This window comes from Dermacentor variabilis, chromosome 11 (genome assembly GCF_050947875.1).
Source record: "Dermacentor variabilis isolate Ectoservices chromosome 11, ASM5094787v1, whole genome shotgun sequence".
Lineage (NCBI taxonomy): Eukaryota > Metazoa > Arthropoda > Arachnida > Ixodida > Ixodidae > Dermacentor > Dermacentor variabilis.
Genome location: NC_134578.1, coordinates 1,490,496 through 1,634,674, shown reverse-complemented (window position 1 = coordinate 1,634,674; position 144,179 = coordinate 1,490,496). Strand labels below are relative to the sequence as shown.

The window sequence follows — 144,179 nt, the reverse complement described above, 5'->3', positions numbered from 1 at the left end:
TTGTCGTTTTGCCGGAGCGCTGCAGAGACCTGAACTTGGGTATGGATTTTCTGCGTGAATGCGACGTCGTTATAAACATTTCTGACAGGTGGGTCACGTTTAGCATGGGTCCAGGTTCAATCGTGCTCTGTACAGAGCAACGACGTAGACTCTTACACGTCGCCGATGATGACGTGACTATCCCACCGCGCTCATTCCCTTCTGTCGGTGACATGCGACATACCGAGCAACTCCGACACTGTCGCCGAACAAATTCCGGCGCTGCTATTGAGCCATGGCATATCCATTGCAAGAGGCATCGTCAAGATTAACTGTCGACACACGGAAATTCTTGTAACAAACTTTAGCCATGAGCGCCGGCACTTTCCAAGAGATATGATAGTCACCTACGTCGCAGAGTTCCTTCAGGTCACAGACTGTTTCTCTGTAGAGCAGGCCTGTCTCCCGTGCCTCCAGATCTACCCATCGATGTTGGTCAAGCTTGCTCTCTGCGCATAAACAAAGCCTCCTGGAGCTTGTACATCAGTTTCAGGACTGCTTCTCGTCGACGTCGAGGATTGGTCAAACGCCGTTGATCAAACATCGAATTATCACTGTTAATGCAGCCAGACCCATACGGCAGAACCCGTATCCGGTTGCCCAACGGGAACGCGAAGCCATAGAAAGGCAGGTCAAAAGAATGCTGTAAGACGACGTTATTCAGGCGTCGAAGAGTCCTTGGGCATCGCGGTGTTAGTAAAAAAAAGAAAAGGATGGTAGCTTACGTTTCTGCGTTGATTACCGCAAGCTCAATCAGATCACAAAGAAAGACGTTTACCCGCTACCTCGTATAGACAATTCCTTCGATAGACTGCGACATGGCCGTTATTTCTCGTCGATGGATTTAAGGAGCAGGTACTGGGAAATTGAAGTTAACGTGAGAGACCGAGAAACAACTGCATTCGCGACACCTGACGGCCTCTGTGAACTTAAGGTACTTCCATTCGGCTTGTGCTCCACGCCGGCAACATTTCAGCGACTAATGGACACAGTACTCTTAGGCCTAAAGTGGCAAACGTGTTTAGTATACTTGGACGATGTGATTGTATTTGCTGCAACTTTTGACGGGCACCTGATGCGACTACATGCGGTTTTTCAAGCTACCCGATCTGCCGGTCTCACGCTAAAGCCGGAAAAATGCCACTTCGGCTTTGAAGAGCTTCTCTTCCTCGGTCATGTGGTCAGCAATGAAAGTGTGCGGCCTGATCCCGACAAAATCGCTACCGTTGCAAATTTTCCAGCGCCGTCTGACAAAAAAAACAGACCATTTTTAAGACTGTGCGCCTATTACCGACGCTTCACTCGGAACTTTCACGAATTGCGTCACCGATCAATCTCCTACGAGCCTGGAGAGAAAGTTTGTGTTTGGATTCCCATTCGCCGTCGCGGTCTTTCGGAGAAACTGTTAAAGCGCTACTTCGGGCTGTATAATGTTCTTCGGCGGCTCACTGATGTCAACTATGAGGCTGCTCCCGATAGTCCGCTTTGCTCAAGGTGTCGACGGCACCTACCGGAGGTTGTGCACGTGTGCGAATGAAGCCCTATTTGTCCGAGTGAAATCATCGCACCGCAAGCGTGTCCCGGTCCAGTTGTCTTGACGATAAAGCATGGGGATGGTGCTTTCTAGGAAGAGAGGCTATTGTCACGACTAAAGGATAGCAAAGAAACAGAAGAAAACGAATTGAGGGACACGAGCAGCAACCACGCTCCTTTTTGGAAAGAAGACGAAGTTGGCGCGTTAGCTCTCGTAGTCTCTGAATACAAAGCTGTTTTTTTTGCATCCTCGTCCTCCTGCGCCCTGTGTTTTTGACGTCGTGACAATACATATATGTGTACGAAGGGAAGGGGCGTCAAATAGATAAAGCGAAGCAGGATTTATAAACGGAGACCAATTACAGGGACGGCCAAGATGGCTGAACGCGCGCAGCGTTCCTGCCACCGTCGCCGTCTTCGTTAGTCCAAGGAGGTGGCTCGTAAGATCTACCTTTCCTGGCGGGCTGGCGCCATCTCGGCGCAGGTTAATTACGCAAGGAGGATGTGGCGGAAAAGTATTGTTCAACAAGGTACGTGCGTGATGTCGTCACGAGATGACAGTGTAGATCGTGAACTGTCCAGTGGCACGATCTCATAGTTCACGTCACCAAGTTGCCGTAAAACCTTGTGAGGTCCGGTTTAGCGCGACAAAAGCTTTTTACAAAGACTTACACGACGAGATGGAGTCCGGAGAAGTACGAGACCCCGAAGAAAAGCAGAGGTGTTGGTGGTGGCGGTCATAGCGGTCCTTCTAAAGTAATTAATTGTAAGTCGGATAGTCGCCCATGAGCGACCTGATGTGCCTGACGTGCTCGCGCGGCAGCATCGCGGGCATACTCGCTGCTATTTTGTACGACAGCAGGTAGTAACGTGTGGAAAGGCGATGCTGGGTGGCGGCCGAACAGTAGTTAGAATGGCGAAAAACCGGCGATGTCGTGACGGGATGAGTTGTACGCGAGCGTGACGTATGGCGAAGTGCTGCTCTAGTCCCGATGATCGGCAGACAGGTACATCGCCAGCATATCGGTTAAGATGCGGTTCAGCCTCTCGGTGAGTCCATTGGTGTGAGGGTGGTACGCAGTAGTGAGCTTGTGCTCCACAGAACAGGAACGAAGGAGGTAATCGACAACGTTAGACAAAAAGTAGCGGCCTCGGTCTGCGAACAGTTCCCTAGGGGCACCATGCTGAAGGACAACGTCATCAAGCAGAAAATCGGTGACGTCATAGGCGCAACTGGTCGGCAAAGCTCGCGCGATGGCAAAGCACGTAGCCTAGTCGGTCGCAACTGCGACCCACTTGATCCCTAAAGTACACGTAGGGAATGGGCCGAAGAGGTCGAGACCGATGTGGTAGAACAGCGCCTTGGGTATGTCAATGGGCTGTAGAAGGCCTGCAGATATCGCCGATGGCCGTTTGCGTCGCTGACAAAGGTCACGCGCAGCAGCGTAGCATCGTACAGATCGGTACAGACCAGGCCAGAAAAACCGGCGCCGCACACGGTTGCATGCGCGGGACACCCCAAGATGGCCAGCGGTTGGAGCATCGTGGAGTTCTTTGCGAACAGTAGCATCAAGTCGCTTGGGGAGGAGAACCATTAGCTCCGGGCCATCGGGAGTGGTACTACGACGGCAAAGAATATCGTCGTGAAGCTCAAACAGACAGAATGATGGGTCGGGCAGGCGAGAGCAGAGGCGGCCTGTTATAGATCTCAACGTGTCGTCGCTTTTCTGTTCAGCGCGGATATTGGCCAGATCTGAAATACACATGACGAAGCCACGAGTATCATGCTCGCCGGCGTCGGGAGGGTCGACAGAGTGGCGTGACAAACAGTCAGCATCTTGGTGTATCTGGCCAGACTCGTACAGGACGTCACAGGTGTACTCGCGTAACCGTAAAGCCTAGTGACCAAGCCTTCCTGTGGGATCATTCAGTGACGGGAGCCAGCAAAGGGCATGGTGGTCCGCGACGACCAAAAACGTGCGGCCCTATAAGTAAGGAATTTCGCCACTGCCCAGACTAAAGCGAGTAATTCGTGCTTAATTATCAAAAAAATTCCGCTCCACCGACGAGAGAAGGCGGCTGGCGTAGGCAATGACACGTTCCTTGTCGTGCTGGCGTTGGGCGAAGACTGTGCCTACGACGTGGCCACTAGCGTCGGTGCGAACTTCCGTAGGTTCCAAAAGGTCAAAACACGCCAAATGGGCCGTTATGTAAGTAAATGGACCAGGGTTGTGAACGCGGTAGCTTGCTCATGACCTGAAGAAAAACAGATGTCCTTCTTGAGTAGGTCAGTGAGAGGCCGAGCAATGCCGGCAAAATTTCTGGCAAAGCTGCGGAAGTAAGAGCACAAGCTGGCAAAGCTCCGGACATCCCTGAGTGAGCGAGGAACAGGAAAGTCTTAGACGGCACGCACCTTGTCGGGGTCAGGTTTGACACCACTAGCACTAACAAGGTGACCAAGAGCGGTGATGTGATGTCGAGCGAAACGACACTTGGAGGAATTAAGTTTCAGGGCAGCGGGGCGAAACACTTCGAGAATGAGCGACAGGCGAGTCAGGTGGTCTCAAAACGAGGCGAAAATACAATCAGATCATCTGGATAGCAAAGACAAGTAGACGGCTTATAGTCCTTAAGGAGAGAATCCATCATTTGCTTGAAGGTTGTGGAGACATTACACAATCCAAAAGGCACAACCTTGAACTGGTAAAGCCTATCACGTGTGACGAACGCAGTATTCTGGCGGTCCGTGGCATTAACGGTAATCTGCCAATATCCGGGGCACAGGTCGATGGAGGAAAAGTACGTGGCTCCGTGGAGGCAGTCAAAAGCGTCATTGATTCGGGGCAGTGGGCATACGTGCTTGCGCATGATGCTGTTCAAGTGCCGGTAGGCAACACAAAACACCAGCTGCCTTCTTTCGTTTTGACTAGCACCACAGGGGCCGCCCATGGACTGGAAGAAGGTTCGATAACGCCTTTTGTGAGCATTTTGTCAAATTTGCCTTGGATCACCCGACGTTCGGCGAGGGAGACACGACAGGGACGGCGGTGGATAGAGGTCGCATCGCCTATGTCGATTGGATGCTGGACAACAGACGTTTGGCTCAAAAAACGATTGCTGAAGTTGATAATGTCATTGTATGACTCCAGGAGATGGCGAAGGTCGGCAGCTTGAGCAGGAGAAAGATCAGCAGAGCTCATTCCGTCATAGATATCGCGCGGCGAACTGGTTATTGCACAAACGAAGGATGAACTGGAGGGACTGGGGGGATTCAGCGCGCAAATTTCGCAGTCTCCGACAACAGTGACGGCGGCAAGTGACATGCCTGCTGACATCAGTTGAGGAGAGGCGCTGAAGGTTAAAACGGGAATGCAGATGTGATTTCCGGTTACAGTCACGAGGGTGTTCGGTACGGCGACGTTTCTGGCGAGCAGGAGTCTGTTACCGGGGAGAGTACGTGATTACCATCAGCTACAGGAGGGTTCGAGGTCATGGAGATACACATCTCGGCTTTTGGAGGCGGGCGGGGGCATGTGCACATAGTCGAGGGAGCAGAGGCGGCCCCAAGGCGTGGTTGGATTATCGGCTAGCTAGGTGAAGTAGTTCGAGCTGTAGCAGGCCAGTCGCACAGTCACTTAGGGCAGAATAAGTTGTAAGAAAGTCCATACCAAGTAGCTATGTTCGAGTTAAAAAATACGTATCAGGTAGCCGCCGCTGGTGCGTCTAATGCGCTTGTCCTCTTACTGTCTGTATTTCCAAAAGTAAAGCGAAAGTATGAATTAAAAGCTAGGCACGTTCGCACCGACAGCGATGCAGTAACCTTTTAGCCACAATAAAATGTAACTGAAAAGGTAGAGGCAACTCAAGATAAACCTCGAATGGCGTGGGTAAAAGAACTCTAGTAATTACACTTTAGGTGTCAGGGTGCTCTGCATGCCCCCCTCCCCAGGAAAACTTCGGAGGGAGCTCGCGCCCCAGAGCCCACCCGTAGTCGGTGCCTATGTGTACAATAAACACGTTGCATGTCAGTGACAGCTGTGCAGTTTTCCCACTTTTTGCAGCGGACGATGCATTTGGCACGTAAAACTGCCATGTAGAAGGATGGGAAGCCGCTGCTGTGAGTAATGAAGGTACAAAAGCCCTTTACTGCAGTAATCTTATCTATATGCTCGAGGGGCGCAGGAGATGCGGCGCAAGAGCGAGCAAGGCTCGACGGAAGAAGGCACGCATTCGTGCACGCCGGTCCGGTCAATGCGCTAGCCGCACGAGTACTGTTCGGCACCGCAGAGCTTCGATTACGTGAACCCTAACTTAGTGTGAGAACAGTACAGTTCAGGCCGCAGCCGGTGTATTTAAACACGTAACGACGCCCTCCTCTGCCGGACTGTTCATCGGCGCGCTGTGGCTCGTCACACGTCCGCTGCGAGCCCGAAATGTGTTCAGTAAAGCAAAGCGATTCCGATGAAGCCACGACCAGCATACGTGTATGTTCCCGTAAACTGCAGATGGGCTCGTCATAGGTCGTACCGAGACGAAATGCACCGCGATTGGACCGTCGGTCAGAGACTTACGCGCAGCCCCCAGCGTGGTTGCGCTCCCAGTGCGAGAAATGTAAACAAGAAAGGAAGGCCCGACACGATGGTGGAGTGAGGCCGGCTTCTGGCGTCACAGCTTCACAAACAGTGTCGTCGGGCCCCTCAGATTTGCCTTCCTCGATGATATGTACTGTGGCAGATTTATAGACCGTTTAATAGAGGGCGCCGCCATTTTGCGATCACAGCGCCGTCTATCGTCCGGCGCCATGCTGGTGCGTGATTGCCCTGGAGGGTGCACGGCGAACGGGCTGTTGATGAGTGTCAAGTTTTCGCGCTTTGTCGAGAGATGTCAGCAAGTTCTTTGGATTGGGAAACTTCTTAGCGTGTCGTCACTAAGCTTTTAGCTTCGATACAGCCGCAGTATCGAATGTAGACGGGCCTAGAAGCGCTCCCGCAGCTCTGCCCACGATCGAAATAGGAGGCGAGTCAAGTCTGAGCATTGTCGATACGTAACATATAAATGTAGCGTGTTATTAGTGTATGTCTAGTCTTGAACTTTGTTAAGGTATCACTGAGGACGGCAACAATTAGAGGTGCCTCCGTGTGTCATGCGGCGTGCCACACCAGCGTACATCCCAATGCCAGTAAATGCCAAGCTCTGAGGAAACACGTTTTGCTAGCTTTCGTGCTCCTGAAATTTTCGCTTTACGATTTTCTAAGAATTGTTTATCTGTCAACCGGGCATCAAGTTTCACAAAATAAAGAAATGTAAAATAGCTCGGTCGAAAGGGCTGTTAACATGGATAGAATGAGCTTATGACAGTGGCCGCGAATATGGCACGATCAACCAGACGCATGCGACGCGTTGAAAAATTATGCGCTCTCTTAAATCTCGAATGGTGCCTGTAAGTACACGGGCACCTCGCCTACTGGAGATAGATGAAAAAACGGACAACTACTATTTGCAACAGCAGCTTTATTTTCTGCAGTAATACCGCGCGCGATAAGTGGCGTCGACAGCTTGCAGGCGAGATTCGGAAGCACGGGAGAGCCCATGTGAACTAGGGCCGCGGCCGGCACACGGTAGACATGGCTTTGGTTACAGAGTGGAAAATAACGCACCTTCATTTCTTAGTCGGCACATAGTTTTCATACATATCCTCGGTCAACTTCCGCCAGAACGTTCGCTGCCAAGCATGATAATCTTCAAACACATTTGAATAGAATCATTTTAATGTGCGTGCACGAAGAAGTAAACTTCGCTCGCGCAATAATTGACCGACGCGAACACGCACCTTTCTTTCATATCGCACTTTGGTCATGGGTACCGACTTCGCTGCCGTGCGCACACTGGCAACAAAACCTTTCGAACAGATAAGCGATGGCATCAAGTTCTTTCGGTTTGTGCTGGCAATACAAAGCGGACGCTTCTCTGCTATCGCAGCGGCGATGTTCACAGCGTCGCCGCGGCTGAAGATGCACTTCGCGCTTGCTTCCGAAAGTTATTTCGCAGCTGAATACATCAGAGTGGTAGCCCGGCGACCTTGAGTCATCTGAAATCGCAGAAGTCCCAGACAGAACACGTGAGAATGGCAGTAATTCGCAATTAAACGGCTACCTTTCCAAGCTGCCGCTGGGTGAAAACGGAGTCCGTACATACCAGTGTGAGGAGGAAAGCGACGCGGTGCGCTGTTTCGAGGCTACGTTCTTAGTCCTTAGTTCTTAATTCTTAGTCCTAGTTCATAGTCTAGTTCATAGTTCGATAAAACGGTCTAAAGACCGTCTTATGCCGGTGTTCGTTTATGGCGGTGACCGTTTATGGCAGCGATTACATAAAGCGGTACATAGACCGTTTAATCTAGTCGGCGAGGAGGAACGTAGCCTCGAACCAGCGCGCCGCGCCGCTCTCCTGCTGTCACTGGTATGTGCGGATCGCCGTTTCTCCCATCGGCAGCTCGAAACAGCATCGTTGTTGTTGCAAGTTAGTACGATTTCAACGTGTTCTGTCTGTGAATATTGCGATTTCAAATGACTCAAGGTCAACGGGCTACCACTGTGCTGTATTCGGGTGCAAGAATCACTTTCGGAAGCGAAAGTGAAGTGCTACTTCAGTCGCGGCGACTTCTTGGATTTGACCTTTACGGTTGCAAACAAGCGTCCTCTTTGGATTGCCAGCATAAACAGAAAGAACCTGACGCCATAAGCTTCGTCGCGTACGTGGGCAGAAGATTTTGTTACCAGTGAGCGCACGGCGACGAAATCTGCACCCATGATCAAACTGGGACATGAACGAAAGGTGCGTATTCGAACCTGTCAGCTACTGCGAATGGCAGAAGTGAGCTGTTCCTTCGTGCATGCACATTAAAGATATTCGTTTGAAATTTGTTCTAAAATGATCATGCTTAATTGGTAACCAGCGTTCTGCCGGAAATTGACTGTCGTATCATGAAAACAGTACGCATCGACAAAATAGGCAAGAAATGCTGAGCGACTCGATGCTATGCATATGTGATTTGATTACGTGTTTAGGATTGTATTTTTTGAACGTCGAAGTTGAATGAAGACACATTTCGTTAAGTTGCATCGATGTTAAGGTCACTGCACGCGAGGATCGGCGTACTATGTGTCTTTAAGGTTTTCATCGTTTCTGCCAGGAACGTTTCCGCGTCACAGTGAGACGTGTTCGGTCTGATGCACACGCTGATGATCACAAGACCAGTAGTCTTCGCGACTGCTTAAGCGTCTGCCACATGGCTGCTGCATGCCGTTGCCGATACACGGGATCGGCCTGCACAATCGCTCTCGCGCTACGTTCGCCTACGGCAGCCTCTTCTGCCGTGCGCTGCACCCGCGGCTTACCGATGGTGACGGCCGGGAATGCCTTACATGATGCACGTAATGCAATGCAGATGTATACAGTTCATCTGGGTAGCGTGGCGTTCAACCATCTTTCTTTAAGAAACGGGCTTTGATTTATTTTTCCAGATCCTAAGTCGAATCCGTGTTCACGCGCACTTGCTATCTCCGATAAGCAGGGCAGCTCAGATAAGCAGGGAAGCTCAACAGGGGTGGTGTCATGCCTACTAGACGCAACTTGCGCTTCCAGTGAACTTTGCGCACATGCGCTACTCTTCCTGAGATCGTCGCTTCGCACCCTTATCAGGTACTGACCGGCCTGCCAGTCGACGCTGGCGCGGTACTGCGAATGTAAATTGTAGTGTTCTACGCAGATGTGTAAGTTGGCTTCCCTGCAGTGCGTTTCCGGCTCTCACGAACGAATCAGTGAGACATAGAAAGCTTCGATTTAAAAAAAGATGGTGTGTTCTGTTTCGTTCTCGAACGTGTGCCGGCCGCAACTAGTTCACATGGGTTCTGCCGTGCATCCGAATCTCGCCGGCAGGCTGCGTGGGAAGCGTTGTGCATCGCGCGCTGTATTACTTCGGAAGATGGAGTTCGTGTTGCAAAGAGTTCGCTTTTCAGCTCTCGGCGAGGTGCCCTTGCACAGGCACCAATCGAGACCCAAGTGTGGGCATGTTTCTTCAACGCGTCGCGTGCGTCAGGTTGGTCTTGATATATTCGCGACCACTGTCGTCAGTGGTCGCGGAGCAAGCGGCTATTGCGCTCGCCTTGGTTGACAGGCGCAGGCCTTTTGTATATAGCGATTCAAAGTCGGCCGTTAGGGCCTTTGAGAAGGGCTCGGTGGCTAAGGTTGCTTTTAAAATTATAACAATAATATTTGGGGTTTTACGTGCCAAAACCACTTTCTGATTATGAGGCACGCCGTAGTGGAGGACTCCGGAAATTTTGACCACCTGGGGTTCTTTAACGTGCACCTAAATCTAAGCACACGGGTGTTTTCCAATTTCGCCCCCATTTAAAATTATGCAGACATGTGAGATCTCTCAACACTACTTATGCTGGTTCCCTGCTCACCTTGGGATGATCGAGGGAGCCCCTCCGAATCTCAATGAGTCCGCTCAGGAGGCAGCGCGAGATCTTACCCTCCGCTCTGCCCCGCGCAACGGCGTGGCGGTACTCCCCGAGAACAGAGACTCCCCTTCCACATACAATGAAATCACGAAGTATTACCTTCTTAATCGCAGGGTTTACAGTGTGCCGCATCCTAAACTAAACAGGGCTCAGGCACTTACATTACGCTTACTACGGACTGGTACTTATCCTTGCCCACGGAGACTGAACATGTTTTATCCAGAGACGTATACAGAGCCTTATTGCCAAGGTTGTGGTGCTTTAGCCACGCTCGAACACATGCTCTGGTCTTGCGAAATAATTGAAGACTCGGCGATCAAGGATGCGTCCAGGTGGGAGGCTGCACTCCGCAGCCCGGACCTGGATGAACAATTCTGGGCTGTCCAGCAGGCTCACGACGTGGCCGTGAGGCTTGGCCTTCCTGTCCCGACGTGGGAGCGGCCCGCTTAGTGATTAATTATCACTACTTGCAGGACCAAATAAAGTTTTCCTTCCTTCCTTCAATGAAACGGTCTGCAAGTGTAGCGCTGTTCGAGCAATCAGCTTTGATGACGGCGAATTGCGTGTGGCCATGTCCTCGTATCTGGTGTGTTGCTTTGTTTTCTGGGCAAAAATTAAATTTGTCCAGTAAAGAGTTGGATTTCACTGTAGCGACGCTGTGCGTCGCGATGCGAAAAATGAGATCCAACCGGGAAGGCTTAGATTTAATTAGCGACAATGGATATCACCACAAGTGCGGCAAGGCAGCCATAAAGAATGACAAAATAAGTGTCTGCTTGTGCCACTGTGGCACGTTTTTAAGCCAGTCGCGAAATAAAGTACCTTCGCAACACGGCGAGCTGGCGAAACTTTGAGGTGTTAAAGAGAAGTAGTTAGCGAAGACGACAAAATAATCAACTTTGCGGCTCGTTGGCGACGTCTTCCGCAAGGCTTAGATAAGACGGCGTTGCACGGGGGGTGTTTTGAGTTCTCACCTTTGCTTTCACTATTTGTTCAGAACACTAGGGAAGTTACCTGGTCGTGCAGCCGCGAGCGCTGAACTCTGACATGTCGGAGGTGCCTGGGAGAATGCGTTCGAAAATTCGCCACAGTTAAGTGTCGCGGGTATATTTTGTTCACAAGTTGTGACAGGTACAGGCGCTCCCAGAATAATTCGGAACGCAACACACCCGGCCGCTCGCCGGAGGAGCGCGTCCGTGAAAAAAGTAGTACCATGGTCTGCGCGTGCGCGGTCTCTCTAGCGAGCAAGGATGGCTCCCTAGTGCATCTAGCTTGTGTTGCGTTGCTCCAAAACGGTAGCCCTAGGTGCTCCTTAACGTTTTGTCAAGGGGGGCTGGGCCGGTGGTGTCTGTGACAAGCTGTGTCTGCGCATGCCCTCGCGTTGGAGCGTAAGCGCTCGTGTCTGCATGTTCGGGGTGCTTGGGCACCTTTTTTTTCATTTTTCGTGCGGGCAGTATTTATCATTTACTCAAAATATTTATGGTAGGTGACCGTGACTAGCGCTGGCAAAGGGCGGCGTTTTCGTCTGATGCAACTGTGATGATATCGGCGGCTCGATTGATAAAGAGGTACGAACATGTTTAAACAATGACAGTTACACGAATTCCGCCCTATTCCAATCGAGGCAACATGCCGAAAAGAGTGCCGATGAATGTACGGAGAAATATAATTAAGCTCAGTTCACAAAGTATACCTCAACGTGAGATATGCCGCCTCACAGGAAAGTCTATAAGCGTGGTCAACCGAATAATCCAAGCATACAGGGTAGAAGATGGCCGACTCAAAGATGCAGCTCGATCGGGACGACACCGATACACGTCGGAAGAGTCCGACCTTCTCATTGTTGCTGCAGCCATTGTTGATCCTTTTCAGAGCGCCCGCCAGATGAAGACAGCCCTCAGCCTGCAAGCCAGTGAGGAAACAATTAGAAGGCGCATACGAGAGGCTGGTCTTCATGGATTTGTCGCGGCACAAAAGCCACACCTTATGGAGCGCCAAAAACGCCGGCGCCTTGAATTTGGCATGGCATATGAGCGCTGGACGACTGAAGAATGGAAGGAAGTCATATTTTCAGATGAATCATCATCATCAATTTTCATCTAGATGGGATCTAGAGTGCCGCGTATGGAGACCATATAACTGCATGTATTTTCATTTTCTTTCTGATCTTTTAAGCACAAGTTCTTCGGACGCGCAAAAGGTATTTCATCTGAAAAGACCATTATCTATTCCCTTCTTTTCTTGTAGATACGAGCCTGGGTATGTTTCCGAGATCTACAGCAGTGGCCGCTGTGCTGTCAACGTTTGGGGAGCAATTAGCAAAGAGGGCCTCGGTCCGCTAATCCGACTGTCCCCATCGTTCACAGCTGAAGCTTACTGCGAAATTCTGGACTACCACCTATTGCCATTTAAAGATGGCTGCTACTTGTTCCAACAAGACCTGAGCCTGGTGCACACCGCCAGAGCTGTGGAAAAGCTTCTTCAAGAACGTGGTGTTCGCGTTCTTGACTGGCCTCCGAAAGGTGGAGACTTCAATGTTGTGGAGAACGTGTGGGGCACGATGAAGGAAAGTTTATCCAAGCTGAATGTGGGAGGGGCCAGTGCCGACGAGCTCTGGCTTGCCATAACGCGCGATTGCAAGCACCTTGGTGAGAGGAGGGTCTTCGTAGATGCGTTCTGCGAGTCAATTCCAAGTTGTCTACAAGCTGCGCTTCGCGTCTACGGCGCATTCACGAGATATTGATAGCGGAACATGCCAACCTCTTTAGACGAAACACAGTTACGTTTTGATGCTTATTGTTTTCTATGAAAAAAAGAAACCCAGTGTTCTTCCTGTTATTTGGATTTACTATGCTCTCCTTACTATATTTTTTTTGCATTCAGCTCACGCAGCCTACCCTTGATTATCATTGTATCTTTCATTTGAGCAAAAGAAAAGAAGTATGAAAATGAGTATCTTCGCCAACAAACGCCGACACGCGATCAATACGTAAGGATACTCGCTACGAATGGTCCAGATTTCATGATTGATTGGCGCACAATATATGCGAACCACGTAACGGGGTGCGCCAATAAATGACTAGAGTCGTGAAGAGTTCATTAGAGTGCCCTTTGCATGAAGTGATTTCCTGTGAGTGAAATTTGTCTTGATGAACGTGCCACGTTATTTCATTTTGTGAACTCTTTTATTGTCACTATCGCAGACACACCCGTTAAAAGGGGTCATGTAATAGTGGGAATTGTCCTCGTATTACGAAGATAGTAGTAACACTGATAGGGAGATATTTTACTAAGAGCTAATACTTCGCAGGACAGGCTAACACGGTGGAAAAATAAGACAGTGATGCCGTTGTAGCCAAGCAGCCTCACTAGCACGTAATCACACAAAGCATTGCTATCTCCCAGACGGGATGCAGACCATGGCGAGAATACGCTGCAAGGAATCCAGAAGCCTTTATTTATAGATTACGGTGCATGCATGCTGTGCTGCAGACATTCATTCGCCCAGCCCCCATTGCACAATGCTAAAGGGCACCTAGCGCTACCTTCTTGGAGCAAGGCAACGCCAATATAGATGCACTAGGGAGTGAAACTTGCTCGCTGGGGAGACCGCGCATGCGCAAATCTTGCCTGTATTTATCCGCCGGCGTGCTCCGCCGACGAGCAGCTGCGTATCCAGCGCTCCGAATTATTCTGGGAGCACCTGTACGTTTTTGAAATAGGCATTGCTGTTTATGAAGTATGGCTACCTCAGGCAGTGTTTGCTCCATCTGGGAACAACCGAATCAACCCAACAAATGATACAACCATGAAAAGAGTAGAGGAAATTAATTTGTTTGTCTACACTCTAAAAGAAAACGTCGGCCATTTTTCCCAACATCGTGATCAATACGCTGTGACCGATGCGTCACTGACAGCGTCTTCACTGAGAAGGGAATACCGTTTACTTCATCCGCAGCGCCGCTCGTCTATTCTTATCTACGTCATCCATCACCATCCATCATCATCGTCATCCATCCACCGTCACAGCTGCGCTCATTCTTGGCGCCGCGCCAACTTTTTATGCGAAGCATACTACTAGGGCTCAACCCAGCTCCTCGGGCGCGGCGGTGTCGCCTTCAATACCACGTGACACCGTGACGTCACGACAGAGGAGAAACGGGGCTCCAACTCGCGCCGTCGCTCGCGGCGTCGCGGCGGTATATAAGCAGCTGCGCTTGCCTCTGCTAGACACCCACGAGGTGAGATGCCTCCTGGAGAAAGAGCTGCTCGTTGGAATGAGAGGCGAAGGTTGCGGCGTGTTACAGAGACTGCTTCTAAGTGGCTTTGCTACGGCGCAGCGACTACGCGCCTTGCAACGGACGCGGTGAGCGTCGAGCAACGCAGCGTTCGGCGCGACAACGAAATGTGCGCCTGACCAAGCGCCCCACGCCTAAGCCGACGCCGACGACACCGGCTTTTCTGCGACACGAGCTCCTTAACGCTGTCGCGTTAAAATAAAGGCTAGTATGCTTCGCATCCTGGGCTTAACCTTAGCTAAGCCACAGCCATTTTTTTTCTTTAAGCTTCATGCGCCTGCATCGCCAGTCTTCAAAGTGAGGGTATCAATGATCACGCGTAATAAAGATTACGCAGATCCCACGCACTGAGGATTTTTCAGGTAGCTGGCTATCGAGAGTCGTTTGGGCTTCTACAATTAGTTACGAGACGGACCAACGTGCTTGTGTAGGCGCAAGCAGTTGTGTGTGAGTGACCCGAGCCTATGTGTGACGACAAAAACAAGGCGACAATGACCGCGAGTGCACAATGGACGATCTTGTTTTTACACCGACGAAATGAAGTTACCTCCTGTTGACCTGCGCCGATCCCGAATGTGTTGCAGTTCAACACAGCGTCTCATAATATCAGCTGCCACGAAGCAAGAATGGGAGAAACTGGCACGCTCGTGTCTGTGGCCGAATGGAAACTGGCGCACGGGCTGTCGCTGGTGACGTAGCCAACATGCCTCTGATAGAGCCCGTTAGCATAGGCACGCGAGAAACGTGCGTGCCCTCAGGGTTGGAGGCCATGCTTTTCCCGATGCTTTTCCTGGCACCATTGAGTGTTGGGTTCGTGGGAGTGTAAGCAACACACACAAAATATTGAAAAAAATCAGCCTCTGCTTTCGCTGGTCACCATCTTGGAAATCACATCTTTAGGGTACATGTTATCGTACGGTTATCAGCAGAGGAGGACGATTGTGTGCGCTAGGTCTCTGCTTCGTGAAGTTACCCGCAGAGTGCTTATCCGATAACGGGGCCATTCGCAGGCCGAGCCAAAAACAGGCCTTCCAAGCGTCGATGACCTGTGGAGGACTCGCTCGTTCTAAATGAGTGAGGGGCTGACGCGAACGCTGGCGTCAGTCCCTGCAGACTGAGGTGACTCGATCAGCTTATTTCTATTTGCAGCTTTTTTTCTATTGATTGGGCTAAGCAATAATTCGCAGTGCATATTCCACTATCTTCGTACCACAATGTAAGCGAAACTGGCATCTATTGGCTCGCTGATTACCACTTCGTGGACGCAGCTATAACCGACTCGCGCGTATGGCGCTAGATCAAAACTTCAATAGGGACTGGTTAGTCCATAAATCTAGGGACACGTAAACGGCGCGAAACAAAGACGAGTCCAGGAGTCACACTTAAAGCGCACGCACTGGGTGCCGAGCTGCGACGGCGTAGGTTTGGTTATACCGTGAGAAGAAACACAAACGTTACTTCTTAGGAGTTTCTTGGTGCCCGAAGTTTATTTCTTCCTAGTTTAAATGCTACAGTTATCTCAGCATTGGCTGCTCTATGAGTACTACACAAAAATGAAAACTTATGAGAAAATGAAAACTTTGACGGTTGCCATAGTTGGTGCCTGCGGATTAGTCCTATTAAACGAATTCTTTTTCACGTACGCCCAGTGCTCAGTACCTGAGAACGACAAGAAGTGTAGCAGCTCGAGTTGAACAGCAGGAGCTAACGAGATAAGGTGCGCTTTATAGCGATTAGCATTATTTGCCTTCTTCAGGGACTTGGAGTGTATCCATCTAGCCTCTTACGTGGGCCTCCAGCTACCCAAGTTGTCCACTAGCTTGGGTCACAGGGCATGTACACGTGGTCGTGAAGCTGTCGTGTCTGTTATATCGTCGTCATTCCAGCTTCGTCATGAGACTCTCGTCATGCCGTCACACCATCATCGTCATATTGTCGTCGTCATCCCATTTTTCTCATCTCGTCGTTACGATGTCGTAGTGCCATCTTCTTCAATTCTGAAACGTCCTCGTATGCTCGTCCCACTGTCGTCGTCATACCGCCTTCGTTATTCCAACGACGTGATTTCTTCGTCATTCAATTGAAATAATGTTGTTGTCATTAAATTGTGATTATGGCACCGTTGTCTTGCCGTCGTCATTGTTGCACTGTCACCAAAAAGTCGCTCGTGCATTCGTTGTCGTTCCCTCGTCAAGATGCCACTGTCCTCGTTCCAGCTTCGTCATCCGATTCTCGCCATACCGCCGTCGTCATGCCGTCGTTGTTACGTTGTCGTCGTTATACCATAGCCGTGATTTCGGTATTGGTATCCTGTTGTCGTCATGCCGTCTTCGCCGTGCCGCCTTCATCGTTTTATCGCCGTCGTTCCTTCTCCTCACTGCATCGTCATTCCGTTACGGTCATGATCAACCCTGGCGAGCGAGTGGTATAGCAAAGTGCGGTGATCACAGAGATAGTGTATACGTCCTATAGCAGAACCAATATAAATCGCAGATGAACCACTAAATATTCTAAATAAAGGTGTCTCGAGAAATACGGTGCATCACTAAATTGCTTGGGTGCCAGTCGCTTGAGCGTCGGCCGTGATCGTGAGATGGGTTCTGCTGGAATTTTTTTGTGGGCAGCGCCAAAAGAATAGCTCCAAACGTGTGCGCCATACGATGCCTAGAGGCACACGTTTTTAGTAAAATACGACTAATCACACTCAACTTATATATTGTAACATTCCGTTTAATCAGACATACTTGATCTGGCCCCTTCCACTTCTTGTCACTTCTCTTGGTCTCTCCTGTGCGCTCCTTCCTTCTCTTTCACGAGTGCTACACGGGCCTCCCCTCTATTGCCAACTCTCCTGGGTTGAATAGTACCACGCTGTTCACAGATTTCGTCTCAATAACATCTTGCGGTCCACTGTAGCAGAGAGTGTTTACAATGGCTTGCCGGTGGGTGGTTTTCACAACCTTGTAGGGTCTTGTAAAAGGAGCCTTTGATCATTGCAGACCACTCCGAGCAAGCACTTTATCTCCCACTTGTATGTCCGGTGATCTCATTGAATGTCGGCGGTGGTAATTTCTTTTCGTGGTGGTCTTGTACCTTGCATATTAGTCGTCAGATTTCCTTCGTTCTTGCAGCACTAACAGATTCGTTATTCCTAACGGATGGTCTGCGGGAAGCCATTCCGGTTTGCCATGGTACGCGAAGTACGGTGCGCATCCTGAGCCATCCGTGTATGAGTGATTGTGGTGGCCCGCAGCCGCTTTAAGGGCCATTTCCAACCGCCTGGAAGTCCGGGGTAAACGGCGATGAACTGTTTTACATCCCGTCTCGCTCTCTTAGTGAGTCCACTTGCTTCTGGATGGTACCGTGCAGCAAAATGAAGCCCTATGTTCCTTTCGTCAGTCCATCGTTCCAAGCGATTGCTCCTAAAAGCTGGACCAATCTCAGCGATGATTACTTTTGTGTGTTTGAACATGTCTCGGTTAAAAAGTGAGATAACGCTGTTGGAATCTTCGTTTCCCGGCTTGCATGTCACTATGCGTGTGCACTCACCAATGGCCAGTAGAAAAACATGTGTAGTTCGAACTGCCTGCCGCTTTTTTCTGAGCTCAGCGAAGTCAAGGTGTATAGTCTCAAATGGATTTTCTGAGTGTTTTGATATAACCATGGTGCTTCCACAGGGTCTGAACTTCGCTTTGCAGAGCTGGCATTGATAGCAAGTCTTCAAATATTCTAAAATATTATGTTTCGGCGTATTCCAATGAAATCCCTGTTTAACCTTCCAGTGCGTCTCCACAAACTGTCATGACCACCAGATTCCGGAGAACTTGATACAGTTTTGAAATTTTTTTCACACTCGTTGTAGGCGCGTGCAGCCTACCATGTTTGAGAATCATCTTTTCCGTGCCGTCCCAGACATATGTGTGACATACTTGTTGACATCTTGGTTCCTAATTAGCAATCTTGACAAGGCGTCTGCATCTGGCAGTTTTTCTCCTGGCTTGTGAGCGACATCAAAGGCAAACTGCTGTATTTCGCTCACCCACCTGGCCAGTCTTCCTTTACGTTGACAGAGATTAAGAATGTATGTCAGCGCTTGTTGTCAGTGAATATGCCCAAGTGCTTGTCTTCCAGGTACGTCCCGGAGTAAAAAAAAAGCAATTACGGCTGCCAATACTCCTTTTTCGGTCGTTGAGTAGTTAACTTCTGTCTAGGTGAATGTGTATGAGTAATAACCGATGACTTCGAGCTGTCGGTTCGGATGCTCACTCCCGTCCGGCTGGTGTAGCAGAGCGCCAGTACCAGAATCGGAAGCGTCCGCGGTTAACTCGAAGGGCTTCGAGAAATCCGGTATTGTCAGCACCGGGTCAGGTGATATAATATTGACGAGCTGGTGATAGTCATTCATTAGTCCACACAAAAGGAATATATTTTTGTGTCATCAGTGCTAAGCATTTGGTCTTTAGGGCGTAGTCTTTTATAAAAGCCCAAAGATGTCCAGCGATACTCAGAAATAGTCGAATAGAATGCACATCATACGGTTTGGTCAGCTGGGAGACGCGCTTGTCCGTCAAATACTCTCCCTAGGAATGCAACAGAGTTGTTAAAGAATTCACTCTTCTTTAAGTTAATCTTTAGCCCAGCTTCGCTGCGTGACTCTAGTACCCATGCCAGATGCGAGCAGTGCTCATCACGAGTCTTCGAATAAGTGATGGTGTCATCCACATACACGTTTCAGAAAACCCCGGTAAATTCGCTAAGCATGCTTTTCATGATCTCCTCAAACTATGCACCGGTATTTTGCCAACAGAAAGGCAGCGAGTTTTATTCGAAAAGGTTGAAATGAGTAACAAACGCCGTGAATTGCTAGAAGTATTCTTGCAACTGAATCTGCCAATACCCTTTACAAGGTCGATGCGGGAAAAGCATGTACATCCGCCTTTCGTGTCAATAATGTCGATTCTTGGCATTGGGTACGGGAATAAATCAGTTTAACGGTTTACAAGTCTATAATCAGTGTACACCCTGAAAGTTCTGTTACGTTTGGGCACAATTGTAATCGGACATGCCAAGGCAGGTGTTGATAGCCGAATAATTTCAGCATCTAGCAAGCCTTGTAACTCTTCTTTTAGCCGTTTATATTTTTTTTTTCACACGACATTTCATAGGGCTTTCTTTTAACAGTGTTAACAGTGTTTCCGTTGACGCTCATCTGTGCGTACAGTAGGCCTGCCGCTGACTGCCAAGTAGACGCTTTCTTTTGGTGTCTCCAAAGAGAATGAAAAGTCCGGGCTTGGCAGCTCGTTTGCTTGCCCCAGCCTTCGAGTCGTCTCTTTGATTCTGTGAATTCCTTTAACATAACTCACCTTAGTGCTGCGGCCATGTGACGCCTGGTCTTAAGGAAATCTACTGGTATAGCTTCGGCTGCTGGTGCTGCTCTCTTGGTCATTGGCTAGTAAAACGTCATCAGGAACGTCTTTCAGTGACTGTAGGAGTTCATCCAATGTCGCAGATTGTCTCATCATGATTAGATGCTGATAATCAGTTGTCATTCGAAGAATAACCGGTGCCACGATTGATGATTCCCGCAGGTAGGGCTTGGCGCGTTGCAAAAGCAAAGGTTTCTCGTAGAAGTAGTTGATGACAGATCCTTCTTGGGACTTGAATGCTATGGCCTTTTCCCAGCATTCAATGGTATTCAAAGCAAAGGCTCGCAGAAAGCTAGCTGGGCATTCAACCCCATGCTACATCTGTGTTGATCGGTATGCACAACTAGAACCACTTCTTCGCATTTCCTAAAAAGAAATGGCGCATATTATAGATGCGGTCACAGTCCGTGGTCCAAGTGTTCTGCGAGCTTGCGTATTCATAAAAATGAAGCCTCGTTGACGGGCTTGACGATGTACCATCGAAAGATTCTGGCTTGATAAGTTCTTGCACCGTCTGCTTTGTTGATCGGATTGTCGATGACAATATAGTCAGAAGCTCTTGTTGTCGCTCCACTTGCTGTTGCTGATTTTTCAGTAGGTTTTGCATTAGATGGCTCGCAGCTTTAGTTTCGCTTTAACTATGGTTTGGCGATTCAAACTGTCAATCCAGCGTGGGAAATCAGTCACACGCATATATTCACCCTGACTGAGCCAATAGATGCGAGATTGTCAAGTGATGAATTGCTTCTATCTGCTAAGAAGGCCAAGAAGTCCGGTGCGCTGACCTTTTGCGTTATCTCGACGGCATTGTCTCCATCTTCCTGGTAGTTTCTCACCAGCAGATGACCATCTTCATGTCGGGCGATCGCGATTTACACCCACATTGTTCAAAACTGTGACGACGCCAAAATGTACCATTCCGTTTAGTCACACATGATGATGATGACGATGGCGTCATATTATGGCTCTTACCCACACTGGGGGATTGGCCAAGAATTGTTTGCTGAAAACATTTGCTCAATGTTTTGAAGTATTACATGTTCCACTAAATCAAGAAAAAAAGCATACAAAAACAAACAGTTAAAGAAAACATTGAAAAAGTTATTCCTTTAGTTGATTGTATGTAGCCGCAAGCGGCCTAAAACACGTACCTGTGGCTGAAACCTATAAATGACGCACCAAAAGGTAGTATTATTTCTGATGAGAAGATTATCCCTAACTTAGCAAACGGAATTTCTAGAAGTCTTCTTCTTAACAATTCGTATCGGCGACGTAACAAAAAATAGTGATCTAGGGATTCTGTTCCGTGGCAGTATGATCACAGAGGCGATAACGTCGTAACAGTCGTGTGTAAAGATATATTTAAAGTAGGGACACGGCAGTGGCCCCCGCCTCCTCTTGGTCTCTCCTGTGAAAATCTTCCTTCTCTTTCACGAGCGGTATATATATATATATATATATATATATATATATATATATATATATATATATATATATATATAGTTGGCAAAGATGAATTCTTCAGGCTACCTTTCAAACGTAAAGAAGTTGAGTGGTGCCACAAGGTAAACAGAACAAGTATTTAATTTCAACAGTTTCGATTGGTGGACCGATCTTCATCAGGGTTTACAAAAAATGGCAGTTCGGGCCAGGTATTGAAGAAACCAGACCGGGTGCCCGGTCGTTCTCAGATACATCAAACCGAGAGGGACAGTTGTGACAATGATTGATTTTCGGCGCTTTTGCAAATTTACAGCTGCCTTTGGCAGCTATGCAGGGCAAGAGGAAGGCGGAGTCCCATGTATGTAGAGCAAGGAGGTCAGTGAAAAAAAAATAAAAAGAAAAAAAGCACACAGGAGGAGGGAGACGTAAGTCGGAGAGTGAGGGATGCGGGAAGTAGGGGCAGCTACTTCCCGCCTCCTTATATATATATATATATATATATATATATATATATATATATACATACCAGAAGAAGTCAACAGACACCAAGGACAACATAGGGAAAATTACTCGTACTTACTTATTGCATTAAAGAAAGGATACATTAATGAAAATAAAAACGGATGAACATACAACTTGCCGCAGATGGGGGAAGCGATTCCATGTGTTTGCATTACGCGTGCGAAGCTCTTACCAATTGAGCTACCGCGGCGCAGGTACGGTATTGAATGAAGAACTTTATTTAGGTCCGGAGGGATCAGACCGGGACTGATGAGGGCCGCTCCCACGTCGGGACAGAGAGGCCGAGCCCCTCTGCCGTCACACGGGCCCTCTGGACAGCCCTGAGTTGGTCCGCCAGCACTTCACTGTGCAATGTCCGCTGTCACCACTGTGCACCTTGGGAACCATCAACGGCCAACGCCAAGCAGCGCCAAAGCATGTGTTCTAAATCGAGCAAACCCCCACACTTACTACAATAGACTGAAACACCGCAGTCCGGATTAATTTTATTCGTGACGACTGGGTTAGGGTACGTTCGTGTCTGCATAAACCTTAATGTAGCCGCCTGCCGCCTATTTAATTTAGAATGTGGCGGGGGAAATCCTCTGCGCCCTAATAGTGGTTGGTGATCTCGTTGTAGGTTAACAGCTGGTCTCTAAACTAAGGAGCGGGAGTACACGGCGTACTAGTCGTCGTGCCTCCCTGTGCGCCACCTCGTTGAGGCTATGCGGGTCTCCCTCCACTGACCCTATGTGGGCCGGGTAGCAAGTAACTCTATGCGAAGTGATATCCCTACTCTGCAGCAGTCTGTTAGGCGGTTCCCCAACAAGTCTCCTCCAGAAGACCTTAATCGCAGATCGCGATTCACTAAACACCAAAGCTCCTTTGAATCATTTAGTGCTACAGCAATAGCCACCTGCTCTGCGACACCCCCCCCCCCCCCCCCGCCGCAGGGGCGTCTGCGTCAACAGGCGTTTGGTGTGTTGCGACACCACGTACCCGAGCACACGAGGGTTGGACCCTCCCGCGTGTAGCCGTGCGCGGCTTAGCCGTGTCCGGGAAATGGGGGATCCTGGCGGTTGAGCCGATGCCGGGTGTTCGGACCTTTAAGGCCCCCCGGCGGAGGCAACACACCTCTTTGGCCTCTGCTTCACGTAGACGGCACCCCCGAACTGACCCACCCGGGGGAAATCGGTAGTTGCCTTTTCCTGTCTCTCGCTCTCCCGCCAACCTTCGTCTTTTTCTTACTTTCCATCTTTCCTGTCGTCTCCTATCTTCCTCTCACTTCCAATTTTCCAGGCAGTAAAGGTTAACCTTGTGTGAATAACCAACCTAGGTTATCTCATATTTGGTTATAGTGATAACGTACAGCTGGCGTTTGCAGGACCTGTTCTTACAGTCCCTGTAGCGTCGCCTTGTAGGACTCCCCGGTGGGTGGCTGGCGTTATTGCCGAAAATTCAATCCCTTTATGGCAACCTCTTTCCCTCCGCTTCCTGATCCCCCTTAGAAAAGAGGGCGCACCGATGATGTATTACAGTTTTTTGGTCGGCAAAAAGAATCCTTCCCTCGTTTTCACGTGATCCACTCTGAAAAACCAGCTAAACCAGTGCGAACTATCTCACCATTGCTTGTTTCAAAGATATTGACTGAAGTCTTTGGTCCAGGTGTCGAGTATGGGCGTCGAGGATGGCAAGCGGTGATCTCCTCTTGGAGCTCCGCGATCAGAAACAATATGAGAAATTGACAAAACTAGTGTCGTTTGGGGAAACCCAAGTAATTGCAACCCCGCACCATACAATGAACACCAGCCGCGGTGTTGTCTCGGACGATGACTTGCTGGAGCTCACTGAGGATGAACTCTTGGAGGGCTTCAGTGACCAGAATGTTATCAATGTTAAACGAATTAAGATCAGGCGTGACAGCAAAGAAATCAAGACCAAACACCTTATAATCACATTCGGCTCAAGTATTCTGCCCGAGCCTGTAGAGGCCAGGTACATCAAGCTCCGTGTTAGGCCATATGTGCCAAATCCTCTTAGATGCTTTAAGTGCCAAAGGTTCGGCCACAGTTCGCAAAGCTGCCGAGGCCGTCAAACCTGTGCGAAGTGCAGTGCCCACGAACATACTTCTGAAGCATGCGAGAACACTCTCCATTGTGCAAACTGTGAAGGGGAGCACGCTGCATACTCGCGGTCGTGCCCGTCCTGGAAAAAAGAGAAAGAAATTGTGACAATCAAAGTCAAAGAAAACATATCTTTCAAGGAGGCACGCAGGCGGGTATCTTACATGCCCAAAAACGCATTTGCCGATGTGGCGCGTCAGGGGGCAGCGCCACAACGGTCTCCGGCGGCTGTCCGACCCACACCCAGTGAGGCGGCAGCGACGCCATCCGCCCCCCCCCCCCCCCCCGCCACCCGGCGGATGCAGCTAGTGCTGCTACGCCAACCCAGCAGACGGGGCCGTCTACCTCTGGGCAGGTGACCCCGAAGGCCTCGTCCAACGTGCCGAGGCCTTCACGCCAAACAAAGCTCTCGGAAGAGCGCCTGTCCAGCGCCTCGCAAGAGGCGATGGACACAACCACCAGCCACAAGGCGCCACCAGCGCCTAAGGAGCGGCGAGGCACTCTCGATCGCTCCAAAAGAGATAAAACTCCCGTCACGGCGCCTTCGAAGCGCCTGTGAACTAATCCGTTTCTTAAACACACAGCAAAAAACTTATTTATCAAAATGGAAACACAAATACTACAGTGGAATGTACGAGAACTTCTACATAACCTCGACGACATTAGAGAAATAATAGACAAACACAATCCGAAGCTGCTGTGTGTTCAAGAGACACACCTCAAACCTACCAACAGAAATTTTCTTCGAAACTACACCATCTTTCGCAAAGACCGTGAGGAGGCTAATGCCTCCGGTGGTGTGGCAATAATAGCCGACAGGGCGGTAGCTTGCCGACCCGTCGCCCTTAACACGCCCCTTGAGGCAGTGTCTGTTCAGGCCATTCTTTTTAATAAAGTAGTAACAGTGTGTTCCATTTATGTACCTCCGAACCAGCGTCTCGAAAAAACAGACTTTTATAAGCTCATTGACAAGCTCGCCGAGCCCCATATACTCGTGGGAGATTTTAACGCTCATAACACAATGTGGGGAGACTCGCGATGCGACGCGAGAGGTCGACTCATTGAAAATTTCCTTTTAACCACCAGTGCATGTCTCTTTAATAAGAAAGAAGCAACGTATTATAATATTCATCATAACTCGTACTCATCAATAGACCTGGCGATCGGATCCGCTTCCATCTTTCCTGATTTAGAATGGCATGTAATTAAAAACCCATTCGGAAGTGATCACTTCCCAGTCACGCTGAACTTCCTAAACAAACATGACTTGCATTCACACTTCCCTCGCTGGAAACTGGCCTCTGCTGACTGGGAACGTTTTAGAGAATCCACCTACATATCGCGGGATTTTATAGATAATTTTACTAAAGATCATGCTGTTTCATTCTTCACCGCTTTTATCATTGACGCCGCTGAAAAGTTCATTCCTCAAACAAGAGGCACTTCATCCAAAAGACGGGTCCCCTGGTGGAATGACGATTGTAGAGAGGCGAGGAAGCGACAAAATAAAGCTTGGAGCAAACTACGCGAAAGTCCTACAGCAGAAAATCTAATAGAATTTAAACAGGTTAAATCGCAGGGAAGAAGGACGCGACGACTGGCAAAGAGGGCAAGCTGGCAGAGGTTTCTATCAGGTATAAATTCCTATACTCAAGAATCTAAAGTATGGGATGGGCTGAAAAGGCTTAAGGGGCAAGAAATTCATCCGTTGCCCCTAGTAAACAGCGAAGCAAACCGCTTGGAAGACCAAGCTGACGCCCTTGGCGAACACTTCCAATATGTTTCCAGTTCTAAACATTACTCCAAGGCGTTCCTAAAACACAAACAAGTAGCAGAACACAAGGCTATTGACCGCAAATGCAGACATAACGAACCCTTCAACGCGCCTTTTAACATTGCCGAGTTAAGAGACTCCCTGACTGCATGTCAGAGCTCCGCACCTGGACCGGACAGGATCATGTACGACATGATTAAACACCTTCCCAGTGGTACTCAAATTACTCTGCTAGCACTTTTTAATGCAATATGGGCTGCGGGCTACCTCCCTACCGCATGGAAAAAAGCGTTGGTCGTTCCGATTCTTAAACAGGGCAAAGACCTCACATTAGTAACAAATTATCGCCCAATTGCCCTCACAAGTTGTATATGCAAACTTTTTTAAAAAATGATAAACCGTCGACTTTTACACTTCCTTGAATTAAATAAATTTCTTGATCCGTATCAGTGTGGTTATAGAGTAGGACGATCTACAACCGACCATCTAGTGCGCATGGAAGCAACCATTCGCGACGCCTTCGTGCATAAACAGTCCTTCTTATCCGTGTTCCTCGACATGGAAAAGGCGTACGATACAACTTGGCGCTATGGCATCCTGCGTGACCTATCGACGCTGGGGATCCGCAACACTATGTTAAACATTATAGAAAGCTACCTGCAAAACCGTATATTGCGAGTGAAAATAGGTAATGCGCTGTCGCGTGTATTCATACAGGAAACTGGGGTACCCCAGAGAGGCGTACTGAGCTGCACGCTCTTTGTAGTTAAAATGAACACGCTTCGTAAAACATTACCCCCATCTATTTTTTATTCCGTCTACGTAGACGACATACAAGTAGGTTTCAAATCTTGCAACCTAACAGTGTGTGAGAGGCAGGTACAACAGTGCTTAAACAAAGTCTCCAAGTGGGTAGACGAAAACGGGTTCAAAGTGAACCCCAACAACAAGTTCTTGCATTCTTTTCACCAGCAAAAAAAGGGCTTGCTGCAGATCCCACTGTTGAAATATATGGGCGACGAATACCCGTAAACAAGGAACACAAATTCCTAGGCGTTATACTTGACTCCAGGCTTACATTCATCCCACACATAAAATATATTAAAGCAAAATGTCTTAAAACAATGAACTTACTTAAAATCCTATCCCACACAACATGGGGTAGCGACAGAAAGTGTTTACTGAATCTTTATAGGAGCCTAGTTCGATCACGACTGGACTATGGTGCCGTGGTTTATCACTCCGCCGCACTTAGCGCGCTAAAGATGTTAGACCCTGTTCATCATCTGGGTATCCGCCTCGTCACTGGTGCATTTAGAACAAGCCCCGTCGAAAGTCTATATGCAGAGTCAGACGAGTGGTCACTACATTTTCAGAGAACATACATCAGCTTCACCTACTTTCTTAAAGTGCGCTCTAACAAGGAACATCCATGTTTCACGACAGTAAGCGACTTAACATGCGAAACACTTTTCCGTAACAGACCCTCGATGAGACTTCCTTTATCGCTGCGTGTAAGAGAACTTAGTGAAGAAATGGATGTCCCGATACTCGAACATCGCCTAATGGCTCCTGCTAATCTATTACCGCCCTGGGAGTGGCAGGTGATAGAATGTGGCACATCCTTTGTAGAGGTCTCGAAGCACGCTCCTGAGCTTGAAATTGCCATGCATTTCCGAGAGCTTCAATCGAAGTACTCCTGCTACAAATTTTACACAGATGCGTCCAAATCCCATGCTGGCGTATCCTACGCTGCTGTTGGTCACTCTCTTTCTGAATCTGACGTGTTGAATCCCCTAACAAGTATCTTCACTGCAGAAGCCTACGCAGTGTTGGTGTTGTCTGCAGTAAAACATATAAAGACACTGAAACTTCACAAAGCCATCATATTCACAGACTCGTTAAGTCTTGTAAAAGCACTCATTTCGTTACAAAAACATACAAATCCTGTCTTCAATGAACTCTACACACACTTATGTAACATCTACTCATCACACAGACATGTAGTAATATGCTGGGTTCCAGGCCATAGAGGAATCGAGGGAAATGCGCTTGCTGATGAGATGGCCAAATCAATGGCATCGCAGGGTACTCGTTCTGCTGCAGTCCCTGCTACAGACATGACGTCTTTCCTCAGAAACAAACTGCGAAGCCACTGGCAACGCTTGTGGGACGCAGAAACGAGTAATAAGCTTCACGTAATTAAGCCTAAGTTAGGTTTCTGGCACCCAACAACGAAAACACGAAGAACAGACGTCCTGTTCACTAGACTAAGAATAGGACACAGGTTCGGCACTCATAACTTTCTCCTCACCGGTAACGAGCCTCCAACCTGTGGTAGATGCGGCGACAGGCTTTCGGTCCTCCACGTCTTCCTGGAGTGCCGGGAAGCCGAAAGAGAGAGGAAGAAACATTTTCCTTTTGCATACAGCCATCACGTCCCCCTGCATCCGGCCAGGTTTCTTGGTGTAGAACCGCTTTTCAAGACCAAGGCAGTCCTCGCTTACTTGAAAGATGTTGTGCTACACGTGACAAGCCCAATTATTCCGTAGTGCATCCTCTTTCCAGAGGATACATCTACGATAGTGTTCTTCGCATAGCACATGCCTCTAGGTCCTTGGCTTTCAAGGGCTCTGGTGAGGCAGATGTGCTCCAGACATTTTAGCATCTCACGTATTTTATATATTGCATTTTTTCTCAATGCCTTCCAATGTACATAGTACACTTCAATAGTCACTCCCATAATTTTATTACTCGTACATTTTATGGAATTTGGATCATCTCTTTTAGGCCCCTTTACAGCCACGGCACATTAAGATCACAGAACCCATCGGTCCACTGCGAACTCATTAACATTGGCATGGTGCTCTTTGGCCACACCTGGCCCTTGCGCCATTAAACATCAAACATCATCATCATCTGCGACCCCCGGATCTTTTGTATAAATGGAAAGGGCATTTCGAACGCTCCTTCTGCCATCTACCACCACCACCGAATAAGCATCTTTCCCATTAATCCACGCCGCGTCAAGAAATGCAGACTGCTCCTCCTGATCCCTTGCCTCTCGCAACAAAGCCCTAGCTTACGCGACTCGCCTCCCTACAATTTGCACATGGTGCACATTCCGCGGAAACGGACGAACCATGATGTTGGCCCTAAGGTTCACGTGCGAGAGTACCGATCCCTTGCGGAGTACCACAGCAACCCAATTTAAAGACTTCCGACTCTATATCCTCAAACCTGAGACATGTCTTTCTGTCCATAAGGAGAGCCTTGAGAAAATGGAAACGCCGCTGCCCCAAATTCAAGTGCGATAGCACCCGTAGAATGATAAAAATGTCGGATTTTGTCGACAGCTTTTTCCAAATCAAGTACAATTAGTACCTTAGTGTCCCTTGTCCGCTGGTCAAGGAGCTGATCCTTAATCATGATTATAGCATCCTGAGTCGAGAGGCCGGGCCAGAATCATATTATTGAGTGCGGAAAGACCCCATTGCTCCCAACATATCGCGTTAGCGTATTTAAAATGGCATGCTCAGTGACTTTCCCCAAACACGATGTCAGGGAAATGGGTCCGAGATTTTCAAGCCCTATGGCCTTCCCCGGTTTGGGTATCAGGACAGTAGTTCCAAGTTTCCACTGTTCCGGGAAAGAGCCTTCCTTCCGGCTGTTGATCTCCCGCGTAAGGAACTCATTTGACCCGTCGTCTAAATTCCGTATAATTTTATTCGTAATGCCATCCGTCCCTGTTGCCGATCGACCATTAAAATTCTGCAGTGCCACCCTTATTTATATCACTATCAGTGAATTCCTCATCCATAACTGTATTCTCATCCCCACTCTATCCAATATCACGTCAGATGTATCGTGCCAGGTCTCCAACGGAAGGTATCTCTCAGCCAAATCCTTCAGCAACTCCTGCTCCGTGGAGTCCCGACACGCCTGATGGACCAGCTTACCTGTTACAGTCCTCCGATTATATTTAGTGTTTGTCTCATCGAGTAAATATCGGAGCAAACTTCAGGCGCCTCCCATCTAAATGCGACCATCAATGGAATTGCATACTTCATCCCGTCGCTGCTTGCACAGTACCCAACAATGGTCTTCAATTTCCCGATTAACCATTGCTCTACGCTTTCTAAGCCTTCTTTTCAAGCTCTGACCCTTCCATCTAGCTAACATCGACTGCTTCGCATCCAACAAATGCGCCAGGCGACTATCAATTTTTGTGTTAATATAGGTCTTAATGTCCTCAGTGGTCGCCTCAACGTCACTTTTAAGCTGACTAGTCCACTGTTCCAAGGTGAACTAACTTCCCTCATCTTCGATTCCCTGCGCTCTTCGTTTCCTAAATGCACCCCAGTCAACCATCCTGAATGCGTGCTCCTTTTAATTAGCCACTACCAAAGTAATCATAAGTATGTAATGATCGCTACCAAAAACTATATTAGAATTGGACCAGCACACATCTACCACCCCCCGAACAAAAGCCAGATCAGGTGTCGAATCCCTACATGTCGACGTGCCATATCTGGTGGGATACGAAGGGTCTGTAATCAGAGTTAAATTCAAGTGTAGTGCCTGCTGCCATAGTCTCTCCCCCTTAATAGCGCGATAATCATACTACCACGCATGATAGGGTGCATTAACGTCCCCATTTTCCCGCTCTTCTACCCACTCCAGTCTACTAATGACCTCATTTACACTTTCTTGCAATGTCGACATCATCGCTTTAAGCTCGGAACCGACGTTCCCCTGAATCCGCACCGTCGAGGATAGGGCCCTCTTTTTCAGAGCCAGCGTCTGCTCGTCGGCCATGTTCTCTTCTGCAACCTTCACAGACCTCGGTACGTCAACCGAGTCATCATGTTTGCTAGCCTCTCCTAAGCTACTGCAGTTACCGGATGCTAAGCCCCTCCCAAGTTCAGGTATCTCTTTGATAAGCCCGTCAAGGTCTGCTTTAAAGCTATGATTCTCTCTCTCCAATTGCACAATCGTATCCTTGTTCCTGTTACCACCCACCTGCTCCTGGCGCTGCTCATGCGCTCAGCCGGCGCTGATGCCGCCCTTGACCTTGTTAGCCCAAGTGCTCTGGCCTCCAGCTGCGTCGCCGTCTCAACCAACTGTAGGAAAGCGCACCCGCGCGCCCCTAGGAACGGAGCGGCTCCTGGTGGTTGCACGACGGCCGCTGCCTCGACCTGGAACGGCTCCTAGAGCGCGAGCGCCCCTTAGAGCGTTGGGGGGCGCTCGCCCGCTGCGCCATCTCTAGTTTTGGAGTGAGGGAAGCTCGCAGTAAAATTGAGTATGAAGAACGACTGAGGAATATGGAAGAAAGTAAATGGTCTGGGAGAGTGTTGAGGTATCTGTACAGGAAAAACATTGATTCACATTGGAGGAAAAGGACTAGAAAGCTCACCAGCAAGTATGCGACCTGTAGGGTGGGCAACACAACAACAAAGAACGTCAAGCGGAAAGTCAGAGAGGCCGAAATAATCTCCTGGGTGGCGGCAATGGAAAAAAAACCCTGCCATAATGATGATGATGAAAAACTTGATCCCTCTTTAAGGGAAGGAGGCAACAGAATAGAGGGTGGGGGAGGAGCTACTTGAAGAAACAATTTATGATAACTCAAAGGGAAGCTCATTACATTTTGAAGCGAGATCGGGATGCCTTAGAAAGCGCAACTATAAAGCTAGATATAAGAAGGAAGAAGAAGCATGTGCTTGCTGCGGTAAAGCTAGGGAAACTATGGAGCATGTTTTATTAGAATGTGAAGACGTCTACCCATGCTCGATTTAGGCACCACTGGCCTCCTTGAAGTCCTTGGTTTCAGCTAGAGCAGTGGAAAATTAAATATGTCCGCAACAGGAATTAGTAAGAGGCAATTGGAGAATTGGTGGCATAAATGTAGGGAAACGACAAAAACAGAGACGTACAAAGGCACAGTTCGCAATAGAGGATCAGAAAATTTGGTTGTGGGAGTTCATAGTTTTTTAATTGTTTAACTTAGGTAGGGCATTAGGCAGTATAATAGGAAGAGCTTGGTGGCGCAACCCACCGCCCCGTTCCAAAGGAGACGCTCATAACATCCATCCATCCAGCTCGGCTGCCTCCTTTACCGCCGCTAGCTCCGCCCTGGCTCCCTCCTGTCGCCGGACACGCACGACGTAGGCAAGCTGGTACCGTTCTCTTCATTGTTTATTCGCCGTCAGGTGTCGGCCGCCACAAAGCTTGGAACAAGGCACGCAGTTATGATCCTCTTCAGGGTTCCGAGCCCCGCATCCTCGGCATTCAAGACAATCGGACGCTAAGCTTGCCACACACAAAACATATATCCACCTGCTTTCGATACAGGAAACACTGTACCATTGTACCACTGTACCACTGTACGACGGGTTTCCTGTACCACTGTACAGGAAAGCCGTCGAAAATAGTGATAACCGATCCTGTGTTCTTGATTCTTCTGACCGCCGTAGCCAGCGGATTGCCATCATTATCGTTGTTCCGCCGGGTGTCGAACTGTCGCCTGGCCATCCATAACGTCCACATTGCGAATGATCCCCTTACTCGTAGTGGGTGCGGCCGTCTTGTACGCACTGATTTCAAAATCCTTGTCTGCCACTCTAATTGACATGAGTCTCACATATCGTTCAGCGTCGCTCCTTCTTGGCGTACTGGCCACCAAGATGTTTTGCATAAAGTTAGGGCAGATAACATCTTCCTTAATCTGCTCAATACTGAGCTAGGCCTGCCACCTCTACGGTAGCCTTGCCCACCGCTGTAGGGCTAACTTTCTTCAAATTCAGTCCACCCCGTGGGCGAAGAGACTATTTTGATGTGTTCCTCTGGCATCGGTGGCCTTCACAATGCGATTCTCGATTACCGAGCCTCCGCGCGGTTCACTTGCGCCCCTTCGTTCAGGCATCTTGCTTTGTGAACCACCATCACTCAATCCAGGCTTCGTCATGACTCTAGATCTTTAGCTGGACACTGTCCGCCATCCCGAGTCTTCGGCAAAGTCCTCCGCCAGGAGCTCTTCCCCTTCCATGTGCATTGCTGCCATGCCAGACGCGCACGCCCCGCCGCGCTAGGTCTACCAGACGTTAGCTCTCGGCCAGCAAGGAGCGAGTACAAGAGTTCCAATAAAGTGAAAAAAAAAGGGTGGCCCACCTCAAAAGCAGGTATCCGCTGAATCCTCTCGTCTTCGTGGATCCGATGATATGAAATTTCTACCACAATATGATTAAAAAAGGTGCGGAAGCATTCGAAAAAGATGGACCCATAAAAGCCCACAAGCCTCCTTCGAACTTCGTCGTCGTCCACCATGCTTCGAGGGAATTAACGAAATTCATTTTTCAGATATCTGCACAGCACTAAAGCTTGATGTTTTCAAGAAATGACGGAAGAGCACAGAAAAACGCATCTGCAATTTATATTGAGAACCATCGAATGCAAAAAAATTGCCGGATTAGAAATTTAGGGCCGCAGAAGTGCCGCCGTGATATCATGTGGTGGCGGCAGAAGGGCGCCGGAGATTGGAGGAACTGGATGCATTTATGGTCGCAGTATCTTTGCTCCAGGAAGCATATCCACGCTATTTGTATTTCTTGATTTGAACGAACTCTCGGTGAAGACTTCGTCTAGAAAAATGCTCGAAGGGAGTAGAAAGGTATGAACGACGTTACCATTTTAGCAGGTGATCTTTCGCGAATTAGATATGGCACAGGTATTTATACAGATGTGAGGCAACATTTTTACTAATTATGTTCTCGGTATTAGCATATGTGCATTTTTTCAACGTTTCGAGCGTCCTTTTCTTAGATTTAGCAGCGGCGTCCACAATTTTTCCGTTCACGCAGAAAGAAAAGCTTTTTAGGAGTACATACTTAGTGAACCACAGCACATGTTTTTTGAGCAACACTTCACTTGTAAGCCCGTCATCACAGGCGTCGAAATAAAATGAATTGTTGCTGGTTAAAAGCTGTAAGGGGAGATCCGTCACTACCTGACTCCGATTGGGCAGATTTAGAAAGTGCTCCTTCATTGAGTGTTCTTCTACAACAACGTAGATACAGCTACAGCATTGACGGCAAGTCCAGCCCAACTTGGGCAAGCGCTCTGATGAGATCGTAGTGCCTTTCAGCAACAGAGACACTGATTTCTTTGTTCACGGTCAGTGCCTCCCTGCATTTCGCGCATTTGAGATTCTTGAATGTAGCAATAAAGTGCGTGCTGATTTTAGCCGGTTGGTGCTTGTCTGACATACCGTTGTTTGCGCTGTTATTCTTTTTTTTTTTGCAGTAGCGTAGACGGCGTATCCTGCCGCGTAGACCAAGACTGGTATGATGTTTTTGATCTTCGAGAGCGCCTCCCGAGTCGCCACTACGTTGCAGCGAGTGGTTGCCTTGCTTGTTTGATGCTGTTGTGACGTAAGACCTCTCCTGAATGATGTCCTCGGGTGCGAAGTGATCCTCGCATACCTACAAAGAATGTTAGCTTACTTACATAACAGATTTCTGCTAGACGCATGGTAATACTTTCGCTTTATGTCATTCTTAGGTATCGGTTATGTGCTTTGCGAACAACCTAATAAAGAGGGCGGGGACTAGCCCTGATTAAAAAAGATTTCGACATTACTCACCGCGGAGGGCTGAGGAGTGAAATCAGCTCTTGATATTCACAAAGCGCATCTACTTTTCGCACAGATGATTATCCCTAGGAACGCTCAACACACGCACCTCAAGGTCGTTTTCCCCCCGACACTTGGAAACACAATGCTTGTTATGCATGGCGATGTTAATCTCGCTACATTATTAAAACGCGGTCACTTTTCAAATCACATAGGGCGGCGCGCAGTGAGGGCATCTTGGAGAGCACGAGAAATTGCAGACAACTTGATCCAATGAGCGACTCAGCTAGCGCGGAAAGCGACTGCATGCTCGCTCCAACGCGCACAGCATTCAACAAAAAATTGGAGGACGCTTAAGCTTCGCCTTTAAGAGTGGAACGCGACAGCGTTCCCGTCGACCCGCCAAGGGGTGTAAGACAATGGGCTACGGCGCAGCAACTACGCACCCCGCATCGGACGCGGTGAGCGTCGAGCAACGCAGCGTTCGGCGCGACAACGAAATGTGCGCCTGAGCAAGTGACGCACGCCTGAGCCTTAGAAACAGCTCGTTTCTAAGGCAACACCGCGTTCACTAGAGGCGCTTTTGTACCGCTTTGAAGCATCGGACGAATTTGTTTCGTCGAGTAAAGAAAGGTGGTCTGTCGGTGTGCCACTTGTTTCTTCAGCAAGTTGTATCACGTTTCATATTGATAAGGGACGAAAGAGACCCGTTTCTGTGTTGTTTTTTTCAAACCATGTTAACAGTTTCTATGCCTGATTTTTTTGTTTCTTCAGCCATTGGCCCTCACTACACAATTTCAAGGTTCTTGCGTGAAGTTGTAACGTCCTATCGTTTCCTTAGGGCGAGATTTTCCCTTGAGTACCTCTCCAATGTAAAAAGAAAGCGTCTTATGAAGGATCTCACTGAAAGTGTGTTCCCTGTTCCATTATATCGGTTAATTTTTCAACAAGGGCCTGGGCAAGACGTACTTAAAAGGGTTAAAGATATGTGTATACCGGCGAACGTTAAAACATTCTTTTTCAAGCTTCACACGGGAAGCTTGCCTGTTAAAACGTGGCTAGAGGAAAGAGTGATTTATGTGCCATGGGGAAGCAGATGCTTTCTGTGCAACAAAGCTGAAACGATTGAACATGTTTTCATCGATTGTAATAATGCCATATTATTTTGGGATATATTACAGAGAACGTTAAGGATAGACCTACCCCTCAATCCACATGGCATTCGTTTTTTACCGCCTGAACGCGATTTTGAACAGATGGATGTCATCTTTTTACTTGGACTGCACGCAGTATGGCGTAGTCTGTTGGCATATAGACATTGCGATGTTAAAGGCCGAACTGTGTATGAATATTTTGTGGAAATGGTTGTGAAGGTACGTGACGTGTACAAGATGAATGACTGTGATGAAGCTGTGGTGTCAATGCTTGATACTTTGACACATATAAAACGAGTGTGATCTATGATCACAAACACTTTTGAGGCTTGTAGCCAAGCTGGAAATAAAGAAAAAAGAAATAACTCGTGGCTCAGTGGTAACGTCTTCGTCTCAAACTCCGGAGACCCTGGTTTGATTCCCACCCAGCCCATCTTGCAAGTTGTTTTTTATTCATGAAGTGCCTGCTGGGATTTATCGCTCACGGCCAACGCCGCCGACGCCGACACCGACGCCGACGACACCGGCTTTTCTGCGACACGAGCTCCTTAACGCTGTCGCGTTAAAAAGCTACTGTGCGCAGCCGTGATAATAGAGCCGCGATGGCGCGCATTGCTCGCGTGCAGTGCACCCACGGATGGCGGCGGCCACGGAGAGGCGCGTTGCCTCGAACGCTTCTTTCTTGTCGATGGCGTAGAGTCGGACTTTAAGCAGTGCTGCGCCCTTACCTTGATCTACTTGGTATTGGTCAAAGTGAGGTGACGTCAGAATCGGAAGGAAAGTCCTTGCTCGTGACCTTGATCGGTCTTTGGCGTAGACTATGAAACAGATGCCTCGCTTTCAAATGTCGCACAATGGCGCGGTAGTCAACGAGCCTGACTCTCAAACGTACACTATTTTAGTAACATGGGTTCCAATGCCAGTGACGGTGGTTGTGTATAATCTTTCTTTTTCTTCACCCAGCGGCGATAATGAAGCTGGCGATGACGAGGTGGCGTGATGACAATAGAAATTGTCGTTTTATTATAGATGGCAACAATGGTCGTTGTCGGCGTAACGTATTGAACGGATGGACGGACAGACAGGGCAAGCCCAATTTGTAGCACATGATTATTGTCGCAGTAATAATTGGGGTGGGGTATATCACCTGGTTTGCTCTAACCATGCAGGATCGGGAAAATGTAAGCCGTGCTGCTTATATTTGTGCCGCAGGCATGAAGAGTAGACGTGAGCGCGTCCTTTGAAACATATTTTTTTCCTGTTAGTAGCACTGTGTTGACCTTGGGGATGAGATATGGATCTACCTTCACTGAAACAGTCTGAGTGGTACTTGGGACCCATCTGCGCAGAATCATCACACCGCACCACATCATTGAGCTGCTCCAAACCACCCGTGGGGCTTCAGGCCGACGACGGGCCAGAAAAGAGGTGGACAGCGCGGACCATCCCACACTTGGCGGCAACGGCGGCAGGAAGGAACCACGGTAAGCTGTGACTGTGCTTTTCGCAGGTTGGTGTTTCCTCTCTCGCTTGGTTTTGAACATGTGTTTGCTGCCGCTGCTGTCACCCTGATATTCCTGCTGTGTGTGCGCTCTTTAAGTAATTGCCGCATCTTGCAACCAAAGTGTACGACGACTACAGATGTCTGCTTTTGCTGTAAGGATACGCTCACGTCAGGTGAAAGTATTGTATTATGTGATGAGTGTAACAACCCATACCATTTTGGAATGTGTGCTGCGCTAACAGAAAAATAATACGAAAAGTTAGCAACACAGAAATGGGTTTGCGCAACGTGCAAAATTATGAAGCGCAAAGGAGAGAACCTGAATGAAAAGATGGCTAATGAGGAGGCAGCCGACATAAGGTCAATCCTAGTTCGCATAAATGAGAGACTTTATCAATTAATGCCACTAAAAGAGACTGCGCCAAACATAGAAAGATCAGTGCAGCTGATGTGAGAAATATATGATGAAGTTCTAGAGCGACTTGCCACTCAAGAAAAGGACGCAAAAGAAATGCGCAAGAGACTGGAGGCCCTTCAACTAAAAGCACAAAGAACAGAAGCAAAAAAAGAAAAAAACTACGAAGTGCAATTAACGACCTTGAGTGGCGAGGCAGAACGCTAAACCTTGAATTTCACGGAATTCAGGTGTCCACTGATGAAGATCTGTTAAGCAAAGTGAATTCTGTGGCCGACGTGATCGGTGTGTCCAGGCTTGAAGATACAGACAGTAATACTATTCACAGATTACCGTATAAATTGATAAGATTACCGGAACTACTGCCAGATACGCTGTACAAGAGTGAGGGATCTGTGGTTCGAAAAGAGGCATAAACTGACGGAAAGCGCCCCCCCCCCCAAATGTAGCGCTTCCATTCTAGAAAACTTGAGAAACCATAACCGTCACTTGCTACAACAAACAAAAGACTGGGTGAAGCAAAATGCGCACCAGTACGTCTGGCACAGAAATGGCAAAATTTTGATGCGGAAAGCCAATGGTGATTCGGTGATTGTAGTGCGCAGTGCACGTAATCTTCCCACATAATTCTCCCTATTACGTCTATGTCATGTGTCCGAAAAGTTATTTTTAATGTTGGCCATGGCTAATCGCAGTTACCTTCTTCCTGATGAGGTAAGCACAGTTTTAGCAAGTTATAACAAAACTTCCCTCAAATGTCTTCACTTAAACACCCGTTCACTGTGTAACAAGGAAACCGAAGTCAACACTCTTATCTCTAGCTTTTCCTTTTTGTTTGATGTCATCATGTTGACGGAAACTTGGTGTAAAGACGGCCAAAATAACTACACGTTCTCCTTTTATCAGTAGTTTTCGTTAACTCGATCCACGCGTCGTGGTGGTGTTACGTTGCTGATAAAGCCAGGCGTCAATTGAGAACTGCTTGATTCGTTTTGGTGTTGTTTGCAATGACTTTGAAATACTCTCAGCACGTGTGAACAAACACGTATTTTCTGCTTGCTATCGGCCTCCTAATGGAAATGCTCCGAATTTCTTTCACTTTTAATATGCAATTCCTGCATTTCATTTCTAACAATGGTAACAATTCTAACAATTTCGGGCGGTGATTTAGTATTGATATGCTGGCAAATACTAATCTGCTAAAAGCAATGGAAACACTCATTACCTGAAATGGGTGTGAGAATACAGTTAGATTACCCACAAGAGTAACAAAGGCTGTGAAACATTACTTGACCTTTTCATAACAAAGATTGACAAAACGAACATCACGATGGCAGTTGTATCATCCGATCTTAGTGATCACTTCCCGATAATTCTCATGATACAGAAACAAAATATGGAAGCCCGTACAAATGCGACAGCGCGTTGTGTGTCAACCCATTACGAAGGCTGGTGTAGACAGTTTTAGAGAGGAATTTCTGCAGTCTGACTTTAAATGGCTTCTGGAAATAGAAAATGCTGATGACGCATACAATAGGTTTATAAATAAAATAACGGAGATATATAAGAAATATTTCCCGCTAAGAACGTTTACCCTAGGTAGAAATATTCGTAAGCCCTGGATTACACCCGAACTGCACAACAAAATTAACTATAAGAACTCGCTTTACCGTTGTTTTGGTAAAACAAAAGATCCGAATCTGCTCAAGACTTATAAAACATATCGAAATAAGCTAAACAAAGAGATTAAAACGAGCAGGTCTCGTTACCTTTACCCTGAATTCGAGAGTTTTTTATACAGAGGTGATCAACTGTGGAGAAAACTAAATACCTTTATGAGGCCTAGAAAATCAACACCAGGTATCTGGAAATTGTCATTGGATGCCAGGGAAGTAAGCGGCAACGTACTTGCCAATTCCTTTAATGATCACTTCCTTCAGTATTCCGATTGTGGAGTACTTAATGAGTTCATCGACTTCATGGCTGCTCACAACCAATGTTGAGCTTTTCTCAGTCCAGTAACCGGATCTGAGGTGATGTCAGTTTTTTCCTTTCTTACAAATAGTTCCAGCTGTGACGCAGAACTTATGCAAATTCGTCCAATTAAATATGTTCTTGACATTCTGTGTCCGTATATAACTTACATTTTTAACATCTGCTTGTCGAGCGCCTCATTTCCGAAAAGAATGCAAATTGCAAAAGTGACTGTACTGTTCAAAAAGAGTGATGCGAATGACATGGGCAATTATCGACCAATTTCTGTACTACCCATATTTTCTAAAGGATTAGAAAAAGTGAACCATATTCGAACTTCCAGCTTCCTTGATAAACACAATTTAATCTCACCTGCACAGTTCGATTCATCAAAAACAAGTATACGGAAATGGCGTTACTAGAACAGAACGAATTCATTTTATCACACATTGAAAAATTAGTGGTAATACTGGGTATTTTGTGGATTTCTCTAACGCCTTTGACTGTATTCATCACTATACACTACTTAAAAATCTTGAAATATACGGAATCCGCGGACATTTCCTGCAACTAATTCAGTCATACCTTAGTCACCGGCAACTGTTGGTAAAAATTGAATCATATCAATCTGACTTAATATCTATTATTAGAGGTGTGCCCGAAGGGAGCCTTCTGGGTCCACTGCTCTTTAATACTTATGTCAACGACCTTACAAATACCTGTACGAAATCAAAATATATTTTATATGCGGATGACGCCAGTATATTTATAACAGCTCAAGATTGTAATCAACTCGTAAGTGCAGCAAACTCTCTCCTTATAAACTTGAAAAATGATCCATAGCAAACCAACTGAAAATAAATGTTAATAAAACCATAGCTGTTATATTTAGGGCAAAATCGAAGCAGTTCAATGCTCCAGTAAACTTAACATATGGGGGCGAACCACTGGAAATAACTGATCACAATAAAAACCTTGGCGTAACTTTTCCCAATAATATGCTTTGGGATAACCATACTGACACTGTTTCGACAAAGTTAACTCGTGTAGCTGGCGTCTTATCTCGCCTAAGAACATATCTGCCATTCAAGGTCAAACTTCGTCTTTATAATTGACTTTTTACCCTCATCTAAATTACTGTTTATTGGCTTGGGGCACAACTATTCAAACTAATTTACTGAAACATTTTCTGCTCCAGAAAAAATTTGTCAGTCTGCTTTATGACTTACCATACAACAGCCATACACATAGTTTGTTTTTTAAAAAAAAAACTATTACAGCAGTAAAAAGTCTTTATAACTATAAGCTAACACTAGCCTTGAAACGCGATGTACTTGAAAATGAATGTTTCTATGCGACTTATCATCACTAAAAGAGAACATTTCCGTACACATTACCCGTCACAAAGAAAAATGGAATGTTATAACCTATCGGTCTAACTACTCCATAGAAAAACTTTCCTTCACCCTGCCCACTCTCCTGAATAACTACAACAAAAGTACCACTGACATTTAAAAAAGAACTAATGCTGAAATACGGCATCACTATGCATAAGGTACCTAGTCGGTCTCATTGGATGTTTTTTGTTTGCATTCATTGTGTTCATTTCGGTTCCTATGTATGTTTTCGGCGTTCTTTTCTGTAAACTTTTTTACTGCCCCCTTGTAGAGGAGGCTGCGGGCTCCTGTCAAGCTGCCGTTTTTTCGTGCATCTTTACCTGCAGGCTCTTGCATCTTTCTTGATGGTAAATAAACATTGTTATTATAATTATTTTTTTTCTGGGAGAACGAAAGTGTGACTGAAGGATGCAAAGCTTATGGTCTTGCGACGTTAAACTTAAATTGCGGCTTGGCAAATTAAAATGCTCAGAGAGCGTAAGGGCTTCTCCAACCCATACGCACGGGCGTTGAGCATTTATTGCTGATAACATTTAGCGCTGGCTGTAGAAGTAACTAGGGTCTCTTAAAGATATGCAAGCTGAGAGTACATGGATGTTTTATTTTTTCAAATCACGTCGGGTTTCGGGCGTCACAGCCTTGCTCGCTCCCCGTTGTCGGGGCGGCCACTCAAGTCCCTCCACTTGCGCCTATCAGCTCCTCCTCGGTGCGGGCCGAGATGAGAGCAGTCCTCGTGCGCCGCTGCAGGCAAGCAGACGTTCGCTCCTACGCCGGCTCTTCTCGTCGAAAAAAAGGCACGCCATGGGACCAATCCGAAATCCCGTGATCAAGTTTTCTCAGGTGGGAGCTCTTCCATGAAGACTGCCCTTTGCATGCCTCGCGTCTCTTCTCAAGAGGCCCGGCTGTCATAAAAAATGTCCTCAAAAGTTCGCTGAGCTCCCGAAGCATATATTCGAGGCTTTCGTAGTGTTTCTTCGACTCTGCCCGTACACTCACTAAAGATGGTCAGTGGTCGACAGTATATTTTCATGGCGAGTGAAAGCAAAGGAAAGGAGACAAATAAGCCGTACTGTCCTAATATAGTTGAACACATTACTGCGTGAAATGAGTGCACATCAGCGCGGCTTGGCAATGGGAGCACTTCTTCGCAATTTGAAAACTTGCAGGATATAATTCCACATTACATCGTTCGTAAATTTCGAGAACACGTATATTTTTTTATACTCGAGCCAGCCAAGCCGACTTCCCTTCTGAGCTGAATTCTTTTTCAAGTTTGCGAAATATTTGTTATGCTAAAGAAGTTCACACTATTATTTCTAAGCATAGCGCACAATTTTTAACACGACAGCGTTAACGGCCCCGTGTCACAGAAAATCCGACGTCGACGTCCAGCGTCGACCATCTTTTCACGAGAAATCATATCGAAGCACGGTCATTCCATGCGAAACGTCCCATACCCAAAAGTGACCATCATTGATTTTTTTTTTTGAAAAAAATTGAGCGACATGGCTATTCTGTGACTAAGGCTTCACCAAAGTATTTTCGTCGAAAAAGAATTTTTGATCTCGTGAGCGATTTTGAAGTTTCAACAAAGGTGCAAAAGTTGGTTGGAGGTACGTTTTTTTTTATTCAAGTCTGAAACTAGGCGCAATAACAAATTTATTTTAGTGCATTGTATTGGCATCGTTCTTTCACATGACGTCATAATTGAATGCATTTTAGAGTTTTTCATGTTTATTTGGCTCAGTAAAAAGCAATAAAACTTTCGTTTTAATAAATTTTTTTCATAAACTGCGTCAGTTCTTCAGCTACCATAATTTTTCTCCCTTTTTTTCCTGTTACTACAATGTCTGCTAAAAATAAATTGAAATTATTAATAAATATATATTTTGAGGAATATACCTCCAAAATTGGCAAGAAGTCAATTTGTTGCGATATTGACACGTGAACTCGTTTATCTTTTACGGGTGAGCGCTTTTACCATCGACGAAATGTTATCGCTCAGCGCAGACGCGTCTACACGTATCGGAAGTTTCTATATAGAATGTTATCGGTGCTTCTATCCGCTGTCTGTCATCGCCGAACCATAGAGAGAGAAGTTCAACAAGAGGGGACACTCTTCAAAAACTGGCAGCAGGAAACACGTCACGTCTGGTTTCAACTCCATCCGTTAGTTGACGCGAGCATCAGAAAAAAAGAATGTGACATAAACTTCCAGACAAGGTTTTGTTTTTTTTTCTTTCCCACTAAAAGTGAAAAAGTTTTGCGTGTAAATGAACTTATACTTTCCAACTTATTTTTGTAGCGTTGCCTAGCAACAAGCTAGCGGCAAGCCATACGCGCGTGCGTACGTCATGCGCCAGACAAGCCGCAGGAGTGAGCGAGGCCGGCGGCGCATGCGAAGCTCGCGTGCTCGGCGACCCGTCTCTTTTGGATGTAGCCCGTTTTTTGGGCTCCCGGCGTTCTCTTGTGTTCCGTCTGCATTTCGACACGGCACCGCTGCACTACTGGACTGCAGCAAGGTGAGGAATTTTGTTTGACAGTCTGCGACGCACTTCAAGCACATTTAGGCTTACTGCACCAAATTGAGCCTATATAGTGACGCAGTTATCGAAAAACAGCTCCGCAATCCAAGCGTAGTTAATGACTTAATTACTCGTACTGGGAGATGTTTGCGACGTTTTCTATGACCCCAAGCATAATTATAACTTATTTCGGTAGATTTTGGGCACGCTCGCCGCACCTGGTTCTCTAACGAAAAGCACCTAGGCCGTGTGACGCAGTTTCGCGGATATTGAATCTTACCGGGACATATTTTGGCGCTTTCTCTGGCCCCAGACATTATTTTAACTAATTTCACTATTTTTTGGGGTACTTTTCAAGCACAGTGACCGCGCTCGGCGTAGTGGCGCAGTTAGCGAAAAGCAGCTCGGCTGTGTGCCGCAGTTAGTTTCGCGTAGCGCGGCGGTGGCGTAGAGGTAGAACACCCGCCTCGCGTGCAAGAGGTCCGTGGTTCGAATCCCGGTGCCGGCAATTTTCCACCGGATTAAAAAAAAAATCCGCGTGTTCCTAAATTGCATAAACAGGCCTGGAGTGTGGCATGATCCCGGTGACCAGAACCGGTAGCGCACTCCCTCACCAGAGCAGGATTGGCCACCTTGCTGCAGTACTTGGCCACAACCTCCTATATGAACACAACAATCAAACCCCGGCCCTCAGTCCCCAGCAGCTGCGAAGCAACTGACCACGGCGGCGGTCAGACCTGCGACGCAGCAGAGGGTGCTAAGAATCACTGGCTCCGGACAGGCCGCCATTGGAATATGAACCTGGCAACGTTTAACGCTAGAACGTTATCTAGTGAGGCGAGTCTAGCAGTGCTACTGGAGGAATTAGAGGGCAGTAAATGGGATATAATAGGGCTCAGTGAAGTTAGGAGGCCAAAAGAAGCATATACAGTGCTAAAAAGCGGGCACGTCCTGTGCTACCGGGGCTTAGCGGAGAGAACTAGGAGTCGGATTCCTGATTAATAAGAATATAGCTGGTAACATACAGGAATACCATAGCATTAACGAGAGGGTGTCAGGTCTTGTTGTGAAACTTAATAAGAGGTACAAAATGAAGGTTGTACAGGTCTACGCCCCTACATCTAGCCATGATGACCAGGAAGTCGAAAGCTTCTATGAAGACGTGGAATCGGCGATGGGTAGAGTGAACACTAAATACACTATACTAATGGGCGATTTTAATGCCAAGGTAGGCAAGAAGCAGGCTGGAGACAAGGCAGTGGGGGAATATGGCATAGGCACTAGGAATAGCAGGGGAGAGTTATTAGTAGAGTTTGCGGAACAGAATAATATGAGGATAATGAATACCTTCTTCCGCAAGCGGGATAGCCGAAAGTGGACTTGGAGGAGCCCGAACGGCGAGACTAGAAATGAAATAGACTTCATACTCTGCGCTAATCCTGGCATCATACAAGATGTGGACGTGCTCGGCAAGGTGCGCTGCATTGACCACAGGATGGTAAGAACTCGAATTAGCCTAGACCTGAGGAGGGAACAGAAGAAACTGGTACATAAGAAGCCGATCAATGAGTTAGCGGTAAGAGGGAAAATAGAGGAATTCCAGATCAAGCTACAGAACAGGTATTCGGCTTTAACTCAGGAAGAGGACCTTAGTGTTGAAGCAATGAACGACAATCTTGTGGGCATCATTAAGGAGTGTGCAATGGAAGTCGGTGGTAGCTCCGTTAGGCAGGATACCAGTAAACTATCGCAGGAGACGAAAGATCTGATCAAGAAACGCCAATGTATGAAAGCCTCTAACCCTACAGCTAGAATAGAACTGGCAGAACTTTCGAAGTTAATCAACAAGCGGAAGACAGCTGACATAAAGAAATACAATATGGATAGAATTCAACATACTCTCAGGAACGGAGGAAGCCTAAAAACAGTAAAGAAGAAACTAGGAATAGGCAAGAATCAGATGTATGCGTTAAGAGACACAGCCGGCAATATCATTACTAATATGGATGAGATAGTTCAAGTGGCTGAGGAGTTCTATAGAGATTTATACAGTACCAGTGACACCCATGACGATAATGGATGAGAAAATAGTCTAGAGGAATTCGAAATCCCACAGTTAACGCCGGAAGAAGTAAAGAAAGCCTTGGGAGATATGCAAAGGGGGAAGGCAGCTGGGGAGGATCAGGTAACAGCAGATTTGTTGAAGGATGGTGGGCAGATTGTTCTAGAGAAACTGGCCACCCTGTATACGCAATGCCTCATGACCTCGAGTGTACCGGAATCTTGGCAGAACGCTAACATGATCCTAATCCATAAGAAAGGGGACGCCAAAGACTTGAAAAATTATAGACCGATAAGCTTACTGTCCGTTGCATACAAAGTATTTACTAAGGTAATCGCAAATAGAATCAGGAACACCTTAGACTTGTGTCAACCAAAGGACCAGGCAGGATTCCGTAAAGGCTTCTCAACAATAGACCATATTCACACTATCAATCAAGTGATAGAGAAATGTGCAGAATATAACCAACCCTTATATATAGCTTTCATTGATTACGAGAAAGCGCTTGATTCAGTCGAAACCTCAGCAGTCATGGAGGCATTACGGAATCAGGGTGTAGACGAGCCGTATGTAAAAATACTGAAAGATATCTATAGCGGCTCCACAGCCACCGTAGTCCTCCATAAAGATAGCAACAAAATCCCGAATAAAGAAAGGCGTCAGGCAGGGACATACGATCTCCCCAATGCTATTCACAGCGTGTTTACAGGAGATATTCAGAGACCTGGATTGGGAAGAATTGGGGATAAACGTTAATGGAGAATACCTTAGTAACTTGCGATTCGCTGATGATATTGCCTTGCTTAGTAACTCAGGGGACCAATTGCAATGCATGCTCACTGACCTGGAGAGGCAAAGCAGAAGAGTGGGTCTAAAAATTAATCTGCAGAAAACTAATGTTTTACAGTCTCGAAAGAGAACAGCAATTTACAATAGGCAGCGAGGCACTGGAAGTCGTAATGGAATACATCTACTTAGGGCAGGTAGTGACGGCGGATCCGGACAATGAGACGGAAATAATCAGAAGAATAAGAATGGGCTGGGGTGCGTTTGGCAGGCATTCTCCGATCATGAACAGCAGGTTGTCACTATCCCTCAAGAGTAAAGTGTATAATAGCTGTGTCTTACCAGTACTCACCTACGGGGCAGAAACCTGGAGGCTTACGAAAAGGGTTCTGCTCAAATTGAGGACGACGCAACGAGCTATGGAAAGAAGAATCATAGGTGTAACGTTAAGGGATAAAAAAGAGCAGATTGGGTGAGGGAACAAACGCGAGTTAATGACATCTTAGTTGAAATCAAGAAAAAGAAATGGGCATGGGCAGGACATATAATGAGGAGGGAAGATAACCGATGGTCATTAAGGGTTACGGACTGGATTCCAAGGGAAGGGAAGCGGAGCAGGCGGCGGCAGAAAGTTAGGTGAGCGGATGAGATTAAGAAGTTTGCAGGGGCGGCATGGCCACAATTAGTACCTGACCGGGGTTGTTGGAGAAGTATGGGAGAGGCCTTTGCCCTTCAGTGGGCGTAACCAGGCTGATGATGATGATGATGATGATGATGATGATGATGATGAATCATACTGGTTGAAGTTTGTGACGCATTCTCTGACCCGAAAAAGTATTGTAATTTATTTGGTAACTTTGTAGGATATCTTGAAGCATGCTCGCCGCGCCTGGGGTTGTGAAGCTGTTAGCAAAAAAAGCAAGCCGGCCATAGTGAGTTAGTTTTCCGTGTACTGAATTTTAGTGGCACAAGTTTGTGACGCATTTTATAGCTTTGCAACAACGTATACCTTATTTTGGTACTCACGCTTGTCGTAAACGCGACGAGCGATTGCCGAGAGTGATAACACGGGAGTGTTGCAAGCGCTGGCAGTACGCGTAAAAGATAACACGGAGGAGCTCAAGAACATGACATTTATGTATTCTGAGCGACTGAAAACAGGCTTTGCACCCACGAATCTGTCTTGAGTGCGACTAGAAGGCATTCTGTGAGCGTGTAACATGCTCTGGCTGAGCCTGCGTTGCAGCCACCTCTGTGTACTTGGCGCATCATCGCGTCGACCTGGGCCAAGCTATTTTGGAAACGCGCAGTCACCCGTGCATTTGTGCACTTAAAGAGCAGGAAATAATGCCCGGGAAGGGATGAGTGCTTGAAAATTAGATGTATTGTTCAAATTTTATGGCATTGTTTGGGAGGAGTCTTCGCTGCGAAATGTACGTAAAAGTGAATTTGTCTGTAATGCCGTTCATTCACCACTTAGGCACGTTTCGCCTCTCCACGCAATATCCTATCAGGTGAATATACCACAATGATACATGCTTGTAATTTACTTTCTTTCAGCTGATGGCATCCGGTGGAGCTTCGTACGGCAACGACTGCTGCTTACCTGGTGCCCCAACTTTGGATGAATGTAGAAGAAGCCCGGAACGAGTATGTATATAGAGCAAAATAAACATTTCATCATTTAAGAAGACGTCTTGCGTTTTCTTTATGAAATTGCACCTGACTGATTCGGCGGAGTCTTGTAAAGGTCGTACGCAATCACTTTTACTAAATAATGCAGCGATTCCACGCCAAGCCGACGCGGGGTTCAGCAGAAGCGAAAATAAATAAATAAATAAATAAATAAATGCCGCGCTGAACAGCGGAGCCGCCACGGCGTGTACCAACTGGTGTTAAAAACGCGCGCGCCCAAAACCGAAACCAGAAGAAGTTAATACCATCCGCTTGGTGTGCTACAGTCAATTCGGCCGCTGGGCTCTGTGGGAGTATCCGCTCTTTTTGAAACTTCTTTCTCTATGGCCGAATCTTGTGTTATCTGATTACATGCATGCGCGACGCGAATGGCGTAGAACTTTGTGGAAGGCATGCGGGTTCCAGCGATTCCTCTGGAACATTCGACGACTCGTCTGTAGAAGCCGACGCGCTTGACCCGCTGATCAGATTTTGACGATCGCCGACTGTGCTCGCCGTTTTCGCCGTTCTTTAAGTTTAGCCGGTTTTTGTGGGCACAGGTTCGCCCAATAAAACGCTAGTTTAGTCTTTCCCAGTTTGACTATTTTCTTTAACGTCACTACCACGTGACATCTGGTGGAGGTGCTTTGCGTTCATGTTCCGGACGCCTCCACAAAGCCGTAACCCAAGCTCGAACACGGAAGACTTCACCAACGTCAACAAGAACCAGCGCGGTAGCGGCAGGTTCCAAGGACTGCCCCCGGAGCACGGTCGTTTGCCTGAGACGAGCAGGAAGATTGCCACCAAGTCCACCGCAATGGCAGCCCCAGCGTCCCCCATCGTGCTGCAGCAGCCCAGAAAGCCTCCGATGTTCCGCGGTTCAACGTTCGAAGACCTGGAAAGCTGGCTTAAGACATATGAGAGAGTCGCTACATTTAACAGCTGGAACAACGACGACAAACTGCGACGTGTTTTCGTCGCATTGGAAGACGCTACCAAGACGAGGTTCGAGAACCGAGAAGCCACCTTACCGACCTGGGACCTGTTCCGAAGCGGCTTTCTGGAGACATTCGCAAGCGTGGTACGCCGAGAACAAGCCCAAGCGCTATTAGAAACGCGCGTGCAGCTACCTTATGAGAGAACCGCGATCTTCACGGAAGAAATGAGCCGTCTATTCCGCCACACCGACCCTGAAATGCCCGAGGAGAAGAAAGTCCGCCTACTGATGCGTGGTGTAAAGGAGGAGCTTTTTGCCGGAATGGTACGAAGCCCACCGAAGACCATCGACGAGCTTCTTCGCGAGGCCACCAGCATCGAGAAAACACTCGAGATGCGAAACCGGCAATTAGACTGGCGCACGAACTCTACAAGCTACTTAATGAAAAAAGAGAGCGCTACGAAGACAAGGACGAAAGAACAACGAGTACGACAAGACAAGCGCCTTGTCTGTCGTACTCGTTGTTCTTTCGTCCTTGTCTTCGTAGCGCTCTCTTTTTTCATTAAGTATGCTCAACCAACTCGCCCACATCAAGCTTCTGCTCTACAAGCTACGCCGGAGTTCAATCACTGGCTACTGACGATCTACGCGAGACCATCCGAGTGGTTGTACGGGAGGAGCTGCAGAAGTTCTACCCAAGGTCGCAGTTCCAAGTGGATTCAATCACTGAAACCGTCAAAGAATAGGTTCAGCGATCGCTTGGAGTCCCTGAGGTGTAACTACGATCACCGCAACCTCAGCCGGAACCGATGACATACGCCGCCGTCGCCCGCCGTCAAGGTACCCCTCCGCGACAACGGCAGAGCCCTGTAACGCCGCAATTCCGTCGTCCACCACCGCCGCCGCCACCACGCACAACCGTCGCCCAGCGCAGCTACGCGTGGAAGACGGACATTTGGAGAGCCCCCGACCACCTCCCGCTCTGCTACCACTGCGGCGAAGCCGGCCATGTGTACCGTCAATGTCCATAACGCGACCTGGGATTGCGAGTGTTCGCCGTCAACGCACCGCGCCCTAGGGAAGGTGAACGCCCTCGTGACATCGCCGAATACCTCGCCGCTACTCAGTGGAGCCCTCGACGACTGTCCCATTCGCCGTCACCAGGCCGCTACCTGCCGCCGCAGCGCCGTCCATACACTGGCCCAGCACGGGGCCGCTCTGCGAGCCCATATCCGAAAAACTAAAAGCAGCAACCGATGGAGGTGCAGTTGCTGTTCGTCGAACTGACGAAGATCCGCCGCCGACGAAAAAATTGGAGGACGCTTAAGGTTCGCCTTCAAGAGTGGAACGCGATAGCGTTCCCGTCGACCCGCCAAGGGGTATTGTGCTACGGCGCAGCGACTACGCGCCCCGCATCGGACGCGGTGAGCGTCGAGCAACGCAGCGTTCGGAGCGACAACGAAATCTGCGCCTCAGCAAGCGACGCACGCCTGAGCTTTAGAAAAAGCTCGTTTCTAAGGTAACACCGCGTTCACTAGAGGCGCCTTTGTACCGCTTTGAAGCATCGAACTCGTGGCTCAGTGGTAACGTCTCCGTCTCACACTCCGGAGACCCTGGTTCGATTCCCACCCAGCCCATCTTGGAAGTTGCTTTTTATTTATTCATTATAGGCCTTCGCGCCATCCTTTAATAAATACATTTTGTCATCATCATTTATGAAGTGCCTGCCGTGATTTATCGCTCACGGCCAACGCCGCGGAAGCCGACACCGATGCCGACGCCGACGACACCGGCTGTTCTGCGACACGAGCTCCTTAACGCTATCGCGTTAATACGTCAAAAATCCTGTCTAGACGAAATGTCAAGGAGACACCGCCATACCGACGTAGTCTGGAAGAAAAGAACACGCTGATGAAAGACGGCCTGACGACGCGACGTTCCAGTCACTGGTCAATGCGACGCAGCCGTGATCCGACGCCAAGAACAAACTGCAACGCAAGACAAAGAACCACCGGCCTCGACGTGCTTCTCGACGGCCACGCTGTCACTTTAGTCGACACAGGGGCCGATTGCTCCGTCATGAGTGGACACATCGCCGCCCAAATGAAAAAAGTTAAGACTGCACGGGAGGGCCCCCAAATTTGGACTGCTGGAGGGCACCTCATTACGCCCGCTGGAATCTGCACGGCCAGAATTACCGTTCATGACCGAACTTACCCTGCCACCTTCGTTATCCTCCAACAGTGTTCACGAGACGTCATTCTTGGCATGGACTTCCTGAACCAACACGGCGCAATCATCGACCTCAAGTCGAAATCAGTAACGCTGCCGCAAAATCAAGTGATACGGCCGGAGAGCTCTCGTAGTCACCATGCCTTAAGCATGCTCGAAAGTCAAGTCAGCATCCCGCCTCGCTCCAGCGTTGTCATTTCCGTCGGCACCAGAACACCTGCCGACGTTGAAGGCGTCATCGAGTGTGACCAAAGTCTACTGCTACACCATGAAATTTGCGTCGCAAGCGGGATTGCTCGACTGCACGGAGGGAAAAGTGAAGTGTTGCTGACAAACTTCAGCCAGGAGTTCAAGCGCATCAACAAGGGCACGACGATCGCGTACATCGAGGAAATTCTGGAAACCAGTAATGCGTTTGTCCTCTCGGATTCCGCCGTATCTACCGCGACGACCATGGTTCCCGAACCAGACTACGACATTAATCCAAGTCTCCCCATGATTAAGCAACAACAGCTCAGAAGTCTTCTCCGACGATACAAATACTGCTTTTCGACGTCATCAAGGATTCGACAAACGCCAGTCGCAAAGCATCGCATAATCACCGAGGAGTGCGCTCGACCACTCCGCCAGAGCCCTTACCGAGTTTCGCGGCGAGAACGTGAAGCTATAAGAGAACAAGTCGACGAAATGCTGCGCGACGACATCATCCAGCCATCGAAAAGCCCGTGGGCATCCCTTGTTGTCTTGGTGAAGAAAAAGGACGGAACCTTACGTTTCTGCGTCGATTAACGTCGACTGAACAAGATCACAAAGAAGGATGTGTACCCCCTACCACGGATAGAGGAGGCATCAGATCGGCTCTGCAATGCAAAATACTTCTCGTCGATGGATCTCAAGTCTGGCTACTGGCAAATATAAGTGGACGAGAGAGATCGCGAAAAGACCGCCTTCCTCATGCCAGACAGCCTCTACGAGTTCAAGGTCATGCCATTCTGACTGTGCTCGGTGCCTGCAACGTTTCAGCGCGTCATAGACACGGTGCTAGCAGGATTGAAGTGGCAGACGTGTCTTGTTTACTTGGATGACGTCGTTGTCTTCGCCGGAAATTTTGACGATCACCTTAGGCGGCTTGCAACAGTACTAGAGGCCATCAGGTCATCAAGGCTCACTCTGAAGCCGGAAAAGTGCCGCTTCGCTTACGACGAGCTTCTGTTTCTAGGCCACGTCATCAACAAATCTGGAGTCCGCCCCGACCCGGAGAAGACAGCTGCCATCGCTAAGTTCCCGCAGTTCATCGACAAGAAGGCAGTGCGTAGATTTCTTGGCATGTGTGCCTACTACAGGCGCTTTTCGAGGACTTTTCGTGTATCGCGGAGCCGCTAACGCATCTAACCAAATGTGATGTCGAGTTCAAGTGGGAAACACCGCAGGCCGATGCATTTCAAGAACACAAGCGACGCATGCAGTCGCCGCCGGTACTTGCACACTTGGACGAGGACGCCGATACCGAAATCCACACTGACGCCAGTAGCCTAGGCCTCGGTGCCGTCCTAGTCCAGAGGAAAGAAGGACTTGAATGCTGCTAGCCGGTCGCTGTCAAAAGCGGAAGGCAATTATTCCACGACTGAAAAGGAATGCCTCGCCATCATTTGGGCTACAGCAAAATTCCGCCCTTACCTATATGGGAGGCCATCCAAAGTGATCAGCGACCGTCACGCGTTGTGTTGGCTAGCTAAATTAAAGGACCCTTCAGGATGGCTGGCGCGATGGAGCCTCAGACTACAAGAATATGACATCACTGTAACCTACAGGTCCCGACGCAAACACTCAGATGCCGATTGCCTATCACGCACCCCCATTGACCCGCCGCCGCAAGATGACGAGGATGACGACGTCTTCTTAGGAATAATAAGCGCGGAAGACTTCGCTGAACAGCAACGAGCAGATCCGGAGCTAAAAGGCCTCATCGAGTATTTGGAAGGGCACACCGACGTTGTCCATAGGGCATTTATGCGCGGATTGTCTTCGTTCACGCTTCAAGGCAACGTACTCGTGAAGAACTTCTCACCAGTCCCACAAACTACCTTCTTGTTGTTCCGTCGGCGCTGCGTCCAAAAGTACTGCACGCCCTACATGACGATCCAACCGCTGGGCACCTCGGTTTCTCCCGGACGCTATCGAGGATACAAGAACGGGATTACTGGCCGCGCCTAGCCGCCGATGTCGCCCGTTACGTCAAGACATGCCGAGACTGTCAGCGACGCAAGACACCACCGACAAGGCCAGCGGGATTAGTACAGTCGACCAAGCCTCGTTACCGACCTTTTCAGCAGATCGGGATGAACTTGTTGGGACCGTTTCCTACATCAGCTTCCGGAAATAAATGGATCGTCGTGGCGACGGACTATCTCACCCGCTTCGCTGAAACTAAAGCTCTACCGAAAGGCAGCGCAGCCGAAGTGGCGAAATGTTTCGTCGAGAACATCCTGCTGCGACATGGTGCTCCAGAATTCCTCATCACCGACAGAGGAAGGGCTTTTACAGCAGAGCTCACTCAAGCCATTCTTCAATACAGCCAGACAAGCCACAGGAGGACAACTGCCTACCAGCCACAGACAAATGGTCTCACCGAGCGCCTGAACAAGACCCTCGCCGACATGCTAGCAATGTACGTACGTCGATGTCGAGCACAACACGTGGGATGCCGTCCTGCCGTACGTAACCTTCGCTTACAACACGGCGGTGCAAGAAACAACACAGATCACGCCGTTCAAGGTGGTTTACGGCAGGAACCCGACGACGATTCTCGACGCCATGCTGCCGCACGTGACCGACGAAGAGAATCTTGACGTCGCTACCTATCTCCAGCGCGCCGAAGAAGCCCGACAGCTCGCCCGCCTACGGATCAAGAGCCAGCAGCGTACCGACAGCCGACACTACAACCTCCGACAACGCTACGTCCAGTACCAGCCTGGCGACGGTGTTTGGGTTTGGACCCCAATACGTCGACGAGGGCTCACTGAGAAACTATTGCGAAGCTATTTCTGACCCTACAAGCTCATTCAACGTATTGACGAATTGGACTATGTGGTCGTGCCAGACGGCATTTCGCATTCACAGCGGTGCCGCTCACGACCTGAAGTAATTCATGTTGTGCGTCTTAAGCCGTATCACGAGCGCTAAGGAACTTTGGGGACGTCGCATAGCTGAACTTTCGATTTTTGTCTGGACTGTATCACCTTGGGCTTTCTTTCTTTGTTACTTTAACAAGTGTGCTTTTGTGTTTTACTCTCCTGTTATGTTTGCAGCATCGGGACGATGCTTTTTGAGAGGGGGAAATTAACACGTGAACTCGTTTATCTTTTGCGGGTGAGCGCTTTTACCGTCCACGAAATGTTATCGCTCAGCGCAGACGCGTCTACACGTATCGGAAGTTTCTAGAATGTTATCGGTGCTTCTATACGCTGTCTGTCGTCGCCGAACCTTGTGTAATCTGATAGCATGTATGCGCGACGCGAATGGCGTAGAACTTTGTGGAAGGCACGCGGGTCCCAGCGATTACTCTAGTGCATTCGGCATTCGACGACTCATCTATAAAAGCCAACGCGCTTGACCCGCTGATCAGATTTTGACGATCGCTGACTGTGTTCGCCATTGTCGCCGTTCTTTAAGTTTAGCCTGTTTTTGTGGGCACAGGTTCGCCCAATAAAACGATAGTTTCGTCTTTCCCAGTTTGGCTCATTTCTTTACCGTCACTACAACGTTACAATATTCAAGCCAAATTTAAGCATAATAATAGAGATAAACATATTTGATATAGCTCAATATATGCACCGACCTCGCTTGTGATTTAGAAATTTTCGTTCGAGTAAAAGCAAGAAAACAATTGTCGAAATCAACAGCAAATATCACCAGCAGGTACTGTGTACACCCGCCGTGGTTGCTCAGTGGCTATGGTGTTAGGCTGCTGAGCACAAAGTCGAGGGATGGAATCCCGGCCACGGCGGCCGCATTTCGATGGGGGCGAAATGCGAAAACGCTCGTGTATTTAGATTTAAGTGCACGTTAAAGAAGCCCAGGTGGTCTAAATTTCCGGAGTCCTCCACTACGGCGTGCCTCATAATCAGAAAGTGGTTTTTGCACGTAAAACCCCATAATTTAAATTCTTTAGGCACTGTGTACATCATAGAGTTTCTCACCATAACACCTAGAGGGAAATCTGGCGCCACCGTCTATGGGAGTTTCGTAAGGGACGCTGTGCCGTCATTTGAATGACGGTATATATGTTTGTGAGGCTTGTGTTGGGTGGTGTTATAAGGGGCTTCGTCTAAAACGTGGATGTGGCTACACAAATAAGGCGTTCTTAAAGTAAAATCTTCATAAACTGTTTCCATTCACGCATACTACATCTTCCAGTGAAGTTTACTCAATCCTACATGCATAACCAAGCGAAGAAAAGCAAGAACAGACGATAAACTGTTCCAAAGCGAGCACGAGTCTTGTCATCTGTCTTCCAACTTTAGTGGCCAGCTGATACATCTTACTTTTCATATAATTGTACATGCAATAACAAGTTCTCATAGTTAAACAAAACGTGTTTTTCTTTAATAATAACGGTGAAACAGTTTTTTACGTGCTGTTTTATTAGAAAATTAATCATTGTGACAGACGCAACGGTGCTTGCCTGGCTTTCCGAGAACGGTGCCAATCCGAAGTCACAATATACTGGCGTTCCCATGCATACCACAGCGCAGCAGCGCCAGATTTCCCTCTAGGTAATATAGTGAGAAACTCTATGGTGTACATGCCCCCTGCTCTAGTCTTCCGCTCGTCATTATCTGCGCGTTATCGCCTGCTCTTCTAATCGTGATCTGTCACCCAGCAGACGACGGCTAGTATACGGGGTGATCATTTTTCAGTTTTCTGGAATTTCTAAAAATAGCCCGTTGCAGATACCATAATCCCAGTCCATGAGCTGAATTCTTGAGAGGATCGGACATTAGAGGGTCCTGAATATTTGGCTGCGCGTGTTTAAAAAAAAGGATTTTGCGCTTGCCGTTGCACTGCTGTTGCTGAAATTTTGCAGAACGGCCGCATTTAGGCGTCAACTTTGTTTAGTATATAACACTGGCACAGTTAATTGCCTGGTTTCTGAGAAAAAAATGGAAATTTGCCTGCGCTTACGGAGATTTGAGCTGCTGTCGCGATGGCGCAAGCATCAACTTGGGTGACCACCCGTCGTAATCTGCAGAAAGCGGCGTTTCACGGTGGGCAATCGCCTGTGCCAGGAGCGGGCAACACGCGACAGCCCTCCCTCAAACGCTGCTTTCTGCAGATGACGGAAGGTGGCTACACAAGTCTGTGCCAGGGCGGGCTTTCAGACGCCATTTTTCCTATAGACGAAAACAGTTTCTCATATTTAAATTATGGGGTTTTACGCGCCAAAACCACTTTCTGATTATGAGGCATGCTGTAGTGGATGACTCCGGAAATTTCTACCACCTGGGTTCTTTAACGTGCACCTAAATCTAAGCACACGGCTGTTTTCGCATTTCGCCCCCATCTAAATGCGGCCGCCGTGGCCGGGATTCGATCCCGCGATCTCGAGTTTCTCATTTTTGTCTTAAAAAAACAGGCGACTAATCGTGCCAAGTGTTATACTAAACGAAGTGGACGCCTTGAGCAAGAACAGTGCAGCGGTAAGCCCAAAATCTTTTTTTGAAATGGCGCAAACAAATATTCAGGACCCTGCACTTGCACCAAAAATGAAAACACATATTCAACGAATTAACAAACATTCGCAAATAACTTCCTAATTAATTATTGTACGGCACATATTGAAATTGACGAATTGTAGCCGGTGAGATGGTAAGGCGTACTTATTTCGAATGAATTCCCAGAATGCCACCAGTTTCGACATATGCACCATGAAACTGGCCTAAAAATTCCGGATGGTCCGCTTATTTTTTTTATCAGAACGCTCTTTTATACATTCAAGCACGAAAGTAACCGTATTTCGTCCCATAGTTGGAGAAATAATATCTAGAAATCGGTGTCATTCCGGAAATTATTTCTAAGTTACCACGTCTGACAATCTCACCGGCTACAATTAATAAATTTCAATGAGTGCCGTGCAATAAATTATCAGTAAGTTAGTGAATGTTAGTTAATTCATTGAATATGGGTTCGGATTTTTTGTGCAAGTAATGTCCGCCTCTTTGAAAAATCCACCTAAAGAACTAGAATTATGGTATCTGCAACGTGCGATTTTTAAAAACCCCATTGCAATCAGAAAGGCTGAAAAATCCGTCAGTGAAAGTTATCATTGTCATTGTTAGAAGTGGTTTTCAATCGCAGATTTTGTACCGTTACAGTCGAATGTTGTCAGTATTTCCTGAAGCGCGTTGCTGAAGGAAGACAGAGAAGTCACTAAGATTTTGGCTAGGAATTGTCAAGTGGATTTTAAGAACGTATGTGTTTTGTAAGACTCTAATATAAGGTACGTGACATAAATAATTTGCCTAGGCGTTTAGAGTTGGTCTACTGTACGTGTAGCTCTAGGAAAACAGTGTTTTTGCCAGCAGGGTATAGCGCGCTTTAAGTTTACTAATGTACTATAGGGTGGGCGAATATTCCAAGTTTGGAATGCGAATACTTTTTGAATAGCACTTAAGTCGTATTCGAAAATGAACTATTCAGAATTTTTGAATATCAGACCTACAGAAATATTTCGAAACAAACGACTGTTAAAATCGGGTTACTCTTCACCTGCTCAAAAAAGTATTGCAAATTATAATTATTAAAAGTAAAAGAGCGACAAAGGTTTAAAGCAATGCAGAAACAAAATCGGGAATGGAAGCATTGTTTTCAATTTTGCGGTGGCAATGTGGCAATGGTTAACACGACTTGGTTTGAATCTTTTAGACATACGTAAATACCCTAGAATGCATGGACGTAGGTATTGACTTCGCCGTAGCACAACTGATAGTGCAACGCGTGCGTAATGCGGATGTTGTGGGTTCGGCTCCCACCATCATTAAGTTGTTTGTTCCTCCATTTTCCTTTAGCTTCTCATTTTTACACTTCGGTCAAAAAGTACGCATAATTTCCCCTATGCTTTCCTTTTGTACATTATCTATTGGTTTCATATGGCTGTGACTAACAAAATGTGCGAGCCCTCTTACAAAAACGGTGCCCAAATCGCGCCCGTCGGTTCCCCACTCCTTTCTTTCGTTATATGGCAACCGGCTATTCTTGCTTCTGGCCTGCCAATTAGTCTTTCTTGCAGTCTAGTCATATACCAGCTTCATATTTTACCTTACAACCAGTGTCGCTTTCCCTGTAACAGGGCTTTTACTCTGTCTCTGGCAAACAAATACTTTATTAGCCTTTTCTTTTCCTTTTCCATAACTTATATTTCTTCAACAACTATTTGTTTAGCGATTTCGGAAAGTTGTTGATTCAGCAGCCTGTCATTCTTGGAAATATTATTTTCCACTAGGCTCTGAAGGTGCCAAGCGGCTGTTCGTGCAGTTATTTTCATGACGGTTGTAGTGATCTTGTGTTTAAGACAATCCTATGTAACGAAGAAGAGTAGCCTGCCTGCGCCACGGCACCATCGCTACTGGTATGAGCTCGTGGTTGCTGTCCTTGGCCGAACACTTGTGACTGCTACCCGTTCGCCTGCGCCCGTTGCTAATAAATGCCTTAGCAAGTGATGGACGTGCTGGGGTGTCGGCCATCCTGGAACTTCGGAGTCGCACTCTATCCTCCATCATGCCCGACGACGCATGCAACTCCTCCAATGGCGCCGGCCACCTTGGTTTGTGCCGGTGCCTTGCGTCAGCGAGATCACCCTATCTTCTCCGGCACAGATGGCAAAGACGTTGAAGATTGGATCTCCTCTTAGAATGCGACGTTTCTCAATTTGGTAACATCATCCCACTGGTTATGGGCACTCACTCGCTCATATCTTACGGACGTTGCGAAACAATGGTTTCTAAGCCATGAAGCCGACCTCACTTCGTGGTTGGTCTTCAAGACCGTCTTTACCCAAGTTTTCGGTTGGCCAGCAGTACGAAAGCTTAGTGCAGAACGTTTGCGCGCACGATCCCAAGAGGTCGGAGAGATCTTCACGAGCTAAATTGAAGACATTGTTGGCCTTCGCAAACAGGTGAGCGCGTCGATGGCAGAGGAGGAGATGATCAAACATATAAATAAGGGTATTCAGGACGACGCGTTTCAAATGATATTATCGAAGAGTACTCACACTGTCGCTGAAGTGATAGAATTGTGCCAGAGTTACGAAGAGTTGCGCAAGCAACGGCTTCACACTCGACGTCCCACTCCGCCGACTCTCTGTCAAGCCTTGGAGTCGACGACAACCATGCTGCTCTGTTCGTAAAAATTCAGGAATTCGTTCGCGCAGAGGTCGCCCGCCAGCTATCTTTGATATCTTCTGTCCCGGAACCACCACCCGCTTTGCCTTCTACGATCCGCGACTTCATTCAAGAGCAAGTACCTCAAGTCGTTCCTCCAGCCGCTGAGCAGACACCAGTCACTGCACCTCTCACTCACGCAGTTTCCCGATCTCGTCCACAAACGCTCTTGCCGCCCTATATGCATCGACCGCCGACATTTTTGCCGCCATCTATGCCGCTTCACGACCGACGGTATTTTCTCTCTATGCCGCTACTCGACCGACAGCATTTTCCGACTCTTCAACCACGACTCGGACCTTACCCCCACCAGTGGCGCACCTTCGATGACCGCCCAATATATTTCGCGTGTGGTGTTGCTGGTCACGTGGTGCGCCATTGTCGTCGTTGCATGCTTCCTCTTCGGAACATCCGGTGAGCGCCACCTTTCCCCGCTCCGTTTTCCTCTTCGCCTTCCAGCCTTCCTACCTCTTCCTTTTCCCCTGACCGCCCAACCGCCTCTTGAGATTTATTAGCAACGGGCGCAGGCGAATGGGTAGCAGTCACAAGCGTTTGGCCAAGGACAGCAATCACGAGCTCATATCGGTAGCGATGGTACTGTGGCGCAGGCAGGCGACTCTTCTTCGTTGCACTTAATTGTTCCTGGTAGTTGACTGTCTATTTAGTGCAAGCGTGTTCCTACTTACACCGAAATACGTATCCCGGCTGTAAATATGTGCGTCTGCATTTGTATATGCCATATTCTATTCTATATCCAATACTTACTATTCATATTCGATTCGTATTCGAAAAAGTCGATATTCGCCTGCGTCTAATATTAAAAGCACCGATCATGACAGCTTAAATTTTCCATTACCTTCAGATCGGAAGGTTACAAATAAAGCACGGCTCAAAAGAACACCAGCAACATAGCATGAAAATGCACTTAGTCTTCATAGTATCTCTAAATATTTAGCGCTTCTCGACGTTCGGGGGAGCAGAACTAGTTCTGGAGAACGCGCTTGGCCGCATGTTGTTACCACGGCGATGGCAATTACCCGAGCTTTGCGCAGGTCGAATACCACATTTTATCCCTTGACCTACCTGCGAGCCGCCGTGGAGTATTGATTGGTGAGCGGTGAAAATACAGCGCGCACGACGCTATCAGCGCTCGGCGCACTCTGTCCCCATTACAGACCGCTTTCAAGATGGGGGCCGCGTGGCCGCGTCATACGCAGGAGCCGCCGGAGTAAAACGCCGCCGCTCTGCCCTCCCTCCGGCGCCTTCCTCACGACAGAATACGGCGCGCCTCCTCCCCGCTTTCCTCCCTGCGCGCGCGAGTTCGGCCACCGTCGTCGGCTCACCCTCGCATTCTGTCACTCGCACATAAGCACACGGCGCGCGGCTATGGTGTTATCGCTCGTGGACTTCATGAGAAACATCATGGCGATGGTGATGGCAGAAATGCACATGGAGTGTCCATATAATTGCTATCACAATAAAACACCAACCTATACAACGATATGGAGCTCGCCTTTCAGACTACGATTTATCATCTGTATTCAATGCATTCGTCACGTCGGTATTCGCACGGGAAGATTACTCCGACGTTCTTATCGTATCGGACAACTGCTACTGATCCATGGGGCTCATTTATATCTCTGCCGATGGCACTGCGTGCCTGATGACTAACCTTAGGCTCTCTACTTCCTGTGGTATGCTAGCCGCCGTGATTGCTTAGCGGCTATAGTGCTGCGCTACTGAGCACGAGGTCGCGGGATCGAATCCCGGCTGCGGCGACCGCGTTTCGACGGGGGCGAAATGCAAAAACGCCCGTATACCATGCATTGGGGTCAAGTTAAAGATTCCCTGGTGGTCAAAATTAATCTGAAGTGTCTAACTACGGCGTTTCTCGTAATCGAATCGTATATTTGGCACGTAAAACCTCCAAATTCAGTTCGATCTCTGCGATATTGACAACATTGTTTCGAGAATTAAAAGAACATTATTTACTTCGATGCATATATTGCTTAACATATTCGATCAGTCATTGTCATTTGTAGAACTGCTTTCACAATGGCAAATTACTACAGTGGTTCCCATATTTAAATCAGGCAACATAAAAGCGCCTAATAATTGTGGTCATGTATCTTTAACATGTATACGTCGCAAGTTACGAGAACACACACCACAGCCTCACACGCTTACCATCACCATGAAGCTAACAATTTATTTATTCTTATAAACAGGGTTGTAGAAATCTTTGTCGCATGATAGGCAATTACTACTGAGCTGCAATTTCACATGAACGCTAACTAGCAAACTGACTGCATATTGACACGTTTACTTATTTTTATCGGGCGACCACGTTTCGCCGCCCAACAAATGTTATCGCACAGCGCGGGACGCGCCTGCATGTATCCGAAGTTTCTGGAAAGTTATCGATACCTCTATCCGCTGTCTGATGTCGCCGAACCTTATGTTATCTGATTTCATCGCCTGACGCGAATGGTGTAGAACTTTGTGGAAGGCACGCGGGTCCCAACGATTAGTCTGGAACATTCGACGACTTCTGTATAAAAGCCGACGTGCTTGACCCGCTGATCAGATTTTTGACGATCGCCGACCGTGTTCGCCGCTATCCTGGTGCTATAAGTGTAGCCTCTTTTTGTGGGCACAGGTTCGCCCAATAAAAGTTAGTTTTGTCTTTCACAGTATTGCTAGTGTGTTCTTCAACCTCACCACCACGTAACAATATGTTAAAATAATGCTTGGCTTTCGACAGAGACACTCAATGCCTTTTAATGAACAAATTATCGGGTCTCTGTTAGAACTCGTTAACAGTGTCTTGAAATAGAAATTTTTGTTCCATCATCAGAAGTTTACACAGTTAACAATTTCATCTCGTACTTTTCAAATGTTGCATCTGGAGCACATTAAGGAAGCGCGATTACCCCTTTACGTTTAAACATATTGTTAATGGTTTCTCCTTTAACGTATCTTCGAGCATGGTACTTTTTGCAGATAACTTATTTATCGTACAATAATAAGTTTCGACAATCACCGTATGCTGCAAAACAATATTAATGCAGTTAATACCCGGTGCAGTACATGGCCAATGTCTGATAAGCCATACAAATAAGTGAAATGCGGTTCCCTTCATTCGAGAACGTCGCCACCCAAGCGTTGCGCTTACCATAAAATACGAAAGTGTGTCGCGTGCGCTGTCATGTAAGTATACGGGACTCACTCTTATACATTATCTGTCAAGGTACAGTGCTAGCACATGTGCGAAAACATTCAGGTATTTGACCTGCAACTTGCGCAAAGCCGCTACTAAGTATGTTCTTAAAGTTGCCTATTTTATAGTTGTTCCCCCACAACCTTATTTCCCCTCATCCATTCAGTTCATTCATGAGAACTAACTACTGCCGACCTTCTATCTTGGCATTGTAGATATTCATCAACAACAAGTTCGTCGACTCCAAGTCTGGGAAGACATTCGCCACTTTTAACCCGGCCAATGAGGAAAAGATCGCCGATGTCCAAGAAGGTAGCAAGGTGAGTTCGAAATGTATGCGTGTGTATGCCTTCCTTTGGAAACTTTGAATCCTCACAAACTTGCTGAGCTTTCCTTTAGTCTAGGCGGTATAATCTCGATCATTAGCCGTGGTGTCGCCATTCTTTTGGCTATTCTTTCGTCTTATAGAAATGCCAATTTTAGGTATATGGGGATATCGTCGTGGTGGCTCTTTGAGAGTTCTTTATTGTGCATAATAATAAGGTTACAAATGGGGATTATACATAGATACTGAGGGAGGTCCCATAGTCAACGGACTGTACAGGGGACCTCCCATTGCAAATGAGTAGAATATGTAAATACCAAGCAGCTATATGCTATCATACAAGAAAGCACATTAAGTTAGTCACTAGCTAACGCTGTAAGGTATTTAATAACACAAAGCAATTATTAATATAACGATAACGATCAAATTGTTATATTGAGGGCAAAAATTTACGAAGGTTTGATCTGAATGTGTAAAAATGAGAGAGTATCTTAATATGACACGATAATGAGTTCCAAAGTAATAATAATAATAATAATATTTGGGGTTTTACGTGCCAAAACCACTTCCTGATTATGAGGCACGCCGTAGTGGAGGACTCCGGAAATTTTGACCACCTGGGGTTCTTTAACGTGCACCTAAATCTAAGCACACGGGTGTTTTCGCATTTCGCCCCCATCGAAATGCGGCCGCCGTGGCCGGGATTCGATCCCGCGACCTCGTGCTCAGCAGCCCAACACCATAGCCACTGAGCAACCACGGCGGGTGTGTTCCAAAGTAGTGTGGCTGAAAAATTAGTAGTAAATTTACCGTAATTAGTTCTCGGGTTCGGTAGTAAAGAGCTGTTGGTAGAAGCTAAACGGGTAGATCTGGAATGTGGATACTGGCTGTTAGTAAATATAGGGAATGGGAGCTTTCCGTTAATAGACTTATAAACAAGTATTTATTTAGTTTCTGTAACGATAAAATACCGTTAGAGGTGAGCAATGGAGATGCTTTCAATGCGTAGCTGCTACGTGTACGGATGTGAATTGCTTGATTTGGGGTATGCTGTAGTGGGGATAAATGTGTGGGATGCGTGTTTCCCCATGATGATATGCAATAAGTAATATGCGTGTGAAGAAAGCCGTAGTAGAGGGAGACGAGTGTATTCATATTAAAAAAATTGCGAGGTTTAATTAATATTCTAATTCGATATGCTGCCTTCTTTGCTAAGGATAAAACATGCTCATCAAGGTTTAGGTGTTTATCTAATATGACGCCAAAAAACATTACACTGTCAGTAGGATGAAGTGTGCTGGAAGCAAAGGTTAGCGATGGGTACACTGAGATATGCTTTTGTGTAGCTGAGAAGATGAAGTTAGATTTTGCAGTAATAATGTGTAGTCTGTTTAGTCCGCACGAGGTTACAATATTAGCCGCGTTTTGGTTAAGCTTGCACATTAATGAATCAGGACTTTTGTCTAAGGAGAAGCTGGTATTGTCGTCAGCGTAAAGGATACAATCAGAGGATTTCAGGCACTGTGGGAAGTCGTTAATGTATATTAAAAACAAGAGAGGTCCTAATATATATCCTTGTGGTGCACCAATGTTAGTTGTTTTAGGGTGTGAGTAAGGGCTGGATATTGATAAGTATGTTGTCTATCTTTCAACTAGTTACGTAATAATCGCAGTGCCGGGCCAGTTATACCAATAGAGTCTAATTCATCAAAAAGGATGTTATGAACAAGTGAATCGAACGCTTTGGAAATGTCACTAATTAATACGCCAGCAACATTTCCAGTGTCAATTGCCTGTCGAATCTTGTCTGTTAGAACTATTAATGCCAAATCAGTTGAGTGTGCCTCCCTAACCCAAATTGGTTTGGTTATAGGATACGAAATTTTGATAAATAACTTGATAAGCGTGTAACGAGTAGTTTTTCGACCATTTTACTAAAGAATGAAAGTATAGTAATAAGGCGGTGGTTAGATGTTAGGCGCTTATCTCCCTTTTAAAAACAGGGATTATTTAAATTTGGCCTTTCCCAAAGAACTTGGACAGATTCCTGTTTTAAAGATAAGGTTCACTATGTGACAGAATATTTCAGATATTAGGTACGCTATCATTTTTGTGAGAGATGGGCTGAATTTATCAAGACCAGGCCCGGTATTTTTTGGACTGGAAATGACTATGACCATGTCTTCAGGTGTTGTGGGATGAAGGAAAAAGCTATGAGGCACAAGGGTGTAAGTCTCGATCAATGAATCGTCACACCGTTCATTATCTGCACAGAAGAAATTAATAAAAGAGTTTTCAATGTCCAAGGGATTGTCAAAGAGAAGATCCCCCGATTGTTTCATAGGTATTTCGGCATTATGATTGTATCCACCTAAAAACAGTTTAAGACTTTCCATTGCCTTTTGATATCATTACCGGTAGACTTAATTTAATTTTGGTAATGCGTCGTTTTAGCCGGCTTTAGTAGTTTTCCTAGTAAGTTAGAGTATTTATTATACCCTTCGTGAAGTGCAGTGTTCAATGGCTGTTTTGTTGTTTTTTCTTTAAAGGTTATATTTTTTTCCGTAAGCAATTTAGCTAACTGGTGGATAACCATGGGTTACGAGGAGCTGAAAACGTTTTTTTTAGAATTCATTATTGCCGTGGAATATGAAGTAGCATTAGAAATTATTTGTGAATATGTGTTACAGGCGGTTTCAGAGTTATTACATGCCATTACTGGGGATCAGTCTGAAGCGGCAAATAATTTAATAATAATTGACAAATTAAACTTCTTTCTGCTGAAGCTTGCATCGGTAGTGGCAGCAGTATAACTTAAGCGCACCAACGTTGGGTAATGATCGGTTATTGAAGCTTCGACAACACCACAGTCAGTGTTAGTAAGAAGGTTGGATAATATATCGTCGATAAGCGTCCCTCTTTATTCGTGGGACAACGAGTTGGAAGAGTAATTAAGTTTTAATATCCTAACCCATTCAGGCATCTAACGTAATTATTAAGTAGTGGGATGGATGTATATAAAAGGTTAATATTAATATCGCTCATGATAGTTACATTCTTCTGTTCGAATAGTAAATTACGCAGCAAATAACCTAGGGCTAAGCAAAACGCGCTTGCAGATGATGAGGGTGAAGGATAGATGCAGTCAACTATTAGGTTTTTTTTTAATCTTGTGAAAAAAGTATCGTCATATTGGACCTAGACAGATTCACAGTTCGCCGCGCCGAGTGTCAAGTCAGATCGCCTATGAAAACGCAACTCTGAGGATACAAAAATAGAAGCACCACCAGGATTACTGTTATCACGGTGGCAGTATTCAGATGAGTACGAAGGAAAGCTTTACAAGTTATTGTGAGTTGCAGAGAGCCAGATTTCACTAACGCAAACTGGGATACATTGCGCAAGTATGACACAAGGACGAAACAGGAACACGGGACGAGCGCTACGCTGAGTGTCCGTCCCGTGTTCCTGCTTGCCCTTGTGTCATTCTTGCGCTATGTATCCCAGTATGTATGCATCCAATCAACACGCCCAGACTTCTTCCCTGCTAAAGTTCACTAACGCAAATAACAGTGAAATTATCATGGGTAGATGATAAAAAATTATGATGCCATTCATGTTTTCTTGCAGACTTCGTGCATTGAAATGGATCAGTGAAGGGCAGTGCGATGCAAAATAAGCCTCAAGTTCTTGAGGTAAAAAGTACGAAGCCATTGTACACAACTTGAAGACTGAAAGTTGGATGGCTTATGCAAAGTTGCGTAATAATAGATAAATCCGAATCAGAAGCCATGCGAAATACCCGACTATCGGGTGATTTCCGCACTTTGATCTGGAAATTTTCCGTCTTTATGAACTGCCAACCTTTTTCCTTCTTCAAGGCAAGTGTCCTGGAGAACAAACGCTTATTGTTTGGCGATAGATGCTCATTGACGAATATCGCCCGCGTGTTCTCTCCTGAAAACCCTATACTTTGGGTATTCTGTCGGGCCTTTCGCGCCTTCTTGATGAATTCAGTTTTTTTTTTGCTCGAGAGCAAAACCGCAAGATTATATTCTTTTGACCAGGCTTTGTTGGTACGCGATCAGCTGTGTCGTCATCAGTGGCTGAGACTGTACAGTTGATTTTGTTGCCGATGGCAGTGAGGATTGCGGTACAATTCTCCCCCTGGGTACAGGGCACCCCCTTTATTTCCGAGTTATTTAATTTTGTGTATTGCTCAATGTCAGCGACTTTCTTTTGAAGGGCCTGGTTTTCCGCTTACAGAGCGCGGTTTGCCACAGATAAGCTGTTGAGATGGGGTTGACTCGACTACTTCGTTCAGAAGCTTTACGCTGTCATCTATGAGACCAACTTCAGTTCTCATCGCACCGACATCTGAGCCTGTATCCTGAAGCTTAGTTTGTATGCTAATAACAAGCGGGTCGACTGATTCATTGAACCGATGTTTGAATATAGCTTCTAGCTCGTCCATTCGCTTACAAAGTTCAGCATTTGTCGCCATTACGAGGATGGCTAAATAGTGAACACAATGTGAGCACAGAAGCAGGGAATATCGATAGCAGCAACAAAAGTAGCAGCAGCAGTTGAAGGAATTGACAAATTCTAAAAATATACCAAGAATAAAAGCAACCTACCTGTGAAACCAAGGAAGTTCACTTAGTTGCGTGCTTGAGAATGCAACTGCTGCTGCTACAACAGTGATGCTCTCGCTGCGACGGCTTTTGTGGCAGAAATCCGGAATCGCTGTGCTTTCGCCCGCCGCTTCGTCTGTTTTTCATGAATGAACCAAGAAACATGCTGTTCACTTCGCGAAAGTGTGTATATAAGTTAATCAGTCATTGGGCGTACACTAGTATGTTAAATAAGTGCATCATTATCTACCCCACTGGTTTAGCCTGGAGACCCTTCTCTTTTAATTGAAGATAACTCGCAATTTCTTGGGCGACTCTGAAACTACGTTATCCTTTAACTTGTCCTTCGGGGTAATCGTGATAAGAACTTCTCACCACCGTAATTGATTGAGTGCGTGTCCAGCGATGAATTTCATGGGCGCTCGTCGGCTGCATTGTTTCCTATGCTGATCTCCACATTTCGGCCTTTTGCAGGAGGACATCGACGCGGCCGTGCAGGCAGCGAGAGAAGCCTTCAAGCGTGGCTCCAAGTGGCGGACCATGGACGCCTCACAGCGCGGCACCATCATCAACAGGCTGGCCGACCTGATGGATCAGAACGCCGACTACATGGCGGTAAGGCGCTATCGTTGAGCATGGGCGTACAGATTTGCATTAAGTGGGCCGAAAAGCCATTGTTTATTTCCTTTTTGTTATTATCAGATCCTAATCCTCATATTCCTAGCGGAAATACTGGCAGGTGTCGGGGCACCCTAAGTATTTTACTATGGTACTTGTGTCAACGAACCAATTCGGGCGTAAGTCCAGCGATGGTGAATGCGTCATGACGTCGTGGTACAATGACTGGCTCCATTCCTGCGATCACTGCGTCAGCTCAACGTGAACCTAGCCCACAGAAATGGCTGTAGCGCTCTAATTGATTTATTTAATGAACCACAATATTATACCTAGCCTTACGGCTACACAAAGTTGGCAAAATTTGTTCGGTGTGATGTCACGGTATGTCGAAGACGCGAGGATGGACATTTCTAGTCCAACTATTGTATCGACTTATAATATGAGTATATTACAATCGCCACACTTTCTAACTATCATAATTTTACGTTCAAGAAGCATGGGGTGTCGAGTCTCTGCAGCTTGGAAAATGCATGTAACTATTAGAAGTGATTTGTCGCGCAAGCGTAAGCTTGAGAGCAAGCTTTAGCGAACGCTCGCCTCTCAATTCAAATAGGCATGGCAAACACAAATTGCCCTGCAATCCGTGAGAATCGAGTTTCATTTCCACACGTAACCTCCGGCTTGCACGTGATTACGGCAAGGCATGGCTAGCGCTTAGGATCTACTTGGCCGCGCAAACCGTGCTTCAGAAGAACGTAAAGTGAACGAGTAGCCGGGTGCGGATTCCTTCTTTTTGCAGAAAGCGCGCACTAGCAGAAAGAACACGAAAAAATGAAACACGCGGGCATGAGCGCCGACTCGAACGTCTTATTTTACAGCGCATTAAGCTCCCGTTCATGGGTTGAGCGTCGGCGTACCTTAGCGTAACCGCGCGAACGCGCTCGTGCCACTACTCGCGCGTTCGTTGTCGTCTTCTACCACAGCTGGCCCCTATGACGCTCATCATGCCTGTGATGATGATGCTGCTCATGAAAGAAGTGTCTGAGTCCACATTCACTGACATGTAACCACATAGACCCACCGAAACGCATAGTTACACACAAACTAATTGTCATATTACATAAAATCAAGTTCATTATATAGTGTACACAATGGTTATGTACAATGACGATGTGACTTTCCATAGTTTTTTAGCGATGCTATGAGATGTGTATATTCAAAGATGACCATGCATACGAGAGCACATAGAAATCTCGGGCACCTACATACATGTGTATTCAGTGAATAATTTTGATAGCCTGGCTACAAGGAGCAGACTGGTCGAAAATTAAGCCGTACACGTCCATGAGCTACCGACAAGAAACGGCATGACCACTGTTGAACGAACTCCTCTTCCCCAAGGAAAAAACAATTCCTCTGGCAGATACGACAGTAGCTCAGAGTAGAGCCTTTCTAGAAGTGGAAACAGAGCGCGGCGACGATGTCCCGCGGCAACTGCCTCGCACCGGTTACGCCACAGACAAAAGGCCCCAGTGGCAAGTAAAGGTCGCGCGAAGCGGCCACATGAGCAGTGACCAGATGTAATAAAGCGGTTAACTCCAAGGCCACGCAAAACAGTATGCAAGGCCCAGCAAAATACACTTGCAACGACGCATTCCAACAACACATGCTTGTTGGATTCTTTAAGGGGGCAATTAGGACGCAGCGAAGATGGGACTATAAGCCACGGCTGTAGTCCGTCACACGTGGAGCACTTGGCACCCTAGACGCCACACGAAGCCGCGTAGGTGGCCGGGCAGAAATGGCGCCATTATCGCACCCCACGACGCATTATTGGAGCGTTAGCGGCGCGCTGGGCCAACTAGAGGATGCTGTAAACCCGGAATTGTATCCACAACACGGTTTTTGAGAACGTCTACATCAGGACATACCTGTTGTACGTGATGATAAAATGCCACGGCCGTAGAGCAAAATGCAGGTGCGTTTAAGACTTGTGGTCTACGATTTAAGTGCACGCCTGGTAGCATGTAACGAATTTTTATGCCAAGTAAATAGCAGGCAGTTTCACGCGCGGAAACAGGTGGAGCAGAAATCGCTGAGCAAGCAGCTGGCAGCGGACAGACACGAATGGGACCGCCAACCCACCGCGAGAGCGTGCTTTCCCAAGCGCCGCGCGACAGACCAGTTCTGTACTACCCTCCAGGAGGAGGAACCAAGAAGGGACTGCTCTGGACCTATTAACCAGTAGTGGCGGCTGTACAACGTCACAAACGTACTGGGCTAAGTTCTTCTTTCTAATATGGGTAAATCATACCGTTGAACGTGCTGAAAATTTCGCCTTACAACTTCAAGAATTGAGACACATAGTCTGATAGGCCATCATAGGTGTAATCAAGGCTTAAAATACGAACAGAAGCGCTCTTCTGAAGACGAAAAGGGGACTTAGGTGTGTCTTTAGAGAACCAATGAACAAATAACGATATTTTGAAAAATTTAGTGCAGCACCTAAAATATTTCTGTACTCAGTGAAAATTTGAAGGCTACGAGATAAGCTGTCTTCGTTCCTGAAAAACAATGTGATGTCATCAGTGAAGTCTGTCACCTTCGCAACACCGCTACCAGGCAGCGGGAGACCACGCATGTAAGGGTCTCTCAGTACCGAGCGCAGAAACGGCTCCAGGCTGAGCACAAATAGTTCTGGTGACAGAGGGCACCCATGGGACGAACAGCACGAGTGACGGGAAATGGTGCACTTTCACGAACATCAATAAACAATGTACTTGGGATATCTGAATAGGTATTCCTAATAACTTCAACAAAACTTGACGAAAAACCGAACGGCGTCAGTACATTAAATACATACGATCTAGTGAAGCCAAAAGACCTCATGCTGACCCGGTCAGCGTCTACGTCATGATGTCACGCGTAATGAACGAGAGACCGTGTATCTCTCTACCAGGGACCAAGCATGCCTGATGGTGTCTGATTAATGAAGGCATCAGGCTTCCCAGCGTCGATGACAATAACTGTGAAGATTTGCAGTCTACAGCGAGAAGCGTAATTGTCCTTCATAGCTCTGGACAAACTGATGATGGATCGTGCTTAGGTATCAGCACAATACGGCCGTCGCGAAAACTAGCAGGGAATTCAAAGTAATCAAAGCAGCGGCTGATAACAGGTAAAAAAGTGGGACCAATATCTTTCCAGAACGTTAGATAAATCTCATCGGGTAAACTGTCCGGCCATGGGGCCGATCCACGCTTTATGGAAGGTAATGCTGCCTTCACCTCATCAGCTGATGGTCGTGCGCAAAGACGGTCAGCTACCCCAGGTGGAACCTGAGGCAGCCCACTAAGCATTGTACGAGATCCTCGAGAACCAGGATCTATTTGCATAGTCGCACGCTCCATGTTTTCAAAATGCGTTACAAAGAGCAAATATTCACATGCGGGAGGTGACGTAACAGGAGGTGCTCTTGGGGAAGCAGAACCGAATGCATTCGGTTGTCTAAAAAGCGGGTTTCTTGCAAAGCGTAGAACGTCAGGGTGTGCACACGGATTACGTCTGCATCGCCAATCAGCAGCTGACAAAAACGACGCTGCGACGTGACGTTGGAAAAGCCTCCTCCGTAGCTCACGCTGCCATGACCGCATCAGTGCAGCCAGTTGATTTCCCCGAAGGGCAACACGCAGCTTCGTGGCAGTATCCGCGAGTTCTTCTGACATACGTGATCTGAGTGCACGTCCTTGAACTGACCAATGCAGACGCCACTGCACCTTGAGCGTGGCCTTTTACTCTGGGTCAGATCTAGAGAGTCGCGCAAGACTCTCGACAAACAAGAGCCCGAGTGCGCGTCATGTGGAACGCGGATGTCGAGACGCCAAGGTTTTAGTGGTGACGAAGCAGGGAAGCAAACTTCAAGTATAACTGGTCTGCGATCGGAAATATAGGCAGACGATGAAGGTGAAGTTATCACATCAGATTGGGAGACATAGTGAGCTAAATTTCTTGGCACATACGCACGATCTGACCTGCTTGACGACGCGCCACGTCCAGACAAATGATAAACCATCAAAAAGTCTATAGATATCCAGCAACGAAAAATGCTGGACGAGGCGACGCAACCCCGTGCGCTCCAATCAGTGTGATCCCATCTCGGGCCTTGCACATCTAATTGCGTGACATAAACACACTTAAAATCCCCAACAAGCACCACGTGACGACCGTCGAGAAAGTAAGCCTCCAAGTCACGAAAAAAAATAATTGAATTTAGTGGCCTGTGCGGGTCCATAGCTGCACAAGATCCGTAGCCTAAATGAAGATGGTACACAATCTAATGCCAATAACCATCCAGTCCCACAATAAAAAGCATGGTAATCTCGCAAGAGAACGCTGTTAAATATAGTAATACTGGCTCTACTATAGCTTGCTGTTGCGAAAGAGGAAAAAATCAATCTAGGTTAAAGGTGTGTTTCAAAGAAAGATTATGTCCAATGGTGAAAAAATTTGTTTCTTGCAAACACAGAATATGACAATTTTTAGCTAGGGCCACGCTGATAATTTCGGCTCGTTTTATAGAACTTCCGAGCCCCTGTGCATTTCATTAAGTAATATTCAGGGTGTCAGCGATATTTGGATATAAAAGTGGCATTAAACTGACCTTGTCGTGTCGTTCAAGTCGGTGCCCCAGGAACAAGTCCAGGGGTCATGCACTACACACGTCAGAGAGCACACTTCGACCCTCCAGAAGTAGGCCGAGGTTTCTTTGGTCGCTGTAACTCGGCGCGGCGATCCGGGGCGTCGTCCGAGCCAGAGGTTGATGCGTGGCCACGCTTTATGTCTCGTGAGACAGCCATCTCTACGACCAGACCATCCAGGCTTGGCGAGATTCCAAAGCTACTGTCAACTCCGAGGCTGAAGTTGTTAACAGCTTAGCTGTTTAAAGGGGCATTAAAGACAAATACTAAGTCGAGGTGGACTGTCTAAATACCATTCCAGAAATCTCGTAATGCTTGTTTCGTGCCAAGAAAAGACTTATTTTACGAAAGCATTGCATCTGAAGGGTCCGGCCCAACACCCCGCACCCCCCGGGGAAGGGGAAAGGCTGCGAACCAGAACGTTCCGAAACCCAGCACATTTAAATAGAGTAAATTCAACACACTACCCAGACGCGAGCTGCAAGGTCTGCAAGCTCAAACACGCAAACATGGCACACATCTTATGGAAGTGCACAAAGATCAGATCGGTATATGTAGAGGACAGCATAGAACCGTACCTTCTCGAGGAGCGATGACTAAATGCTCTGACTAGCTCGGAACTACACGACCAACTATGGGCTATCCTGCGGGCCCGGGCAGTGGTGGAAAGGCTATGCCTCACCGCACATAATGCCCGGGTGACCTGAGCCCTGGCTGTCAACCTCGCAGGTCCTTTGCTCATGAAAGTTTTTTCCGTCCGTCCGTCCGAATACCTTTTTTAAAATTCAAATTTCCCGCCACCCAACCGGGGGAGTGGCGACGTTGCATACGCCATCAGCACCTTTTGCTGCCGTCGGTGAGTAAAACGGCGCCCGACAGACAGCGGTACCGAGTCAGGACTGAGCGGTAGATTCGCCGCTGCAGCTGTTTTTTCGTCAAGCGGCGTAGACCGTTTGGGCATCCCGCGACATGACATGGAAGCTGAAGTTTGTGCGAGTTTCGCGAGGCAGCAAAACCAGCGCAGCACTACACGATGAGGAAAGTACTCAAAGCCGAGTGAAAACGAAACCTTTGGACCGCCCGCGTTGTTGTCAACGGTAATTTTAATTAGATATTTTTCCTAAATATGAAATAGAACTGGGCAAGTAACATTTTATTTCATCTTATAATACAATCCAAGGATGTTCCTTGCAACGAGTACTTGAGTATTAGGGACATAATTTAACTGAGGAGTGCTTTCGTCATCCGGCAAGTGCTTGAATGAGGCGGGATGCTCTTTAACCATGTACTGCATTTACCTCAATGTTTCGATTACTAAGGCTCTGTTCGCGATAATATTGACGCCTTAGAGATTCTCGAGCACTAATCTATCACATTAGCTTGATTTAGTATTTGCCTCTTGTGTCCCTTTAAAGAGACACTAAATGGATGCAAATATTAAGTCAAGCTGAAGTTTCAGATTAGTGATTAGTGCTTTTGTCTGGTGTCTACGTTAGTCGACAAAAAAAAAACGGGCAAGCTTGCACTTGTTTCCGCTTTCTGTAACAAAGAAATAAATAAATTTCAAACTTCAAACTCTGTCGCGCTAGGTTTGAAACAGTCAAACTGGCAAATTAGCGGCTATTCCGGCTACTGCTATGTTGTAACTTGGCTGCTGCTAAGGTTGTAACTTGGCTACTGCTACATTGAAACTTGGCTTCAAGTAGCTTTCGCCAATTATTAGCCCCTGTCATCGACCAGCTCGGGCGGCCGAGTGCGAGCTTGCCAGTTTATTGAGCGACGTAGACTCATCGACGTGAATTCCAGGAGCCTTTTATTCAGCCAAGCCAGAAGTGTTAGTAGAAGCCGTCATCACACCCGGTAGCACGGGAAACTCTTCCGGAAGATCGCCCTCGCCATTGAGGACTTCGACCATCTCTCCTTGACTCTGTCTTTGTGACTGTGCAGTCACATGGAGATTGTTTCTTAACAGGTCCAACACAGCCGCATCTCGTCGTGGTCGCTGCCCTCCGGGAAGACGTCTCGCAGCACAGACATGCCTTGTGCACGTAACTGACGTTGAAACCGAGCGTTGGCACCCCCGCTGAAAGCGCGAACTCGGCGTCGCTCGTACTCGGCCTCCCGCGCTGCGGGGTCTTGGCGTAATCGTCGATGCTTCGCAGTGATCCTGGCTCTCTCTCTCGACTGGCGTATTCAGCACTCTTACACTCCCAACAATAATCGTCATCTGCCTTGCTTGTGTTTCCTTTCTTGAAAACGCGGCTCCCTCTACTTTCCTGCCGGCAGTGCTATGTTATGCTGATAACGCGCATGCCGTTCGTTACTGGGAAGTACCGGGCTCACAGCGTTAAAGAAAGGAAATGTGGACAGGGCAGATGACGTTTATTGTTGTGTGGCAAGATACGACTCAAAGGGTGTAAACTTTCCTTAGAGTGTACACTGTAAAAGCAGTTGCACTCTTTGGGGTGTATATCTGCCACACAACAATAATCCTCATCTGTGTTGCTTGCGTTGCCTTTCTTGAAAACGCTGTGCTCGCTACTTTCCTGTCGAGAATGCTCTGTCACGCTAAGATGCATGCCGTTCGTGACTAGGAAATTGCGGGCTTGCAGCGTTCAAGAAAGTAAATGCGGGCAAGTCAGAAGACGATCATTGTTGTGTTGTAAATATACACCCCAAAAGGTACAACTGTTTTTAGAGTGTAAAACAGGTGCACCTTTTGCGGTGCTTATTTGTCCCACAACAATAATCTCAATCTGCCTTGCTTGCGCTTCCTTTCATGAGAATGCTGCGCTCGCTGCTTTCCTGTCGAGAACGCTGTCACGCTGTCAGGCTGTAACGCTGTCACGGTCAGTTCGAGGGCCGCTAATGTGTGGCTCACACTTGGTGTCCCACATTGTCTCAATATGGACAAGTAGCTTTCGTGAGCACCACATTTATCAGCCACTTTTGCGGGCCTTTACACCCATTTAGCTATCAACTTAATACACGTCGGACCATGTAAGCACGTATGCTGGTCTCCATTCATGCCTAATCGCGGCCGAGAAAGGCCACAGGCACAATTTGCCCATGACTGCAGCAGGAAAGGGCGAACAGGGAGCACGATTCACGGTGTGTGTAGATTGGGAGTCTGTGTCGCTGTGTAGACTGCAGGAGCAAATGCTTACTTCAAGAGACTGCTTCCCAATGCAACTGACCATGCCGCTATATTCGAGAAATATAACACGGCGGCCGTAACCAAGTGAGATAACAGTGAAATTAAACAGCAATCAATCATCGCATAGGTTTCAGACAATACATTGTAGAATGGCTACGAACCATATGGAAACAGTGAGCATTCACGTCCACCTGTCTCTTACGACACATTCAGCTTCCTACACACAGGCATAGTGTTTGCCTTCGTCGTACATGGTGGTCTGGTACCGGGCGACCAGCAGTGCAAACACATTGTACAGAGCGTTGCATCTGTTTGAACCGACACTTGACGTTGGAGATGAGTAACTTCCATTGCGAAGCAGTCAGGTGACGCAGGCATCTGCTGCCGCAACCAACACAGCGACGTGGACACCCGCTATTTTAGCGTTAACTCCTTTCCAACCTGCACGTTTCTTTTCTTTCAGGGGCCACTAACGTGTGGCTCGCAATTGAAGCGCCATTTTGCCTCAATAAGGACAAATCGGTTCCGTGGGCATCACCTTCGGCAGCCACTTTAGCAGGCCTTTTCACGCATGTGGCTATCAACTTCATACACTTCGAATAATGTAAGCACATATGCTGGTCTCCGTTCTCAGCAAATCATGGCCGAGGAAGGCCATAAGCACAATTTGTCCATGGCTGCAGCAGGAAAGAACGAACGGGGAGCACCAATTACGGTGTGTGTATACTGGGAGTCTATGTCGCTGTGCGGACTGCAGGAGCCAATACTTACCTCGAGAGACTGCTTACCAACGCAACTGACCAGGCCCCCACATCCGAGAAACGTAATACGGCGACCACGACCAAGTGGGACAGCAAAACCAGATTCTGCAATCAATCACTTCAGTGTAGCCTGCGCAAAGATCCAGGCTATCGAGGAAGAGCAATCTTTAACGAGACTAGGAATATGAAAAATGAGAAAGAATGCATTCAAGAAAGAAGCCACTCTGCTCTGCAAGCATTGAAGGCTAAAAACATTGCAAAAGGATAGACAGTTGGGCGAGTTGCCAAAACCGTAGCATAAGAACATGACAAGGTAAAATGATCAGTGAAACATATCAGGGGGTATGGAAGTCAAAGAACAAAAATTATTTCAGATTAGTACACGTATTGCGAAGGTACTAAAATTCGCAATCTAACAGAGACAAAGAAGCATGACTGACGCAAGTGTCTCCTAATCTTTTTATGTGGAAAGCCTCGGTAATTTCCCGCGTGGTTTGGCATCTGTGTCTAGAAAGAATTTTTGTGTCTTCAAAGAAAGGTTTGCAACCACAATCGAAACAATGTGCCGCTAAATGTGATGCGTTAGGGTTGTTTAGTGAATGTTTGTGTTCTTTTAATCTAATCTTAATGCACCTACCACTCTGTCCAATGTAAGCTTTCCCACACGCGAGTGGAATCTGATAAACGATACCCGTGTTGCAAGGCACTAAGGGGACACATGTTTAACTCCGTAATCATCTTTTCTTTTTTTGCCTTCCTGTTCAAGTCTCCTATTCATCAAAGGGCACATGTTAGCCAACTTGCGTGGGGCCGAGAAAACGGTACTGACGTCATACCTATTGCCCACATTCCTTAAACCATGGGATAATCTATGTATGTAGGGTACTACAGCAAACTGTTTTTTTCTGTTTTTCTTGTTTCTTACCAGGGTGTTTTACCCATTTTACAAGTTTTTCGCAGGTCAAGAAGTCACAGGGCCAAGAAGCCACTGCTAGAATTTTCTTCTTGCCATTCTAAACTTGTTGAACAGGGGATAGCTTATTCAACTCTTAGGTCTGCCATTACTAAGTCATGTCCACACAATATGCAACAAAGTTTTTCACAACAGATAGAAAGGCTTGGAAAGGCTAGCTATCCTGTGCATTTATTATCATTAACCTGCGAAAAACTTGTAAAATGGGTAAAACACCCTGGTAAGAAACAAGAAAAACAGAAAAAGAAACAAAGTTTGCTGTAGTACCCTACATACATAGATTATCCCATGGTTTAAGGAATGTGGCCAATAGGTATGACGTCAGTACCGTTTTCTCGGCCCCACGCAAGTTGACTAACATGTGCCCTTTGATAAATAGAAGACTTGAACAGGAAGGCAAAAAAAGAAAAGATGATTGCGGAGTTAAACATGTGTCCCCCTTAGTGCCTTGCAACACGGGTATCGTTTATCAGATTCCACTCGCGTGTGGGAAAGCTTACATTGGGCAGAGTGGTAGGCGCATTAACATTAGATTAAAAGAACACAAACATTCACTAAACAACCCTAACGCATCACATTTAGCGGCACATTGTTTCGATTGTGGTTGCAAACCTTTTTTTGAAGACACAAAAATTCTTTCTAGACACAGATGCCAAACCACGCGGGAAATTAACGAGGCTTTCCACATAAAAAGATTAGGAGACACTTGCGTCAGTCATGCTTCTTTGTCTCTGTTAGATTGCGAATTTCAGTACCTTCGCAATACGTGTACTAATCTGAAATAATTTTTGTTCTTTGACTTCCATACCCCCTGATATGTTTCCCTGATCCTTTTACCTTGTCATGTTCTTATGCTACGGTTTTTGCAATCGCCTATATATATGTTCTTCGTTTCAATAAAATTTAGTTGAGAGTTAGCGGTCGTCCTGTCTGCTCCTTTCTGTGTCCGTGTTTCACTTCGCGCTAGAAGCCAAAATCATGTCTAAAAACATTAAGAAAGGTAAAATGGTGCACAACACACGGTGCGTAGGTTAATGCAAGACACATGCCGATGCTGCATCAGCTATTTCAGGAGAGGAATTGCGCATGTCAACATACACTAGAAAATACTGCTGCAGATATGTTACGCTACTAGACAGGGACTGGTATTTAGTATGAGCGAAGAATCAGTTGCCCTTTATGTTTGGGTGACGATGAATGATCTCTCATGATAATGGACAATGAAGAAGCTTGCATTTACAGAAAAAATTACACTTGGCACAAATAGAATTGACATGGTCAGGAAGCTGATTAAGGGCAAACTGACAGAACTCTTTTGGCCAGCGTCGTCCGTGCTTGGTCAGAAGTTGCAGGTGCATCTGTACACGAAGAATTTCTAGAAAGTCCTTTTTGAGCTACCTGGATGACTCGGCCAAATGTCCGTGCTGATGAAATGGTGGCTGAAGCTCTTTTCAGTCTTGACTCAGACCTCTGCAGACTTATCTCATCGAAATTCTTATGCATGCGCTTTGTTGGTGGTGTAAAAGCTTTGCAAATTCGGCTCCAGCCCCGGGAGCTCCTGCGATGACCAAGATGTGCTTGGCACAGACTCTGTTGCAGAACAGTGACACATTAGATAGATCACAGATTAGCTAAACTCATATGGTGTTTTCTTTTACGTTCGAACCATTTATGCTGAACCATAAATATGAACAAACATTAATATCTGCTGCAAACAAATGACATGTATCTCAAGACTAGCAAGCCAATACAGCATATATCAGACAGACAGACAGACAGACAGACAGACAGACAGACAGACAGACAACGAACTTTATTTAATCCTGAGGAGCTACTGTCAGGACCTCCTAACGGGAGGCCATTGTAGCCGCTGGCCGCGCCCACGTAAAGGATAGAATGCCGTGACGCTCCGCTCTTTCCTGGGCCCTCTGGAGGGCCTGGGCTTGCTTTCGGAGTACCGTGCTTCTGATGGCCTCCTCCCATTCGGCCTCGCTGGAGAGGAAGTCGTTAGGCAACGCGGGACATCGCCAGAGCATGTGAGCCATTGAGCAAAAGGTTTCAGTGCAGTCGGGACAACTAGGGTCCACATCCGAGTACATCCTACTGAGGAATCCCCGCGACGGGAAAGATCCCGTCTGCAGCATTCTAAGTGTAGCTGACCGACCTCTACTGAGCTTCGGGTGAGGCAGAGGATAAATTCTCCGACCAAGTTGGTAATGTTTAGTAATTTCATGAAATCTCAGGAGTGGATCGTTCTGCTGAGTCCCTTCCTGCCCCTCCGGAGCCTTCAGACCGTCGCGGCGCGTGAGTGCTCGCGCACGGTCGTGGACAAGCTCGTTGAGGTTTGGGAATCCCTCGAGAACGTTCGTCCCCATATGTGCGGGGAACCACGTGATATAATGAAAACCGGGGCAAGCCCTTTTTTCTAAAATAGAGGCCGCTTCTCGTGCGAGGTTACCCGACTCGAAAGCTCTGATTGCGTCTCTCGAGTCGGTGTAAATGTAGGAACGCTCTGGGTCACACAAGGCCAGCGCAACCGCAATTTGCTCTGCTATACTCGCCGTGGCCGCTCTGACCGAGGCCGAGGACCGAAGCACCCCCCGCCCGTCTACAACCGATAACGCGAACACTCTCCTGTTCCCGTACTGCGCCGCATCGACAAAGACCGCGGAGTCTCTGTCAAGCATATTACCTTGTAGTAGCAGGCAGCAGCTTCTATATATAATATTGATAAGGTGACTCGGTCACCTATGGCCACAGCTACAATAAGATGAGTACAACGCGCGCTTCGATGTAGACGTGTTCCGTATGGCTCACGACCGAAACCTAGCTTTCGGGCTTACATGTCCGCCTGCAAACATGTTACTTCACCCCAAGTTAAATAACGCGAGACACCGAAACGCAATGAAATAATTTTAGCAACAAAGAAGCAACCAGCCTAAGTGTACGAACGAATGAATACGTGCCGCCGTGCATTCGAAAATACTTGCAAAAATTTTAGATCCAGGCCAGAGGTCACGTGGAAGATCGATGGTGCTGAACGCTATTTACCTTTATAATGACAAAAAACAATAAGCTTACTGATAAAGAGTACAATATCTAATTAGAAATGATAACCTTGTGATCTTTTTTATGTAATGAAAATGCTTCGATGATTGTAGGAGAAAGTTTGTGAGATAAAATTGCGCATATTGCGGCACCTCTAGCGGAGATATTGGAACTAACGAAAGCATCCCTAAATGTTTCTACTGTGTTGGTTTTATTCGCAGCGGCGCGCGGTCATAATTTTCGCCCTCTGTGGCCATTTGATAAACTGGAGAGTGTGGTACTGCTGACCCCATGGCGTTAACTGACCGAGCGCCGTCGAGCACACGCTTTTATATCCTTTTCAAGGTCAAGCGCATGCGCATTCCTAACCGTTATTACAGCGCATACGCAGATCTCGGCGCGGCGGCGAAACTGGCTGCGCGCAGTGTCTCCGTCGGTGGGCGTCGGTGGAGTTTTGTGATACGCAGTCCATATTACGCCGAGCAAGAACAGCTTCGCTGTTAAAAGCAGCCGCAGCGGCGAATCTACCACTCTGTCTTGGCTCGCTGGCGCCATCTGTCGGGTGGGGTTTTACTCGCCGACGGCAGCAGAGGGGGCTGATGGTGTATGCAACGTCACCACTCCCCCGGTTTGGGGCGGGAGATTTGAATTTCGAAAAAAAGGCATTCCGACCCTTCAGATGTAATTTTCTCGTAAACTAAGTATTTGCTTGGCGCGAAACAAGCGTTGGGAGGTTTCTGGGATTGTATTTAAACAGTCCACGCGTCGACTTAGTATTTGACTATAGTGTCCATTTAAACCGGCAATGCCCCAAAGTCGTGCTCTAGGAGAAGAACGCGCCTCCGCTCGCCCAGGCCGGTCGTACCTGCGAGTGGCTGGCTGCACGCGTGGCCGAGCGCTTAGGCGAGCAGTGCGCCGTATGTTGGAGGTCATCTGCTGCGGGTGCCCGGTTGAAGTGCGAGCATTGATGCTTTATGCTCGCTGTCTTCCCTGTGTCTAATGTCGGAGGTCGCGTAATCAGAGTTTCGGAGACAGTTGAGATGGTGAAGTGAGTGGCATCACAAAACATTCGCTCCTTATTACGGCATGCAGTGTTGTGACAGCGACTGATCTCAGCCATAGATGAAGATCTGCTGATGTGTGTGTGCGCGGGACACCATGCCCCATTAGTTAGGAAGATGATGTTTGATGCACTTTAATTGACCAGAAAAGTACGAATTTTCCTTCATGTATTAACTGGCTAATATTTTGCTATTGATATCGCTCTTTGCCTGTCATGTTCGTTCGCCTTTCGGGTAGAACTGTGATTTTCTTTTAGGATTATACCAGTAGAGCAACGTCAGCGCTACAGCTACAAGCAGAATTTGAGCTCTGTGACTGAATTCCGTCAGCAGTTTTCTTTAGAAAGTCAAGAAGAGAAGAGAGTCGACTGACAGATCACATCTTCTGTTACATACTTTGAGGAGTGCGAATTAATACTAGCTGGTTTAGCAAAGCACGCTGCGATAGTTGCTTACGCGGTCGCATTTTCGAAATAGATTCGAGTGAAGGCGCGAGCAAGTAGACGAGAGGCAATGTGAAAAGAAAGGTAGAAGGCACAGACTTGTTTGCGACAGTTTTCAAGCGAGAGAAAGGGACCTTTATGACACCTAGTAAAAGTAACACTTACATGACCGCGCTGTGACCTGCGAAATGCACGACACAATGTATTAGCGAGAAAGTTACCTGTTCTCCTGCATTGCACTGTTATCAGGAATTTCTTTAGTCTTCGCAGAAACGTCTTGTGTACCCGTTTAGTTACGCCGTTTTGTGTACTAACGCCGTACGTAGCTTCTTTACATAGTACAGTGGCACTGAAAGCATATTTAGCGCCAGCAAACAAGGACGGAAGGGAGAAGACACCTTCTCCCTTCCGTCACCTTCTTAGCGCATTGTGGTGTCTTCTCCCTTCCATCCTTGTTTGCTGGCGCTAAATATGCTTTCAGTTTACTAACACGCCCAGCAAATGGCAATGCTGAAATAGTGGCACTGATATTAAACTTTGAATTATGTTTGCCTTACTTGGTGTGACTGCAATCCCAATTCAACGTATTGCAGAGCTTGGAGACTTTCAACAATGGGAAACCATTCATGGAAGCCATGCACGACGTCAAGTTTGGCGTGAACTGCCTGCGATACTGCGCCGGGTACAGCGACAAGGTTCATGGGAAAACAGTTCCAGCAGGTGATCGTACTCTTTTGTTTGTGGAAGTGAGCTGGCATCAACTAACGTTGATATGTTTGTGTGCTGCATTTTTGCCGGTCCAGCAGGTGGCGACGAAGTCGGTCTCAGGTCCTGGCGCTGCGCCGAGTAGAGATCACATGTTTTCACTAAAATTCGTCTGCTAATTTTATTCCGAACGCTATCTGAATAAACCCCCGAAAACAAGCAATCTCTGTAACCACAGTTTGGTATCCGCTGTTGTTCAAGGGATCTCGCGTTCGCTGTTTTTATGTGGACAAAACAAACTTCTATATTGCCACACGTATTTTAAGTGTTCATTTCATAATCATCATTATCACATCGGGCGCCCATTTTCGAACAGGTTGTGGTTAGAAGACGACGTGAAAGAGGTTGGTTGTTGTGGCCTCTTCAGTTGGCACCGAGTGCTCGAGTGGTGTGGCCTCGACCATCCGGCTCTTGGCAGTTTCGTTGACCTGCAGTGGTGTTTTGGCTGAGTATCGGCTTGTTTTAGGTGCCTCACTAACCTTATTTTTGTCCCTGATTTATTGGCACTCCTTGCATCAGCCGTCTTGGGCTGTTGACAACCAGTTCTCGTGGCCAGGCGCGATCCGGCTTGTCAGCAGTCCTTCCACCTAATGAATTGCCTCTAGATTTATTTTTTCGAAGTGGCGTCAGCAACTTTCCTGTTGCGCTTGTGCCTACCAATGGAGGTTCCATCAAGACCACGAATCCACAAGCTGCCCAGAAGGAACTTAATACCATGTCCAACCATTTACAAACCACCACTGACGTGCGAGCGTTCCGACGAGGAGGTATAGTGTGTCGGTCACCCGACCAGACCTGTGTTGAAGACTTCCTGAAATGCACTTCATTCGCTTCCACCCCGGTGAGTACTTTTATTCCGCCTCACCTTGCGTACACCAAGGGTCGTACGGGGCGTAGACTCCTGATTAAGTCCAACTGAAACCTTGGACAAGCTCTCCGCAGCAGGCGCCATTGCTATTTACCGTTGCAATCAACTGATAAATATTGAGAGGATTCCGAATTGCAGCGTTTGTGGGTGTGGCCTACAATAAAGGTGTGGCCTCTTGTGTTCCGTGTAGAACCACTCGCGTCACGTCCAATCCAATGTCAGAATTATTGGAGGTTTGGGCGTAGCGCAGGAGGATGTAAGTAGACCTTACGTAACGGCACCTGTGGAGATGGTCATCCTTAAAGTGAATGCTCTGCACAATGTCAAAAATGCTGCCTCTCTGGGGGAACACACACAGCAGACTATTCGAACTGCCCAGCTGGCGCTGAAGAAATACAAATTCTTGAAATAATCGACCGCCATCGCTGCTGCCCAAGATATGCAATTGCGGTTATTAAAGACAGGGCCTCTGGTGTTACAGCGCGCAACACTCCAAGCATGGATCTTATTCTCTCGGAAGCAATTGACTCTGCTGGGGAAAAAACTTTGGTTAAAGCTATGGATAAATTAATATCCAGCCTGTCTGATTGCTTAGCGCAAATAATTTCCAGTCAGGGGGATGCAAATAATGTAGACCACTAAATCACCGATGCAGTCCTCAGTATATGACGCCACACCTCGAATGCCTAGGAACGAGGTAGAGACGCCTTCTACATTTGTAGAACGCTCGACAGAAGCTACTCCGCTAGTCCAATAACGCAAGGATGAGCCCTCTTATTCAGACACAGTTAGTGTCACAGATATTGAACTTGACCGTCGAGCTCCCAAACGCATCGAATCCCCAATTTCTACAATTATGAAACCAAATAAAAACAGAGCCAACCATCTCCTATGATTAAAGAAAGTATTCTAAAGGCGGTAGCTGTCGCTGCTCTGCGATCAGCATCATTGGACAGGTGAAAGTACTGCAGTGGAACTGTCGCTCTATATTCGGAGCTTTAACATGTTCATCTTGCCTATCTATTCAACTTAATCCAGATGTCCCACTTCTTCAAGAAACTTGGATTTCGCCGGAGAAAAATATCCAGTTTAGAGGTTTTCGGTCTTTCTAATTAGATCGACACTCGCGAGGTGGAGGATTACTAATACTTGTTTCCATAAAATTTGTCACAAGGCAAAAATTTCTTTTTAGATCATGGGTTTCGACAGCGAAATTTTGGCAATAGATTTGTGTCTCCCAGGGTATAATCCATTTTCATTTATAAATGCTTATTTCCCCACCGGTGTTCAAAGTACGCGTCAACCTGATAGGCCTGTGGCGGCCTGTAGAAAAGAAATTTTGTTTGCAGGGGATTAGAATTCGCATCATGTGTCGTGTGGACTAAAAACAGATTTGTGAGGTAAGCGACTCTGGGAGTGGACTATTGATAGTCACTTTTCCTGTCAGAATACAGGACAACGTTTGCTAGAGGTCACTTTCGTTCAGTGTTAGATTTAACATTTTGTAGCGCTGGCATCCAGCTTTCGTCGTGGGTAGCAGTTGACTTCGCAACCAACAGTGATCATCTTCATGTGTCATTCGAAATCATTTGTCCAATAACAGCTTTAGAATACCAGGCATGCACATTCGTGAACTATAAGAAATTTAAGACTTCCTTGCGTTCAGCCGTTTGGGAGCTTACCAATGCCAATAATAAGGAAATCGCTTCAACCATTTGCTCAGTTCTAGAGGGTTCCCGTAAGCAAGATGAATTTGTCATCTTTTTAAGCACCGCTTGTCGTTGATGGAATGATGAGTGTACGCGGGACTATAAAAAAGAAAAGCCGCTTGGAAAATGTTTCTGCACAATCAGTGCCCGACAAATTGGAAAAAACTATCAGTTTCACGCTGGTGCATTTAAGCGTACTGTTAATGGAGCCAAAGATGAATATGATATTAGGCATAACGATTATCTATCAAATTAAAAAAAAATAAGTGTGCTCTATTCGCATTTATTCGTGCTAGGAAGGTGCTGCCAACGCCCTTAGCATTAGACTCGATCGTTTTGACCCGACAATAATTGAGCGCCTCCCTAGAAAAGATTGCCAAAGGCTTACAAAATCGATTTACGGCCCGGCTTCCGGCTATTCATTCCGCATTAGATCCTTCGGATGGTTTTACATCAATTTCTATATCTGAGCTAAATGAGATTGCACAATGCTTGCCGAATACAGCCCCTGGCCCTGACCGTGTCGCAAATGCAATGTTAAAGATATTGTTACGGGAATCGCCTAACCTTCTTTTAGACCTGGTAAATTATTGAATTAAATATGCTTGGATTCCGTTGCAAATGAAAGCTTGCCAAGAAGGAAGGTATGTATTGAAGAACATTAGGTCCATTGCGCTCACATCAAACGCAGTTAAATTAATTGAGAGGCTTCTTGACCTTCGTATCATGAAATCTATTAACGATAAGTCTATTCTTAGTCCCTGTCATATTTCTTTCAGGGCCGGCTGCTCCATCTGGCATGCCGACTGCGACTTCGGAAGCCGAATACAACCCGCTCGACGCCACAAGCAATACGCTGCCTTAGTGGCGCTCGATATCGCAAAAGCCTACGATACCATGGAGCACGCTGTATTGATAAATCGGTTAACATCCTGCGGTGTTTCTGGGTATATAGTAGCGCAGATTCAGTCATCTGTAGGTGAAAGATAATTATATTGCTACAAAAGCGGCGTTTCTTTTTCTAGGTACAAACAAACGAAAGGCGTACCGCAAGGCTCAGTCCTTTCCCCGGTGCTTTTTAATATTCTCATGAACACCCTACCCTGTCATCAAGAAGTGACTACTTATGTTTATGCAGGCGATATTGCGTTTTTCGCGTGAGCAAAATACATCCACACACTATACCAATGACTGCAAACTTTGTGCTCGGGAGAGGTGGTTAGATGTTAATCACTTTATACTCAACGCCAGCAAATGTGCTATTCTCGTTTTCCCGATACATGACACAGTGCACACGTCATTGTCTTACCACCTTGAAGACATACTACAGGTCGAGCCTGTTAAATACCTTGGAATTATTTATAACGTCTCTCTCAACTGGCACTCACACATGGATCATGTGACTGTAAAGAGTACTCGTGCAATTGGCATATTGCATAGGCTGAGCAGTCGAATAAGTGATACACTGCTAATAATATATCCAATGTACATTCACCCTGTATTACAACGTGGTCGTGTGCTGTTCTCTGGAGCTCCAGCCTAGAAGTCCCGTCCTCTAATCCTCTTAGAAAGATAAGCATTACGTCTGTGTTTAGGTCTTCCTAATTATGTTGCAAATACCGTTCTTTATCTAGAATCCCGTGTTCCTCCTCTTTCGTGCAGGTTCAGGCTTTTGATAGTGCAGATGTTCTTGAGAATTTACGAATCACCACTGCGACGTCCCCAAACAATATTTATTTCACAGCCTGCGTTGCTTTTCGGTGTCAACTGCCCGCGATTGCATACTCCGCAAACTACATTCGTGCAAAAATTACTTGATTCTGTGGACGTGCGCATATGCGATGTACTTCCCATTCCCGACAGAGCTGTTAACACGGATATTCAATTCGATGACATTTTTCCTAATAATGCAAAATTACTTTCACATCGTACTCTAGACGGCATATTACAAGATCATCTGAAGAACCGTCAAGCAAATATTGTAATTGGGACAGTTGCTTCACAATGTGGAGAAAAGTCAAGTGTAAAAATTTTTCCCCCTATTCCTGATTGGACATTTTTTCTTCGGCTGCCAGATTTCATACCGATCTTAACTGCATTCTTGGCATTGGTGCTAGCATTACGCAGATTAGCACCATCAATTACGTCAGCCGTGATAATCACTGATTCGTTATCATTGTGCTCATCCCTTACTGCTTCTCGTGATTGCCGCGTAATGAGGTCGTTTCATTCATTGGTACCTGGGTAGTTGAGAACCGTGCCTTTCATTTCGGTGCCTCGCCATAAAGGAATAATTATAAATGAAATTGCAGACTCTTTAGCCAAGGCATCGATAAGTGGCCTGATTCGCGCTTATTGTCCTTTGACTTCTCATGTTACTGATGCTAGATTTCGCAGGGGTGTCATTATACAGGCAGTCAGGCTCCGGAATTACCAACTCTGAGGATTACCGACACCTTCTATACCCTTTGCACAAGAGATTTTTGACAAACACGAAAAAATTGAAGTGTCCATCACGAGGCTGCGCTGCCGTATACCTACGTCGAACTTCTATCTACACAGGTCTGGTCTGGTCCTCTCACCATTATGCTCTTTCTGTGGCGGAGCGGAGACACTAGATGATTTCTTGTTGTCTTGTAGGCGTTCTTTTGTTATAAGAAAACGACTACCCGATATCCCGCTTCGTTCTATTGGCCTAATTTTATCAGTTCCTGTGATCCTATCTTTTGGAGCCTCCATTATTGGGTTCAGTCACATAAATGTTTGCTTGGAAATCCAAAATTACCTAATTGAAACCAATCGATTACCATGGTAGACTGATCGTCCTCCCTGCCCACTATAGCTTCCTTTTATTTATTATCTATTATTAGATTTTTTATTATTGTTTGTTTTTATATACGTGGTTTCCTTCTGATTGTTTTTTTCTCACACAAAAAAGTTTACTTTTTAGGCCCCAACGTTCAAATTGTTCACTCCCTTGTTTCTATACACCTAATTTAACCACTGGATTCATGGCCAATCACCAACTATGGGTATGTGCCACAGCCACTCAGAACAACGACAACAACAACAACAACAGTAAACGTGTCGTTCGCTGCCGGTGGACTTCTATCGCCATTCCCCTCGCGACAAACTGGTGGAGGTGCGGCGTAGTGGATTCTCGTCTTTTTTTTTTTTGTAATGGGGTTGAATTGGCGGTAGTGTATGCAGAACTGTAGGCTGCCGTCTTTCTTTTTCACCAACACAAGCGGTGATACCCACGGACTAGTGTAAGGTTTTATAATGTCGTCTTCGAGCATCTACTTGACTTGGCTACTACTGGCATCATGCTACTTCTGGGAAAGCCGGTAGGCATGTTGGTGCATGGGCCTCTCAGTCGGCTCAGTGATGATGCGGCGTTCTGTGAGCATGCAGAGCCTGTTTCATTCGGGAAGTGGATGCAAAACAAAGTTTGAACGAGTGCAGAAGGCTGCGGTGACCCTCCTTCTGTGCAGGCGCTAGGTGCGGGCTCACATCAATGGCGCTGATGGCTTTTAAGAAGAAGAAGAAGAAGAATTTTATTTATTCACACACGAAAATAAAATCACAGTAACAAGATATACAGAAGGAGGTCCCAAAGCTCAAGGCTATAGGAGGACCTCCTGTTCTAATTAGAAAGATCAAAACAAATTAGGTTACAGCAAACGCAGCAGTTTTAAAGTTGTCTACAAATAATTACACATGACAGCAAAGGAACCGAAACATTATATTATAGTACACAGAATTGCGTTTTGAACAAATAAAAGTAACAAAACGTCATGGGTGCTGCTCACCGATAGTTCTGACAAAAACGCACAGTCTTCTGGTGCATAGAGGTGTTCGAAGCAGGCTATAACACTGCGCTGAACCAATTGCAGGAACTCTCCACTGAAATTCGTCACCATGGTCGCCGTTTGCTTGAGGTGGAGTTCAACAACGCCTGTTGCGACGCAGAGTTGTCGACCTGGTAGCACAGAAACGTTCCCTTCGTCGTTTCCGGGATATTTTGATCGGACTCTCACTCGACGACAACGAACATGCTACTACGTCGTGGTACTGTAATGGTGCGACCAACGACGCGCAATGCTGTTCGCTCTGAGGAGTATTCATCCAGTGGTACAATGCGTTGGCTAGAGACTGTAACGAGTCGGACCCGCAGATTGATGACAGCTTGATATTCCCGAATGAAATCCATCCCCAATATTATTTCCCGCGAAGAATGAGGCAGGACGACGAAAGAGCCAATAAAGGTAGATTGGATTTGAATGCTGGCCGTGCATCACCCTGTTCGTGTTTCAATGAGAACAGCGGCTGTGCGCTGCTGGGGACCTTCGTAAGTCGTCGTACCCTTCCGCAGTGCAGCTGCTAATGCTCCACTTAGAACACAGTAAGCAGCACTGGTGTGGACGAGAGCAGTTACTAGATGACCATCAACCGAACCGATAATGTCAGCAGAAAACTTTGGTATCAGGTGAGATGTCGAAAATTGGTCGGTCGCTTGTCGATTACTCTCCGGTCACACGTTGTGTTGAAGGAAGAAATTTCACAGTTTCGCGTATAGCGGTCTCACCCCCAAAGGTTGCTGGTTCTAGTTTCCCCGAGATGGGCTAGAACCACTGCGGCCGAAGGAATCGAAGGAGGTAGTGTTGCAGCTAGGGGGCACACCGCGCCTAGGAGACGATGATCGAGACTGCCGTCGCTGTGGAACCGCAAGGTGATGACGTCCTGCCAGATACGCTTCGATTTCCTGACGGTGCTCGCCTTAGTGCGCTCAACGCGCGTACGAGAGAACGCCGCGGAGACCCATTTGGCGGGATGTACAGTCGCGGTAAAATGCTTCCCCACAGCGGTAACACAGCGGACGCGGCCTTGCACCACACATTTGTTTTCCTCATGTTCACTTGTGGGTCATTGAACTTAACCATACGCGCCGTTGCTGCGCTTGAAAACCGCGGGGCTGCTTTTCCCGTTAGAGACGAGAAACTGACTGTAGTTGGCACTGGAGCCGCACCGCTTCGGCATAAGTGATCAAAGGGTGCGCGATGGGTTGCGTTACCTGCGGGATCTGGTCACCAACCCCATCAGTAATTTCCGTCACATTCGGTTGGGGTCTCGCTGCTTGCAACTTTTGGAGTTCTTCCTTCAACACATGCCGTACGAGGTCTGTGAGAATTTCATTTTTGTTTTCTGTCGCGAGGGAGCAGGCGGTGGCTGTGAGACGCTCATATTGCGACTACCGCTGCCGAAGCATCCTTTCCAGGGTCGATGCCTAACGAGGGAACTCCGCTGCAGCGGCAGGGGGATTACGCACAAAGCCGGCAAAAAGTTGCTCTGACTCCAAGCATCCAGAGCCACACCTCCTTCTCCTCGGACATGGAGGGATGCGCTCGCCAAAAGAGCTTAGACATTTCCTCGATGAACATAGCAACGCCCTAGTTTGGCCTCTGATTTCGTGATGCGGAGGCTTGCTCGGCTTGTTCTTTCCTTTCAGCTCTTGCATGAGGTGACGTGAAGCTGTCGCCGAAGTTCGTGCCATGTCGTCAGAGAAGATTCTTGGTTCACATACCAATCCTCGAGTTCAATGTAGACCTACCGCATCCTCTTGGTGTCGTCCCAGTCGTTGAGGCTGGCGACTCATTCGAAGTCATCCAACCAATCTTCAATGTGCTCGAGTACGTCGCCATGGAAAGATCGAGGCGTGCGTGGCGCATAGGCAATCAGCGGGATAGTTTGGGTCTCTTGCGTCTGGCCTGCCGTAGCGGTAGAAATTTTTCTCGATGGTGTTGCCAGCAGATCGAACTCGGGTGGCAGTCCTTGCAGGTGACGGCTTCTTCGGGTGACTTGAGGTGAGAAAGCTAGTGGCGTCTGCAGCTTTGGGTCCAGGTTGCCTAGGGTGTCTCCTAGATATTCCGAGAGCCTTCACTGTTCTCTGTGTTGGCTGGCCAGTATAAAATATCCCTCAGGACGCTTATATAGATGAAGTCATTGGTTTCAAGAGTTTGATGTAACAATTGTGCACAAGTCGGGGCTGGAAGCAGCGACGCGCACTGTGTCTCGCGCTCCCATCGGCGCTGGCAGCAGCGATATCGAAGAGGACTGCGGTTTTCTTGCTGCTCTGGCAGTATCTGACATTAGTCCAGCAGCACCAAGAAGAATTAAGCTGCTACCGCTCATCGACTACCTTGAGGGACGCAACTCGCAAGCTCTTCTCGAATTCGCACGTCACGTTCCATAGTTTTGCCTCTGGAAAGACATATTTTGCACGTACAATTTTCAGTCAAGTGACACCAGCTACCTCCTTGTTGTCCCCTCAAGGCTACACGAGGAGATTATTCGTGCCTGTTCCGACAAATCTTCTTCTCTCTCAAATGCAACAAATTTCATTAAAATTGATCCAGAGCTTATCTCAGAAAAGCGTTTCTGCGTGTTACATGTATTTGAATAGGCCGCGTCGGAATTGGGCCCGAGCTAAAGATTCCTCTTAAACAATTTGTCGAGGGATCAAATACATGAATAATAATTGCATTGCTATTGCCAAAGATGCTGCACACGAATTCTTGAACGCTACGCACTGTCAAAACAAGTAAAATATGTCATTCTTCATAAAAGAATATACTCGTATGTGCCAAAAATTGTGCCCAAAATAACTTATATCAATGCCTCCATGTTTTTGTCTATTTAATGAGTAACGAAAATATCACACAAACTTTAGAACTATATCAGTTCGAAACCAGCAAAGCAATGCATGCCGCTGATATTAAAAATGTGAAGGCCGTGAAATGAAGTTGCGGACAAAAATTTTAATGAAACTTTGTTATTCAGGAACCTTGTTTACATTTTTGTACATATGCAATGGCTAGGAAAAAATCTAAGTGACGCTGTCCTTCGTTTCAATGTATTGCGCAGGAGGAGCTGTCAGCGGTCGTGTATTGTGAGTAATTGCACCGAAATTATAATCGCAACAGAGAGCACATATAAAAAGCAGGAGTTCTGCAATGGTGGCACCATGGTTCTTGCCGGATGACAACTGCTGATAAAAAGTCGCCACTCTCGTTGTGATATCGGATCATATGAGTCAAGGCAGTGCCGAACCTATCCGTCTTCTGGCGATGGTTCAAAATCTAGGGCAACCAACAAGAGGCGATGACTGGGATGAATTATGGTGTGAACCGAACTGTGACTGATGTTCACACGCTCGGCCAGTTCATCGATGCTTACACCCCGTTCTTGTCTAATCAGCTCCTGAACCTTTGCAATTGCGTTGGGGGTGATTGTACGGTGGCTTTGGCCCGGTCTTGGATCGTCTTTGCAACTTTCACGTCCTTTTTTTCAACCGTTTGCTCCAGCGCTTCACAGTGGCCAATGAAATTCAATGTTCAACCTACACTGCAGCCATACGTCGACTAATTTGTTTTCAGGAAACACCTTCAGCTGTCAAAAACGTCACGACACCACGCTGTTCAACTTTTGGAACGTCCATTATGTAACGTAATCATATTCAACCTAGTGTATGAGAGCATTAAAGAACATGTATCGTCACTTTTGTGAATGAAAAATGCCTGTGTGCTACGCGCATGCATCGCAGATAATTAACCGAATCATTATTGCGCGGGGTGGGTTGGCTCACTTTCATTTGACTCGCCTTCATACATTAGAAATGCGAAGATACAATGGAAGATACAAATGCAGAGATACAGCTTGATAAAGGGCAAACACGTGTCACTGGAAACAAAGTTCACTGCACGTATGCACAAAACCTCGCAACAAGATATTTAAGTACACGTGTAGGTCTCCAAAATATCTACAGAGTTAGAGCCTTCATACATTAGAAATGCGAAGGTACAATGGAAGATACAAATGCAGAGATACAGCTTGATAAAGGGCAAACACGTGTCACTGGAAACAAAGTTCACTGCACGTATGCACAAAACCTCGCAACAAGATATTTAAGTACACGTGTAGGTCTCCAAAATATCTACAGAGCTAAGAAAAAGTCACTGTATATAATGCGTCAAACAAGGCAAATAATTATCTCGGACAATCACAGATTCACAGATCACAGAATCCTAAGGCCCACTCCCCCGGTGTATCGCGCGTAGCGGAAGGCGGCGCGCTTCCTCCCCGCTTTCTCCTTTGCGCCCAGAGGACTGAGCCACCATCGTCGGCTCACCCATGCCCCCTCCCCCCCCCCCCCCCCCCCCACGCCCCTACGCTTTCATTCGCACATGCAGCATGCGGCGCACGGTCCCGATGTTATCACCCTTGGACTTCACACGGAACATAAGGGCGGCGGCGACGGCTGGAATGCGCCTGGAGTCTCCATATAATTGTTATCGCAATAATATAATAATAGTAACCGCAACCGAAGCGTCCCGTGGCGCTTTACTTTCCGCAAAAGAAGTAACGAAATCGAACTTTCACCATGTGGCAATTCGCTGCACCGCAACAATGTCTTGACGGGGGCACCCACTATCTTGGGGCGGGAGCACCAAAATGAAAAAAAAAAACGCAAAGGAAAGCATGTTGGCCACAATGGAATGCCTACTTTGAACACCTAATGTGGCTACCGAAGGAATATCGAAGAAAACGTGAAACGCTTGGTCCACAGAGAACCATACGCATACCGCTCGGTATCCTACACCAGCGAGGCAAGACTTTGCGGTGAGGTTGCGCTCAAGCGAACGCGTTGGAATACGTCGAGTCGCCACAGTGATGGCGGTGAGCAACCATTGTTTCTTTTTCTCGTCTGCTAGCGAGAAGGTGTGCAAAACTCAGCCAGGCGAATCCACTCGGCCAGAGAAAAACGAATGCGCAGCGAAGTGCGCCGCGCGGTGGTCGGGGCAACACGATAAAAGCGCATGCGCTCTGGCTGGCTCTGGCAGCGCGCAGGTAGCGAGAATAAGAAAATTGAAGCGGTTCAATGTGTCTGCGCGAATCAAAGTCAAAGCAGAAAAAATAAATAAGAACGCAGTTATCTTTGCTGGCTTTAGTGTCTTGACATGGATGCTTTGGCGCACGTGAAAAAATTGTTGATATTCTTTTCTGTGACATGATGGCACAAGTGAACCACCACAACGCTTCGTCTCATTGGACCGCGCTGCGTGCTTTGTCAGCTCGTCTGATGGCGTCTTGATTCGGCGAGTCTCACTGTATGGCTCGATGTACGACTTTAGGAAAGTTAATGCATCTTTGGCGTCAAATGTTTTAAGAACATTAAACCCACAATGTTCCGGAATTGAAAATTTAAAGCATGACTTTGGAAATATCAGTGCACCTTTCACATCAATTGTTTATTAGAACTTTATACCCATAAAGTTTTGGAATCGAAATCCATGCGCTCCGTAGATTACGAGGCCTCCGTTAGATGGAGCGACGAGCCCGCTCGCCATCAAAATGCTCTTGTAACTTTGTGCTCGGATGGGGCTCCTTACGTTATGTGACTCCCGGTGCATGGGCGTTGCCGCGAAATCCAGCCCGAGTTCGCAATGTTCGCGCTGAAATGTATTTCCGAGTGCTGAATGTCGCACTGAAGCATCGTTCAGAGCATTTCTGTTCAATTTATAGCGGCGTGAACCTTTCTATTGCTGCGTTATTTTTGTTTGATCAGTTCTGTATAACACTGTGTATTCCCCCCTGCAATAATGCCGTCGGGCACTGCAGGTACATGAAATAAATAAATAAATAAATAAATAAATAAATAAATAAAAAGACAGCCCAGACAAAATCCAGAATGGTCTCCGGCGCCGGGGGTTAGTTTGGTCAGCAGTGCATGGCAGCACGAAAAAATTTTGGTGGGGGGGGGGGCAGAAGCCCCATAAGCCCTCCCCCCCCCCCGGCTACGCCGCTGATTATATATATATATATATATATATATATATATATATATATATATATATATATATATATATATATATATATATATATATGACTGATCCGTTTGAGAACTTGCCCGCATGTAATCATTTTGAGCAATTCTTGTTGGGAATTTCAGAAAAAACGGAGTACGCTTAAGCTTCGCCTTTAAGACTGGAACGCGACAGCATTCCAAAATACTGACTGCTTCTCACGCTTCCCGGTAACTGCGCTTATGTAACCACCGTAATATTTATCCGGAAACACGGGAGGTGTATGTTATGCTTGGTGTATGAGTGACAGCTGCTGCCAGTGACCATATTGCCGATGTCGCAGTGCCAGATTTCTTTTACTTTTCGCGCAGCAGAATTATATTTTCTCGTATATTCAAATTACAATCTGACGCTATCATGTCTGTCGGTCGTAAGTCGCATTTTACGATTATTCTACGTATTTTAGCTTGAGAAATTCAATTAGTTCACTAACTTCCCTGCTCCATATGGAGGGCTTGTGTGCTTGGGTATATGTGGTCCGAAATAATTTATGCCGCAGCGACGTCCGATGCTGGACGCTGGGCGCGCGACGCCGACGCCGGATTTTGTGCGACACGGGGCTCGTAACGCTATCTGGTTGAAAACAGTGATTTATAAACACACATGCTGCTTGACAATAACATTTACGATGTCATCCTCCCGCCTTCGCTGCCCCGCCCCCTCACTTGCCGCTCGAGTTGATATATGTAGAGTTCACACTTCTTTCAGGGCAACGGGGTAAATTTTTTGTTCGCAAAACGCATTCACGAAGATCCGGATCGCTTGCATGCGTAATTTACTGCAAATGTCATAATTAATCCCCTGTCTTTGACGTTTACCTAAATATTGCCCGTAACGCGCCGTTTATTTTCGCCAAATATAAACAAAATTTTTTGTTTAGTTCACCGAGGACATCGCTGAAACCAAGTTGGAACGTGTTATGATGCTTTAAAATAGGGAAAGTAAGACGACGGCTGAGTAATTACTAGCAACACCTCTAACCAGACCAGGAACGTAAAAAATTTTGTCGCGCACAGCAGTTACCATGTCCCCCCTCTCCTTTCTGCAATATATAAGCTTGTAAACTGTATGCAGCTATGCCGGGACACTGAGAAGCATAGCTGATAGTAGCGTTATGACACACTCTAGCACTTGAATAAGAATTTTTTACAGAAGATTTGTTTTATCCAACCGCATTTAACTTCGCACAGACATTGACCATAGTTTACCACCAATTTCTTGCTAAATTTAGCCTAGGCGGCTTTTATAGCAAGGGCAGCGGGGTCAATTCTTCCCGGCTCGTTAGACAGGCTCAAACACTCTGGAGCGCTTGCATGCGTAATTTATTGCGAAAGCACCAATCATCCATCTATTTTGAACTTCACCTGCACACCACTCATTAACTTGCCCTTACAATTACCAAACATAACGAAGCTGCCTCCTTTAGCTCACTGAGGACACCAGGTGGAAGAAATATATCAAGCCTGAAAACGTAATAACAAAATAGATGAGTGTTCAATAATTATTCGTAACGCCGCTTAATAAGCCAGAAACGTTAAACCTGCTGGAAACATTGCACTTAAAATGCTGCCTATTCCTTCAAAGTATAAAATTTCTGAAACGTACAGTTCTCTTGGGTCATTGGGAAACCTGTATAGCAGCAGCGTGATACTTTCGAACACTTGCTTGCAATTTTTTTAACGCTCTACTTCACCTACATACACTTAGCACCGCACATAAACTTGGCGTATTGTTCCCCTTGTGTTCGCAAAATTTGACCTCAGTTGTAGCTGTAATTATGACAGTGCAGCCGTCTACGTCTTACACCGCTCGTAAAACAGACCAATCACGCTATGGACTACTTGCATACGTATTCTACTAAAACGCGCATTACACCCACCCATTTGGAACATTGCCTACACATTGGCCACACCATTCCCTTAATTTTCCGTCGAAAGAAACAAGATGCCCTGTTTAGCTCACAGAAGACACCGGAGAAACAAACTTTAAGTCTTATATTATGCACGAGAATACATGAAAAAACGCGGGTTTAGCAATTATCGGCGACACTTCCATTTAAAGCAGGAAAGTGAAAGTTTCGCAAAACATTGCGCTTAATATTTTGCAACTTTCACGGTATTTGACGTCCGCGTCTCGAGCTGTTTTAGGAGTGTGGGAAAAAATTGATTAGCGGCAGTATGACGTCAGCGTATGACGCTTTAAAGGGTAACTTTCTACAGAGGCTGTAATGAACCAAGACAAAATAAACACATATCGCTGGTCACTCGGAATATTGTTTCGTACTTCAAATAAATATGAACACCGTCTCCCGCATACTTTACCGAGGGTACCGGAGGAAAATAACTAAATGCCATGTCTAACGCATGAAAATTGAGAGAAAGCGACTATTCAGTAACTGTTTTCTAAGCAGAGAAGCGACTAAACTTTCTGTACACTCCACCAAAAAGCAGCCCTCATTTCTTCAAAATACGAAATATCTTGTTTTTGCTGCTGCCGGAAAACAAGCAATAGTGTAGCTCTTATTTAGAAACAGCCTGAAAATGCCCATTTTAGAAAGCTTATTTTAGAGCGTTTATTTCATTTACTCAAACGCTCTCTACGATTACATTTCGCCAGCTATGACGCCAGTGTACCACGTTGCGCATGAAATTATAATTCCCTGTGTTTTTTCTTGGGGCGGCGCTTTCCCCTAAAAATGCCATTAAACGAGCGCCTCGAGCAGTGTCAAAACGAATGCTGTGAGTGCATCGCGTTCTTATCAAACCGAGGCTAGTCATTCCATAAGGAGCTTTGGCATAATGAATCCCCAGCACAGGGTAGCCAGCCAGCATTTACACTGGCTAACCTCCTGTCTTCCCTTCCCTTTTCTCTCTCTCTCTTGGCATAATGAAAGCCGTGTTTGTTTTTCAGATGGCAATGTTTTCGCCTATACAAGGCGCGAACCGGTTGGAGTCATCGGGCAAATTATTCCGGTAAGATTCAACAGCTTTATTCATATTGTTTTAAACTTCCGCGGTGGGTGTCGACGTGTAAACTTCTTGCTGGTTGCACCAAACGCGCAGTCGTTCAGCAGCTCCTCCAAGGTATTCCGAGCCGTTCAAGGCGTACAAGATGCCTCGAATGTCGCTACTTCCTGGCTTCGCCCTGTTTCAGCAGGCAGTTCTAGCAGCAATGAGAAAACGCCGACGTATTCCTATTGCGATATTGTAACACGTGCGTTGTTTTGCTTTTGTCCGGTGGCGGTGTTTCGCCAGATTATTATTGTTATTCAGTGATCGCTCGGCGTATTACTTATGCGCGAAATTTTACGTGGTACAAGCGGCAGTGTAACTGGACGCAATTTTTCTTTTTTCTTTTTTTTTTTTTGCATTCCGCTCACAATTTCATTAATTTGGCCTTACTACACTTTTAACTTAGCAAAAGTTGCACTTTAATGCCTACTGCATAAATACGTCCATATCCTACCGTCCCATCGCTTACCTATTCACGTTCCCACGCGCACATCACGACGTCTGCATAATTACCTGAGCATCGAACGCCTTTTCGGCAGGACTCAGACAATTAATTCACCTGCACTACCACGTGCCATCGCAATTTTGAATAGTCTTCCCGAAATTATCGTCACGATCACTGGCCGTAACCACTTTCGTGAACAACTGGACAGGCAGATTAAGATTGCGCAATAATTTCACTTCTCTTGTATTACGTGCTCAATTAGGTCTGTATAGTAATTCGAGTGTTTCGTTTTAGTTGTCTGCTGACATAACTCTCTATTGCTCGGTGCCCCCTTACTCAATGCTCCTCTGGAAGCCCTGTCATATATTGTAAATAAATAAATAAATAAATAAATAAATAAATAAATAAATAAATAAATAAATAAATATACCTATGGCTGACCAGGAAAACCGCATAGTTTCTATGACAAATGGTAGCCCTCGGGAATTAGTTGCACCACGCCTTATCCGGTTTCGCAATCACCAAGCACACTTTACACTGTGTCTTCTTGCAAATAAATTGCATTGGAACTTTCTTTCTTTTGGGGTTGGTCTAATCGTAGTTTTGGCATGCAAAACCCAGAATTTCATTAATTTAGTTATCACTTCAAAATGGTGAAAATTTAGGTTAGCATGAGTTGCCTAGTTCTACTCAGTGCAATTTTAGAAGATTGAAAACCAGTCGAAAACGTTGTTTTGTCCGCGCACGACTAAAAATATTCACTTGCCATCCCGGCCCTGCGAAAGTGGATGTCCAACGAAGCTCTTGAAAACCACCTCTACAATGCAATGTTTTATTGCTTTAGAGTTTTGACAGCACGCCACCGCCCACAGCGGCGCTTCAAAAATATTGAAATTCCTAGGTTGGTTCTTTTGGATACGAAAGGCTAGGGACGGCACTACCCCCGTCTCAAGCTGCCGTCGCCGCGGTAGCTTTCGCAACAGTAACCTTTACTGGGAGGGGGAGCGCTTCGCATGGCTATCAGGAGCGCCTTATTGATTATGTGGTTCAGGTGTTTGCTTTGTGCGTGTTCGTTGTTAAAACGTACGCTGGTCTGTATTTTGCATGCGTGGTTCCAAAAAATTGTGTGCAACTGTTCACTTCACTTTGCCAAGTGCTTGAAGGCTCTGCCTTACGCGGGTGCGAGCCACTGCTCCTGGTCTGCACTGCCGGTAGGATCGGCCTACATTTTCCAGCGTAAGCTTTGATGGGTTCGTTCCGGTAGCCGCTTTGGTTGGCGATGGTGTCCGCTGCCGCCGGTATCCGTGGCAGCTATCGCAGGGAATGAGAAAAAAAAAACCTAGTTCCCCCCTAGATTAAGCCCCGGCTCGCTGCGTGGGTGGCACCTATACTCTACCACTGAGCCACGCCAGCGCTTGCTAGTATGCAGCGGTAAAATGCATCATAAACGCATACAGTACCTTCAGCCACTACACGTTTCTTCTGCCTCATTGTGAACAAGGAACCTGTACGGGTTCCGGAACGCCTTTCTTTTCATTGGACTTTGTCAGTGACTGCAAACCTTTTTTCACTTCAGTACCTGACCAGACGAATTTTCGTCGAAACCTTGAATACGTGTACTTAACTACCTAGATTACGTTTGTTCTTGTCGCTGTTTATTGCCCTGCCGATACTGGTGACTTGAACCAATTGTACGATCACGCGCTGCAATTTCAGGGAAGAAATCTAATAATAATTGGTGATTTTAATTTGCCCTTTAGTAGTTGGCATGAGCTTAATTATGGTTGCTCCACCCCCGGAGGAACCATACTAGACATTATGCTTTCCCTTAACCTCGAGCAAGTCGTCAAAGTAAACACAAGAGGAAATGCAGTCGTAGATCTTTTGTTTATCATTGACATTTTCGGTGGAGGTACTCTGGTAGTTGAGGAAGGTATTTCAGATCCCAAATTAATTTTCTACTCATGGTATAAAGATACTGATAGGAAAGAAATGCTTCTGTGATAAAAGTTATCAAAGACATTGCTCGGGCGGATCATGTGGCCATAATAGACTATTCGTATACTCATCTATGCGGTCCTATAAGTAATATAGAGGCAGCATGGAAGCAATTTCGTAGTGTTATTCACCACTGTATCGAAAACCTTGTGCCACCAGAAACGTTCTGTCAGCGTAGATTAAACCCATAGATCACCGGAGAGTAATTCAGAGTAAAAGAAAAAATAAAACGATGGAGGAAGAAACGTAAAACAGAATCCGAGCAGTTCAGACTCCTTAAAGACGATTTGTTAACGGAAGTTAGGTAATCTAGAAATATTTTTTTTTCAACAGCAGCCTTGCGGAGTTCATTAAAAACGATCCTTCGAAGTTCTGGCGCTACTTAGGTAACACAAAAGTCGAAGTTTACAAACTGAATGTCGATGGTGTCATTCAGACAGATCCTTCTAGCATAGCGGAGACCTTTAACGAGTACGTCCAAAGTGTATTTTCTGAGTATGAAGAATATGAGCCACGCAGCACCGCACCAGATCTCTCGCAGGACATTCGGGTGACGCGTGGAGGCGTTTTGGCGTTGATCTTAATGTTCATAGGCGTAAAGCTACTGCGCCGGACGGTCTCCTAAACCTATTTTTGAGGAGATATCCCGACCAAATTTCTTGATACCGAACGGAGCTCTTTAACTTTTCACTGGAAACGGGCGAAATACTTGATGATCGGCGTCTGGTGCTTGTAGTTCCTATACACAAAAATGGCAGCCGTCTTCTGCCTTCTAACTGCCGCCCTGTTTCAATCACCAGTCAATGCTGGAAGATGTTAGAGCATGTGATTGCTAAACGCATACAATATTTTTTCTCCGAACATAAGGTGTTGTCGGTTCATCAGCAGGGGTTTAGAAAAGGTGTGTCTACAGTTGCACAACTGGTATTGACATTGCATAATTTGTTTAGTGTTCTTGACATGGACTGGCCAAGTAGGTGTACAGTTTATGGACTTTTGCAAGGCATTTGACAAGTTACCGCATGTTAAATTATTATAAGTTGGAGAGCATGGGACTTCCACTCTGTGTTGTTAGGTGGATTTCCGCGTACCTTAATCATAGACAACAGTTTGTACAATGGCAGAATTTTTCTTCCAGTGTGCTCCAAGTTACCTCGAGGGTTCCACAGGGGAGTGTGTTAGGGCCATCGTTGTTTTTAATTTATATATGTATAATTTAACGGAGGTAATATCAAAGGATGGCTTAATCAGATCATTTGCTTATGACAGCGTGGTTTTTAAAACAATCTTGCATGCAAATGACCACGCCTCTTTACAAGCAACTGTTCTGGCAATTCACGACTGGTGCGAGAACTGAGGCATAGAATTGAATAAGGAAAAAACTTCTACGTGGAACAACGAAAAAATGTCTGAGTACCTGCACTTACCACATTAACAGCAGCACTATAATGGAGGTTGATAAATATAAGTACCTAGGGGTATATCTTACCAGTAATCTTTCATAAGGTGTGCACATTTCAGATATCTGTGCCTCAGCTTTTCAAAAGCTATGTTTTGTTAACAGGAAACTTAGTAATGCTCCGGTAAGTGTTCGGCTTCTAGCTTATAACGCATGTGTTCAGTAGAAGTTAGAGTACGCGTCTGCGCTGTGGGACCGATATGTTAAGATAGATATAATAAAGCTTGAGGGCATTCAAAGAAGTTAAAAGAAAGGCTGTACGCTTTATATTCGGCAAATATAGAAGGACGGATTATCCATCGCCACTGATGAAACATAATAAGATTGCAACATTGTAAATACGTAGAAAAATAAACCGACGCTTGTTACTTTACAATATTATGACTGGAAAAGTCGCCCTATCTGAACCAAGTTATGCCCAAGGTGCTGATATTAGGAAAACAAGGCGCACAGCGGAACATTCACTGAGGCCTATTTTCGCGAAAATTAATTTCTACAAATACGGTTGTTTCCCTAGAGCAGTAAAAGAGTGGAATGAGTTGCCGCCAACTGTTATCAAGGCCGAAGACTTTTCGGCAGAACTGGAACGTTTCTTTTGTGAGCTATAGATACTTGCAGTTGTATAACTGTACATATTTTCTGCTGGTTTAGCTCTGTTCTGTCTGTTCGGGTTCTCTTTTATTGTTTTGTTGAAAATTGCTTCTTCATTGTGTTAGCGTTGTTACTTTTGCCCCTTTTGCTGTTTTCGAGTTTATTGCTATTATTTATTGTTTGTCATTCCGAAAATGCTCCTCCTGCTAGGGCCAAGGAATTGGCCTGCAGTATGGTTGAGTAAATAAATAAAAATAAATAAAAGCTACAGGAGTGCTTACGGACAAGACGTAGTTACTAAAATATGGAGCTAAACCACTACTCGTCTTGTCCGCCTCATTGTGAACAAGGAACCCGTACGGGTTCCGAAACGTCTTTCTTTTCGTTGGACTCGAATGGTCAGCGACTGCAAACCTTTTTTCACTCCGATGCCTGACCAGACGAATTTTCCTCGAAACCTGGACTGCGTGTACTACAGGAGTGCTTACGAACAATGCGTAGTTACTAAAATACGGAGCTAGCCACTACTCGTCTTGTCCACCTCATTGTGAACAGGAACCCGTACGTGTTCCGCAACGTCTGTCTTTTCGTTAGACTAGGTCAGTGACTGCAAACCTTTTTTCACTTCAATGCCTGACGAGAATAATTTTCGTCGAAACCTTGACTACCTTCAGTTTGCCCACTACCGCTGCCGTGTCTATATTGGTAGTAGCGTTTCCTTGGCTTCCCACGTCATCTCTTTCCTGTCACCTCTCCCCGCCCCTACCTATACGGGAACTGCGAGCTAAGAGTGTACAGGATGTTATTCACTCGCTTCGTGATTGTGTCGGTTCTGCCCATTCCGTGCCTCATCTCCCTTGCCTTGCCTATGGACTAGCATGTTACTAGAAATCGAAGCGCTGCATTTTGTGCAGTGCTTTTGCGGGGGTCACGGATAATTAAAGCTGTCAAAAGACTAATGTGGCGATGTCTAGGGAGCTCCAGAGGACATTGTGTACATGCGACTCGATGGAAACGTCCAAACGAGCTACTCGCGTCGCCTTTCTGCTCTGCCACGCTCCGTCCATGTTTATACACGCTATGAAGCACCCCCCGACGCGACGTGTAAGATGGCCACAGGAGCAGCAGCTGCAGCAGTGGAAGAGTCGAAGGATGAGGCAAAGAAATCTTCGCTTTAATACCTTGGCGTGTACACAAACGAACGAAAGACGTACTCAAGCACCCACCAAGATAACCTGAAAATAAAAGGGAAGCGGAATGCAGCAGTAAAGAAACGTAGGTCACTTTGGGGCTGCAATAAATATGAGGTGGTGGTTGGGATATGAAAAGGTGTATGGTTCCAGCGGTAAATGTTCGCAACTGCTATTCTGTGCTTAAAATCGAAAATCTTGTTGGGGTTAGAAGTTAACCAAAAATTGGTGGGCAGCTTAGCTTCGAGAGTCCATGGCAAAACCACAAACGAGGCAGTGCAAGGTGACATGGGTTACGCCTCGTTTGTAGTCAAAGAAGCGCAGAGCAGAATTAGCTTTGAAGAAAGGCTGAGGAACACTGACCAAATTAAATGGGTGGCTAAAGTGCACAGATATCTGTATCAGAAAAGCGTGGACACAGAATGCAGGAAAAGGTCACGAAAGCTCGCAACTAAGTACAGGGTAATTGAAAGTGTAAGTTGACAACCACGAGTCATCAAGAAGAAAGTGAGAGAAACAGACAGTGAATTGAATGCAAAGACTAGAAACAAAAAAGGACTATATATTTACAAGAATGAGAAAAAACATTAGAAGGTAAATCTGTACGATAACATGAAGGGAAGTGCCTTGCTTTTTGAGGCTCAAGCTCGCTGCCTAAGGAGACAAACATACTAGAGCAAGTATTCGCTACAAGATGAGGCATATATATGCTGCAGTGAAAATCCGAAGACCGCTCAGCACATCCTAATGGAATGTGAAGGGGTTCACTCATTGAGAGCCGTAGACGTTCCAGAAGCGCTTGGCTTTATAGTGGATGGAATGATCAACTGGTCAGCAGTCGAGATACGCAACAGATGTTTAGAGTATTCGTGGAAAAAACGGGGAAGAGATTTATACGACCGTATCCGTTACAGGCATAGGTAGCGGTACAAGGTACATAAAGAAATTTTGAGGAACGAATGAATGATTAAACTTTGATTTGAAGCAGTGACTTGTTACTCGAGATGGCAAGGTCTCTTATTTCAGGAACGCTGTGACCTGGATCGCCAGCCGGGCCCAGGCGACCAATCCGCGCTGGTCGACCAGGTCCGGCTTAGAGATCGCAGCCTCCCCCGCTTCAGTGAGGAGGTTTGGGTCTGCGTCTACCGGCTGCTGGTTGTGTCACTGTGATGGGTGTCTGGCCGGTTGCAATGTGGACAGGTTAGCTGTATAGCGTTGGTACGAAATGATGCAATAAGATGCCGTGGGGGAAGATATTACTTTGGAGTCGCCTGTAGTCCATGCCTTCGTTTCTTGATAGTTTTGAATGTGGGGGAGGGTATGCCCTGCGTCCAAGCCGATGGTGCTGCGGTAGTGCTTGGCATATGTTAGTGCTATGGTTTCTGTTTCCTCCGCTGATGTGGGTGGGTGGGACGTGGTATGTGCCGCTGGGTTCCCCTCGCCATCCTCGCATCCCTCGCGTCCAGGAACCCACATGATGCAGGTGTAGGGGGAAGATGAGTCGTTGCGTTTCAGCACGCTGGTCGCTTTGATGGAGATCTTGCCCTTCATGTAGCTGCGCGCCGCTGTCTGAAAGTCGATGAAGACCACTATGGAATACTCGCTAGTTTGGGTGGCGAGTGCTATAGCGGCCTCCTCAGCTGTGTCCACCCGTTCGGCGAGAAGTGTCGCCAACGCCAGTGTCGTTTGCTTGTAATGTGTGACGCTGATGGCGAAGGTTTTTCGCCCCGGATACTTGGCTTTGTCCACGTAACGCGCGTGCTGGCCATTATGGTGGTTGTGCCTGATGGCGTTTACCCTGGCAAGCCATCTGCCTCGGTAGTGTTCAGGATGCATTTTCCGAGGGATCCGGTGAACTTGTAGACATTCTCAGAGCTTCGACGGGATCTTGCCCTCACGTTCGGCACCGAGTTCTGGGTTGATGGCGTGTTCTGTGCGTCGGAGGACTGCTCGGCCTGTGGTTGTGAGCTTGAGTTTCTCGATCTGGTTGAGGAGGTGTGCGTCCGCGAGTTCTTTCCAGGAATTGTGAACTCCCATGCCAAGAAATCGGTCAGTGGAGGCGGTTGGTGGCAGTCCTATAGGGCGAGCTTCGTGGCCTTTCGTATGAGGAGGTTTAGCTTGTGTTTATCCGCTGTCTTCAGGGTGGGTAAGGAGTTCCGTATGCAATGCGGCTCTAAAGGGGGGCTTGTACCATTCTCTCGGTGTCGTGCTCTTTGAGGTCATTCCGGTGACTGGCCATCCGTCGTATGAGATGAGTAAGCTGTGTCACGGTGTTCTGTAGCGTGGGAGAGTGCCGTGGAGCCGCATCCATCCTTGTGTATATGGAGCCGAAGATATTGAAGCCAGTCGACCTTCGGTGTTAGGACTCCCTGTATAAGCACTTGTGGGCCCGGTGCGCGGTGACTTGAGGGTCTGCCCCAACTGCGTACCCCGAGCACTAGCAGCTCGGATTTGTCCGGGACACAGCGGAGCCCGCTGGTGTCGAGGTACCGTTCGATAATGTGACCGCCTCCTGAAGACCGTCCTCCTGCTCGCTGGTGCTCGCGCCTCGTCCACCGTGTGACATCTGCATATAGAACGTGGCGTATCACTGGGACGGCGTCTAGGAGGCGGGGAAGTTTGATGAGGGCCACGCTGAGGAGAAGTTGCGAAACCACCGAACCTTGTGGCGTACCGCTGTTAGGTAGGTGAAATGTCTTGCTCCGTAGGTTGACACTCCCTACCATGGCCATACGGTTGGTGAGGAAAACGCTCATGTAGGTGTATGTTCTGGCGCCGCAGGCGATAGCTTCTAAGCTACGGAGAATGTTTTGTAGCTCACATTATCGAAGGCGCCATTTACGTCTAGAGCTAGAATGGTTGACTTGCTGTGTTTGCTCAAATGGTCAAGAGATCTTGGAGGACGCTTAAGCTTCGCCTGTAAGAGTGGAGCTCGATAGCATTCAAAGACCCCTGACTGTTTTTCAAGCTTCCCGGCAACTTGAGCTTATGTAATTGTAACGTTTGCCGGGAAACGCTGGCGGCAAACGCTAAGCACGAAGGCAAGCTCTTCTCTGGTAGAAATGCGGCCTCTTGCGTGGGTCAACCTCCTGTTATTGTTTCATAATTTAATATTTCAGTCTGAGAAGAGCTAACATAAAAAAAATGTGCGCTGTCGGTGTATTTTTTTTTCATTGCATTTGTTTGCGGGCTGCCATTCTCAAAATTCTGAGGAATAACTTTGCAAAGAATGAAAGAGAAGATATGATCAACTTTGGTGGTAGAAGAGTGGTTTGGTATGCGTGGTTCGGAATCTGGTTCGAAATTCTTTTTGTCGAAGCGACGCCGGATGCGGGTCGTCGACGCTGGATTTTCCGCGACACGGGGCCCTTAGCGCTATTGCGTTAAGCTATCTTCCATTAGCTGGAAGAGGACGCCTTCAGTGGAGAGAATCTGGCGGAAGCCACATATGGTGTTCGGATAGCGATCGTTTTCCGCGAGATGTGGGATAAGCCGCTCGTCGACCATTTTTTCAAATAGTTTCTTGGCGCAGGACGTAAGGGAAATGAGGCGGAGATTCGCGATGGAGATGGTTTCTAACGCCAGAGCGTTAAAAGCCCCGTGTCGCAGAAAATCGGGCGCCGGCGTCCCGAATCAGGCGCCGAGTGACCCTTCGGAACAAAGAATTTCGGACCAAATTCCGAGCCACGTATACCCAACCATTCTTATACTACAAAAGTTGTGTTTAACTTGTCTTTCGCTCATTACAAAGTTACTCATTGGAATTTTGAGAGCGGTAGTACGCAAACATATTCAATGAAAAAAAAAAACACCGACAGCGCGTATCTTTTATTTCAGCTCTTCTCAGACTGAAATCTTAAAAGTGCGAAACAACAGGAGATCGACCCACGCAAGAGGCCGCGTTTCTACTAGAAAACTTGCCATCGTGTACAGCGTTCACCACCAACGTTTCGCGGTAATCGTTACGGTTACATAAGCTGCAGTTGCCGGGAAGCATGAAAAGCAGTCAGGGGTCTTTCAATGCTATCGCGTTCCACTCTTAAGGGGGGTGGGGGGAAGGGGGCAGAGACTGTTCAACTTCGATTTGAATTATGTAGTGATCGCTCCCTAGCGCGTCCGGGAGCCGGATCCACGTGGCCTTCCTCATGTCTCGAACGTGAGATCAGGATTGGTGTCCCTCGACATGCTGTTGCCCACTTGGTTTGGTTGAAGCAGGTCATTCCATATCGTGAAGCCATGTTACTGTGTGGCGTCGTGAACCCGTGCTCCTTGCTTGGTGGTATTAGGGTAGCCCCAGGGCACGTGTGGGGCCTGGAGCTACCCAGGCCCCATACTTGGCCACACGGCTACCACTAAAACGAGCTGGTTGCCGTTAACGTTCTTGTGAAAGTCCGCGAAGGTCCCGGAGGAAGTGGTAGAAGTGGCGTAGCTGCTACCGCAGCGGGCTGTAGAGATTGGCCGAGTATAGGCTCTGTTGCGTCTTGCGAGTCGGAAACACCACCACTATGGTGTGCTCGATTTCAGCGTCTTCAATTTCATGAGGCTGTGTGGTTCGTGTCTTCTTGACAAGAATTGCGGTGCGGGCGGCGTGTGCCATAGTGTAGTAGCCGGGGAGCTTGATTTTCTCTGTATTCGTTTCCTGTAAGACGATTACGCCTGGATTGATTGTTTTGAGATATTCTTGCAAGTAGGCCGGCAGGATCTGCAAGGGCGACAGGATCTGCAATTCCAGTACCAAATGTGGAGGGTGGGAAGTGGCTCGGGCTGTCTGCGTTTGGAAGCCATCTTGTTGGTAGTTGTCTTCCGCCTGAAGTATGTTGTTTGATGTTGTCGAGCTAGAATCCTCCGCGGATTCCATTAGGACTGCCTTTCGTCCTTTGCCCTTTGCGTTTGGTTCCTGACTGCTGTGCCAGCTGTTCATGAGTCACAAAATTGTTGTAAGCATAGGTCATGAAGTTTTGTAGTGCCGTGAAGCCATCAGTGTGCCGTCTAGTGTGGCAACCGTGCAGGTTAATGGCTCTACCTTTTTCATGATTTTAGTATCACTGTCTGTGTGGTTTCGTCTGCTGATGCGACAAGTTTCCTAGTGAGGGGTTCCTTGAAGACTTGTAGGCGTCGTTCAACGGGGTCGATAATCTTCATTTCATATGCTTGCAGCTGTTCGTCTATCTGCTTCATTATTCTGGCTTCTACATGTTTTCGTATTCTTTTCTCTGTTCGCTACTCTGTCCTCAAGTCCTGCTGCGTTGCACTCCGCTGGCGCTCGTTGTTGTATCGTCCTCTGTAGTTCCTATACATTATGTTCGAGAGTCCGCATAGTCGTTGTCTCACCAGAACTGCTCGTATTGCGCGGGAGACTCGAGCCGTAGCGGCGTAAGTGACTGTCCTAGCGGAGAGAGACCGTGACCGAGTTTTGAGGAAGATAACAAAAGATTAAGCAAATGTATACAAAAATAGTAGGATGAAAAGCCTGTAGAGAATACCTGATTAACTAAAGCAGGCTAGGTGATTCTTCCACCGCGCTGTTTCAAAGGGAATGAAAATAAGTCATCATCATGATCAAGGACAGTAAATGAAGGGCCTTGTCTTGCCTAATCAGATTCCGTGCGTGACTTGGATCTCCTGCACCTTCTCGAATGTACGCGAACACAACGGATTACGCTGAAATACGTTAAATGACACGTCCAAAAATTTGGGTGGGTGGATGGATGGATGCTATGAGCGTCGTCTTTGAAGCGAGGCCGTGGGCTGCGCCACGAAGCTCTTGCAGTTATTTTCCCTAATGTCCTACCTATCTTTAAAAAAAAACACGAAGAATTTCCGCCACAAAGCTTCCTGAACCACAGAAACTTTCGTTTTGTAGGAGGGCGAATCAGAAAGTCTCTGCCCCTACTTTTTTTTAGCCAAATTAGGGCTGTAAATGCGAAGTCAACATATCCGTTACCAGCGGTGGACCTTTCTTAGACCGGCCCGGCCTTATCTGCCGGTAGCTCCGCGGCACGGCGCTGCTGCCAGCTGTTGAACATGCCGGTTGTGCTTCACACGTCCACAGCGTAAGAGCAACGAAGGCTGCTTCGTTCAATGGTTCTCGGTTCAATGGCTCATTCTTTGTGCCATTGTCGACTCCATACCGGTGTTTGGAAATTCACATCAGGAAAATGCGCCGTCATCAGCCCGAATCACTGAAAAGGCGCAATCACTGACCTACGCTTCGTACGTGTGAAGATGTGATTATTTGCACAAGAATTCTGAGGTTGAAAAGGCACACTTCTAAAGTTGTACTGCACCCGCCGTGATTTCGTAGTGTGGGTATGGTGCTGGGCTGCTAAGCATGGAGGTCGCGCTATCGTATCCCGGCCACGGCGGCCGCATTTCGATGAGAGCGAAATGCGAAAATACCCGTGTACTTAGATTTAGGTGCACCAGAAAGAACCCCAGGTCGTCCAAATTTTCGGAATCCCCCAATAGGGCGTGCCTCATAATGAAAAAGGGGTTTTGGCATGTGAAACTGCATAATTTAACGTTTTTTTTTAGGTTGTACTGCAGTGAAGCCACTTTACGGAGCATGCGCCTTTTATGAGAACATCAGACGCTCCAGTCGCATGAAATTTGCAGCGCTTTTTTGAAAAGTAGCATTTGCAAAGCTGTAAAGATACCTCGAAGACGCCAAAGGGTTAACAACTTCTTTCAAGTGAGATTCGATTTCTTCAAAATTCGGCATCCGCCGAACAGCCAAGAACTTGCGCGATGCGGAGAAAGCAGCGCACATGATAGAACTGCGAGGGAACAAGGTGAAATAAGTTTCTCAGTGAATAATGAAATGAACAAAAGAACAGTTTACACATTGGGTAAATTGAATAGATGCATTGACCACTACAAAGGCGGAAAAAATGTTTTAGTTCTTACTCATGTCGTGGAACAAGCGAAGTAACCCCGATGTTGAAAAGTCTTGCGTATATGTATATATATAGTCGACAGCTGTGAGCTCGGTTCGACGACTGATGGCTGTGCTCGCAGTAAGTGTTGCGGGATGCGTGTACTCGTATTTCTGGGCACAATTCCTCCAAGAAGAATTAGGCTCTTATCCCACACATTTGGCAGTGTTTGTTTTCTCATCGTCACCACCGCGTGATAGCATAAAGTGGGCATAAGTGTGCGTGACAATAAGTGTGCACGTCTTCTGCAGCGAGATAATTGAACCGGTACGCTTTCGTATCCCTTATAAAAGCTGGCTCGACTGCGCGCACCATATTAAGAAAAAAAGATGACCAAGGTTGCATGAATCGACTAGTAGTGTTCAATGGGATCGTCCTGCGCGTCTCCGGATGCTCGCAGTGGAACGTGCCGTTGGTTATGTTCTGCTGGAAGATCGGCTCTGCCCTGTGCACGGGAAACACGGTCGTCGTGAAGCCGGCCGAGCAGACGCCGTTGACGGCGCTGTACGCGGCCAGCCTGGTGCGAGAGGCCGGGTTTCCCCCGGGCGTCGTAAACGTGGTGCCGGGATTCGGGGAGACCGCAGGCGCCGCTCTCTCCAACCACATGGACGTCGACAAGATCGCCTTCACTGGATCCACGCAGGTATTTTTCGCATATTCTTGGAATGCAGTTTACCATGCCCCTCTTTGCTTTGGCGCAACGAGCGAACATAGTGTAAATGTACATTAGGACCTTTAGAGTTATTCGCGCATACCATTCTCGGACTTTAGTAAAGAACAATGTAGCTTGAAATAAATAAGGAATGTAAAAAATTTCAAGTTGAGGATAGGTAGGTTAGAATAAAAAGAAAAATATTAGTGGGAGCATTTTCGGTAACTTTGTTCATCCTCACCACCCCTGTCGTCCTCGCGACCTCAGCGCATAGAGTCACGGCACCGAAACTGCGGTGCACATTCTTTGTGACAGTATGCCGGACCACAAGGTCAGTATGTCCATTTAGGAATCCTGTCTTAGGGAGGCTCGATATGTAGAAAGGGATATTTCGCGAGTTGACCCAACTGTTGGATGCACTGACAGCAATTGCGAGTCAGGCGTCTACGTCACCCTTCTGGAGTCTGGTGCAAACTTGCGCTTCACCCATGCTAAAGTAGGCTGCCGCGCAGAGACGTTGACGCCAGATGATCCACGTTGTTCCACTTGGAACAGGGCGGCGTAGGCAAGCGGCAACTTGAATAGTGAGTAATGACTAGCGATCGTAAGAGAGATTTGGCACCTCTGCTACTTGAGGGACGGCTTTTTATTATGGAAGCTTCCGGAGAGCCGACGACAACGGGCCCGGTAGGGATCATATGTGCAGATGAGCGTGACGAACGTTATCAGCAGTGTGCACATTATTCACTGCCATGTTACAGACGTGCTCTCTGCGTCGCTGTTTGCAGGTTGGCCGACTGATGTTGAAGGCCTCGGGTGACACAAACTGCAAGCGCGTGTCACTGGAGCTCGGAGGGAAGAGTCCGCTGATTGTCTTCCCAGATGCCGACCGTACGTACGCACTTTCTGCGTTGTATCGTGCACAGTTCTCCGCACAATTTCCCGGAGATTGCAAATATTGCAATGTCGGCAGAACTGTCATCAATAACGGCTTCTGTAAAGGCTTTTTTAGGAAGATAGCTTCGTACGTTTCCCAGAAGGAATGAAATACCGTCGCATACTGGGACTTTAGGCTGGTGTGAATGTGGCCATGTAGTGTGTCAGGATAACAGCGAGCGAGTTTGCGGTGAACGCTACGGCTTTAGTTATCTAACGGTATCAGTCAGGGAGTCGTAAGTGAATAATTTGTTGTTCATTGCTAGCTTGTCAATTAAAACGAATCTTAAAGGAAGTGGACCGAGCCTCTGTCGCATGTGCAAAAAGTTTTTGGCGGGCTATTCCGACACGTGCCGAGTAATCTTCGCGAACTGCAAAGGGTGTATGCTTCAACTTTGATGTTGCAGAAAGAATTGAACTTTTATCCTTAAATCTCGCAAACTTTGCAATTATCGGACGGTTCTTTCCAACCTGGTAACGCCCTAGTCTATGCGCCCTTTCAATATCACTGCTGTTAATCGTAATGGCTAGCTTATCAGCACAAAATGAGACAACATGCGACTCTGATCGCGTCCAGCTCTCCCCCCCCCCCCCCCCAATTCTCATCCGGAATACCAAAAAATACCAGCTTCGACCGGCGCTGGCGGTTTTCTGAGTCATCGCACTTTCCGGCTAAGGCTTTTACTTCAGCAGTAAGTTTGGCAATTTCAGCATTTGGGAGGAGACTGACTCTGAAACGGCATAACGGTTATATTCAGCAAGTTTTTCTAAGGCATCAACACGACTTGAAAGACTGTTGATCAGGTGCTCAGTATTGCTTTGGGCTACCCGGATCATTGTTACCTCAGATAACAAGGTAGTTTGCGATGCTTCAAGTCGCGACAAGGTATTAGAAATGAATTCAAGGGAAGGTGCGGTGTTATGATCAGGACCGAGATTAAGTTCGACGTCACCAGACAAAATGAGCGTAAAAGCCACGACAACAGCACTTGCATACAAATAAACCAGTTTCAGCAAACGTCGACAAAAGTCACTCATTCCAGGGGTGGGGGGCACAATACCGCAAGCAAGAATGGGTTGCTGCTGCAAAATAAAGCAGCATAAGGTAAGTAACTAACCTGCGTCAAGAAAGCGACCGTCATGACAGGTGCCTGCGCGGTAGCGTGCCCCGACTGGCAGCGGAACGGAGGCGGGTTTAATGGACCAGCGGCGTTGACCGCGCACAAGGTGGCCTCAGGTTGCCAGATGAGAGCATCAGTAATGGCGGGAATCAGGGGCCACGTAGCAGCTCCTATCCTTGTTCCGTTGAAAAGTTGGCCAGAAACTGTGAAGCGGCGATACGCTGTGCCCTCGATGCTTGCAAGGTAGGCGGGAAGGCTTCAAATGACCAACACAAGGTAGGCCTGCGTCAAGAAAGGGACCGTCATGACAGGTGCCTGCGCGGTAACATGCTCCGATTGTGTCTCCCTGATTAACAGCTGGTGCTGCCTCTCCAGAGCTCGCGCGGATAAATTTGACGAGTGGTGATGCCATTCTCGAATATGCGCAAATAAGTCTTCTGTGCTTACCTTCGTTTCCACCACTGTGCGACCTTTCAGTTGATGCTGCAAGTGAGGCGCAAAAAACAGGGACAGATGGCGGGTACAACACGACGTCTGTCCCTGTTTCTTGTTTCTTTTTTTCGTTTTCTTTTGCGCGTCACTAGCAGTATATCGTGCTAACAAGGCCGAATTTCTACACGTTCAGTTGATATTCGGTGTTTGTGCTGTCCGTTTCCATCTTGTTGTGTCCGTGTCTGCGCGCATAAGTTTTTTTATTTGGTGTAACTTGCCGAGACAGTCATTTGAAAGTGCAGCGTTCGTCTACGTACAGTCGTAGCACGACATATACGTAAGACGCTGGGCCGTTTGCCGTATTCGCAGTGCAAGTGGCGGCGACTGTGGCGCACCGCTGCGTGTTCGTGAATACAGGCCAAGTGTGCTGCGCCCCGACGCGCATCTTCGTGCATCGGGACGTGTACGAGCCGTTCGTTGCCGTTTCCGTCAAGATGGCGCAGGAGCGCGTACTGGGGGATCCCTTCGAAAACACCACCACCCAGGGACCGCAGGTTGGGCCTATTGCTGTACTTATTGCGATAGCAATTATATGGACACTCCAAGCGAATGTTCGCTCTCATCGTAGCAGTCAGGATTGCCGTCAGGCTTCGCATATATTTAGCTATATAAGTATGTTATAGGCCCTAGAGTTTCATACAATAATTACTAGAGGGAATTCTGGCGCAGCAGTCGTTGTACCACCATGGGAACGATGAGAAGTACATGGACTTTCCACATGCGTGCCTGCACGGCCTTACATTTCCCGAGGGATCAGTTATAGCCTGCAAAGAAACTTCACGTCTCCTTATCGAATTCTTAAGAGAGACTGGTTTGATGGACGTATGGTGAAACCCTTCAGCGCTATTGTAAGAGACGCCCGCGTGGAGCAATCGCCGGCCTTGATCGCGAGGCTAAACCCGCCTGTTGCTACAATTCACCACCACCACCACCACCATACATGAATTTGTCTGATCTTCGTGCTTGTAGATTCAGACGTTCTTGTGGCTTTGTATATTGCGCTAAATAAATCTTGATGTCGTAAATTTGAGCGCAATATATGCTCTTCAATAGCGGAAGACGCCGCGAACACGCACAATTGCTATTAATTGCATCGAGTGAGCTTGTTCAGATGGCCAAATCGAAACGTTCCAAACGTCTCAAGGCACTGGCATGCACGCGATAAATTAATGATGGCGTTTCATTCGCTTGTCGATACATGCGTCCGTGGCTTAGTGGTTTCAATATCAGGCTTCTGTGTTCGAGTCCTGCCGTCGGACAGTTTAAATGGTGCTGAATTATTTTTACGCAGTACATTGTTGAAAATGACGAGTTTACAAAGCCGTTTCAAGCCAAAAAGACGAAGTTTAGACAAATCCATGTACTTTCCATGATTCCCATGCTAGTACAACCGCTCTCATTGCAGCTCCCGTAGACACTAGCGCCAGAGTTCCTCTAGTAATTATTGTATGAAACTCTATGGTATATGCTATGTCATTCTATATGTCGTGCTGTATATGGGAGTCATAATGTTACTCAGTTCTACCACTAAAGTTTTGATAGCAGGTCTTACATTCTTTACTAAATTATTCCTCAGAATTTTGAGAATGGCAGCTCAAGAACAAATGTAATGAAACATAACACACACAGCGCACACAGGTTATCTTAGATCTTCTCAGACAATAAAATATGTATTAAAAGTGCAAAACACTATCAGAGATCAAACCTGAAAGTGATGCAATTTTATTGGCGCGGCTTTTTACAAACAGCATACCGAGCCTGTGCTATGTGTTTACAAGGCCTAAACGGCGTGGTAAAGCTGTTATAGGTGCCATAAATTTTGGCGTACCTGTGAATATCACGTCCGCGTTAGATGTAATCGCGTATAGTTCGAACAGTGTCCGAGAAGTTTAAACGCTACAGTAAACCTTGCTATCGTAGTCACTGCGTCACCCTGCGGCTGAAACTGCAAACATTTACAGCGAAGCTGTTAAGGGCTGCTTTCCCCAGGATAGTGTCCGTGTGTTAACAAAAAACTGTCATCCTCACAAATGGCTCCAGCGACGTCGCTTCTTCCACAGCTGGCTCGTTGGCGCCCCTCGGCGGTATACCGCGTGAACGCGCTCGCGCTCCCGCGTTCGTCGTCGTCACTAATGAATTAATTAAGAAGCACAAAGACGTAACCAATTGTACGGAGAATTACAGGGAAGCTGTTAAGGGCTAGTTCCCCGAGGATTGTGTCCTTGTGTAGACACAAAACTCCCCATAAGTGGGAGGATACCGGAGATAGCACAATGCCTGGCCGACCCGCGGCGGTTGTGCAGTTCGCCATTAAGGGGCCCAGATACACCGCTTTGCTGGTCATCCTTTTTTACAGAGTCGGCACTTAGTTCATTTCTCCGAGTTGATTCGAGCGAAGCAGTCATCCCGGGCTCCCATTCTTTATTCCAACTGCAACAACAGCTCACTCCAGGCAGGATACTGCAACTGCGTGTATGTATGAGTAGCGACCCGAAGCACAAGAACTTCATCCTGCCCGGTTCCAGATTCATCATCATCATCATCATCATCATCAGCCTGGCTACGCCCACTGCAGGGCAAAGGCCTCTCCCATACTTCTCCAACAACCCCGGTCATGTACTAATTGTGGCCATGCCGTCCCTGCAAACGGTTCCAGATTATCGGTATATAATTTTTTTTTTTGCAGTTGAAGCGTGGTTAGGAGAGGATACGACAAACAACAATGCAGAAAAAAGTATGTTCAAGTTTAAACTATTATGTGTTTCATATTGTTCCTAGGCGACAAATTTGTTACACGCAATTAGTAGACGGCTACGGGTATGTTCGGTGCCAAGAAACATGAACCCTGAGTTCCACAAAGAGCGGCGGGCGGCCAGGGCCAAAGCGCTCATCGATCTCCATGCCAAAAACAGGGGTGCCGTGTTTGGGGACGCGGCAGAGTATCCACATGACAGAAAGACATTCGCCGCTGCAGTCGTCGGGGCATCGACTGGTGCAACGAGAACAGCGGCGAGTGTGCGGACTCGAGGGGCGCATCAAGCCGAGGAGGTGGCCATAGCCCTGGCCATCGCCGACACCGAGTGCACGACTGTGCTCTGTGATTCTAGGACGGCAGTGAAAAATTACGCCAGAGCAAGGGTGTGTGGTGAAACCGCGCGTGTGTTGCGTGTGGTCGATCTCGCGAGTGAAAGTCGGTGTGTTGTGATAAAGCAGTTTCCGGCCCACATGGGCAGTAATGTGTCGGATCGCGGCAACGCAAACCACAACGAGACAGCGAACGCGGCGGCGCGAGGACTAACCAACCGTGCCGCTGCTACTACGGCCGACCCGTCGTGGTGGTGGGAAACCAAGGACAGTATGACTTCCTACAACGAAATTGTGAAATGGTACCGACTAGAGCGAAGGACTATGCCGCCACCTCATCCGGGCTTGACCCGTAAGGAGGCGGTTTTATATCGACAACTTCAAACGGGGTCGTTATTCACCCCGGTGCTGATGAAGCACGTGTGTCCAAGTGTTTATGAAAGTGATCTGTGTTGTGTGTGCCGAAAGGAAAGAGCCACTGCAGCTCATATCCTTTGGGACTGTGCTAAGAATCCGCACGAAGCTGCAACGATGACAACGATCCCGCCGCGGCTCGAGGCCGCAACGAGGTGCTATGACCAAGATGTCCAAACCCAGGCCGTCCAGCAGATCTCGGCGGCCCTCGAAAGGCAACGACCGAGCGAAACCGGAGGGAGGCTGCCACCCCAAAAGAGGGGCAGGCGCGGTCGACCAAAGGGAATAGTGCGGCCGCAGCCGAAGTAGAGGCGCCACACGCTGCGAAAACGTCATGGTCGCGTCACGGTAACGCCTCCCTAACAGGGGAAGGCTAACCGTTCTGCAGGCATTCACAACAAAGTTTCTTCACTCATTCACTGACTCACCCGCAAGTATAAGGAGCGACATTTGTGCTAGCTGGTAACTATTCATCTTTGATTTGAGCAGAGCCACGCAGAACGCTGAGGAGACAGGTGTACTCGCAACTAAAATTTATGTGAATGTACGATTCACATATAACTTAGGAGTTAAACTCCCGCAACAGAAGAAAGCGTCTAGCTATTACGCAAAGCCATACACTAAACACAATCGGAAATCTAATCAAGACACATCCACTGTGTTTAGCAGAAATTAATTTTCAAGTTAGGAGCCAGAAGAGGGGGTTCGATTTTAAGGGAGTGTAGACACTAAATTATCTGGTGACGATTTATTACTCTTAGGTAATACGCAGCATCTAGGGGACAATAATAACGTACGGCACATGCACGATCGTGTCCCCAGTAATGAAATATCACGCACCCCACTGGTTCTCACTTCAGTATTCCCACCTGCAGGGGTGAATAACTTTTGAATGACTTGAACGTTGAGTACCAGATATGACAGAATTCACATGAACCCCCTTGTGTGTTCGCGACAGCACACCCATGCGTCGTCTGGTCAATTGCGCGCATGCGACCACGTTGTTCGACGCTATCGGTGGGAGACGTGCACGTGCAGCCGCTCTGAAAGAAGTGCTTCGCTTTAAAGGGCCACTCTTTCGGTGCGATAGCACTACTTGGTTCTTGGGCGTTTCGCAGGTGTCCGGCGGTGGTGGTACATGTAATGAAAGGAACGATAAGATGTACGTGTAGTATGTATGAGATCGATGTAGAGTACAGAGAAAGGTCATAACATGTATGGAAGGTGGTTATGTAAATATATCCAGGTACAATAAACTAAAAGATTTGAAACGAACATTCGGAATGCGCTCGTCCGTAGGCGGACCAGGCTACTCCGGGAAGCTTTGTAGTGAGAACGAGAGGCGTTACCTCTGCTCCACAGCGGCAGGTGTTATCGTCAGGTGAAGTAGCGCCTATTTAGCGCGGCGCGCCTAGCGGTTCCTGATGTCACGGGAGGGGGCTCCATAATTGTATATAAAAGGACGCGCTCGTCGGCCTGTTTCCAATGCGTGCTGCAATATGGATCCGGGAGCACTATCTACCTCCGCGGCGCCTGCGAAGCCACGCGGTAGACCGTGAAAGTACGTGTCGGAAGACGCACGCGCCCAGAGCAACGAGGCTCGGCGTGCGATGCAATTGTAATGCAATCACATTTCTAGAGTATGCACCTACGTACTTTACGAACCGTGAAATAATGATCGTTGGCGCTGAACCTCCACCACCTGCAAGGACATTGTCACCTCTTTTGTTAGTGGAGTAAACAAAGGAGAGATTTTGACGGTTCTAAGTGTGTGTGTTTCCATTTAAAATTGGGGAGCCCGCAACACTTCCGGGGGCTACTGCAAAGGCAGTAAAGGGAACACATTGGGGGACTACATGGGGGACTACTTTGGGAAACTACCTTAGGAAACAAAAGTGAATCATAATAATTTCCCAGTGTAGTCCCCCATGCAGTCCCCCAACATGTACCCTTTAGTTCTTTCGTAGTGTACCCTCGGAACTGTTGCGGGCTCTCCAATTTTCTTGCTCTCAATAATGAAGTTCTTGCGATGGGAGCCCCGTTTCATTTTTAGACTTTAAGATGGTCCTTAATTACCTTTTAGCCGTCTGTTGTCAGTATTACTGCTGCCGCCGCCGTCTTGCTGACTAGCTCAGACACGGAAAACACACACCCGCACATAAATACCCGCGCCTCCACCGAAACGCCACAGGCACTCCAATAAACCCAACTGCTCAATAAACCCACAGATGCTACCTGAAGGCATCAATGTTGCTGGATTCGAGACCCTCGTTGTGCAATAAAGGAGAAGAACAGGGCTCAACCTTTTGGACAGTGTGTCATTCTACGACGTCACGACAACGTGGCAGTATTAACACACCGTCAGTGAATTTCACAATCCGACAACAATGCTAACACACAGACCGCTAAAATCACTTAGCATCCGTCAGCTTGGCGAATGACGCAGCCTTCTGGCGCATTCACATTTGCAGGGGACTGCTAGACATAAGGAAACTCACGGAAAGGAGGCATACTGGGCTTATGGGAGTCTCCGGGGAGTGCTTAAACGCTGACCGTGCCTTCCATGACATTCAAGTGCCAGTGGAGGATATAGCTCCCCAGGCACGAGCAGTAAGACAACTATTGGGTCCGCTTTAGCCTCTCACACCGGCGCGGAACGGCTCGATTTGATTCGCCGCAGCCCTCGAAAATAGCTGGGTGCCACAAAAAGCTTCTGATTCGGCTAATCAGTGCCATTTTCGTACTTCAACATATGCATTTACGCCATAGTTGCACCTCTCAGCTCACCAGAACGGCTGGAAACAAGGTCCCACTACCTACCAGCGAGAAGTGGCGACTAAGAGCGTTTTCGCAGTTTGTACCGGCGAGTACACGGATTGACACCCGCCGTCTTTGGGCGCGGTATCCGCCGGCCTTGTTTCTTCCTCTTCCCAGTTGCTGCTTTTGCCAACCAAAGGTTTGAGGTCGGAGACGGTTCACTGGACAGCCACATGGTCTACCGTTTGAGTCCGCCAGATTATACACGAGACAAGACATTTTTATCTCCACTCGGTGAGGGTTAACGAGAGAAGGTTCGGAAAGTCACGGTAACGTAGGCGAAACCTTCGTTGCCGAAAGGAATGAGGCATTTTGCATATTGAGTGAGCCGTTTTAATAGATTGATCAGAGAAGTGAAAGTGACCGAGTTAGATAAACGTTAGAAAACATGTTAGAGCTGCGCACTTGCCTAATATTAGCCAACTAATAGAGTACCACGGAATCGTATAGTCGCACACGAGATAAAGAACGTTTGTAAGCGTTCGCCCTGTGGGCGTCGATGTAGGGTCGGTGAGTCGGTAGATTCCGCTTCACGATGACGGCAGGGACGAGCGTGGCATAGGCGCACAATGATCGAGTAGCAGGGTGTGCCTGGCACAGTCTGGTCCCAGACAACCAACAGAAGGGAGGGCTGGAATTCGTCCCGGTCCGAGTACAGCGGACCGCGGCCGGCTGTGGAATCGCCAGGTTAATGAATTAGCCAGGCAGCAGCTGGGTTTCGGGAACGAACCGTTCGCGCTCTTGCAGCCTGGTACTGCTTGTTTCTGTGCTGCTCCACGATCATCTTCTAGCACTTTTTTTCCTTTTTCTCGTTCTTCGCGTGTTAGTCCGCTATCAGTCGAAGCTGTTCGATTGTCATTTCCGGTCTTCTTTTTCCTTATTTTCCATTCACCACATGCCAGCATCATTGCCTCTTCGTTGTCTTCGTTGTCCTGGCGTCAATTCGTCTAATCATCGTACATGGATGGATGGAATACACTTTATTGTCCAACGAATAAGGTGATCTACCGACCCCCGACACGCACGTCAGGGGGCGAGTGCCGCCGCCTCAGATGCAGGTTGGGAGGTCTTGGGTCCCAGCAGCCTCTTCAGCCAGTTGGACGAGCCGGAGCTGGAGCTCAGAGTCCGAGCTGCACAGCAAGGTCTCCCAGGTGTCTCTACTACCTATTTTGTGCGTTCCCCCGGGAGAGTACGGACATTCCCATATTATGTGGTCGAGGGTCCCTCTCGCCCCAGAAAGATTACATCTATCGCTCCTGGCCTCGGAGAATATTTGGTTCGCCATAACCGGGTGCGGATACGTATAAGTTTGTAGTCGTCTCCACGCGACTGCTTGTCTGTTGTTTAATTTTGGGTCTGGCGGGGATACCAGTCTACGAGCCAATGTATAATGCTGCGTGATCTCCCCATATTTTAGCATAAGCTCTCCGCTCCCTCGGTCATCGAGGAGCCCCGTAGCGGCTCGGCGGTAGAGATCTCGAGCCAGCTCGTGGGCCGCCTCGTTGCCGGGGACGGCTTCGTTCGCCGGAGTTCAAATTATTTGAATTTTTCTATCTAACTTTCTCTGGCCTAGGATTCTGGCCGCTAAGGGCGAGATCCTTTGCTTGCTAAAATTTTGTATGGCAGTTTTGCTGTCACTGATCACAATTTTCGCGTCCGTTCCAGCGCAAGCCAATGAGATCGCAATTTCCTCGACAACTTATATGTTGCGCCAGCGCAGAGTGACAGCGGTCACGGGAATACCCCGGACGCTAACGGCCGTTGCCAACGTAAAACTGCCGCTACCTCCCGCCACATCTACATAGGCCATTTCATGTTCCGAAATTTCAAAGAATCTAATTTTTAATGCTTCGGCTCGTTCATGCCTCCTGTCCTTGCTATGTTCCGGGGTGCATGTTTTTTGGCAGGGGGGGGGGGGAGGGGAGGATAATCAGATTTTTTCGTACTTCCCTATCTACTTCCACGTTTTGGGTGGGGCCTCTGTCCGGATTTATTGCAACATTGGCCAATATGGCTCTTCCTGTCCTCGTGGTGCTGTCTTTCAATTTGAGAGGTTCGCACCGCTTCTGCCAGTTCTGCACATGTGTTGTGCACTCCTAGAGCCATCAGTCTCTCTGTGGATGTGCACATGGGCAGTCCCAGCGCTCCTTTTACGCATTTTCTCACTAGAGAATCAATGTTTTCCCTTTCCACCACTTTCAAATCGAGATATGGCGTTGCATAGCTCACCCGGCTGAATATGTACACCTGTATTAGTTTAATCAAACTTTTCTCCTTTAGTCCTCGGCCTTTGCTGGCCACCCGCATAATTAGGCTCAGGGTCTGTATTGCGTGATTCTGCAGCCTCTTGACGGTCTCGCCATTGTGGGCCTGTGACTGGAGAATCAGGCCCAAGATTCTAATTTGCTCGACTATCGGTACCTCCTTACCCGCCACTTTAATATTGATCTCCGACGGTGCCTTGCACCTTAAGTGTACCGGATTGTATATAAACAATTCTGATTTCTGCAGGACACGTAATGAGGGGGCAAGATAACCCATGGTCATTAAGAGTTACGGAATGGATTCCAAGGGAAGGGAAGCGTAGCAGAGGGCGGCAGACAGTTAGGTGGGCAGATGAGATTAAGAAGTTTGCACGGACAACATGGCCACGATTAGTACATGACCGAGGTAGTTGGAGAAGTATGGGAGAGGCCTTTGCCCTGCAGTGGGCGTACCCAGACTGATGATGATGATGATGATAATGATTTTTGCGGCGAGCATGCTAGGCCTCTCTCGGCCGCGTAATCGACTATGATGTCGGTGGCGGCCTGGAGCAGGCTTTCGACGGCTGAATCACTTCCCCGGTTGACCCAGAGGGTGATATCATCCGCATATATACTAAATTTTAATCCCTCGTGCTTTGCCAATTGCTCGGGGAGTTCCCTCACAGCCACGTTTAAGAGTAGGGGAGACAGCACTGATCCCTGGAGCGTACCATTACTCCCTAGTTCAATTGTGGGGAATTCCAGCGTTTGGAACCTCATGCAGGCAGTTCTTCCCGTCAGGAAGTCCCTGATGTATCGATATGTCCTGGTACCTACATTAATCTTGTTCAGCCCTTCCAGGACAACCTCATACATTACGTTGTCAAAAGCCTTCGGGAGGTCCAGTCCCAGAATTGCTTTTGCATCTTTAGACCTTGAGTCTATTATATCATGTTTGATTTGGAGCATGACGTCCCGCGTGCACAAGTGAGGTCGGAACCCGACCATCTCATGTGGCCACAGATCGCCCTGCTCCATGAAGCCCATCAGTCTAGTCTAGACGACGTGCTCGTTCAATTTCCCCACGCATGAAGTTAAGGAAATTGGCCGTAAGTGTTTCAATTGCGGAGGCTTCCCGGGTTTCGGTATTAAAATAATGCTTGTCGTCTTCCACTGTTGTGGGAGCTCACCTTTAGCCGAAGATTCTTGCATGTACTTCGTTAAATAACCAATGGAATCATCGTCTAAGTTCCTGAGCCTTTTGTTCGCTATCCCGTCAGGGCCCGGAGCCGACTTCGTTCTGAGTCACAATCTCTGCCCTCACTTCCGCTTCTGTGATGGGGACGCCATACAGCTCTTTAGGCGCTCCACCATAGTCGGGAAGTGGAGTTCGCGATGTTTCCCCCACGAACGTCTCAATTAATTTCTTCATTAAATAATCATCGTTCCATACGAACGCGTGCCTAACTTTTGCCAATCTTATACCGGATTGAGTCTTCGAGCTTGCGGAGTCCAACAAGTGCCGGAGGATGTTCCACGTCTTGGAGAGGTTCATGCTCCCTTGTTGGCCCAATTTTGTTCGCATAATGTAAAAGTATAATCTTCGATTTCCTTATTATGCCTAGCAATCCTTCTTCTGAGGTTGCGGTTCCATTTCTAATTTTTTCGATGACGCTCCATGCTTTGCTTAGCTTCCCACATATGCAGAAGATCTCCGGTCCGCTATCTCCGGAGCGTTATCCCCTTCGAGCGTTTTTGTCGTCTTTCTAACGTCCGATTTGAGCGCCGTCGCCCATTCCTCGATGTTTCTGATGGGCCCCAGTTCCTGCGCTCTCCTGATATCTCTAAACTTATCCCACTCAACGAGGGCCGGCGCGCGAGCCCTGCGCGTTTGAAGGCCCTCTTTCAGTATGTAAATAATTATGTAGTGGTCGCTGCCAAAATTTTGATCCAAATTATGCCATTCTAGATCTTTAATGTTTTTCCAGAATGTCAGATCTGGAGATGTATCCTTACTAACGCTATTGCCCACCCTCGTTGGACTCTCAGGGTCCGTGTGCAAAGTGAGCCCTATGTCATGCGTATCTTCCCACAGCTGTGTGCCTTTCGGGCTTTGGTGCGGGTACCCCCATTCCTGGTGATGTGCAATAAAGTCCCCCACTATCAATGGTGGCTGGCTGCTTGAAATTTTGAGGGCCTTGCGAAGCAGAGCCCTGAACCTCACCTTCCTTTGCCTGGGTGAGCTGTATAAATTAAAAAGGAATAAACTAGGGTCCTTCTGTTTCCCGGTTAGAATTTCGACAAACACGTTTCCGATCTCTCTCGACTCTAGATTGTGTTCAATGACCGTGATATCTCTTTTCACGAGCGTTGTGACCGAGGATTTCTCCCCTCTGCCACTATGAAATGCCTGATAGCCTGACGGTTTTGCGAGTCCTCCAGTTTCCTGGAGGGCAATCACCAAAGGAGTCTCATCTAATAGCGGAAGGTATTGTTGCAGAATCAGCCGCTTGCGCCTGAAGCCGCGACAGTTCCACTGTCAGATTTGATTTTCATTTGCGCGCCTGGCCATATTGCAGTTGCGTGACGATCTGCTCCATATTCTGCTGCCACCCGTTCATGGCGACCATCTCATTCCTTAGCCTTTGGCATTCCTCGGCCTGTTTCTGAACTGCCCCGAGGACAGCTTGAATTTGGATGTTGATATTGTTCATAAATTCATTCATCTTGGCCTCTAACCTTTCCAAATTTTCGACCCTTTTCTCTATAGCCTGAATAGGGTCGGCGTCTTGAATGTTGCGTTTCGTTGGTGGCGGGACGGACGCCTCTGTGACCATCTTATCCTCTCCTTGCGGCTGTTGACGTGCCGCTGGGGGGGGGGGGGTGTCATCTGTCTAATGGGTTGTTGCGGAGGAGGAGTTGCCTGCCTCTGTGATTTCTTTAAGTTTTGGATTTCGGACCGTTGCGAATCGACTATCCCCGTTACTTTTTCGACCATTTTCTTTAATTTCTCAATTTCCTCGTCCCATTTATCCCTCTGGTTACTTTTCTGGGAGACCTCGCCCGCAAAATTCGCACCCTTACGCTCCTTGCTCCTACCTCGTCTCCATGGGTTGGCAGGATCCCTTGAGCTCGAGCGCCCCCTGGACTGGCTCCTGGCACGGGAACCGGAGCTTTCTCTTAGCGGCGGCGATGGTCTGTTCTGATTTGCTTCCAGTTTTGGGAAAGAGTCCTCGCGGAAATTGAAGTCTTTTTCTTTTCCCCCTTTTGGTTCGCGTTGTCGACTCTGATGTCCCCCACCAGTCGTCGTTGCTTGTTCCATCTTCTCCCACTGTCGCTTCTTAACTTCGTAGGGAGTGCGGATGAGTTCTTGACACTTGGGGTCTCCTAGGGCGTGGACTTTGCCGCACGACTGGCATTTCAGCTCACACCTGTGGTCACTTAACGGTTTCTCGAGGCCGCAGCCACGGCACTTGACGTTCGTCGGGTCCGCGCACACGTCAGCGCGATGCCCGAGTCGGCCACAGGCGACACACACTTCGTATTTTTTACGGTACAGCTGGCATCTGTGCGGTGCCCCGTTGAGGTAAATCCATCTTGGCACTTTTTTCTCCTTGAAGAGAATGATCGACTGTGAATCTTTGCCCAGTCTACGGACGCATCGAATCTCGGGGTTATCCTTGCGGTCTAGGCGATACAAAATTTCTTCGCTGGAGTATCCGAGTGGAACCCCGTGGATGACTCCCTTTCCGCAGTTCTCGGGGGTGGCCATGTAGGCGAAAGTCTCCACTTGTTCACCGTCGAACATGAGGTGTTTCACACTCGCGTACTTCAGCTTCCTCTCCGCACTCGTAGTGATGACGAGAACGGAGTGCTGTTTCATATTTGGAGTTATTATATCCTCCTTCTCTTCACGTGGGTTAATACCCGGCGACATTTCGATGATGTCAGTCAGATAAGCTGTTCCATATTTGGTAAGCTTAACTAGGCCGCCAAGTGTTCGGAGAACAGTTTTCTCGGCGCCGTCTGGAATGCGCGTATGCCGACGCGCTATCGACTTGGCCGCCATTTTCCAGCCTGCTTGCCTCTGCCGGGTGTGCTGTTTCGCAGTTTTCTGTCCGCTCTTCTCTAGCGGCACGTACCTTCCTCCTTCTCTAGCATACCATTGTCCTGGCACCGAAGATTCCTCGGGTGTAGTCGCTCCTTCCATAGTAGCCATGATTCACAACTTCCGCGCGACTACGAGCGGCAAACGATCCTCCGGTGGGGACGCCGCGGGCCCGGTCGGCCGCGGGAGCCTCAGCACCTCAGCTACGTGCTGCCTTGAACACACAGTCCAAAAATGGAGGAAATAAGGGCCCACTTGCAGAGAAAACGGTATCCTCGTGGTCCTCTCGAGTTCCGTCGTCGATTGAGCACAAAACCAAGGAAAACAAGATCAAAAGACTGCCGAAAAAGGCCGAAATTCGCGCAGCCCATCGAAAGCGCGTTCTACCAAGAAGGCACTTCGTCGTCTTCCCCTAAGCATCGTACAGCACCATGAACACCGTGCACCACATGAGAATACGGCGCACAACACGACAACGTCCGACCACTTGGCTGAAAGAGGCCTGAGAAATGTGGCGGGGTGGGGGGCGTCGTAAGTGTGATTTGTCCCGAAATTTTTATGTTAATGGCTTAATTAGGAGCGTTACAAATAACCCTGTATATGCTAATTAACGCTATTTTCTACGAGGTGGTGGCATGATTACCTGATTACCTTCATCACACATGGCATTGCGAAAGGCAGAATCCCGAATGATGGAAAGGTTCAACTCAATATAGTGAAACAACCCTTATATTGAAACAACCCAATATCACTCAATATTATATTGAGTGATATTGAGAAACGATCGCAGAATACTAAAAACGGAAACATTGTGTCATCGTCACCCATAATGGGTACTAGGCATTGTGCGCGAAGCTGGCTCTGTGGAAATAATGGTTAAAGTCAGGTACAGAAGAAGAATGTAGTTTTAGTCATACGCTACTCGAAGCTTGCGAACAGCTTTTGTTTCTGTTCAGGCGATCCTCAATCGAATCCGTGCAGTGGCACTCTTGCGCAACATCCGCACTCTCGGGCGGACATTTAGCTTAATGAGACCAACGTTTTGTGCACAGTGCCGCATTTGTGAATTAGTCATTTAGTTAAGGCTCAAATGTAGGCTAGTTTATTTTGGCAAGCCTTGGCTAAGAGAGAATGAAGAAGTAGATAAACTGGCGGTAGAAATTTATTTAGTCTTGTCTCCGGAATACGTGCCAGCATTGGCTTGTATACCCTGCCTTTATGGGCTCCCTCCGGGAAGGGTCGTCTGAAGTCTGAATATTCAATTCAACCTTACTCATGATAAATAACGAATTCTCTCATAAGGTGTACCATGAATAGCATGCACCGCATTGCATTTTTTTGCAGTGCCGAAATTGTTGACAGTTTTATCTCTGGTTGCAGGTCAGCAAGGAACAGATGGAGCGCGTGCTGGGCTACGTCGAGGCCGGGAAGCGCGAGGGCGCCCGGCTGCAGTGCGGAGGGCAGCGCCACGGCAGCCGTGGATACTTCGTCCAGCCAACGGTGTTCTCAGACGTGCACGACGACATGACCATCGCCTGTGAGGAAATATTCGGCCCCGTGCAGAGCCTCTTCAAATTCAGCACCACGGAGGAGGTCATCGAGCGCGCCAACAGGACCACGTACGGACTCGCCGCTGGACTCTTCACCCGCGACCTGGACACGGCGCACACCGTGTCTCACGCCCTCCAAGCAGGCGTCGTGTGGTACGTATTACAAATAACACACGGAGCACATAGAAACACGTGAACACGACGTATTCTGTGTCTCCGAAACTAGTGCAAGGCTTTGAAGCGTCTGCGTTGCTAGCCATCATATGCTGGCATATACGCCTCTGTGACACCCTTGTGAGAACGCTGTTGTATATTTACCTCCGTCGTTGGTAACGCATTGTGTCGGGTTAGCGTATTAAGGCACAACAGCCACGAGGAATGCTCAACTGTCACAGGAATCCACCAGCCTAAAGTGAAGCGAACGAAGTCTTGAACCACCCCTCCGCCTTGGTGAAAAAGCGCAGCCCACGGATACCATACGCTACTCTCACCATCTCAGCCAATTTTGCCGCAGTGCGCTGCGCGCGGAGCTCGCAAGTAGAGCGCTAAGTTGCCTTTTTGTCAAACATTCTCTTTTCAACATAAGCCCACGCTTCGCTCAGTTTGGGCCCTATGTTTCGTCATCTAACATATACCGTTACACGGCTTCTGTTGACCACCACCACCACCATCATCATCATCATCATAACCATCATCATCATCATGTATTATGTCCACTGCAGGACGAAGGCCTCTCCCTGCGATCTCCAATTACCCCTGTCCTACGCCAACCGATTCCAACTAGCGCCCGCGAATTTCCTAATTTCATCGCTCCACCTAGTCTTCTGTCGTCCTCGATTGTACTTCCCTTCTCTTCGCACCCATTCTGTGACCCTAATGGCACAACGATTATCCAACCTGCGCATTACATGACATGCCCAGCTCCATTACTTTCTCTTGATGTCAATAAGAATATCGTCTATACCCGCTTGCTCTCTGATCCAAACCGCTCTCTTTCTGTCTCTTAACGTTATGCCTGGCAATCTTCGTTCCATCGCTCTTTGGGCGGTCCTTAACTTGTTCTCAAGCTTCTTTATCAGCCTCCAAGTCTCTGCCCCATATGTCAGCACTGGTAAAATGCACTGATTGTACACCTTTCTTTTCAATGATAATGGTAAGCTTCCAGTCAGGAGCTGGCAATGTCTGCCGTATGCGATCCAACCCACTTTTATTCTTCTGTGAATTTCCTTCACATGATCAGGGTTCCCTGTGATTAATTGACCTAGGTAAACGTACTCCTTCACAGACTCTAGAGGCCGACTGGCGATCCTGAACTCTTGCTCCTTTGCCCGGCTATTTATCATTATCTTTGTGTTCTGCGTATTAATCTTCCATCCCACTTTTACACTCTCTCTGTTAACGTCCTCAATCAATTGATGTAACTCGTCTGCATTGTTGCTGAATAGAACAATGTCATCGGCAAACCGGAAGTTGCTAAGACATCCGCCATCGATCCTTCCTACTAAGCCTTCCCAGTTTAATAGCTTCAATACTTCTTCCAAGCACGCAGTGAATAGCATTAGGGAGATTGTGTCTCCTTGTCTGACCCCTTTCTTTATAGGTATCTTCCTGCTTTTTTTGTGTAGAATTAAGGTGGCTATGGAATTTGTGGATATTTTCCTAGATATTTACGTAAGCGGTCTGTGCTCCTTGATTACGTAATGCCTCTATGACTGCTGGTATCGCTACTGAAGCAAATGCCGTTTCGTAATCTATGAAAGCCATATAGAGAGGCTGATTGTACTCTGTGAATTTCTCGATAACCGGATTAATGACATGGAAGTGGCCCAGTGTAGAGTATCCCTTCCAGCCAGCCTGTGCACTTGGTTGACTAAAGGCCAGTGTTGCCCTTATTCTATTGGACATTATTTTGGTAAATATTTTATATAATGCTTGGAGTAAACTAATGGGCCTATAATTTTTCAATTCTTTAAAGTTTCCCTTTTTGTGGAATAGTATACTGTTTGCATTCTTCCAGTTTTATGAGACCCTTGCAGTCGATAGACACTTCGTATAAAGAGGCGCCAGTTTTCCAGGCATTATGCCTTCTCCATCTTTGATTAAATCGACTGTTGTTCCATCTTCTCCTGCCGCTCCTCCTCCTTCCATGTCTTCCAGGGCCCTTCTGACGTCATCGCTAGTTATAGGAGAAGTTTCTGTATCCTGTTCATTGCTGTTTCTAATTGAGGTATCCTGACTCCTATGGTGCTGTACAGGTCAGTATAGAATTCTTCCACTGCTCTTACTATATCTTCGACATTGCTGATGATATTACGTTGCTTATCTTTTAGTGCATGCATTTTGGTTTGTCCAAGCTTTCTTCTCACTGATTTCAGGCTGCGTCCATTTTTTACGGCCTTCTTCAGTCTTTCTCACGTTATAGTTCCGAATATAACTTATTTTTGCCTTGTTGATCAGTTCTGACAATCCCGCGAATTCTATCTTATCTCTTGAGTTGGACACTTTCATTTTTTGTCGTTTCTTTATTAGGTCCTTTGTTATTTGGGAGAGCTTGCCTACTGGTTGCCTTGGTGCTTTGCCTCCCATTTCAATTGCTGCCTCTGAAGCCAACGTAGTTACGGTTTCATTCATAGCTCTATGTCATCGTCATCTCTCTGTTCTAAGGCTGCATATTTGTTTGCAAGTACCAGCCTCAATGTTTATGCTTTTACCGTTACTGCCTCAAGGTTTACCTGTTTCTTCCCGACCAATTTTGCTCTTTCTCTCTTCAAATTGAGGTGACTCTTAGCTCACACTAACCTATGATCACTGCACTTTACCTTGTCTATCACTTCTACATCCTGCACTACGCTGGGATCAGCAGAAAATATGAAGCCAATTTGATTTCTTGTTTCACCATTAAGGCTTTTCCAGGTCTACTTTCTGTTGCTACGCTTCTTGAACATGGTGTTCATTATTCGAAGCTTGTTCCTTTCTGCGAATTCCACCAGAATTCCTCCTTTAGCGTTCCTAGAATCAACGGTGTAGTTGCCAATTGCTTGTTCTCCAGCCTGCTTTCCCCCCACTTTTGCACTGAAATCGCCCATTACTATGGTATACTAAGTTTGCACTTTGTTCATCGCTAATTCAACATCTTCATAAAACTGACCTACTTCCTCATCATCGTGACAGGATGTTTGAGCATAGGCTTATACTACCTTTAATCTATACCTCTTATTAAGTTTGATTGCGACTACAGCTACCCTCTCACCAATGCTGTAGAATTCGTCAATGTTGCCCGGTATGTCCTTACGGATTAGGAATCCTACCCCGTATTTCTTCTTTTCTAGGAGACCTCTATAGCAGAGAACATGTGTGTTATTCAGCAATGTATAAATCTCACCAGTTCTTCTAACCTCATTAAGGCCGATGATATCGCAAACAATGTCTGAGAATTCCTCAAAGAGTCCTGCTAAGCTAGGCTCACTCGAGAGAGTTCGGGCCTTAAACGTTGCAGGCGTCAGTTACCACTGGCGGTCTGCCCGGACCCAGAAATTCTTAACACCCTCTGCTGCGTTACAGGTCTGACCGCCGTCTTGCTCAGTAGCTCCGCAGCTGCTGGGGACTGAGGGCCATTGGGTGATTGAGTGAGCCATGTGGGAGGGGGTGGCCGAATACTGCACCAAGGCCAATTCCTGTTCTGGTGAGGGAGTGTCTTGTTGAAGCTTGGTGGGCCTTCCTAATTTGGTTGTACCTGGATTAGTATAGCCCCACTCGCTCTCGGCATCTTTAGCTGGGGACAGGCGTTACTCGAAGTCTGCATATGTTGTGCACTGGAGGAGGTGAATTTCAAGCTTAACATCGTAAAAAAGGGGGAAAAAGCAGGAAAGAAAGAATAAAACCCTCCTATAGCGGGATTCGAACTTCCGACTATGGCAACCGAGCATTCGACATAGCTCAGTCAACTAATCCCACAGGCGGCGAGGTTACCTTATCGCCGAGAAGTGCAGCCCCGAGGGCCCTACGTGCCTAAACATTTCCTTGATTTCTCTGTGATAGAAGCCTTTAGCAATGAGTAACTCAATATAGAACGATTTCTAAATGGTTCTGGCTTCGTAGTTCCGGAATCGCACGTGCGCAGTCGGCCGAGAACCCGGCTAGGTATAAGGCGTCTCGGCCGCCTTTGACAGCGCGTAAAACGTAGGGGGGTAAGATAATGGTGGAAAATGGTCGCCTCTCTCACCGGAAAGGCGACTACACAGGGCACCTTTATCTTGCGCTACTTTGAAGGCCGAGCCGAGGAGAATGGATAAGCTGTAAGCTGCTCAGTCGTATGCACACACACATATATACACCTGTATACACGAAAGTTTTCGCTCACGGTTGGATCCAAAAACTGCGAACCCGAATTTTTCTGCGGCAAGGAGCTCATAACGTGCTACTCTCACTTCAAAATGAAAATAACAACAATAACGTCCACTGTGTGCTCGCTTTGACCACAACAGTGGTATATATTGCCACGACGCCATCTGTGCCCAACCACGCTGACGACGAAGACTACGACATCGAGTGTGCAAGCGAGGTGCTAAAGATGAAGAAGCCTGAACTGAACTCTTGTCCTATTTGTCTCGATAAAATACCGCTCCCCGCTCTTGTCTCAAGCGAGCCGTAACACTGGTAGACGTGCTGGGTGTCGCATCATCGCCTAATGACAGGGACAACTCCTGCGAGTGGCCCTGCATCGAGCCCTTCAAGACACCATCCACGCGTCGATACCCCTGTGCACTGTGCAAGCCGCTGCCTGCAAGGTCTGTGCCCGGAATTCGGTCTCTTGCAAGGAACTTTGTCAGCGACCTCACCGACTCAGGAAATGGCGGTTGCAAGTCCAACACAGGTGACTGTTCAAAACAATCTAGTACCCACAAGCTTCCAGGGTAGCACGTATGAAGACGCCGAAGACTGGCTGGAGCAGTACGAACGCATAGCTAAAGTCAATCAGTGGAGTCCGCACCAGAAGCTTTCCAATGTGTACTTCCCTCTTGGAGGTAGGTTCCAAAACCGCGAGGCACATTTGACAACGTGGGACGAATTTTGCCGTCGGCTACTTGGTACCTTCGGAAGCACTGATCGCCGAGATAATGCACAACGCCTTCTCGAGTTGCGCATTCAGAAGCGCAATGAAATCGTCTCCATGTTTGCCGAGGACACGTCGCGTTTGTTTCGCCCCGCGGATCCCGACATGCCTGATTCGAAGAAACTGAGCCACCTCATCCGTGGCGTCAAAGAACAGCTATTCGCTTGTCTCGTGTGTAACCCGCCTACAACTGCGGAATAATTCATTAAGGAAGCCACAGCAATTGAGCGGGCACTCCAGCAGCGTTGCCGGCAATACGAACGCCTGACTAACGATGCGCCTGCAGGAGCCGCAGTACTGACAGTGACAGACAAAACCTCACTACGTCAGTGATAAGAGACATTGTGCGCGAGGAGATTGCGAAGCAGACAGCGACACCGAAGGAGTTTACTGTTGCTTCGGTCGCTGAAGTTGTTCGCCAAGAAATTCGGCAAGCATTTGCATCTCCTGAACCACTCCCTGAACCGTGTCCTGAGCCGCGCTTCGAGCCACGCGCATATAGCTACTCAGACGCTCTCCGTCGCCCGCTTCCTACCTTTCCGGTACAGCAGTACCACCAGCTGCCACCTATTGCTGCCTGTACACAAAGGGAGCATTTCAGGCGACCCCAGTTTCGCCGGACCAACGTTTGGCGCACTGCTGATCGCCGTCCATTGTGTTTTCACTGTGGCGAAACAGAGCACATTTATCGTTTTTGCCCTCATCGCCAGGGTGGCATCCAGGAAATGTCACCTGCCACTCCGCAACAGTTTCCAGAGAGACATCCACGCTTCGACGACAGTGTCACTCACAAGGCAGCTCAGCTAATCTTCGGTCGCGCTCGCCGTCTGCGTTACGTTATTCTTCGCCGAACCGTCGCAGTTTCGCCGTCGTTGTAAGAGGCGACTCTCCAAGCCCACGGCGGGGACACTGAAATCAGCGACCTCCGGGGGGAAGGTTTCAAGTCGTCGAACCACCGAATATTCCCCATTATTACAGAGAAACGAGCAGAGCAACCCAGAGAAACCGAACGCCGACGAATTTGTGAGTGCCGACCTACTCTTAACGATTGATGGGCACGACGTGACAGCTTTGGTTGATACTGGCGCAGACATTTCAATAATGAGTGAGCAGTTGGCAGACCGGCTTCAGAAAGTCAAAATGCAATGGACGGGCCTTTATATTCGAAATGCCGGGGGCCAGATAATGACACCTTCAGGAAAATGTACTGCACGGCTCCAGACAGGAAATACAGCTTTTGTGGCCACTTTTATGATTTTAAAAGAGTGCTGCAGATCACTGATCCTTGGAATGGACTTCTTGCGAGAGTACGGCGCCGTGGTTAACATACCGGACGGCGAGATAACCTGGTCAGCTAGTACAAACACGAGCCATGACGAAGAGCTCCAACGTACATCGTTAGTGTCGCCGATGACGACGTCTGCATGCCACCATTATCATGCAGTCTTGTCTCCGTCAGTTGCGGAGAATAGTTTAACAAGGATGGTGTAGCCAAACAACTAACTGCACTTCTGTTCCATCAAGGTGTTGCCATTGCTCGGGGTATCGTCAGCTTAATCAGTGGTCGCACATAGGTACTACTGACAAATTTTACCAATCAACGCCGGCACATCAGTAAAGGCACCGCTGTGGCATACTTTGACGAAATTGACCACGTACAACACGGCTTTGCTGTAAAAGACGAATCGACCACCAATACGACGCCACCTGCACCCGTCGTCGGCGTTGACTCAGGTTTAGCGCGGCAACAGAAACAAAGGCTCAGGGAACTGCTTGACTACTTTAAGGACTGCTTCTCTACAACTTCCCGAGCGCGCCAAACGCCACTGACAAAACACCGCATCATTACGGAGAAAACCGCAATACACATCCGACAGCATCCGTATCGCGTGGCGTGGCTGAGAAAGAGCGTGAAGGAATACAGCAGCAGGTCAAGAAAATGCTAGAAGATCATGTCATCCAGCCGTCAAAAAGCCCTTGGGCATCGCCCGTGGTACTCGTTAAGAAGGATGGTAGCCTGCGGTTTTGTATCGATTATCGCAAGCTCAATCGGGTTACAAAAAAGATGTGTATCCCTTAACACGCATCGACGATTCCCTCGACAGGTTACGGCATGCACTATACGTCTCATCAATGGACTTAAAGAGTGGATACTGGCAAATAGAGGTCGATGAGCGGGATCACGAAAATACTGCTTTTGTGACACCTGATGGGCTCTATGGATTAAAAGTTCTCCCTTTATTGTGCTCCGCCCCAGCCACGTTCCCAAGGCTGATGAATACTGTTCTCTCAGACCTTAGGCGGAAGACTTGCTTAGTGTATATAGACGATGTGCTTGTTTATTCTGCCACAGTTGATGAACATCTCAGATGGCTACTGTCATTTCTCCAAGCCATACGGTCCGCTGGGCTTACCTTAAAACCTGAAAAAAACCACTTTGGCTATGAAGAACTACAGTTTTTGGGCCACGTTGTAAGTCACACAGGTGTCAGACCTGATTCTGAGAAAATCGCAGCCGTCGCAAAGGTTTCAAGGCCTACGGACAAAAAGGCAGTCAGACGCTTGCTGGGCCTGTGAGCATATTAGCGGTGATTTATTGCGGGTTTTGCACCTAGGCTACACACGAACATTAACGCGGATCAAAGAGAAGTTCTACTGGCCACGGCTCGCAGCACAGATGAAGCATTACCTTCGAACGTGCCTTGACTGTCAGCAACGAAAAGTGCCACCTACGAAACCTGCCGCATTATTACGTCCCGTTCCAGTGCCCGAAACGCCGTTTGCACAAATTGGAATGGACATTTTGGGCCCATTCCCAATATCTGCTGCTGGAAATAAGTGGATCATAGTTGCGACAGATTACCTCACGCGTTATGCAGAAACCAACGCACTTCCGAACAGTACAGCAGCCAAAGCCGCCAATTCACTGCGCAGCCAATTCACTGCGCGCTTGGAAGACGCATTCAAGCTATTAAACTTGGGAAGCTTAGTAGTAAGGATGGACGGCGAATGTATCAGCAACCTTCTGTTTGCCGATGACATTGCTCTATTGAGCAACAATGCAGACGAATTACAACAAATGATTGAGGACTTTAACAGACAGGCAAGGGAACAAGAGCTCAGGATCGCCAGCCAGCCTATACAGTCTGTGAAGCAGTACGTTTACCTAGGTCAATTAATGGGAGGGAACCCTGATCATGAGAAGGAAATCTATTGAAGTATAAAAATGGGTTGGATCGCATACGGTACACACTGTCAGCGTCTGACTGGAAGCTTACCATTATCATTGAAAAGGGAGGTGTACAATCAGTGCATTTTACCGGTGCTGACACATAGGGCAGAGACTTGGACACTGACAAAGAAGCTTGAGAACAAATTTAGTACCGCGCAAAGAGCGATGGAACGAAGGACGCTAGGCATAACGCTAAGAGACAGAAAGAGAGCGGCTTGGATAAGAGAGCAAATGGGTATAGCCGATATTCTAATTGATATTAAGAGAGAAGAATGGAGCTGGGCAGGTCATGTAATGCCCAGGTCAGATGACCGTTGGACCATTAAGGTTACAGAATGGGTACCAAGAGAAAGGAAGCGCAGTCAAGGATGGGAGAAGACTAGGTGGGGCGATGAAATTAGGAAATTCGCGGGTGCTAGTTGGAATCGGTTGGCGTAGGACAGGGGTGATTGGAGATCGCAGGGAGAGGCCTTCGTCCTGCAGTGGACATAAAATAGGCTTATGATGATGATGATGATGACTGCGCAAATAAATGGAAGAAAAGTATCGAGCGTTGCGTTTACGATCCAAGGGGTCATCCATCCGGGGCAGAGGATAAGCGTCTTTCTTCGCGATCTTATTCAATTTCCGAGAATGTACACAAAAGCTCACGGTACTATCTTCCTTGTTTACAAAAAAAAAACAGCTGGCCAAGCCCAGGTGGACGGCTGGATGATGTCATCTGTAAGCATCTGCTGAACTTGGCGACGTATAGCATCTTGTTTTTTTGGCGGCATCATATAAGCATGTTGTCGAAAGGGGCTTTTGAACAGGCTTGGTAATAATGTGATGCTGGGCAAGCGGTGTCTGGTTAACTTTCGTCCATGTAGTGAAACAATCGTCAAAAGAACCGAGTACATCCAGAAGGCTTTCTCGTTGCGATGGTGGTAGGCTCGGATTTACATCGAAAGTGCACGCAAACGCAGTGGCAGAATGGTCGCCCGGCGAAAAAGCAGCAAATATTGGCGCACCGTGACGTCGGCAATTTCTTCAAAGTATGCAATGGCGGTGCGTCTTGTGACAAGAAGATATTCCTTGCTGAAGTTCGTGACCAGCAGGCAAGCCTGTTTGTTTCTAGGTTGAATAACCCCTCGGAAAACGCGGATTTGGCGAGCAAGGAGGAAAGACAAATTCGCATCCGCAATTGCAACGTCGTGGACGTCCTGTTCACATGTCACACCTACGAAGAGGCCGCTTCGCGGTGTCAGAGTCACAGATTCATCGGACACACGTAGCGCTGTCTCCAGTAATTGGGTGTTGTCAGCTTGGGGAGGAAAAAGCTCCTCGAACGACGTCAACTCACGTTGGTCAATGATTGTGACATGTTCACATATAAAATCAATTTCAAGGAATATCGGACGGGAGCATACAGGTAATACGAGGAAATACCCCGTGAATGTCGACGCATGGATTCGAATACATGCCATGCACATTCTATTTGGCATCACCAGATGACCACCTACCGTGCGCAACGGGGTCCTTGCCATGTCATGGTGACTTTCTTCAATTTACATGCCAGTGCTCCGCTCATAACTGAATAATCGACACCGGTGTTGCCGAGGGTAATGACAGCATTATTATCAACAAATACGGCGATGTCTATAGAAACAATTTTATTAGTGTCGTTAAATAGAGTCGTCGTCGTGTCGTTACGTCGAGGGAGGTTCTTTAAATGTTCGTTGGAAAGCGACTTCACCACCAGAAATCGCGCTTCCTAGTTTCCCATGTGGCGGCTCGGTGATCAGTTCTTGAGGGGAGCTGAAGACGAAGAGGGCAAGCTAGGTGACCCGAGCGAAGGAGGGGATGACGATCGCGATCGGCGGCGCTGAACAGGAGTCCGCTGGCCCGTCAGACACGCTTCCATTTCGTGGGGACGATCACCGTAGCGTGGGCACCGCCCATCAGTGTGGAAACCGCGGAGACCTAGCTGGCGGTACTGGCAGACGCCGTACACGTGACCCGCTTCGCCACAGTGGTAGCAGAGCGGATGGTTATCTGACGAGTGCCATAAACTTGCCTTAGTACATCGCTCTGTCTTCAGCCATGTGCTATAGACACGTAAGTATCTAGCACTATCTATCTAGCGTAAGATCCGTGTACTGGATGTGAAGGGGTGTCCGGGAACGGAGGTGTAGCCTGGTCTACTATCCGCATGATGAAATCTGCAGACGGTGGCGTAGAGCCCTCAATGCCACCGCATATGTTAGCACGGGGACTTCAGGTCGTGGTGGTGCGAATCGTGCGAGCGGTTGCACCGCCTGTCTGATTTCACTCCGGATGACGTCGGTAAGTGCTGTCATAGGAGGTTACAGTCGCACTCATTAGAGTTGCCGCCGTTCATCATGCACATTTCGTACGAAGTCTGCGAGAGCCTGCTTCTCGCTGTCGAACCCATGTATTTGACATGAAAACTGTTTACAGCGCAAACACATGCAACGACAAAGTATAAGGGACAGGACACAAGCGCTTGTGTCCTGTCCCTTATACGTTGTGGTTGCATGTGTTTGCGCTGTAAACAGTTTTCATGTCAAGTATGCACCAACTCACCCAGAAAGAAGTTTTAACGAACCCATGTAGTAGTCGTGATGTCGTGGTGTTCGTACTGGGACGACCGCTGCGTGTCAAACTACGAGGCTGAAACACGACGGCAAAGCTTAGAGTGGAAACATTTCAATTCACCTCCCCCAAAGAAAGCAAAGGCCGTCATTTCTGCCGGAAAGGTCTCGTTGGATTTTTTTTTTCGATCGTCAGGGGCCATTACCGTTCGAATTTGCTAAACCTGGAGATACTATCAATCGTTTCCGATATCTTCAAACGCCGGATCGGCTGCGTGTCGTAATCAAGAACAAACGATGTTGAAAATTCAGGAATTGGGTCATCTTGCTGCACGAGAATGCCCATCCCCACGTCTCTGATGTGGTTAACATAAACTGGCAAAGTTCAAGAGCGAAACGCTGCAATATCCGCCATACAGCCCAGACCTGGCGCCTTGGAACTTCCACATTTTGAGGCATTTGAGCAAAACACCTCAAGGGAACCAGATTCGTGTCGGGCGATGATGTGAAAGAATCAGTTAGACTTTTTTAAGCAGCGACGCAAAGAGTTTTGTTAGACGGGAATCACGTGACTCGTTAGTCGGTGGGACAAATCTCTTAATGCTCATGGAGACTTCTCTTTAATATAGTACCGGCCGTTTGTCATATATTCGCATTGGCTCACTTTCATTTGACTCGTCCTCGTATATTTTACAGAACTCCAGCTCTTTATATGTGCTCTCTGTTGCGACTAGAATTCCGGTGCAAATGCTCACATTACACGACCGGGGGTAGCTGCTCCTGCGCAGTACATTGGAACAAAGGACAGCGTCATTGAGATTTTTCCCTGGCCGTTTCATATGTACAAAAATGTAAACAAAGTTCTTAAAGGACAAAGTTTAGTTAAAATAGATGTCCTCAACTTGTTCATTTCATAGCCATTACATCTTTCATATCAGCGACATGCACTGCTTTGCTGGTTTCAAAGTGATATAGTGCTCAAGTTCGTGTGATATTGTCATTACTTAATAAATGGACAGAAAATATGGAAGCATTGATATCAGTTATTTCGGGCACAATTTCTGAGACATTCGAGTATATTTTTTAATGAAAAAATATATATTTTACTTGTCTTGACAGTGCATAGCGTTCAAGAATTCGTTTGCAGCTTCTTTGGCAATGGCAGTGTAGTTATTGTTCACGTATTTAATTCCTCGGCAAATGCTATAAGGGGCAGGCCGACCTGCAACGTCAGCCGCCCCCCCCCCCCCCCCATCAAAATTTCTGGCTACGCCACTGCTCACAAGTGATGGTCGTACTTTAAGTAATTTGGTATCCATCTGTATAGTCGCCATCAAATGCTAAGAGCTTCCAGTAGTGTGCTGTACAGGATCGAATCAAGTGCAGCTTTTGTATCAAAATGGGGGCTGGCGTGTGTCACTTCATTTTTCACTCACAACACAAGGTGAATGTTTTCATTAGCGCACCTGATCAGACGAGTACAATTCATCTTTAACGAGTACGTTCGCCTGTTTTCAAACAACCTATGTGAATAATTCTCAATTTTTTCTCGCAGCTTAGCTGGCGGAGTTGTGCATTCTTTTAGATAATAATAGGCACCAGTTCACGATCTGGCGTCGCAGTCGTAACCTCTGTTCACGGCTGTCTGACATTTCTCCCAGTCAGTATACAGTCAAGCGCCTGTACAATGAAATGACCCGTATGACGAATGATTTCGGAGTCCCCAAGCAATTCGTCAAAAAGGCATTCGACTGTATATCGTTCGTGCTTTTTTCCGAGGTGCCCTAACTTTCAGAGCTCATATAACGATCTCGCAGCGGTCACTTCCTCGAGATTGTATCTCAGTGCACTGAGCAAATGTTCAAACAGCCTGGTGCGTTCTACAAAAAACATGAAAGGAGCAGTAGCATAAACGATCGATGTAGCTGCTGATGTTCCTTGACTGAAATTAAGCCGCTCAGTACCTCTGGTTGACAAGTCCAGGGCCTTACTCCGGGACCTCGAGCCCGAGTGGGATATCAGCAGTGTTGGAAGGTCGCGATTTGGAATAGGAAAGTGTTTTCCCTCTCATCAAGCTGCTACGAGATGCTTTATGTGACACTTTGAGCAGTATACCTTTATTTTAACGGATAAATATGGTCATATAAAGAAAAACAGAATGACCCATAGTGCCCTTTCACAAAGGGCCGGGGTCGCTTTCTCGATACCTCGTTGTATGTGTTATGTTCCTTATTTTTCTGTGCTGCTATGAAAAGTGTGTGCAATCTCCTAGGAACACCATGTCATGTTTACGCCTTCTCGTTCCCAGGATTAACACGTTTATGGAAATCAGCCCGCAGACTCCGTTCGGAGGCTACAAGATGTCAGGACTTTCTCGCGAAATGTAAGTGGCATGATGTAAACCGTAACTTTTTTGTATATGTCCCTGGTGTATATTAAGAAAGAAACATGAAGTGATATATGGATTGCACATTAATGTTGCTTGTACTAAATGTTTACTCCAGGGGTGAAGAAGGTATCCTGGCATACACAGAAGTTAAAACGGTGAGTGATATAGGATCTAACCTATAGGGGGGGGGGGGGGAGGGGGGGGCTGTAATTCCTATTCTGGAATTCCGCGCCATCATTCCAACTTAGTCATGTGGAGTATCTAACACCGTGCAAGAGTTTGCCAGACACCACATTTAGCGAGTATAAACTGAGAACTGAACCTGTTTCTCAGCCTCCTATTTCTTATGTTCTTTAGATGTTCGTTTTCACCACACGCAGTGCCACACGATCGCACGTTTAACTTATAGTCGCGTTTCTTGAAGCTTTAGTATGGTGAAGAGCATTAACTGAGTTGTCATCTTTCTTTTTTTCTACCAGGTCATCACGAAGGTAACGGAGAAGAATTCGTGATTACATTAGATCAATGGATACACGGCGCAGCGTCTATAACTCACGCTTTCTGGCAATTCTGGCTCGTCACTTAAGCTCGGTTAAAATATATTTTTGGCTATTGTGGGTACAGCTTGTTGTTTCTCGTCTGTAGCGTGAAGCAGGGCAGATGGAACACACGAAGAACAGCACGTTTTACTTGCATACAATAGCACAGCCGACCAGCCTCCGATGCGCGAAGGGCTCGTCAGCCGCAAGCCAGCGGTGCACCTGCACCGACATGCATGGACAGCCGTGCGGCGTCCACGAGGCGGAGCCCTATACATTGACCTCCTTTAAAATGTCGGGTAGGCTTCATCAGGGACCCAGCCGCAGTGTGGAACGTGAAACGTATTGTTCGTGCTGCAGACGCTGAATGGACGACACGAAAAAAAATTACAGTGACCTTTCACTTCGAGAACGCAGGTGACGCGCAATCATATGGGTGCACACACGAAGCTATCGGTCCTCAGTGTGCCTAGACGCCCACACTGCCCGTCTCGCGGATCGTATTCAAGACACAGCTCGCGCGGCCACGTCATACACGTCAGCCGCCGGAGAAGAAGAACCCGTTGTAAACATTCGCTTACTATATAAATTACCTAGCATTGTGTCAGCACGCACAGGCAAACATGAGCACGTCACACTCGATGACTACGGACACTCGCTGTCAAAGCGCTGGCGGGCGCAATCGCGGCAGCAGCAGCGAGCGAAGTGACCTTCGTGCTGTCTATCGCTTCAACGCAAGTTGAGCGGTGAAAACACAGCACACGCAAAGGTACGAGCCGTGGGCCCACCTAAACTGTGCCCCCAAAGCAGATAGTTTTCAAGATAGAACCCGCGCGAACGTATGCAACCGCGCTGTGGGGCAGTATAGAGGTACCGCTGGCAGGGTAGTACCGTTCAGTATCGTATGGTGGCAGGGTGGTAAGAGGAGCGTTATCTTGAATACAAGGCCTAAGTATGAAGTGCAGGTCACGTGGGAAGTGGGAAACCGGCAATCAGCGATTGATTGCTGTCTGATTGCAGAAGAAATTAATGATAAGTTGACAGAAATGATCATCGATGAGGAAGGGTTACGCAGCATAGCGAGTGACCATAAACGCATCATTTTGAGAATGGAATATGTAGTTGGGGAAGACAGCAAGGAGCGCAAAATGGCCAGTCCAAATTTGAACGCTGAACAAATAACAAATATAGTCACTAGAGTCGAGGAAGAACTTAGCAAATGGCCAAATAAGGTGTGGGAATATAATGAGCTTATAAGTGTAATAACGACAGAAATACGGAAAGAGAAACAACATGTTCGTTGGAAAGGAAAAAAGAAACCGAAAAGCTGGTGGAACAGGGATATACGAGAAGCGATCGCCCAACGACAGAAAGCATCCCAAGAGCACAGGCAGGCAAAGCAGGCGCAGTTGCCGCAGGATGAACTAGCCAGTAAATGGGATCATACCGGCAGAAAAAGTATACGGTTCAAATACTGGTGCCAGCAAAATTAAATGGTGAAAGTGAACGTTGATTGTCAGAAATACGCGAGACAAAGAAGCCCACACCTAGAATGTTTTGGAACCACATATTATTAGGCAGGAAGTCAACAACAATAAAACAACCTATCCTAGACGAACATGAAAACAGACTGGAAGGGGAAGCGGCAATAAATTACATCCGAGAAATAGCA

The 144,179-nt window shown here is 47.4% G+C and overlaps 1 protein-coding gene across 1 annotated transcript; it reads left to right on the top strand.

Annotated features, from left to right (window-relative positions):
• The first annotated feature begins 41,434 nt into the window (after positions 1 to 41,434).
• Positions 41,435 to 142,591, top strand: LOC142564528 (aldehyde dehydrogenase 1A1-like). The gene is made up of 12 exons (XM_075675543.1): positions 41,435 to 41,575; positions 62,825 to 62,929; positions 68,043 to 68,183; positions 82,920 to 83,046; positions 98,502 to 98,563; positions 111,621 to 111,863; positions 112,661 to 112,763; positions 114,731 to 114,915; positions 128,471 to 128,793; positions 141,888 to 141,962; positions 142,084 to 142,123; positions 142,448 to 142,591. Exons 1-12 carry the CDS (start codon positions 41,537 to 41,539, stop codon positions 142,478 to 142,480), a joined length of 1,476 nt encoding a protein of 491 aa, XP_075531658.1. The 5' UTR covers positions 41,435 to 41,536; the 3' UTR covers positions 142,481 to 142,591.
• Positions 142,592 to 144,179: the final 1,588 nt, after the last annotated feature.

What these genes read in the sequence shown, in the direction of transcription:
- LOC142564528 (XM_075675543.1), top strand. Translation starts at nt 41,537, where the DNA reads ATGGGACCAATCCGAAATCCCGTGATCAAGTTTTCTCAG. An exon ending in ATGTCCAAGAAGGTAGCAAG is followed by an intron (nt 62,930 to 68,042) that starts GTGAGTTCGAAA and finishes GGCCTTTTGCAG; the next exon opens with GAGGACATCGACGCGGCCGT. An exon ending in CATACACAGAAGTTAAAACG is followed by an intron (nt 142,124 to 142,447) that starts GTGAGTGATATA and finishes TTTTTCTACCAG; the next exon opens with GTCATCACGAAGGTAACGGA.